Source organism: Lampetra fluviatilis, chromosome 13, assembly GCF_964198595.1.
Source record: "Lampetra fluviatilis chromosome 13, kcLamFluv1.1, whole genome shotgun sequence".
NCBI classification, from domain to species: Eukaryota; Metazoa; Chordata; class Hyperoartia; order Petromyzontiformes; family Petromyzontidae; genus Lampetra; species Lampetra fluviatilis.
The window spans coordinates 13415051-13559229 of NC_136287.1; the positions used below are offsets into that span (position 1 = coordinate 13415051).

The following is a 144179-nucleotide window of genomic DNA, read 5'->3' on the forward strand; positions in this document are numbered from 1 at the left end:
GCTTACCCGTTGTGGGCTGGGCTATGGTCTTGTTTGTGGGCGTGGTTAAAAATGACTGGGCGGGGGTTGTAATAAGTGGGGCGGGGTCTCCCTTAGTGGGCGGGGTCACTGAGCAGTATTTAGCATAAATGGGCGAGACTACTCCGAATGGGCGGAGCCAGCGGGTCGGGGTTTGCGTTTAGTGGGCGGGTTCAGTGGGCGGGGTTAGACCGAGTGGGCGTGGTTAGACCGAGTGGGCGTGGTCTCAGCTGCCCCCCCGGCCCCCCACCTTCACTCCCCTCCCCGCCCCGCCGCTCCACGTGATCACAGTTCAGCGATGGCAGCGGCGGTGCTGGGTCGCGTGTGCAGAGGTGAGCAGTGAACGCAGCAGCAGCAGCAGCAGCAGCCTCCCGCGCGCCTTTGTCTCTCCTCTCGAGCTCTCGCCGCTGTTGCTTTCTGTCTGTAGGACTTGGTGGGAGGTGGGGGGTGGGGTGGGGGCTGTCAGAGAATCGGAAACGGCCGTGGGAGGCGAGCGCTGTCATCTTGTCACCGTGCCGGACGCCACCACGCGCGCGCTCACGTGTGTTGATGTGCAAGTGAAAGTGCACCTAGCCTGGCACAACGCGGTGTGGTGAGGTGACTTTGGTGGTGAATGGCGTGAGCGAGCACCTCTCGTGCATAGCCGGCACGGCGGCATGCGTTGTTGTTTTAGACTCGACTCGGTCGGTCACTCGCGATGGTGACCGTGGTCTGGAATCGAACTCCCCCACTCGCCACTACAAATAGGCGCTCGCAAACACTCCGGTGCAAAGGTGCATTGAAAAATGTTGATACTCCGACTGATTGCTCCTGCTGTTGTGGAGTGACTCATGCAGCCAGCTGTGGCTGCAGAGTTTGGTAGTACATGTTGTTTACGTCATTTATTGTGAAAATTCGGTCTCAGTTCCTATGATCACTGTTTCATTGCTTTTATGGCTTTATTTTGGTTGATTTTCGAAAGTTTTTTGGTTTGGCCATGTTTGTTTGTTGTAGTACAGAGTTAGACTGATGGCCTTAATCTAAGTTGTCTTGTGGTTGTTGTTGTTGTTTGACTTGCATCCCACTGGGATTTTTGCACACAGCGTTGGTGTACGGTGCTTTTTCTGCAATATTTTGCTGTCTTTTCTTGGATTTTCTGTTTGCACTCAGTCACATATTCACTTTAAGATGTTTTTTTGTTCATGTTTTTGTTTTCTGTTTGTTGCGGTTGCACCCGATTCAAGAGCCGAATGGCTCACAGGGCTATACCTACTAAATTAACTTGAACTTGATCAACTCCACCACCTCCACCGTATGAACTCTCTCACTGGTTTCACGTGGTGGGGGGAGTTTAAGTTCACTTGGATCATCGGCCACGATCGCTCCACTGCTGGATGAAGGCCGCCCTCCCCACGCTGTCGGTCCCCACGCGCGAGCCGATTCCATCGCTCCGTCTCCTATCGGGACATCCCTTACCCCCCATCAGGTTATTATCGGAACCGGCGATGCTGTGTGGTGTCGAATGTGAATGGTTTGGAACGGGTGGGTCGTTGTGACGGCAGCGAATAATTCAAACTAAAAAACGCGTTTGGGAGACGACGTGAAACGTGGGGGAGACGTGAATCGGGCTGTTACTGGACTGTACTTACGTGTTCCCGCTTCTATGCTTCGCCTGCGAACCTTCACGAACCCAAACTGACCAGCGTGCGTGTGTGCCTGTGTGTGTGTGGGTGCTCGCTAACAGCACTTGCCCCTACAGTCTGTTAAGGCTACACGGGGGATCTTTGTCTTTAGCTTTGTGTGTGTGGGGAGCGGTGGTGTAGTGGTTAGCGAACCCGGCGACCCGAGTTAAATTTCCGCTCACGGCCAAAACCAGTGACGATTATCTGAACCGGTCCTGGGCCTCCCCTAGGTCAACTTGGCCTCAAATAAGTACCTGGTGCGGTGTGTAAATATCGCCAGAGGGTCGGGCGTGGTGCTGGCCACCCACCCCCTCGTGCGCTAACAGCACTTGTCCCAACAGTCAGTTCAGGCTACACGGGGGGTCTTTGTGCGTGCGTGGTGAAGTGTGGCCAAACAACAGCATGGTGTGCGTGGCGAGGCCCCGTTTTCATTTAGACTTCTCACGACTCGATTCAACGTACGACGTGGATTCTCTCAAAACCGCTTCGCGCTTCATGGGGCTACCGGTGAAACGCCCTGCACGAGGCGATTTAAGTCTCTGACGCTCTCTGGCAAGTGGATTGACAAACGCCGGGCTACACGGCTGGGTCAATTCCGCAGCAAATTTTAAAAAATGTAACCGCCACCGCTGTGGCCAAGATGACTCTGCACGGTGCTGTTTTCTTTGGTAAAAGGGGCCCGCACAATGAGCAGAGGCGCTCTCGAGTGGCCGGCACGGGTGCACAGGGCTTGCGTCTAAGTGGATAACTTTGTCCAGGTTACACAGCGGGATTTTTGCGCGCAACTTTTCCTGGATGCTTTAGGACGTTTTGTGGCCCAATTCCCGGTCAATGGAACAGCTTACTCCAAGGTATGTATACGGTCAAGCGTAAGAAAGCTTGAGAGCACAGCTTTCAGTCGCGGTGACCTCGGTTGCCCATAAAACAAACAGAAGTCTGCATTCCGTCTCCATGTAAAACCGGCCTCAGTTCATGTCTGATGTTAGTCGTGGTCAGGAGTCTAATTCGGGTCAATGGTCTTCGTAGCACGGTGCACTAATCACAGCACCACTGTTCGCCACTCCTCCGTCACGTTGGTGTGTAAGCCTGGCTCGGGGTGTCTGTCGGGGTGTCACGGGGGAAAAAGTGTGCGTGTGATTTGGCCTCACGGGGTCAAAGTTCGCGTGTGATTTGGCCTCACCGGGCCAAAATGCGTGTGTGATTTGGCCTCACGGGGTCAAAGTGCGCGTGTGATTTGGCCTCATGGGATCAAAGTGTGCGTGTGATTTGGCCTCACGGGGTCAAAGTGCGTGTGTGATTTGGCCTCACGGGGTCAAAGTGCACGTGTGATTTGGCCTCATGGGATCAAAGTGTGCGTGTGATTTGGCCTCACGGGGTCAAAGTGCGTGTGTGATTTGGCCTCACGGGGTCAAAGTGCGTGTGTGATTTGGCCTCACGGGGTCAAAGTGCGCGTGTGATTTGGCCTCACGGGGTCAAAGTGTGCGTGTGATTTGGCCTCACGGGGTCAAACTTCGCGTGTGATTTGGCCTCACGAAGGCCAGGCAAATGTAAGTACGGTTCACTTTCGCCCGATATACTGACGGGGGTCTAAAGGAGCCATTTTGTTGATCTGCCAGCGAAGAGGAGTTGCCTTTGAATGCGCCCAGTTTGCAGCACCCACACTTAGGGTGGCGAAGCGTGTATGTATGTAGAAGTGCTAACAAGCAGCATCACCTTGCCAAAAGTGGTGTTCCCTGGACTGAGCGACATAATGCGTGGTTGGTTTCCGAACAGCTCCGATGGCCGATTGGTTCGCGTATCAAGAGATTTTGGAATAAATCACCGTAGGTGCAGTTAGTTTTTTTTCTGCCTTGTCGTCACATGATACCGTGGGCACGTGCTGGCAGGCCACGTGACTTCATCGTTCTGACGCGCCCCGACTGGACATTGTGAAATAGAGCTTTATCACTCCTCGGATTCCTCGAGTATATAAATATACTATACTCTTTGGTTCTGACGTCATGATTCCATGTGGCTTGATGTCGTAATGTGTCGCCACATCTGTACGTGTTTCTTATCTTCCGCTTCTCTTATCTCCCGTTTATCTTTCTTCTTACTCGTCTGTATCTTGTAATGTCTCGGCGGGCCACATCGCTCGGTGGGCCACAGCTCGGTGGGCCACAGCTCGGCAGGGCCTCTCCTAAGGGCCTTCGTGGACCACATCTGGCCTGTGGGACGCGAGTTGTCATCCGCAAGGCGTAAGAAAATTGCCGGTCATTAGTCGAGTGGCAAAGATCCGTTTTAAGTGAGAGAAAACAGAGAGCAGAGGGGAGAGACTGTTAGAGATTGGAGAGAACGCATTTACAGAGATTATAGAGCAGCGAGAGAGAGGGAACAGACGGGGAGATGGAGAGAGAGGCACAGGAGACAGGAGTTGGGGCAGCAATTAGAAAACCACCACCACCTCATCATGATCGCCACCACCTCTCACATGAGGATCGGAGTGTGATTCCCGGCTGTCGCTTACACCAGCGGTGCTTCTCTGGACCAGTCCTTGGAGTCTCCTGTGTGGATGCAGTCTCAACTAAGGACCCGGTGCGGTGCGCAAGCGCGAGCGCTGCGGAGACGAGGGTGTCCGAGCGTGATTCGGACCACAATAGCCCCCACGTGCGCCATGCCGGCCTTCACAAGTGTTCGCTAACAGTGCTTATACTCCAACTAACAGTGCTTATACTCCGACTAACAGTGCGTATACTCCAACTAACAGTGCTTATACTCCAACTAACAGTGCTTATACTCCAACTAACAGTGCGTATACTCCAACTAACAGTGCTTATACTCCAACTAACAGTGCTTATACTCCAACTAACAGTGCGTATACTCCAACTAACAGTGCTTATACTCCAACTAACAGTGCTTATACTCCAACTAACAGTGCGTATACTCCAACTAACAGTGCTTATACTCCAACTAACAGTGCTTATACTCCGACTAACAGTGCGTATACTCCAACTAACAGTGCGTATACTCCAACTAACAGTGCTTATACTCCAACTAACAGTGCTTATACTCCGACTAACAGTGCTTATACTCCAACTAACAGTGCTTATACTCCGACTAACAGTGCTTATACTCCGACTAACAGTGCTTATACTCCGACTAACAGTGCTTATACTCCAACTAACAGTGCTTATACTCCAACTAACAGTGCTTATACTCCGACTAACAGTTCTTATACTCCAACTAACAGTGCTTATACTCCAACTAACAGTGCTTATACTCCGACTAACAGTGCTTATACTCCAACTAACAGTGCTTATACTCCGACTAACAGTGCTTATACTCCGACTAACAGTGCTTATACTCCGACTAACAGTGCTTATACTCCGACTAACAGTGCTTATACTCCGACTAACAGTGCTTATACTCCAACTAACAGTGCTTATACTCCAACTAACAGTGCTTATACTCCAACTAACAGTGCTTATACTCCAACTAACAGTGCTTATACTCCAACTAACAGTGCTTATACTCCAACTAGCAGTGCTTATACTCCAACTAACAGTGCTTATACTCCAACTAACAGTGCTTATACTCCAACTAACAGAGCTTATACTCCAACTAACAGTGCTTATACTCCGACTAACAGTGCGTATACTCCGACTAACAGTGCTTATACTCCAACTAACAGTGCTTATACTCCAACTAACAGTGCTTATACTCCAACTAACAGTGCTTATACTCCAACTAACAGGGCTTATACTCCAACTAACAGTGCTTATACTCCAACTAACAGTGCTTATACTCCAACTAACAGTGCTTATACTCCAACTAACAGTGCTTATACTCCAACTAACAGTGCTTATACTCCGACTAACAGTGCTTATACTCCAACTAACAGTGCTTATACTCCAACTAACAGTGCTTATACTCCAACTAACAGTGCTTATACTCCAACTAACAGTGCTTATACTCCAACTAACAGGGCTTATACTCCAACTAACAGTGCTTATACTCCAACTAACAGTGCTTATACTCCAACTAACAGTGCTTATACTCCAACTAACAGTGCTTATACTCCAACTAACAGTGCTTATACTCCAACTAACAGTGCTTATACTCCAACTAACAGTGCTTATACTCCAACTAACAGTGCTTATACTCCGACTAACAGTGCTTATACTCCAACTAACAGTGCTTATACTCCAACTAACAGTGCTTATACTCCAACTAACAGTGCTTATACTCCAACTAACAGTGCTTATACTCCAACTAACAGTGCTTATACTCCAACTAACAGTGCTTATACTCCAACTAACAGTGCTTATACTCCAACTAACAGTGCTTATACTCCAACTAACAGTGCTTATACTCCAACTAACAGTGCTTATACTCCAACTAACAGTGCTTATACTCCAACTAACAGTGCTTATACTCCAACTAACAGTGCTTATATTCCGACTAACAGTGCTTATACTCCAACTAACAGTGCTTGTACTCCAACTAACAGTGCTTATACTCCGACTAACAGTGCTTATACTCCAACTAACAGTGCTTATACTCCGACTAACAGTGCTTGTACTCCAACTAACAGTGCTTATACTCCGACTAACAGTGCTTGTACTCCAACTAACAGTGCTTATACTCCAACTAACAGTGCTTATACTCCGACTAACAGTGCTTATACTCCAACTAACAGTGCTTATACTCCAACTAACAGTGCTTATACTCCAACTAACAGTGCTTATACTCCGACTAACAGTGCTTATACTCCAACTAACAGTGCTTATACTCCAACTAACAGTGCTTATACTCCAACTAACAGTGCTTATACTCCAACTAACAGTGCTTATACTCCGACTAACAGTGCTTATACTCCAACTAACAGTGCGTATACTCCAACTAACAGTGCTTATACTCCAACTAACAGTGCTTATACTCCAACTAACAGTGCTTATACTCCGACTAACAGTGCTTATACTCCGACTAACAGTGCTTATACTCCGACTAACAGTGCTTATACTCCGACTAACAGTGCTTATACTCCAACTAACAGTGCTTATACTCCAACTAACAGTGCTTATACTCCAACTAACAGTGCTTATACTCCGACTAACAGTGCTTATACTCCGACTAACAGTGCTTATACTCCAACTAACAGTGCGTATACTCCAACTAACAGTGCTTATACTCCAACTAACAGTGCTTATACTCCAACTAACAGCGCTTATACTCCAACTAACAGAGCTTATACTCCAACTAACAGTGCTTATACTCCAACTAACAGTGCTTATACTCCAACTAACAGTGCTTATGTATTGAGCGACTTCCGCGACACGTCGTGTAGAGGGTACTCTTCTTTATTTCACGTACGGGCACAACACAGGCCACAACCCTATCTTCTGCCTTTTCCGAGTACAACAGTTAGATGTTAGCGTCCCTACAGGCTACACACACGGTCGATCATATGGCGTGGTTCCACCCGTCCACTCCCGGCCTCGCCGCTGGCTGCCGGCGTGCCGGCGAGGGTGGTGGAGCTCGGCAGGAGATCCGCCACGTGGCCGGATGACAGAGAGAGATGACGGCGAGCAGCGACGCAGTCCGGACCCAAGACTCCACACACCGTCCACGAGTCCTCCTCCGCCCCCGCTTATTATTGCCGCAGGTGCGGCTAGGCTCAGCCTCTGGCCACGCTCTCTCGTGGAACCTTCCAGCAGGGTCCCGGAGTATCTTGGCCAGCCCGTGCCACTTACCTTTGGCCCAGATACCTCTCCCTTTGGGATTGGATGATGTTTATAGTGGTGCCCGTACCCGTGCTTCCATTTTCCAACCAGCAGATGTCATTATGTCATTACACTTATACTCCAATTAACAGTGCTTATACTCCAACTAACAGTTCTTATACTCCAACTAACAGTGCTAATACTCCAACTAGCCGTTCTTATACTCCAACTAGCAGTTCTTATACTCCAACTAGCAGTTCTTATTCTCCAACTAACAGTTCTTATACTCCAACTAACAGTTCTTATAGTCCAACTAACAGTTCTTATACTCCAACTAGCAGTTCTTATACTCCAACTAACAGTTCTTATATTCCAACTAACAGCGCTTATACTCCAACTAGCAGTTCTTATACTCCAACTAACAGTTCTTATACTCCAACTAACAGCGCTTATACTCCAACTAACAGTTCTTATACTCCAACTAACAGCGCTTGTACTCCAAATGACAGTGCTTCAACTAACGGTGTTGATACTCCAACTATCAGTGCTTATTCTCCTACTAACAGTGCTTATACTCCAACTAACAGTGCTTCAACTATCAGTGCTGATACTCCAACAGGCTGAAGAGACGACGTGGGGGATCTTTGTGTGTTGTGCGCGTTCCACTCGCGTTGCACCGTCGGGGGACATTGTGACATGTCACTGCGTTGCGCCGTCGGTTGATGTTTATCTTCTCTGCCGCTCGGTGGCTGGGAATACATCCATGGCATGTCGCTAAGCCGTGCGCGTGCGCGCACAATTTTACAATACAACTCGCGTGTCAAAGTGTTCCCCTTGCTCAGATGAGTGTTGGGCAACCTTTGCCAATGGTTTCTCCAATGGGCTGATTTCAAGGGCCCAAAGCATTGCTGGACAGTGCTCGGGTTAATCAGTCGTTGCCTTGACCTGCGTGGCTGACCCCGGCTTCCACAAGCGCTGGGCCTCTCCCACCTGGCCTCCCGTTTGCATCATGGGTCTCCTTGCCGCAGTCATCGCTGCTTTTGGTGATCATCGTCTCCCTCTCCGTTCCTTCTTGCCACCGTCGCAACCGGGGAGACAATTGGAAGCCTTTGCCCAACTTGGAGAAGATTTGAGCGTCATGTGCGTTTTGTTGTTCAGCGTTGCCATGACGTGTGCAGTGGGAGCGAGTTGCGTCTAAGGACGCGTTTACAGACCGCGTGTTGTGTGCTGCGTTGCGTGTCGTGTTAGTGTGTAGCATGTTGTGAGCCGTGCAGTGTGTTGTAAGGTCGCGGTGACGCACTGCGTGTTGTTTATGTGTAGCGTGTTGCTAGTGTGTAGTGTGTCGTGAGTGAGCTTGCTCCGTGTGTTCATGGCGCCCCTCTCCCTGTGTCGCCCCAGGCCTCTGGGCGCCGGTGGCGTCGCGCCGCGCCGCCCCCGTGCTGCTCCGCTGGCAGTCGAGGGCCGCCCCCTCCGCCGTCGCCGCCCTCTCCGAGGAGGCCAAGGCTCCGCCGAAGTCAGTGTGGTAGGTCGCCGGACCTGCGGCGTGCGGTTCAGACAGACGACTCGACGAGTAGCAGAGCTCTCTGACGGAGCGTTTTCGGGTCGTACCGCGGTTTTGTTCAGCACGGCGTTCTCCGGGTCTCGCCGCGTACGCACGAGCAACGATGAGCCGGTGCGCACAAGCGAAGAAAGCCAATAACGTCGGTCGGACCGCCCCCATCAAACGCTCGACGGCAGTGGCCGGCAACGCGGCATCGTCAAGGGAGAGCGTGAGCCTCTCAATTCTATTCCTGAAGAAGCTCCCAGAGCATGGAGCGAAACGTCGGGCATCGTGCCGGCTGCAAAATGCAGCGCAGGGGCACCGTTTGAAATTTTACCCCTCCCCAAAAACGCCTCGACACCTTCTTCCAAAACGCCTTGTACACTTCAGCAGTCAGTTGGTGCAGGTGGCAGTACAGCAAGTGGGTTTACAGACTGGCAGGCTGTGTGAGCTGAGTTGGGTGAGAGTTTTGTCTTGGAAATGTTTTGGTTTTCTCTCGTGTGCAAATTAATTTTCCACGCATTGAACGTTTTACCCGGACGAACCTTGAGACTCGGCGGGGGGCGTTGCTTTGGTTTTTTTCTCACGTTGAAAAATGTTTGTTTACGTAGAGCTGAACGTGGATGAGGCCGTTGAGTTATCCGAGCGTTCATCGGGTCTCCGACGTGATGCAGGAAGGACCTGCTCAGGGCGTGGCCATTTCCTCTTTGGTATTTTTAGTTCTGGAAGCAAAGCGAGAGCGTTTAGGGAAAAAATAACCCCCGCACACACGTAATAGGGGTACAGAACTGAAACCCTGCATAGACTGGCTTCTGCAGCCTACTTGCTGTACTCCTGTAGACGTGTTCGTGATTTAAAGGTGGGTGATGTCTTGGGCAAAAGTGTCAACAACCAACACGATCTCACTCAAAACGAGTTCAGATCCTGGTTTGGATGCTAACTCAACCCATCATCCTTCCAGGGTGGATAAAATTAGTACCACTTTGTGTGGGGAAGTCAACAGTAGTTGTCCTATGGATAGACTCAGCCCCGATATATGAATGTGTAATTTCCATCACTGGCTGAGAGCTGTAAACAGGAGATGAGCACCGCTTGAACGACTTTGGACATCATAATTGCGGCACACATCGTCCTGCCAGAATAGACAGCAGTCGAGATGGGCTCTCGTCGTACTTTAATAACCGCTACACACTGTGGCGAGATGTTAACTACCTCGCTTGGTATACAGGAGGTCGTGGGTTCGATCCCCACCCTGATGACACCTGCTGTATGTTTGGAGTTTATACGTTCTCCCCGTGGTCACGTGGATTGTTTGCTTCATATTCTCCTTTCTCTCTCGGCTCTGCCACTCTCTTGCTGCCCTAGATCACAACTCGGTGTTTGGGAATGGACCGTTCACCCTTACCGCACGCGGACACCCTCTGTATGCTCCATAGTATTTTTTTTTGGGTTCAATCGCGTAAATATGAATGTGTCGGTAAACCCGCCACCACCCGACACAGCCAATTAGTAAGATTTGTCACGTAAGCAAAACGTGCCAATTAGTTGCTACTTCAGTACACCGGTGTGTTGGAGAGTAAACCCACAACATTTACAATTCGAGTACGACGTTTAGCTGGTGATTACAACCAGCTTCATCGGATGATTAGCCAGAATTGTGAAGAAGTCTTCCCGTTTTGGTCTTAAATAGAGGAGCAAAGGTGATGTCATCACTGTCAGCCTATCAGATGGCAAGACCAGAGGGAGGTACATGTAGTCGTATACATTGCAACGGATCATGTTAATCTGAAAATATGCAGTACCTATTATGCTGCTTACGTTTTGCTGCGTTGTACAAACGTGAAATGTTCATCAAAAGTTGTCTTTGCCGACGCCCGTGGTCCCCCAGTAAGCCCCGCACAGGCATCCTCCTGCTCAACATGGGGGGACCCGAAACAACGGGCGACGTTCACGACTTCCTCAAACGCCTCTTCCTGGACAAAGACCTCATCCCCCTGCCCGCCCAGAGGTGAGGAGACTCCCTGCGCCGGACGCCATGAGTGTTGCCCTGTCCCGTGACGCCCCCCGTCCCGTGACGCCCCGTCCCGTGACGCGACGTGAAGACGCGTCGTCTCTTGGCCGTGAAACCGTTACCGTGGGATGGCGCCAACTGGCGTGCCCACCGCTCGCTCGTGGCAACTGCTGCCAGTGATTAAGATCGGCTGCTTGGCTGATTGAAGGGCTGGGCTTGGCTCCTGTGCCACCAGTGTTGCCCAAGATCACCAATGTTGTTGGAATGAAATGCTGCGGTGACATTTACGCATTTGCACATCGGCTGGGAGAGGGGGGCAGGGTTAACGCACCCCCTCCGCCCCCGCGCCATCTGATAATGCTGTGGCTGCTGATGATGCTGCTGCTGCTGCTGCAAGAGGTGATGATGTAACGGGTGGACACGCGCACACACAGATGCTATGCATAGCCTGGTGGTATCGTTGGGCCAAGTACCAAACGAAGGAGAGTTGCGTTTTCCGATTATTTGAGAAATCGATTCATCGACTGATCGTCCGGACGATGACTGGACTGGTTGGATGACAAAAAGGCCACCAGATGGGAAACCCGTTGCAGAGCATGGGAATCGCACAAACTCCGTGCAGAAAGGCGCCCGAGTCGCGAATTAGAACCAAGGGCGTTCTTGCTTCGAGGGGCATCGGGCGTCACCGCCACGCTGCCGCTCCCAACGACAACGGGCGCGATAACGAGGAACAAACGGCAGGGTAACGTGCGTGCGCCCGTCTGTCCGCCTGTGTGCGCCCCCTTCCCCGTGTGTGTGCGTGTGCCCCTCTAGTAAACTGGCTCCGTGGATCGCCAAACGACGCACGCCCAAGATCCAGGAGCAGTACAGCCGCATCGGGGGCGGCTCCCCCATCAAGCTGTGGACGAGCCGCCAGGGCGAGGGCATGGTGCGGCTCCTCGACCACATGTGCCCTGGCTCGGGTGAGCATTCGCACGCTCACGCACACACTCGCACTCTACACTCATGCTCACACGCACACTCACACATGCTCACATGCACACGCATGCACACGCATGCACATGCTCGTTCGCACGCACACTCACGCTCGCTCGCACGGTCATGCACGCACGCACATACACACATGCGCGCACACGCTCGCTTGTACGTACACACGCTCACATGCACGCTCGCTAACATCAGACACGGCCGAGACACCCAGCCCTCGGCGCTCTCTGTCTCTCGCCACCGCTCGCTGGTTTGCCGCAGAGGCAGCCAGTCCAGCAGGGCTGAGTGGCGGGCGCTTTGGTTCCGGGGGCTGCCTCGCTAAATCCTCAGAGCAGTTTCACATTTTTCCAAACGTGGCATTTGGGCCACAGCGCCCAGCACACAATGGACTCTTTCGCAATGGACTTTTTTGTTTAACCAGCTCGAAATTGTGCAACTGCCGTTCATATGACGAGACCAAGAAATGCCTCCCCAGATAGCTGGCAGTGAGTAATGCAACAAGGCACCGTGTCGGAGCAAAGCCCACAGATAAGTAATGTTATAACAGAACTATGATGGTGGTCGTAGTAAGTAGTAGTAAGAGAGTCAGTGCCACCTGTCAGCACCGTCATCATCAGCCGTGATCTCGCCTCGGCTGGATGAAGGCCTCCCCAAGGAGTTGCCGTCAATCACTAAAACTAAACTATTTTTCAGTTTACAAGGCAAGGCCCCCACTGAGCTATGTAGCTGTTTTGTTCAGAAGCGACTTGGCTATCACAAATGATAGCTCAATGAAGTAACGTGGACTAAATGTGGAGGCAAAAATCGGGGGACCCAGAGAAAAATTCCACGCAAGCTCAAAATATACAGTCGTCAGGGTCGGGATCAAACCCACGACCTCCTGTATACCAGGGTGAGGTAGTAAACATTTCCTCGCCACCGTGGCGCCAACAATCTTGCGATGTCATCCCCGTCCATCCCGCACCTGCGCGTGAGCCGAGCTTGTCGCCCGTCCCCGCGGTGGTTGCACCCCCCCCCCCCCGGGCGTGTCCTCTGCCTGGGTGGCCATTCCTTTCCCAGTCTCGTCCAGTGGCCGTCGTCACCTCCAGCTAGGAGAGTGACTTTGTCACTGGCAAATCCGAACAGTAACCATGGCGTCTCTTAAAGTTGCGTTCGCTCTCTGATCCACGTGCTTTTTCTGTGTCCGACTTACAAAACGCGCGGCCTCTCCACGCCTATGTGAGTCTGTTTTTAGCTTCTGTGCCACGTTCTTTGCCAAAGACCTTTATTTGGAAGGAGCTGAAATCCCATTGGCACTCGGAGGAGCGATTGGCACCCACCGTGACAGCGGTTTCTGTGGGGCATCGATACCAAAGTGCCGATAGGAGGTGACATTAAAGACTCGGTGACATTGAGGTGGCCAGATGGCTCCATGGGGTTCACGATGGCCACGTGGGGAGTACTGAGCCAACACCACTGCGCTGCCGGGTTCATGTCCGTTCAGAAATAAGCGACTTAACCAGGTTAGCCGTGAATAGGATTACCCGCTGGGTCAGGAGGATTGATGAGCCAAATAACCGAATCATCAACGCATTCAAGGTGAGATGGCTGAGTGAGTCTGGGCGCTGAAGCTTCGCCCGGACACACCGTCCCGCAACTGTCGAGGTCCTGGGTTTGATTTCGGGAAGCCGCCTCTGGCTCAACAAACCACGCAAAATGTGCGTCAATAGCACTGCCCTAAAAGGAAAAAAAAAATTATAGGTTGGCTTCGCATGGTTGGCTACGTATGGTGCGAAAGAAGTTCAACATACATACACACGTACATACGTGGCTAAAATCCCAAATTTGGAGAGAAAAAAATCTGCTCTGGTTTTGTCCATCATTCGCCAGTATCTATCCACTGCTGAATGTCGGCTAAAGCACATTCCGCGATAACACGAGAGATGCGTACGCAGGCCGAAACAAAGACTGAGGCGTGTGTGGGTACCATCTAGAAGCATCCAGCAGCATCCCGCCTCGTGCGATCTTACGCAGGAGCAGCTGCACGACTGCTTATTCCTACTCTCACGACGTAGCTCCTCCGATCGTTCAATCGCGTGATATCCAATTCGTATCCGTGTTATACAAAAATCTGTTAGTGAATCATACGTTCATCGCATTGTATCCAATTCGCGTTATGAAAACAACGCGCAGCGTTATAGCAGGACTGACTGTAATTAAAACTAAAAAACAAGGCGATGGCTTTGATCTTCGAGGCACCCATGTCAGCCAGCTGGCACCCGCAGCGCGATCGTGCAAAGCAGAGGGTGTTGAGCGTTGTCGACCGCGGGCGACACGGCCTGCCGTTTAATCACCGGCTTGGCAGTCGGGGGAGTCTCGCTGTAGCCGTGAGGCAGCTGAGCTGCACGTTGAGGCAGGGCGCGGGGCCCCATCGCGGAGGGGGTCGCGCCCCCCGTCCCCTCCCCCGTCGAGGTTTCAAGGTGCAAGGTTTGACTGCAGGCCAAGAAAAGCGGCCCGGCAGCCAAGTCTGTTTGATTTACAATTTTCACCGCGTTTATTTATGGTTTTCCTCCTGTAGCATCCTTTTGAGTTGCACCCCCCACCGCCCCTTGCGGTGAAACGCGGCCGTGCTGTCACCGCGCAGGAGTGAGTCGAAGGGATGTCGTTGAGGAATGGAGAAGTAAGGAGGATAACGGGGGCGTTGACCGACGATGCTGCCGTTGTGAGCGAAGGAACCTGGGAGTGGGAATGGGGGCAGGGCGCGTCGTGAGGGCAGCTGGCGGGGGAGACGAGAGGGGAGATGAACTCCGGAGTGGAGGCCGAGGGAAGCGAAGAGAGAGGGGGGAGGGAGGTGGCAGTGGCAGTGGCAGTAAAACGACGTCTCGGGGTTCAGAGGGTGGCGAGTTCAGAGGTCGCGACCGGACGGGAGCAACTGAGGTAAAGAATGAACGGAATGTCAATGGAAGAATCAGGAAGCGAGGACCTGGGACCAGGCGCCGCATCACGCCGAGTGTTGGAGAGAGTCGGCGGGCTTGGACGGGACACGCCGCTCGAAGGGACGAGGGACAGGTGGACGAGACGGGCGACGGGCGACGGGATGGCCGTCTAAATGAGCGAACGTGCCTGATGAGAGAGGACAACCGAGTGCTGAGATGTGTCAAGGAGTGAGCATTGTGGGACAATGGGGGTCGGAGTGGCATGGGGAGAGGCCTGTCGTGCAGCAGTGGAGAGGCACTGGCTAATGGTGATGATTTTTTGGTTTTATCTCGGTCACCCTTGTTGATGAGATATTATATAGCAAAGGGCTCTCTTGGTTCACCGTGGGGGAAATTAGAGTGGAAATGGCAATTATCTGCAATCCTGTTATCTGTGAATTGGATTATCTCATGGTCAGAATTGATCAGGAAGATGCCCCCCCCCATTCGTTATTGTGCAAAAACGGGTTGTGTTAATCCAATATAATTAAACACACACTCAAGTGGAGAGGGGGGCACAGCCGGCCCCAAGGTGGCTGATGGCATTGCGGGCACATCCGGCCACCGCTGCTGAGATGCTGCGCTAAACTTTGTAACAAATAAATAAATCGGAGTTTACATCACCTGTCAATCCACTGCTGGATGAACACCTTCCCAAGTTCTTGTCCATCGACGCGATTGTTTGACCACTCTTTAACGTGCTGCTCGCTGTGGGTTGATGAATAAAGCCTCCCAGGAGAAGAGTCGGATATCTCTTTTGCCACTGATGTTAGTCGTGGCCAGTAATCGAACTCGTACGGGCCGGATCGGAGCGTGCCAACAAGTTTCGTCGCCGCTGCTCGATTGTAATTGACAAACGGTTCTAAAATTAAAAATACAAATGTTAAGTGTGTCAAAGTTACTTGGTAAACGGTGGGCGAAAAAAACCTAAACAGTCAATAGCGTTGCCTTGAAAAGAAAAACGTAATTTCTTCGTAGCCTGAAACGTTCACCTATTGAAAGTTTGTTTTCCTTTTACAAGGCCACTCGCGCGCACGGCGTCATCAACGGACGCCGCCGCCGCTACCGCGTCGTTGTCCGCCCTTGTGCACCGCTGATATCGCCCGACGCTTTGTTTCATGAACGTTGGTGTGCTCATCGGGGCAGCCTGTAAACGGCTACCTCCCTCATTGCATTCTCTTCCACTGTGAAACCCTCACCCTGAGGCAGAAGCGTTGCTCCGCAGAGGTGTTATGCAAGGCGTTTAGACGTCGGCGTGAACTTTGAAACGGAATCCCCGTTTATGTAAACGCTCAAAGATGCCCGTGTAGCCTTCAGATTCTTGTATGCATGTTGAACTTTTTTCGCGCCGTTCGTAGCCAACCATGGCTTATCGGAGGTGTGGGGGAAGGACAACAAACTAAACACTAGAATCGGTTTTAGAGAAATTAGTTCTCTATCTCGATGATGATTTAAAAGTGCAAAGCTCCAGCGGCTTCCTAATATCGGAAGGAAGAGCGCTCCAGACGGCTGCAGAAGCGCATCTGAAAGCGCCGCGCGATGCAGTGGCCACGTCTTTGTCCGGTGACTAAGCCTCTTGGGGCAAGTGCCGTTAGCGAGCACCTATTAATACCGGTGTGACGACACACACGAAGGACTGCCGTGGCCAAACACCGGTTCCCACACCGCACCATGTGTGATTTAAGGACGAGTCGACCTAGGGGAGGCCCAGGACCGTTTCAGATATTTCACACCGATAGTTACCCGTGGCAAGGAATCGAACTCGGGTTGCTGAGTTCATAGGAGGCACTTAAGGGCCGCTTCTGTCTCGTCTGGCTTTCGAGCGACACTCGGCTTTGGCTCCGTGCTTTAGTCTCGCGATCCTGCGTGCCCATGAAACGTAGCGCGTGTTATATATACACACACACTCACTCATACACACAACACATACATACACACAACACATACACACACACACTCATACACACAACACATACACACACACACTCATACACACAACACATACACACACACACACACTCATACACACAACACATCCACACACACACTCATACACACAACACATACACACACACTCATACACACAACACATACACACACACTTGCTATCATTACACACGTGTATAACAACCTGCAACAATGTGGCCTGCAGAGATCACAACGAGTGTCCCTCTAGCATCTAAATGCAACTGCATCTGAAGCCGCTGCACATTGCTGTGTTGATGGAGGTGACCGATGGTGTTGATAGTGACGACGGTGATGGTGTTGATGGTGTTGATGTTGACGGTGATGATGCTGATGCTGATGAAGTTGACGATGTTGATGGTGGTGGTGACAGTGGTGCTGCTGCTTTGCGTGTCCGACGAGGGCAGCGCCGCACAAGTTCTACATCGGCTTCCGCTACGTGCGGCCCCTCACGGAGGACACCATCGAGGAGATGGAGCGCGACGGCATCCAGCGGGCAGTGGCCTTCACGCAGTACCCGCAGTTCAGCTGCTCCACCACAGGTGTCCACCACATTACCCGCAGTTCAGCTGTTCCACCACAGGTGTCCACCACAGCTGATAACGAAGGCCCACGCTCCGGGGGGGCCCAATCGAGGCCTGGTCCTCCCCGTGCGTACCGCTCGTGACGCGTGTGCGTGTGCGCCCCGCTGCGTCTGTGGCTTGTCGTCGTGCAGGGAGCAGCCTGAACGCCATCTACCGGCACTACGAGCAGCGTGGCACGCCGCCCCGCATGGCGTGGAGCGTCATCGACCGCTGGCCCACGCATCCCGGCCTCGTTAAGGTGAGCCTCGCTCGATCGCTCGCTTGCTCGATCGTTCAATCGTACGATCGCTCTCTCCCCGGTGCCGGTTCGACTCGGCAGAATCGCGCTCCCTTGGTGTGTGGCCATGGGCGCGGTGCGGTGGGCGCGGTGCGGTGAGAGCGGTCGGCTCGCAGTTAACGACGATCGCCTCGGCAACCTCTGCACGCCAGATGCCACTTTGTGGGAAGTTGGTCTGGTGGAGGGGGAGGCTTTTTTTAAATCACACAGGTGGTGGTCATGTCCTGTTTAAAGCCCTGAGCCAGCGGTGGAAATTCCTCATTCCTACGATGGGGGAGAGTTTATCCCCCAAAGCGGTACTAGTTTTATCGACCCCAAGGGATGATGGGCTGAATAGACCCCCACCCAACTATTTTAACCTTTCCGACTGTGAGTCGCTTGCTCGCTCTACCGCTCGGCCACCTGGCTGGCTGGGGGTTAGGCCGAGTGGTGCAATGCATTGGTGGTGAGGAGTTTAGCGTCAGTCACACGTGTGACTGACGCTAAACTTTCGTCTGCGTCACGCTGGGGCCGTGCCCATCGCCCTCCTGCCTGCCTCACATTACAAGCGCAGTGGTGCCAGCTCGGATAGATATATGACCTTCCTGCGCCCGGGTTGTGTGGCTAAAATGCAAGCGGAGATGGATAAATATCGTGCGTAGGATGTTTTTTATGGAAGTCAGTGGTGGGGGCTGCGTGCGGGCGTGGCTTTCACGTGTGAAACAAAGCCATGGGCCGTACGATTCGTACCCCTGTGTGGTATGGATAGACTGGCACTTGCCAGAGGATTGTGGAATTTACACCCTTGACTCGGGCACGCCAGCAGGGAAAGGAGAGTGCCGTCCCATCACAATCAGAATATTTGTTTATACTGGAGGAATCCGATGAGCTATAAAGCTCTTTTTCACGGATGTCCAGTAGTCGGTGGATGTGTGGCCCCACTGCATGTGGCCAGGTGGCTCACAGACGCGAGGGTTGCCAGTTCAAATCCTGTTTGGGGGTTGACTCGGCCTATCATCCCTCTGGGGTCGATAAAACCGGTTCATTCAGCACCGCTTACGTTTTGATCTTGCTCTCTCCGTCAAAGTGCGAGGTTAAACACGATGTCGCTTGGCTGACCGTTACAAACACCAGATCAAAGAGAAGCACGGGGAGAGAGAGAGAGAGAGCGAGAGAGAAAATACGTCACCGCTGTTGCCTAGCAGCGGAGCACCTCTGTGCGTGTTTCGTCTCCGCGGTCCGCGGCGTCTCTTCCGGCAGAGCGAGATGAGCCGGAGTCGTCCCTTTCATTTGAGAGCGACAACGCCTTGTCGATCGAACCGCTGTCAGCGTCGACTCAATATGCTTCTCACCTTCACAAGAGTCTCCACCCTCCCCGCCCCCCCCCCCCCCACAGTGCTTCTCCGACCACATCAAGAAGGAGCTGCAGGAGTTCCCCGCGGACGTCCGGGGAGACGTGGTCATCCTCTTCTCGGCGCACTCGCTGCCCATGTCTGTACGTGCGGCGACATTGACACGCGCGGCGCTCGCACGCGTGCACAGAGGCACACGAGCGACGGCACAGAGGTCCCGCGTGGCCCACGAATGGGCCGCTGTGGCAAGTACGGCGAGCGAGCGTCTACGGAGCGCCAGGGGGTGATGTGGCCGAGGACCGCGCCCTGACACCTTTGTCTCTCCCGTGCTGATGTTTACACACCGCACGAGCTACTCGTTCTCAAGGCTGAGTCTCAAGTTGAAGGGCGTTGCCAGGACGAGTTCAGAGATCATTCGCTAACCGATGGCGGTCGTGACCGGGAATCGAACCCTGTTCGTTAGGTTTGTAACGCAGCGCACGAACCAGTGTGCCATGCAGGGGAGGTCGTTGGGTTCGATCCCCACCTGAACGATACTTATATATTTGGAGTTTGCGTGTTCTCCCTGTGGTCGCGTGGATTTTTCTCCAGGTCCTCCGGTTTTTCCCTCCACATGTAGAATCACCGTCCTTTTAAGAGTATTTGGCTGCTATAAATTTCCACGTGTTGATAAGCCACTTTGCTGAGCTATCATTTGTGAGAGCCAGCTCGCTTCTGACAAAGAGCTATTGCAGCGCAGTGGGCCTGGTGTCCGGTCGCGTGACTGTCATCCTCTCGCCCACCCACCACCCCGTCCGGGCCGCAGGTAGTGAACCGCGGAGACCCGTACCCGCAGGAGGTGGCGGCGACGGTGCAGCGCGTCATGGAGCAGCTCAACTTCAGTCACCCGTATCGCCTGGTGTGGCAGTCGAAGGTGAGTGGCGGGGCGCTTGGCAACGCGAGACGGCGCTACGGGGGACACAGATACAGTACTGTGAGAGGCTGTGTGGACGCAGAGATACGCTGCGGGAGGCCGTGCTGCGTCGTGCCGTGCATAGTAGCTTCGCAACCCGAGTTGCGTCGTCAGGAAGCACCCACGGCTTCCTCTCTCCTGCACGGTATCATCTCCCATCCCGGAAGAAGTTTACATTTTTATTGGGTATTTTCATAACAGCTATTTTGCTCACAGGCGTGAAGGGACGATGGGCCAATTCGATCCTCAAGCGTGAATTGAACTCCGGAACCGTCTCACTGCGAGGTCCGTCTGCTCTGCCACAGCGGAGGCAACCTTGGTCGATGTCGCCAAAACTTCCAGTGGCCTGTTGTAAAAATACGATGAAGCCATGCAATGCTCAAGCTGTCGTAACTGTGTATTTCATGCCGTGGGTTTGATCCTCTACTGCGCGACGCTGTGAGCACAATACCCCCGTTGCGGCGGCCGCCGCTGCAGCAGCAAGTTCAGGCTGTCCGTCGACGCGGCCTGTCAAGTTGTGGGTAGCGGCGTGTCTGGCTTGGGCATGGGGTTTCGCCCCAGGTTGTTGTGAAATGCGTTATCTTTCGTCGTTATCAGTCGTGCCCGTTCCGTTGCGTTCAACCGACCCAGATGCCGTGAGAGATTTCCGCCGTCCAGTGTCCTGCCGTCGTTTCGACACCGATGGGTGTGGTGGCGATGGCTCTCGGCCGACTCAGAGTCTCGGTGCTTCCCCACCGCTCCTACACCGCCAACTGTGGCGGCGCACCCGCACCGCCGTTAGTTAGCGTCGCATTGCGCTAAAGAATTCGTCAAACCGGTGAACGAGTTCGGTCCGAGCCACTCCCTTCACCAAGCCGCGGCGTGGTTGAAGTATGGTTCATGCAACCCCCTTGACGGGTGTACGCAGCCTTTACTCCGGCAATGGATCGACAAAGGGCTGTATTTTTAATTTTTTATTAAAGCCATTTGTGTGAGCAATATTATTTCCTCGGAGGCCACAATGCACGCTAATTGGCACACGAATAGCGATAGTGTAGCCTTAACAGACTTTTGGGGCGAGTGCTGTTAGCGAGCGTCTACAAAGGTCTGCGCACGGCACGCAAAAGGGGGGTGGGTGGCCAGCACCACGCCCGGCCGCCTCTGACTCCCGAATGCTGACGGTTACCACACACCGCCCCAGCTGCTCGCGTGAGGCCGAGTCTATCTAGGAGAGGCCCAGCACCGCCCGCTTCAAATATTCGCCCACCGTCATTGGTCGTGAGCGGAAATGGAACTTGGGTCACCGGGCTCGCAGCGGCGGTGCGTACAACCGCTGCACCGCCGCTAGCCATTAAGACATGGAGACAAAGCTCCACCCATAAAGCCGTCCCAGGCTGGTGGCGCAAAAAACGTTGCCGGCGAGCGCCTTGGACGGTCGGCGAGGAGACGCAGCGGAGGGACGCTTGCAAAATCAAAACGTTGGCGCGGACAATTTTCAAACGCCGTGTTCTAACGAGCGCGGGGGTGGAGGAGAGAAAAATCCCGGCCGCTCTTGAGATCGGCCGCTCCGCCCACGCCTCCCCCCCCCGCCATCGCTGTCCACAGGTGAGAGCGCTAGCAAGGAGGGCGGGCGTCACGTCACGGCGGCATCCGTGTTGTGACATCGGCCGTTTGCCGCGCTCCGCCTAATTGGGATGCGAGACACCGAAAAGGTCCCCTTGGAAACTCACGGGACCACGCGCATCCCTCCTGTCGGACCTCGTTAGGTTCCCACACACACCCCCTGGGTTTACAACAAAAACAACAGAAAACACCCCCCACCCTGCCCGCCCCCCCCCCCCCCAAAAAAATACAACCCCAAAAGACCAAAATACCAAATAAAAATCAATCGCCGCTTTCGCCCTCGCGTCGAGACAGCAGCGCTGCTAATTGAGCGGTGGAGTTCTGTCGATGCTCAAGCGGAGCCCAGGCTTCACCACCCGGCTGAAGTTTGTCCCTCCCTCCCCTCCCTCCCCTCCCTACCCTCCCTCCATATCTTCCTCCCCCTCCCCCTGTCGAGTTAGTGCAACGGCGATGCCCGCGCTGTGAAATCGCCGCGAGTGCTCCCCGCGTGCCCCGCAGCGGTGCGCGCACGCCGCTCTCCTTGCGTTCGCTCCTCAGCCGGCTGGCGGCCACGGGCGCGGCGCGTTTGGCGGATTTGTCTTTTGTTTTACTTTTTAGGTGGCAGGGTGGCGCAAGTGGTGCACTCGCTTGCCTCGCAGCAACAAGGGCCTGGGTTCGGATGCCGACTCGGGCGCCTACATGCTCGGAGTTTGTGTGTTATCTCTCTCTCTCCCCCCTGTTCTGCATGGGTTTCTTCCCGGCTCCTCCGGTTTTCTCCCATAGATGAAAGAAAACCCCGCACGCAATGTCACCGGTGTCGGGCGAAAAACATCCAAACGATGAGATGTTACTCGCAAATTACGCAATTTGGGATCGCACAAAGTGAACATCGCTCCATGCTGCAACAACTTGGCAGGATACACCATTGGAACCTCATTTGGCAGTAAAAAAATTGTTAAAAAGGTGTCAGTTTTGTTGGCAGATTAAAGGGTTAAAAACCAATTATCAACTTGGCAGGATCCTTGTGAATAAGAGTCCCGAGGCTCTCCTGAGTGAACAAGCGTGATAATAATAAAACAAGTAGAGGTGTCCCGGTGACTCAGGAGTTCAGAGTGCTGAGCTGGCACCGCTGGGAGCCTGAGGGTGGCTCTGTCGGGCTCTGGTGGAGGACACAAGGTGATGCCTCTGGTGGAGGACACAAGGTGATGCCTCTGGTGGAGGACACGAGGTGATGCCTCTGATGGCTGTAAGAATTCCAGAGCAGTGGTCGATTCATCTCGGGGCACGCTTTGGTGTCCCCGTGCTCCAGGGAGGCGTGCAGGGTGCCTCTCGCTCCTCTTGTCAGCCTTGATCCAGCAGTGGAAATTCCACCTTTCCCTTGTGGGTCCGGGGATGTGGTCATCCCTGAAGGGATTGACGACGAGCGATAGGTGACAACGACCGAGGTCATCCGCACCCTTAGTGCAGCTTCGAATACTTTTCCGATACCCACCTTCCATTCCGCCTTGTGCTCTATTCGAACCGCGGGGTCCGCTCCGCTCAAATCTCGTGGCCCTCGACTCACGAGTCACCCTCCCGCTCCTCCTCCCGCTCCTCCTCTGGGGGTCGTCGTCGTGGGTGACGCTGGGGGTCGTCGTCTCGCCTCGCAGGTGGGGCCCATGCCATGGCTCGGCCCGCAGACGGACGCCACCATCAAGGGGCTCGCGGAGCGCGGCAACCGGCACATGTTGCTGGTGCCCATCGCGTTCACCACGGACCACATCGAGACGCTGCACGAGCTGGACATCGAGTACGCGCAGGTGCTCGCTGGAGAGGTGAGTGGGGGTGGGGGGGGGGGCATCGCCACACCGCCGCCGCTCGCGCGTCTCGTCGGCCGTGGCCCGGGAACGGACCTCGGGTAGCGGGGCTCCGTAGTGCGGCGTGCCGGCCGTCGTGCCGCCGTTTAACCGCCCGTGCAGCAACAACAACAACAACGACCGCAGCGACAACGACAACCGCCATCCGCCACTAATTGGCGGTGACATGTTGCTATCGAGGTAGGAGCTGTTGCTTTAACCCTGCGTCCTCCCGGCTCGTGTTGTCGTGCAGTGCGGAGTGGAGAACATCAGGAGAGCGGAGTCACTCAATGCCAACCCTGTCTTCATCGAGGTACTCGCCCCGCTCATCGCACAGTCGCTCCATCCTGCCCTTGGCCTGTCGTGCTAAGCCTGCCGTTGTGGCGGTGGTCTTCATCGCAAGGCCCGCGGGTCACTAGCGGCTCCTGGTGGCCTTTAGTGTGGCCCCTGGTGGCCTTTAGTGCGGCCCCTGACGTGCTGTCAAATCCCAATGGTTTCAGATGCGTGGCGGCCTTCGCACTGATGTTGTCTTATCGGCGATAGCGGCCGCCCCCCTCTCTGGCGCCTTGTGGCCACGTCTTAACCCTCGGCTGACCTTGTTAACCTCTTGAACTTGGCTTCGTGCACCCGGGGCATTTGGACTGGGTCAAGTCCAGAGTAACAACGCTCTCTGCGCCGACCCCCCTTGTCCTGCAGGCCATGGCCGACCTCGTCAAGGTGCACCTGGAGTCGGGCAGCACGTGCTCACGGCAGCTGGGCCTGCGCTGCCCTCTCTGCGTGAACCCCACGTGCGGCAAAGCCAAGGAATTTTTCGCCAACCAGAAGCTGTGACCCAGCCTCGGCCTGCTGGGGTGGGGTGGTGAGGGGGCGTGGCTAAGAGGGGGGGGGGGCACCATCAGCCTAATCTGGGCACTGACCCGTGACCTGAATGCCGAGTGGATAGCGGTAAGAGGGAGGGGTCGGAGGGTAGGGTGGCAAGGGGGGGGGAGAGCATCATGGTCTCAGAAGATTACGATGACACGTGTGACATGGGTTTGCAGTCGTAAGCATATTTTTGTGCTGCGTGGCATCGTTTTCTTCACATTTCCAATCTTCTGGAAGCAGTGACAAGTTTTCATGTGACCTACGGTCCGAGTTCACTGTAAGTGGAAACTGTCTGAGGAAATTTTATCTGTGAAAATTTGGCGGAAACTCTGTTGTTATGTGTGCCTTTTCCAGAAAGTGGAATTGTGATGGCTGCCTATTGAAATATTATTTGTTTTTGGAGTATACCTCCGTTGAAGTCAGCTCCATCTATAACCCCACATTTTCATTGTGGCCGGGAGTGCCCCGTTAGGTGTGTGGGGGCATCTGCTCTTTGCAACCTGATGTGGGGCCTCCCGACCTTTCACCTCCTCAACCCCCGCGCAACCAAAGGATCGTTTTACATCTTGTGGGAAGGAGGACGACCATCGGGTATGGGGACATTTACAAAGCCTGTGGCGTGGTGACTTTTTGTCTCGTGGGCTCACCTCCGGCTAACACCCCCCCGAGTGTTATACATCAAGGAAGGGAGTTGCCATGGGGCCTGGGTTTGAGATCGGTACAGGTCAAAGGTCAACAAATCATTCTGGGAGGTTGAGGCCCGATATTCCGATTTAAGCTTGGAGCGCACAGCCCAGCTTTTGCACCAGGCAAGCTCCGATCGGGCTGCTCGTAAAATTTGACATCTGTGTGGCTACTGCAGAAGGCAGAGCGTGTGAGCATCGACTATTTTCTATGCAATACGAGTTTATACAACTCATTTTCTCATGTGCGCTTCTAGACACACGCGTTGAGCTGAGCGCTCCATGTACGTATGCACGTTGAACTTCTTTCGCGCCGTACGTAGCACGTGGATTGTTAACAACGCTCGTGGAGCCTTGAGCCCCCCTTCCTTGCCCTTCTTGCTGAGCTGGGGATCGTGCACAGCTCTGGGCTCGCACCCCGTACACGTCGAGTCGCCACTGTCGAGGACACTTCACCCCCTTTCTCGTTCCGAGACGTCTGCAAGTTGCAGGGTGTGGTGGTCCCATTCGCCGCTTAATCTCGGAACGCGCGAGCGATTCGTTTTATTTAGAGAGGCATAGCGCCGTTGTTTTTAAAGGCGTCGTACTCACCACGGAGAACTGTAGCGACACGACCGCACTCCACGACCGCTGGCGCCACACGCCCTCCCGCATGTCCTTGTACTTCGGATTCCGTTCTCATCACGTACGGCATCGGAACGGAATTGGGACACGTACGTCATCGGAATGGGAAAGGGTCAAGATCGGATTCGTTTATTGAATCGTGGTAAACTGCATAGTCGCGATGGTCGTGCTCATGACAGGGAGCGCCATATCAACCTCGCACACGAGGTTCATTTACATCTGTACTTGTAGGTCGAGTGCAAGGTGATGCTGCGATTCCCTGTGGATGGTGCGTGATGTTTAACCGAGTGCCACTGAGAAGTCTCGGTGTGTGACACCGGGAGCAGCGCCGGAGGGCAAACAGCCGCCCATCGGCACAGGCCCGGCCAGAGCGGCCGACTGCAGCCTCATCGGGCGATTGTGGACCGAGTGCGTCAGCAGCAGCAGCAGCAGCAGCAGAGATTAGTGACACTCACACATCAGCTGTGCAGAGAAAGGCATGTTCGCATTGAGAGGGGAGGCGATCTGGCCTTGCTGGCAGGTCACTTGCTCTATCTACAACGTCACCAAATGAACTTGGTGAACCGAAGCACATTGGAGCCTTGGAAATTCCTACTTAATACAAACTGGTGGTGTGTTGTGCGCATTTCGTTAGGCGAGTTTTTTTTCATTGTATTGTTGAATTGCTGCCACAGATGTATCGAGTTACCCTAAGACACTGGTTGATACTTTGACATTGTTATTAAAATACGTAGATTAGACGTGTCCCGAGTGCTGGAGTGATTTCTTGTGTGTTACGCATTCTCCATTCCCTGTCTGTATCCTGCTGGCGAAGTCTGACGAGTGATACGAGTAGCAAATCCCCGAGACGACGAGACTGCGAGAATCGTGGATGATAAGGTTCAATCACAAGACCTATCGATACGACTGGAGCCGTCTCTCGGGTGCATGGCGAATGGGGGGCGACTGCCCCGGGCACCGCGCTTTGGCCGGGGGGTGGGGGGGGTGCACGCGCGTCGACGTCACGGCGTCAGATGTAACGCTTTCGGTTTTTGTTTGAAGGCGTCAACTCCCCGAGGAGTCGGTGTATGTGCGGTGACCGGTGAGAGTGACAGAGAGAGCGAGTTGTGTCCACAGTCATCGGACGATTGAGGATCACGGAGCAGAAACGAGGAGACAAGTCCCGCCATCACATTTGGTTGACATTCATTTAAGTGATGAGCAGCCCCCCCCCCCCCCCGCGTTCTCGGAGAGATGGAGACGCGGTGGGCACAGGTCACACGTGCCTGAGAGGTTCGATGTTATTCATGTCAATAATTAGGAAATATTTTTTCCATCAATCATAATTTTTTATATTTTATTATCAGTTACCTGCCCTGACATCACTTACACCCACCTGCTCTGGCATCTCACACTTCCACCTACCCTGGCCTCACTTGAATCTTCACCTGTCCTGGCATCACACCTACACTTGTCATGGGGTCACACCTCCACCTGACCTGGGCTCACACTGACATGGCGGAGGCAGTCAAGGAATGGAACGCGATCGAGGTTCTTCATCCGAGGCGACGGAGCGATGACATCAACTCGTGTGCAGGCGCGAGGCGGGTTCTCACCTCGCAGGGATGGCGAGAGACGACGGCTTGAGGAGGCCTTAATCCAGCAGTGGATTGGCCATTGGCCGACTATGTCGCTCGAGCGTCAATAAGCGCTCATTGTCTCCGTTCAAAAGTGCTGGAAATTCCACGTTCCCCGTGGCTGGGGCCAGTATGTCCAAGGGACAACGTGGAGTGGTGTGCCCCATGGCGTCGCGTCTCCTCTGTCGCAGGGGGGGGGGGCGAAGGTGCGCGGAAATCCCTCTCGCTGTGGCCAGACGCCAGCTCAGAAAAGTGTTCACGACCCCGCATATCCCACTGTGCGTGGAAGGTCAGACACGTGGGCGTGCTGCGGGCGGGTGCGTGCTGGCAATTGGCGAAGGGCGGATATGCGACGGTCGGATATGCGAAGTTGCCCTGTAATTATTTGATTTAATAAACAAAGAGGGCAAGACACGGGAATGTTTGTGATTGCGCGGCAAATAAAGCAGAGAAATCAAGAAAGGCCCCGTGAAATTAAAGTTGCGATGGTTTTGACTTTTATTGAACTACTACGGCAGCTTTGGCTACAGAAAAAAAAATATGAAAGCCATTTAATGAACACTGATAAAAAGCCGTGACAACCTTCTGCAGCTCACTCTCCGAACACAACAGGGAATCAAGCACAGCAGCGTTGCCTGGGACAGCGGGGGGGTGTGGAGGGTGTGGATGGGGGGATGGGGGGATGGGGGGGGGGCAAGGGTGGCGAGATGTGTCCTCACCCGGCCTGCCAGCTCCACTGCACGGCACGCGCCAATGGATGTAACCACTCCCATGTGCGTGTGTGTATGCTGAACTTCTTTCGCACCGTACGTAACCAACCGTGCCAACCGTCATGTTATCCTGCGCATTATGAACACCTCGACTCTGTGATTCTGTGCCCCGTGTAAATCAAAGCCTCACGAAATGCGTTGCGCCTCCTCGCACAACGCCTTCCAGACGACAAGACGCCCCCCACCACCACTCACCAAACACCGGGTGGGGGGGGGTCATCCTAGCGCGGTAGCTGCGGGCGCTGCGTGTGGGCCCCGTGTCGCCAATTTGCGTGGCTTTGTGCGCGGTCCTCTACGGGTAGAGAGAGGCCCCCCACCCACCCCCCACGGCCTTTGCGCATTATCCAAAACGAAACAACCATCGGCAGCAGCTCGTGAAGTGCACAACGCACACATCCTGTGCGCTTTCACCACGGCGCTTTTTCTGCAATATTTTGCTGTCTTTTCTTGGATTTTCTGTTTGCACACAGTCACTTTAAGATGTTTTCTTGCTCATGTTTTTAGTTTTTTGTTTGTTGCCGTTGCACCCGATTCAAGAGCCGAATGGCTCACAGGGCTACACCTAATAAATGAAGCTTGAAACTTGAACGTGTCTCTTGCGTGGCTGCTGTTTGGTGGAGCTCGTGGGGGACCCAGGACCCCTCTTGCTCGATCGCGATGCTCTCGAGGCTCTCCGACCCCACGGGGTCGCGGCAGGGCCGGTGACCCGCCACCGATGGGACCGTGAGCGTCGCGTGCATCGTGCGCTCGCTCACCGCATAAGGGGCCGTCCATAAATGACGTCACGCAATTTTGGACGATTTTTGACCCCCCCCCTTTCTCACTCAAATATGACGTCACAAAGCTCTGCCCCTCCCCCCCCCCCCAAAAAACACATTTCCATTTTGAAAATAAAACATGCTTCAAATCGCTTTAAACTGTTGTCATTGTAGTGCGTATTTAATGTGGCGCTGCACTCTGATGTTGTAGGAGTGTTGTTATAACAATTAGTGTTGTTATAACAATTCTATATTTATTTAAAGTTGCGCATTTTGATGCGACGTCACATTTCTCAACCCCCCCCCCCTCGTCACAATCGTCACAAATGTCTGACCCCCCCCCAGGTGCGTGACGTCATTTATGGACGGCCCCTAAACTAAAACGATGCCTTTTTATTGTTATGTTACCAGGTAAGGCCCACTGGTCGGTGTGTACAGCTCTTGCGATCACAACTGGAAGCTCCACGAAGTAGCGACGCACCGTCGTCACCACCGCGTGGGGATTTCTCGCAGCCGAATCCTCTCGAACGCGTCGTGTCGATTCTCAACGTGGAGGGGGGAAAACAAAAGCACCGGAGCTGCCGGACAGAGAATCCACGCGACCACGGGGAGAGAAAGACTCCAAATATGCAGCAGCAGCAGCAGGCATCGTCAGGGTCGGGATGGAACCCACGACCTCCTGCATACCATGCGAGGTAGTCCACATTTCCTAGCCACCGTGGCGCCACTGCCCGTGAGCGGTGGCGATTTTGTCTCCGAGCTAAAGCTGCCGATGGCGTCTCGAGCAGTGGCGGTGACTGTGGCCGCGTGCGACACACCGAGGACGGGGGTGGTGGAGGTCTCGACGACACGCCGCCACCCCCACGCCTGCTTTCAAATCCCACTCCCCCCCCCACCCTACCCTCCTCTCTCTCTCTCTCCCTCTACGCTAACGGTGCCCGCTGCTCAGCCAATGCCAGGACACATGGAACGTCGGGGCCCACCGTTGTGCCCAACAGATCCGGCCTCATCCCAACGTTGGGCCGCCGTTGGCAGGGTGACCGGGGTACCGCATGCGTGGGTCTGGTCGCCGTTGCGCTGCGCGGCCCCCCTCTCCCTCTCTCTCTCGCCCCCCCCTCTCTCTCTGGAGAGAGAGAGAGGGGGGGGGTCGAGAGAGGGGGGGGGGCGGTGCAGTTCTCCAGGAACTGCTGATGGCTTTTTGCACAATGCACGAGGCCGAGTGCTCTGTGCACACGTGTCGCTGTACGCGCGCGTGTGTTTGTGTGGCACACGAGGGGGTGCCAGGCCAGGTGCGCTTTCACGAGGTGGCCTCAAAGTGCACCTAGCCTGGCACAGGCGCCGTGGCGACGTCACCGTCACTTCGTGGCGAATGGCGGAGATTGGTAGTGTTTTTTTTTTTGCTTTTTAAATCTCTCCGAGGTGATATCGGATTGTGCCACAATTGTGGGGGTGCTGGGAGGGTGCTGGTGGGGTGCTGGGGGGCGGTGGGGGGTGCCGGTGGGGGGGGGGTTGCTGGGGGGGGGGTCTCTCTCAGTGGATTCGTGAATCAGTAACCCTTCATAAAATGAAGACACAATGCGCGGCAATCAAGAGTCTTATTTTGTTTTTTTTTCCTTTCACATACACAAGGTGCACCCGGATGAACAAAATGAACAATGCATACAAGCCGTAATTTTGTGTCTTTATGCGTTACACCCCTCCCCGCCCCCCTCCCTCCCTCCCTCTCCGCGCCCCTTCTCGCTTCGTGTCTCTCCTCTGTGAGCGAGTTCGCGGCGTTGCAAACAACACAGACAACAAGAGCGCACACACACACACGCACGCGCGCGCGCGCAGCCCGCTAAATGTACATCCTCTCAATTCTGTTCGCTCAGGAAGAGATGCCGCTCCCCATGTCGCGCCTAAATGATTGTCTGGCCCCGTGAGCGGTTCCCTTTCTTCCGCGTCTCCTCAATTCGACCTCGTCTCCCTTGCCCGTGCCAGAGGGGGGGGGGGGGCAGGGGAGGGGAGGGGAGGAGGGGGGCCTGGACCCCCCCCCCGACCCACTCGGGACCCCGCTGTGGATCCCGAGACCACCCCCCCCCCTCTTCCTCCCGGCACAGCGCGTGGGAGACTTTCGCTTTGGCAAAACCCAAAAAATTGACAGCTCATAGCACCGTCAGGATAACAGCGTCACAGGCTTCATAATAATAACAACAACAAACGACAACAATATCAATGATGAGGATGGTGAGGCGTGAACGTGACAATACAAGCGACGGGTTTGCTCAGCAATTAAGCCAGCAGTAAATAATACTTTAGTGGTAATGCCATCAAGGGGGGGGGGGGGGCGGGGGGGGGAGAGTTAATTGATTTGGAGTAGCTGTATTGAAAATCAAGTCAGGTTGTCTCCGCGCTCACGTGAGCGTGGGGCGCCGCTCATCTCCGGTCGGCGGTTATTCCACGTTCCCATGGCGGGGGACCAGTCTCTCTCCATGGGACGGACTACCGCTGGCCCCTCGAAAAGTGGTACCTATTTTATCGACGCCCGAGTGATGATGGGCTCTGTGCGGCAACAGGTTTTACTCTTCGTCGTGAATTCTGGGAATGTCTGCGTGGAATTAAATTGCGGCTAATTGCATTTCTGGAGGGTACAATACGTTTAGTAATAAATAATACTGAGTAGGAAAGCATAAACCTTCGCAGAAATAATCAAATAAATAAGGCTAATTACATTAGCAATTACAATAACTCGTTAGAATTTCAGTACTACAGTTGTATATTCATGAGTGGCTTTCTGGGAACGTTTTAATTAAAACAACATCAGTGACAATTATCCTTGCACGAATGCATTGTGGGAGACGATGACGCAGACTCATCCTGTTGTTGTTGTTATTATTACTACAGCCGGAGCAAATGAACATTGGCGATTAGAACGGATGTCGGGGTAATATTGTTTATCGTAACAATGAATCATCATTACAATTGTCACCATCATCATCATCGGCGATGGCGGCGATGATGATATTAATTACTCGTGACCGCGTCTAATAAATAAACAAATAAATAACACTAACTCCATTTCGCTGGGGTTCGAAATCCCGCCCGTGAAGGTTGCGGTGTCTTTGTTCCCGTCCAGAGATCATTAAATCAGCCGAGAATGTATCTCCGTGACCACACTCACCCTCACCTGCAGCTGAGCTCCCCCCCACCACCACCACCGCAAACTTTCCTGCAGTGATCCGTTCCGTCTCCCTCATTGTTCAAGAGCTTTACGCGTTCCAATAAACCCAACACAACCCCCACCCGCCCCATCCCCTAACGACAACAAAACAACACCTACACCACCCCCCCCCAACCCCGACTATTGGCATTCGCCTTTACGCAAAAGTTAAAATGCTCACGCCACACAACCCCGTTTGGTAGAAGCCACCCGTTACACGCCACGCACACCGACTGCATGGTTCACGGCTGATACAAAGCGGTGAGTTGCAGAATCGTAACAGCGATGTCTTTGGGTTGTACTGTAGTTCTATGCTGCTGTCGCCGCCGCCTACAACAAGGGGAGGGGGGGGGCACAGCCGTTGTGTCGCTGTCCTAAACCACGCGGCAACCTCCCCCCCCACCTCCACCACCTCCTCGTCTTGCCTACAGAAAGGCTTGTCTCGGCCACGAGCTCACGCCTCTTCACGACGAACCTGCTGCTGCTGCTACTGGCGGCTGCTAAGCGCCGTGACCCCGATCCATAAAGCCCCCCCCCCGCCCCCAGCTAGCCACGGTAGTAGAGCCACGGTCACGGATGGAGCTGCCCAGCCTGACTACAGCCTCAATCCTAAACCCCAAGCAGGGCTACAACTCAGAATTGTAAGCCATCATGGGCACCCCCCCCACCCAGCCCTTGTCCCTTACAACACTAGCCCCGGGATTTGCACCGTGCGACTCTTTGAGGGCCGCTTCGTGAGATTATTTGTGAAGGACCCAGAATCGTCTCGTGAAATGTTGAGGTTCTATTACCCCGCTCGAACAAAAAGGATGTTCTTGTTATGTTGGTTACCGACCCCTGCCCTAGGCTATAATCCTCACCCTATAGTTACATCCACCACTAACCCTAACAACCATAACCCATGCGTTACCCTAATAACCTCTGACCTTTACCTCATCCTTCCCAAGGCCCCTATCACTGCCCTATAACCCTAACCTCTCCATTCCTCTAACCGTAACCGATAACCCTTGAGGCTCACTCTCTCTGGCTCGTACAGAGTACCGTGGGAGAGTCTACGCGAACACAGCCGCTGTGTGTACTGTGTGTGTATTGTGTGTACTGTGTGTGTACTGTGTGTGTGTACTGTGTGTGTACTGTGTGTGCAGTGTGTACTGTGTGTGTACTGTGTGTGCAGTGTGTATGCACTGTGTACTGTATGTGTACTGTGTGTGTACAGTGTGTACTGTGTGTGTGTACTGTGTGTGTGTATGTGTACTGTGTGTGTACTGTGTGTGTGTACTGTGTGTACTGTGTGTGTGTATTGTGTGTGCACTGTGTGTGTGTACTGTGTGTGCACTGTGTGTGTGTACTGTGTGTGTATTGTGTGTACTGTGTGTGTACTGTGTGTGTGTACTGTGTGTGTACTGTGTGTGCAGTGTGTACTGTGTGTGTACTGTGTGTGTACTGTGTGTGCAGTGTGTATGCACTGTGTACTGTATGTGTACTGTGTGTGTACAGTGTGTACGGTGTGTGTGTACTGTGTGTGTGTGTACTGTGTGTGCACTTCGTGTGTACTGTGTGTGTGTGCTATGTGTGTACTGTGTGTGTGTGCTGTGTGTGTGTGTACTGTGTGTGTACTGTTTGTGTGTGTGTGTACTGTGTGTGTACTGTGTGTGTGCTCTGTGTGCTGTGTGTGTGTACTGTGTGTGTACTGTGTGTGCTGTGTGTGTACTGTGTGTGCTGTGTGTGTACTGTGTGTGTGTGTACTGTGTGTGCACTGTGTGTATGTGCTGTGTGTGTGTGTACTGTGTGTGTACTGTTTGTGTGTGTGTACTGTGTGTGTATTGTGTGTGTGCACTGTGTGTGTGCTGTGTGTGTACTGTGTTCGCTACTCGGCAGGCAGCTGTCTCGTGCGGTTTCGCTTTGTGCGCCTGTTGTTGTTGTTGTGGAACGCATCTACGACTGCTACTGCCGCGTAAAGCGAGGGGGGCGCCTGCCTGGATTACAGCCTCACTCGGCCCTCCGTACAAGGGGGTTGGCGATTTTCCCCCCTCCTCCCCCTGATGTTACAACCCTCACGCAGTGCGTGCGGATCTCGCCGGGAGTAGCCCACAGACAAATGAATTCACCTCCCCGTGGCTATCGTGGGGCAGAGCGCACTGGGGGCTGGCTGCCTCTCGTGCCCTGAGCCATCGTCAGCGAGGCCGTGACGGCTCCCGTCTGGGTCACATCGCCGCTCACGGACCCGAGGCTGCGGCATCAGTGTGCAAACACACACACACACGTGCCACGCGTGTGTGTGTGTGTGTTTGCCTTTGTTAAGCGTTTAGTATGTTATTCAAATGGCATCGATGGGCGCATTTTAATTCGAGTTGCACGGAACCTGGCTGCATTATAAACCCGTATCTGTCTCGTGAAGTTCAGTCACACACACACACGTACACACACACACGTACACACGTACACACACGTACACACGTACACACGTACACACACAGACACACACACAAACACACACAGACACACACGTACACACACAAAGATAGGCAGACACACAACCACCAGAACATTGCCACACGAAGACGCGCAAACATCCAACACACACCACACACACCGAGAAACATACATGGCCACAAAAACAGAGCTACGAACGAAAATAAAGATCCCCTAGTATACCCATAACAGACTGCAGGGGCAAGTGCTGTTAGCGAGCACCTATGAAGCCGGAACGGCACGCGAGGGGGTGGTGGCCAGCACCACGCCCGGTCGCCTTTGTCTCCCCAGTGGCGATGTTAACACACCGCACCAGGTACCCATTTGGGGCTGAGTCTACCTAGGGAAGGCCCAGGACCGGTTCAGATGATCGTCACTGATGTTGTCCGTGAGCGGGAATCAAATTGGGGTCACCGGGTTCGTAGCGCGGCGCGCTAACCACTGCGCCACCGCTCCCATCACTGACACACACACACGCGCACACTGACCTGCATCAACACACATCGCACTCACAGTGTCACACTCGTACACACAGTCACACACAAAGCCCCACTCGTACACAAACACTCATGAGACACAAAGACACACACAAATACACACTCTCATACACACACAAAGACACACACAAATACACACTCTCATACACACACAAAGACACACACACCACGACGCACAGACACGTGCACACACGCAGCGCAGGACGTCCTCGTGACGGGTTGTGCCATTCCGCAGTGCGGCGCGCCCCTCTTCCACGTGGCCACGGAAGTTGTTGTTGTTGTTCTGGTTGTGCGTGGGCCAACAACATCCCGACCACAGCGGCACCACAGCCCGTACCACAGCCCGTACCATAATCGCACCACAGCCCGTACCACAACCCGTACCACAGCCCGTACCATCGCCCGTACCATCGTCTCACCACAGCCCGCGCCACAAGCCCGTGCCATAGTCGCACCACAGCATCGATGTATCCCGCAGTCTGCTCATTGTATGGCACGTGTCGCATGGATCAATCTGAAGCGAAACTCGCGGGGCAATCTCACTCAACGTGAAGGGGCTTGCTGCTGTACAATTTTCACACGGGGTTTTTTTGGTTTGTTTTGTTGCTTAAACGAATCAATTCCTCCAATAGTTTTAATTTACGCATTTAATATCAAGTCGGAGAGCCAAGCGAGAGAGAGAGAGGGCGAGGTCTCGATCCACGCAGGGGCAGAGCACGTGGCAGGGCCGCACACGTGACCCACACATTGCCACCAAAGTGCCCCCTCAACGTGACTCTTCCCATTGCGGGGACCTTGGCCCGCCTCTCTCTCTCTTGCTGTTGCCCAGTGCCCTGGCATCTTAGAGACGTCTTCGAGACGTCTTACCGGCACGAGCAGCGGCACAGCTTGGTGGCGATTCCGTTGGGAAAAGTCAGGCCGGTAAAAAAAACAACGTTTTAGAATTTTTTAACCGGCCTTGCTTTAGCCTAAAGTCGATCATCTGCGGCTCCGAAGCGGCATTCGGCTCTTTGAGGACAAAATTCGTGACGACGTTTATTCAGGGCGACACCCGCCTCATGTATTCACCACCACGGTGCATTGCGGCTCTTGAAATACTGAGGTTTTTTTTTATACCGCATTCGAATTTTTTTTACGTCTTGTTATTTTGGATACCGACCCCTGCCCGAGATTATAAGCCTGACTCCCATAGTTACCTCGATTACTCCTCACCCTAACTTTTTCGTTGTTGTACCGAATTCGACAAAGATGTTATTTTGGCCGCCGGACCACCCCCCACCCCGCTTTAGCTGCATATCTCGGGCTAGACGAAGGTGAAACATCGGCACGGCAACCTCACGGCAACCTCACGGCAACCTCCCCCTCCACACCAAGCGCCGCGGATAAGGGAGACGAACTCGTGGCGCTGACTGGCCGTGAGACAAGGGGGGGGGGCAAACCCGACACGAGTAAGGGATAATGATATTATTATTGTTGTTGTTATGCACCTGGGTCAGTTAAGAACATCGCGGATTGCGAATACAAACAGTAGCGCGCCAACACCGTTGCGCTGCCGAGTCCGAGCGAGGCTTTCACGATTTAAGTGCAGGAGGTTTCTCGCTTCACGCCCTCGCGTTTTGGCTTTTGCGCGCGCGCCGCACAGCCAACGACGGCCAGACAGCAACATCGACAACGACGACATCATCATCATCATCACCCCGCGGTTCCCGTAACGCATCTCTGATGATGACGATGATGCCACGTGCTCCCTCCTCCTCCTCAAGTGTCACCCCGCTCATCATGTGCAGGAGGGGGTGGGGGGGTGGGGGAGATTGCGAGGTGGATCGGGGGGCGAGGTTTGTAAAAGCGAAAACGATCGGACGATCGCACTGACGAAACGAAACGCGGCCCTTGGCCCTTAGCTACGCGGCAATATGCGAGGGTGCCGTGCGAGCGACAGATTCAATCGGTGGATTCCCGACAAATCGTTTGGTAGCCACCACCCCGAGGCGCGTGGAGATCGCGCGTCTCGACGATTCCTCATCGCGTCGTGCAACCGCCGCGCGTTCTTCGAGCGCTCGGCGTCCGACGTTTCGCACCGCGCGCTGCGGCGGCGGGAGAGTGGGGTGGGGGGAGGCTCCTTTTCAGGATTGCGATTTGGCTTTCGGTTGCCCGAGGAAGCTCGCAGCGCGCAGCGACTGAAACTCGACGCAGATCGATCGCTGAAGGCGGCGTCGCCTCGCAGTGCGTCCTGCGCGTACCCGTGGCGACACGTTCACGCGCGCCGCGGGCACAGGCATGGATGGGTGGGAGGGGGGGATTAATGGCACTGGCCGTGGCCGCTCCGCCGATTGCAGAGAAGCGAGAGGGTTATTCAACGCGGGCGATTTGCTTTGGCTTAAAATAATTTCGCTCGCGGGTCCGCCCGTTGAATCGATCCTCAAAAATGCCCCCCCCCAACCCACACTCAACTATTGCATAAGTTCCGTAAATTTGTCTCTCTTGTTGGCGATTGTTCATCTTAAATACCCGTTGACCAAAACCTCGCGTGTTCGCACGGGGCAAGCCGTAAGAGACTTTGCGTTGCGGGGGGGGGGGGGGGGGCGTCTACCCGCTACGGAGGAGGGAGTAGGGGTCACGGTCACGTAACGCCGAGTTTCCCATCATCTTTGGTGACTGGAGTTGTTATTACTGGTGGGAGGAGGGGGACAAAGTGAGGGGGGGGTGGGGGGACCGGGGAGGGTGATGATTTATCCGACGCACGGGCGTACAAACATCGTAACTTCAGCCGTAACATAAGCCGAACAAATAACGTCACTTGAAAGTTTACTTTAAACCCACCATCTTTGGAAATTGTCTTAAGATATTTTTAAATACGATAGCAAAGTATTCACCTTGTTTCACCTCTTTAAAAGCCGGAACAACGATAACACGCAGGGAGTAAACTCAAAAACAACCCCCCCACACACACACACCGCCTTATCGCTTTGTTTGGTTTAGGGTGGCATGTGCGGGCATCACCGGACAATAAAAACGCAAAACCGAACAAAAACGAAGCTTGCTTATTTTGTTTAAACCCCCCCCCCCCATATATGCCATGTCTCTACACACGTGTGTTTTTGCATGCAAATACAGCACAGTCACAGCCGTGATGGTGACACACGCCACGTCCTGCTCATGTGTGTGTGGTGTGGTGTGTGTGCACAGCAAAGGCCCTCGTCTGAGATCGTCGTCAACACACCACACACACACTGCCTGCGCGGAAATTGGCCGTGACGATTTTTCTCGCGACGTCTAAGGAGGGCATGCGTTTTGCGTGTTCGTTTTTTCTCTCCCCTCCCCCCGTTACTGACAACGAAATTGTAGCCCGAGGGAGACCTGCCTTGGACGTCTGTGGCAGCGTGTGTGCGAGCGTCGTGAGCAGCCTCAGCTTTACTAAGAGCTTTCTATTTACCCCAATCTGCAAAGTAAACATCGCGTCTCTCTTGATGGCCGAGGCCAAGAGATTTTTTGACGAAATAAAAAAATATCACCCGGTGGCAGTGTCCCCCTCGCTACTACGAGCAACAAAACCCCATCGCGTGAACTACCCTGACAAAACCAAAACGCGATAACAAAAATAACAACTGATTCTCTAACAGTCTACAAAAGTTATCGTTTTTTTGTGTGTTTCTTTTAAATACACCAGACTAAAAAATATACAAAATAAAAAAGAAGAGAGAACGTCTAACGTCTTAAAGGAATCACACTGTACACGGAAATCTACAAAACAATCATCGGTTGTGTTCATACGTGAGTGCGTGCGCGTGTGTGTGTGTGCGTTCACAAAATTATTTTAAATTAAATATCACATATATTATTATTATTCTTCTATGTTCTAGGAACGACAATATTTTTGCAATTCTGCTTTCTTTGGTACGGGGAGTATTTTTTTTTTAAAGTTTACTTAAATTAACACCGACTATAAATTAAGACAAATTACAACCAACTCGATACATATCACACAGCGAAAAAAAAGCATAAAAAGTCAACTTCGTGGGCCACCGCCACTCCAAAAAGAGAGAGAGACAAAGCCCCCCCTGACCACTCGACGAAGCTCTCTTTGACACATGAGCAACCATCGGAGCGACACCGTCAAACCTCCCACTGCACCATTGTCCGCGTGCGCGTGTGTGTGTCTCTCTCTCTCTCGTCTCTCTCTAGGTGAGCAATGTATTTATAAAGCATTGGGCAACACTAACAATTACCAAACTAGTTAATACGTCGTAGCACACAGTACAACTCTAAGAGAACGTCACACACTAGACATCTATCTATGAGGTATTTCCGATATCTCGCGGTAAAAAGAATTTTCGCCCGGCCTGTGTGGAGCTGAGATTTGGAGAGCGTCCACCTCGCAAGTCAGCGCTGTCATCAGCATCATCATCATCATCGTCACGGGGACCTTTTTTGGTGTATCCGTAGGAAGTGAAAGATTTAGAGATTTTTTTTCATTTCTTCTTCTTCTCCTTCTCAGCTAATTCCTTTGGTATATGAGCTTTCATTATTATTATTAATATCATAACAGTATTTATTTGTAAAAGTTTTTTTTTGTATTTTGTTTAAAACGTACGTCTTGGAAAATTGAGAAAGGAACAAAAACACCCCCAAGGTGTGATTATTTTTTTTTGGTATTTTTTTTCGTGTATTTTTTTAATATCATCATCATCATCTTTATTCGTAGCATTTGTTTAATTACGCTTAATATTTTTTTTCTCTTTTAACTCTTCTTGTGTCGTCACACAGCGGGGGTGGGGGTGTTGGTGTTGGGGGGGGGGACCTCCCCCCCCCTTCCCCCCCCCCCCCAAATGAGTGCTGCTGTGCGACCTGCCGAAACGTCAAACGGGAGAGAAAGAAGAGGGGGGTGGGGGGGGGTTTGTTGTGTCCAGTCCGAGCGGCTGAGGTATACGCCAATGTCGTCGTGGAAAACACAAACACACACGCGCGCGTGCCGTCATTGCGTCTTCTTCTTCTTGAGGAGGTTGTCAGCGGTTATTTACTTTGGTTCATACAAGGCACTCGTCCGTTCATCAGCTGGCTTAGAGCACTTCCTGCACAGCTACTGCGCCCTTGCCTACAGCAACGTATTGAGAGAGCGATCCCCTAGGTAATGTTTTTTTTTTAATTTGTGTGTGTGTGTGTGTGACGTCGCGTGAAAGGACACGCCGACGAAAAGAAAACATTTCGAAACGATAAAGCGACACTCCAGCAGTAGTCGTCGTAGGTCGTAAGTAGTCGTCGTAGTAGTAGCAGTAAAAGGGTCGTAATACCTGGGGAGTCATAATGCAATCGAACGACTTCAAAGCTGAGCCGACACACAGGCATGGCGAAGACGAAGTCTTTGGTTTTCTTTGGTATTAGTGTGATTAGAATCACGAATGAAAAAAAACAATTGAGGTAGCGTCTTTGGTTCAGACTATATAAATAGGTCGTTGCGCTTGGTTTACGAGCTCGGAAGAAGCTATATATATAAGGTTGCGATGCAATATACAACAGAATAACGGGGGAGGGGGATAGGGTGGAATTTTGGTTACAGGTGAAAGAATGAACGAATCGAGAAACACAAACGACAACAACGACAAACGTCCACATCGACAGGGAGAGAGGCAGCGATCGCCAACTTCGGCCGCCACCTCCTCACCCTCCTCCTCCTCATCCTCCTCCTCTTCGGTGAAAGGATTCGAGGAAGAGGTTGTTTTTGTTCTGTCCACACCGCTTTCCCCAGCAGGGGGCGACGGGTTTAGGGGGTGGGGGGGAACTAAGAAAGGAACACCAGACGATGTGGATGACGATGTGGATGACGATGACGACGACGATGATGATGACCTAATAATCAGACCGTGACTAATTGAACGATTTGCGGTCGCTTTGTCCGAGTGGAGTTTTGTTTTTCGTTTGTTTGTTCCTTGTTGTCGTTGATTAGAATTTGGAGGTCGGAATTGTCCGGGGAGCGATCCGCCGCCGCCCCCCCACCCCTCCCGCGTGGCAGCGAACGCGCCGCTGACCAGCGCCGGTCAGCTGAGTTGACTCCGTGTCGACTCGAGTCGGCTCGAGTCGACACGTGTCGCTCGCTCACGACGGGGGGCGGAAGGGGCCACGGGAATCGGTAGGCGAGAGTGAAAATGCAAAAAAAAAAACTTTTGGGCTTTTTTTTCGCGATTGCCCCCGAACCGGTTGTAAAATTTGGATTAAAAATTGTATTTTTGTCCTTTGGACGCCAAATTGTGGACATCGAATTGTCGCGACCTGACACGTTACTACCACGTGTTTCGTGTGCTAAGTATATATATACACGTACACTAATGGACAAGTGTATATCATTCGAAGGTATATATGCTAAAGGACGAACAAAAGAAAGAATGATTAAAATGTGAGTCTTTGGGGGAAAATATCATCACAAGTACCGTGCATTCAACTGGCTCGTATCTTTGGTTGACTGTGTATAATTTATTTCCTTTGGATTATAGACAGGGCTGACAAACATTGCGAATGCATGAACTTACCCGTGCGGTAAAGCAACTCAATTTCTGCCACGCACGTGCGTGCGTGCGTGTTGTTCGTGTTGTTCGTGTGCGTTTCGGTTCTTCTGGGTGTTTTTGTTACTTTATATTATTGTTGTTGTCAATTTAGGATCTTAATTGCGCAAAGATAACGTGGGGAGTTCCCAATCGGCTGTTTAGTTAAGCGGTGGGTGCTCACTGAGTGGTGTGGTGGTGCTGTGTGGAGGTGCTGTGTGGTGGTGCTGTGTGGAGGTGCTGTGTGGTGGTGGTGCTGTGTGGTGGTGCTGTGTGTGGTGGTGCTGTGTGGTGGTGCTGTGTGTGGTGGAGGTGCTGTGTGTGGAGGTGCTGTGTGGAGGTGCTGTGTGGAGGTGCTGTGTGGTGGTGCTGTGTGTGGTGGTGGTGCTGTGTGGAGGTGCTGTGTGGAGGTGCTGTGTGGTGGTGGTGCTGTATGGAGGTGCTGTGTGGAGGTGCTGTGTGGAGGTGCTGTGTGGAGGTGCTGTGTGGTGGTGCTGTGTGGTGGAGGTGCTGTGTGGTGGTGGTGCTGTATGGAGGTGCTGTGTGGAGGTGCTGTGTGGAGGTGCTGTGTGGTGGTGCTGTGTGGAGGTGGTGGTGCTGTGTGTGGTGGTGGTGCTGTGTGGAGGTGCTGTGTGTGGTGGTGGTGCTGTGTGGGGTGGTGGTGCTGTGTGGTGGTGCTGTGTGTGGTGGTGGTGCTGTGTGGGGTGGTGGTGCTGTGTGGGGTGGTGGTGCTGTGTGGTGGTGCTGTGTGTGGTGGTGGTGCTGTGTGGTGGTGGTGCTGTGTGGGGTGGTGGTGCTGTGTGGTGGTGCTGTGTGTGGTGGTGGTGCTGTGTGTGGTGGTGGTGCTGTGTGGGGTGGTGGTGCTGTGTGGTGGTGCTGTGTGTGGTGGTGGTGCTGTGTGGGGTGGTGGTGCTGTGTGGGGTGGTGGTGCTGTGTGGTGGTGCTGTGTGGAGGTGGTGGTGCTGTGTGTGGTGGTGGTGCTGTGTGTGGTGGTGGTGCTGTGTGGAGGTGCTGTGTGTGGTGGTGGTGCTGTGTGGGGTGGTGGTGCTGTGTGGTGGTGCTGTGTGGGGTGGTGGTGCTGTGTGGGGTGGTGGTGCTGTGTGGGGTGGTGGTGCTGTGTGGAGGTGCTGTGTGGAGGTGGTGGTGCTGTGTGTGGTGGTGGTGCTGTGTGGGGTGGTGGTGCTGTGTGGTGGTGCTGTGTGTGGTGGTGGTGCTGTGTGGGGTGGTGGTGCTGTGTGGTGGTGCTGTGTGTGGTGATGGTGCTGTTTGGGGTGGTGGTGCTGTGTGGTGGTGCTGTGTGGAGGTGGTGGTGCTGTGTGTGGTGGTGGTGCTGTGTGGGGTGGTGGTGCTGTGTGGAGGTGCTGTGTGTGGTGGTGGTGCTGTGCGTGGTGGTGGTGCTGTGTGGGGTGGTGGTGCTGTGTGGAGGTGCTGTGTGTGGTGGTGGTGCTGTGTGGGGTGGTGGTGCTGTGTGGTGGTGCTGTGTGGAGGTGGTGGTGCTGTGTGTGGTGGTGGTGCTGTGTGGGGTGGTGGTGCTGTGTGGAGGTGCTGTGTGTGGTGGTGGTGCTGTGTGTGGTGGTGGTGCTGTGTGGGGTGGTGGTGCTGTGTGGAGGTGCTGTGTGGGGTGGTGGTGCTGTGTGGTGGTGCTGTGTGGGGTGGTGGTGTTGTGTGGGGTGGTGGTGCTGTGTGGAGGTGCTGTGTGTGGTGGTGGTGCTGTGTGGGGTGGTGGTGCTGTGTGGAGGTGCTGTGTGGGGTGGTGGTGCTGTGTGGTGGTGCTGTGTGTGGTGGTGGTGGTGCTGTGTGGGGTGGTGGTGCTGTGTGGGGTGGTGGTGCTGTGTAGAGGTGCTGTGTGTGGTGGTGGTGCTGTGTGTGGTGGTGCTGTGTGGTGGAGGTGCTGTGTGGAGGTGCTGTGTGGTGGTGCTGTGTGGTGGAGGTGCTGTGTGTGTGGTGGTGTGTGTGGTGGTGTGTGGAGGTGCTGTGTGGGGTGGTGCTGTGTGGAGGTGCTGTGCGTGCGTGGCTCAAATTCCCACATTTGTGCAACGGCGCAGCAAGCATAAAAAAAACCCTAAAACGGTGATTCTGAATGTTGTTGTTGTTTGCAAAACGGGAACCGCAACTAAGTTCATGCATTCCGTGGATGTTTGCCTGCTCTTGTGTATAGGCTTCACCAAGCATACAGAATAACCACCTCATCAACGCCCGTCGTCGTTTTTTTTCTTTTTTCATTTTCCCTGCGACCGCCGGGGTTAAATCCCGGACGTCGCCCAGAATCTTCATCTCGCGCTCCACGCGGCCCCCTCGACGGGAACCCGCCGCGCCTCGTCGTAGAGTAGTCCACCACCACCACCGCCACCATCACCACCACGTCATTTCGATTCCCCGTCTTATTTCACGTGTAAAATTCGCCTTCCCGTATCTGAGAATTGGAAACGCGTTTTTTTTCCACAATAAGCAGGCTGTTCCGCCACTTTAAAGCGATTATCTTGCTTTAAGTGGCAGGTTAAAGCTTTTAAACCGTACTCCCGTTCAACATATTTCCACCTACAACATCAAAGCATCGAACGACGTCGAGACAGAGTTCATCTTTTTGTGTGTTTTGGGGGAGGAGGGGGTCTCCACGCCAAGTGCCGTTTGCTCGCCGCGCGCTTCCCACGTCCCTCCAGTTCCTAGAGGGGGTTTGCGCGCGAGGCCGTTTGCATCACCAAGCCTTTGTCTGTTTGTTTCTTCGTCGTCGTTTTCTTCCTCTTTCTCCTTCTTCGTGTGTATATATAAAAACAACAACAACAACAACAGAGTGTGGTGGGGGTGTGGGGTTGGGGTGGGGGGGTGAGTCTTTGGTTTCGCACGTAGATATTTGGAGCTCGAAAAATAAATAATAACAATAAAGCTGTAGAGTGAAGTAGTAGCAGAGGAAACTGCTTTGTGCCAGACGATCCAAACAGTTGCAGAGGGGGGGGGGGGCGCGGAAAGAAAGAGGAGGCCGTCAGACTTTGGCTCGCAATCTTCGTCGTGTGCGGCGGGCCGAGGGTTAAGGCCCAGAGACCGCTCGGCAGAGAGAGAGAGAGGCATGGGGGGCGGGGGGGCCCAGCGAGCTCCTCCACGCCGCCACCGACGAGTCGCCCCTCGCACACCTCCTCCTCCTCCTCCGCCCGCGCCCTCGTGCGCGTCTCCCGCTCACAACTCCACGCGGCCTCCTCTGTTTTCCCACCAGCACCACCAGCACCACCACCAGCACCACCACCAGCACCACCAGCAGAAGCAGCAGCAGCAGCGGCGGCGGCGGCACCTCCACCGCCCACCCAGGCCGACCCCGGCAACCCGCTCCCCCTCCCTGGCTCCAAACCAGCGACGACCGCCGTTGTGTAAAACTCCTCCGGGCACCGGCCTCCGTGCCACAGCGCCGCCAACGGAGACCCGGCGGCGTTGCTCCGTCCCCTCCCTCCGCCTCCCCCACCCCCCCCATCTCCCCCAACTCAGGCTTTGGTGCAGGTGCCGTGGACCGAGCCGGCGCCCGAGGAGGCTCCCGAATTGGCGCCGGGACCCCCCTCGTCCGACCACTTGTCGAGGCTGCGGCGGCGCGCGTTCATGAAGAAGTTGCTCACCGTGCTGAGCTCCAGGCCCAGCTGCTGCGCGATGGTGATCTGCATCTCCTTGGACGGACGCTTATTCTCCTTGAAGATGGCGAACAGAGTCCGGCGCTGCACGTCCGTGAACACCAGGCGCTGCTTCTTTGGTTGGCTGCCCTTGTCGCGTCCCTGCTCCTGCTCCTTCCGCTTGCACGCTGCGGACAGAGGGAGGGAGGCCGGGCGTCAGGGCGGCGACGGTGGACTGTGGCTCGCGCACGTGCCCACGCACGTGCCCACGCACGTACCCAAGCACGCGCCCACGCACGTACCCACGCACGTACCCACGCACGTACCCACGCACGTACCCACGCATGCGCAGGAGATGCACCTGCACCCTCGCTCACTCGCTCGCGAGTACACACGTGCTCACACTCACATGTAAAGGTTTGCTCGTTCTCACGCTCGTTCTCACACTCACTCTCTATTACACTCACTCACTCTCTATCACACACACTCACTCACTATCACATTCACTCATTATCTATCACACACGCTCACTATCACTCTCACTCACTCTCCATCACACTCACTCACTAGCTCATGTGGGACAGGAAGGCAAGCGCGTTTCTCGCTGCTCATTAGCGGAAATTCACCAAATCTGCCACGGTGAGTGCAGCAGTTTGACAGGACTCGACTCCAAGTCAAGAAGGGCGTGAGTTTGAATCCCCATTAGCGTCGCACTCAGCCTATCATCCCTCCAATATTGGGAGAAAAAAGTTCAACTCTGTAGGAGGTTTAACAATAAGTGTCCTCTGAATATCCTCCTCCGCGGCATATGAACGTGGAATTTCCACCACTGGCTTAAGAAGATCACAAACAGGGATGAGCTCCATCCCACGTTCTTTGAGCTGACGTTAGCGAGTGTGGGATTCAAGATTAAGTTCATTTAGATTTTTTACACGGATGATGGTTCCGTGAAGCCAGTTTTTGCCCGGCTATTTTACACGGCAAATCCGTGGCGCTGCATGAGCAACAACAACAACAACAGCAACAACAACAGCAACAACAACAACAACAATGTCAATATCGCAAAGCAAGACGTACAGGGCCCCTACGGAATGTCACAACCCTCACTGGGGTAGAAGACGCGAGCATGCAAAGTGGACTTGTAGAGCGTCAACATGACACCACACATCAGCAACATTGCACACGGAGACAGCGGGCGTCGTGGTGTCATGGAGAGACAGAGATAGAGAGACAGAGACGCCAGCAAGCGGTAGGCGGAAGAGGAGGAGAGGAAGACGATGCTGAGACGGAACTTGGACAGGGAGACGGAGCCGACAGCACGGATCGCTGGGCTGGTCAGGGAGCTGCAGGCGAAGGGGGCAGCGGGGGGGGGGAGGACGATCGACGAAAGGTTTCGATGACCTCAAGAGGGCGACCCTGAGCCTTGCTGACCCCACGTGACCTACTGGACATCTGTGAGAACGAGAGCTTTGCAGCTCATCGGATTTCTTCTGCAGTGTCAATAAATGTGTTGATTCCGAGATACGGCGTGGCCTGCAAGGGGTGGGGGGGGGGCACCAGGAGGCCGCTAGCAGCCCGCTAGGGCCTCACAACGAAGGACACTGGGGGCCCAGGAGATGAGTTGTTGACACTCGCCGCTTAGTAAGAAATATAAATAGAGAGAGGAGAGGGGGCTATCTTCTGGGAGGTGGTTCTTAGTATCTGGTGGCGTGCGTTCTCTCTCCTCTGGTGTGAGGGTCACGTCTCACTCTCACTCCACACCCCTCACCCCTCACTCCTCACCCCTCACTCCTCACGCTTCGCTTTGAAACACAGAGGGGGTTGGGGTTGGGGGGAAAGCATCTGACGATGGGGAGAACACGGTGCACGGTGAACATGTCTGCCTGCAAGTCATACAACAGAGTTAGACACGCATAGTGAGACACGCAGAGTTAGACACACAGAGTTAGACACACAGAGTTAGACACACAGAGTTAGACACACAGAGGTAGATACACAGAGGTAGATACACAGAGTTAGACACGCAGAGTTAGACACGCAGAGTTAGACACACAGAAGTAGACACACAGAGTTAGACACACAGAGATAGATACAGAGTTAGACACACATAGTTAGACACCCAGAGTTAGACACGCAGAGTTAGACACACAGAGGTAGACACACAGAGTTAGACACGCAGAGTTAGACACGCAGAGTTAGACACGCAGAGTTAGACACACAGAGGTAGACACACAGAGTTAGACACGCAGAGTTAGACACACATAGTTAGACACCCAGCGTTAGACACGCAGAGTTAGACACACAGAGGTAGACACACAGAGTTAGACACACATAGTTAGACACCCAGAGTTAGACACGCAGAGTTAGACACACAGAGGTAGACACACAGAGTTAGACACGCAGAGTTAGACACACAGAGATAGATACAGAGTTAGACACGCAGAGGTAGACACACAGAGGTAGACACACAGAGGCAGACGACACACAGAGGTGGACACACAGAGTTAGACACCCAGAGTTAGACACAGAGTTAGACACGCAGAGGTAGACACACAGAGGTAGACACACAGAGGCAGACGACACACAGAGGTGGACACACAGAGTTAGACACACAGAGTTAGACACGCAGAGTTAGACACACAGAGGTAGACACACAGAGGCAGACGACACACAGAGGTGGACACACAGAGTTAGACACACAGAGTTAGACACCCAGAGTTAGACACGCAGAGTTAGACACACAGAGGTAGACACACAGAGGTAGACACACAGAGGCAGACGACACACAGAGGTGGACACACAGAGTTAGACACACAGAGTTAGACACGCAGAGGTAGACACACAGAGGTAGACACACAGAGGCAGACGACACACAGAGGCAGACGACACACAGAGGTGGACACACAGAGTTAGACACACAGAGTTAGACACGCAGAGGTAGACACACAGAGGTAGACACACAGAGGCAGACGACACACAGAGGTGGACACACAGAGTTAGACACACAGAGTTAGACACGCAGAGGTAGACACACAGAGGTAGACACACAGAGGCAGACGACACACAGAGGTGGACACACAGAGTTAGACACACAGAGTTAGACACGCAGAGGTAGACACACAGAGGTAGACACACAGAGGCAGACGACACACAGAGGCAGACGACACACAGAGGTGGACACACAGAGTTAGACACACAGAGTTAGACACGCAGAGGTAGACACACAGAGGTAGACACACAGAGGCAGACGACACACAGAGGTGGACACACAGAGGTGGACACACAGAGGTAGACACACAGAGGCAGACGACACACAGAGGCAGACGACACACAGAGGTGGACACACAGAGTTAGACACACAGAGGTGGACACACAGAGGTGGACACACAGAGGTAGACACACAGAGGCAGACGACACACAGAGGTGGACACACAGAGGTGGACACACAGAGGTAGACACACAGAGGCAGACGACACACAGAGGTGGACACACAGAGGTGGACATGCGGGAGGAGAGCAGCCAAGAGAGTGGTTTGCAAGCCCAGAAAGTCAGAGGCAAGTGGAAGCGAAACGGTGACATTGTGCGCGAAAGTTTGCAGCTGTCGGATGACAAGCCCGTGGGTGAATCTACGTCCCCCTGGTCTGTAGACCTTACTTTGTGCGCTGATGACTGGCGATGGATACTGGGCCATTCCAGCAGTGCTCTCTATAAAGTCTAACGCACACACACGCACAGGGACAAACACACGCGCACACATCCCACGTTTTAGCCTCGCACACCGAGCGCTGGGTAACGGCGGCATGACACAACAGCGACGTCATCGCGACGACCCCGCGCGGCCCGCGACACGGCTCCGTCTCCCCACTGCCAAAGCTTCGCGCACACCGCATCAAAGAGAACATTTCAAGGCCGAGCAAACCTAGGGGTTGAACGACCCACGCGCGCGCTCCTCTCGTCGGTGTCATTCGAAGCACGTTTCAGGTTTGGGCAAAGTTTTCGGGCCGCCACCGAATGTCGGGTCCACGTCTCGCAGTGGGGGGGGGGGGGGTGCCGCTTGCGCGCCGATGAGGACGTCGGTCACGCGGCCGCTCGTCCGTCGTTCCGTTCGCGGGTCCTGTTGTCCAAAAGGGTCACAGCCAGGGACGGGCGGTCAGGGGAGGCAGGGGAGGCAGAGCCTCACCTGTAGTACTCCAATGAAAATAGCTGTTACGAAAAGTCTAAAAAAAATCAAGTAAAATAAATATTAAGATTGTCCCACTGATCTGTGTTATAAATGTCATTTCTGTACGATTCCGATCATTTTTAATAGTCAAAATCGCCAAAATTTGCGGAGCTCCGCTGCAAATACAGGGAGAGACGAGAGGTGAGGCAGCGACGGGCTCAGCCTCCCCTCTGATTGCGCAACCCCTCAGTAACTGGATGGAGCGCGGGCAATAAGCGCGTGCCTGTTACTCTCTCAGTATGTCACCAATGTAATGTTTGTAGACCCCTTCATTACATGTCCTCGCCTTTCATATTCCAGGTAACTTATTTCACGTATGTGTATAAAGATATTTAGGCTCGCTGGTCTCGTCATGAAACTGCAATAAGAAAGCACCAGGGGAGGCAGCTGTCACATCTGCCTCCCCTTAGTGAGGACACGCCCCCCTCCTCAGTGTGTGAATCTGGCTGTGACACTAACCAGTGCCTCCCCAGCCATTGACCTCACCGCACGTCACTGGTCACAACCCCCCCACCCACGCACCCACCACTCTCTTGGCATGCCCAGTAGCCAAGAGAGAGGGAGAGAGATGGGCCAGTGGACTCTGTACTCCAGCACGCGCCCGTGTGTTGAACTTCTTTCGCACCGCACGTAGCCAACCGTGCTAGTCGGAGGTGCGGCCACGCGCGTGGTCGGCTTTGCCTCCTGCCTCCACCGCCGTCATCAGCCACTGCCACTCCACTGCTGGATGAACGCCTCCTCGAGCCAACTGCCGCCTCGCGCTCCCTTGCGAAGTTAACAACCCGGCTGGCACCTGCACACAGGGTAGCCACCGTCTCCACACGCCAGGTGGTGGCTAGGATCGCGAGACCCTGAGCGACTGCATGGGGAGGGAGGACTTCATCCAGCAGTGGATTGGTCACAGCTGGCGCTGAAGGTGAAAATGCAACGGCATCTCAAGAATCGCCTCCAGCGAGTCGAGCTCGTCAACGGACCTGTGAGGCACGGCGGCCACGAGAGGGCATGCGAGAGGACTCGGTGCGGGAACTTCTTGTGAGCGTGCGGCTGTTGACGGAGCTTGCGGGACCACCAACTTACAATTTCACCGTCTGGCGGTCAAGGCGAGATAGCCGCGCCAGGAGCAACAGAGGGTATCGTCATCATCATCATCGCTGTGACGTCTCCTTCGTTTGTTTGGTTCGGGGCATTGCGACGTGAGACGTTGCATGTGGTCTGTTCTGGATGAGCCACAGTTGCACACCACTGTATTGTAATTGCGAATAATTGCAAGATATTTTATTAATAAGTTGTATTTCTTTAGCTTGTAAACTATGCAACCCTCCTCGATGGCAGGGCCAAAGTGCCATGCGGATCGTCGACGGGCCAGTTGCTGGTTCCATTTCGTTCACGGGAACCCCGCGGCGAGGGTCCAGGAGGAGGGAATCTCGACGTTAAAGATCCCCGTGCCGACACCGGCAAGAGCCGTAGGGGCCATTGCGTGCCCCGTGTCACGGCTCCAATGTTTTTGTTGTTGTACCAAAGTTTGAAACCCCCCCCACCAACCCTCTCCTCCACTCCCCCCCCAAAAAAAAAAAAACCTCTCCGCAAATTACTCATCGTACGTATGTTTAACTTCTTTCGCACCGTACGTAGCTAACCGCGCTAATCGGAGATGGGGGGCGATGACAAACCACACACACACAAAACAACGTCCAGCGAACACTTAGCAGTGCCCTCCCGAAGGAAAGCCACGGAACTCACAGAGCGAGGCTCTTGCCGGGTAAACCATCGGAATGCCAAAAACGAAACATCGCCGCTCTCTCTATCCGAGAGTCTTACGAGTCGAGACCAGCACCGTCCAACATCGAACCGCACAGTACAACTACACCAGCAGCAGCAGCGGGGCCGGGTTCAACTGAGCTTAAGTCGAGAGCGCTAATCTATGCAATGGGGTTGTTGTTGCTGTTGCTGCTGCTGTTTTGTGTGTTTGCAGTCATCGTCGACCGTGCCGAGGCCATCAGCACTCAGCACAGCCGAGAGCCCAGTTTAATCCCGGGTGGGAGCACGGGGATTTAAATGCGGGATTTCAGCCGTGATGGCTCAGTGCTCCGACATTGACACCGCGGGAGACCTCCCAAACCCACCCCCCCCCCGTCTCAGCCACTCAGCAACCCTCAAAGCCCCCTCCAAATTGAAAGCCAAAGCCCTGGGATTGCATGCATGGGTGATGCGGCTCCTGGGGCTCCCCAACGTTCCGAGCGTCCGCGTCGAATCATCGATCGGCAAAGCAATCGTCAGGGCTCGTGACCTGGGAGGGCTCGTGACCTGGGAGGGCTCGTGACCTGGGAGGGCTCGTGACCACCTGGGAGGGCTCGTGACCTGCGAGGGCTCGTGACCACCTGGGAGGGCCTTGCGACCTGCTGCGGCTCCGGGCCAACCGCAGGCGGCGGCTCTTGGAGGACCGCGGCGCGGCTCCTGGAATTCGATATCAACAAAATAAAATGGCTCTTATTGTTGCTTTTGTATGCCGACCCCTGACCACGGAAGTCCAGTTTACCATGGGATTTCAGTTTACCATGGGATTTCAATTTACCATGGGAGTCCAGTTAACCATGGGAGTCCAGTTTGCTATGGAATTTCAGTTAGCCATGGGAGTCCAGTTTATCATGGAAGTCCAGTTTACCATGGGAGTCCAGTTTACCATGGGATTTCAGTTTACCATGGGATTTCAATTTACCATGGGAGTCCAGTTAACCATGGGAGTCCAGTTTGCTATGGAATTTCAGTTAGCCATGGGAGTCCAGTTTATCATGGAAGTCCAGTTTACCATGGGAGTCCAGTTTACCACGGAAGTCCAGTTTACCATGGGAGTCCAGTTTACCATGGGAGTCCAATTTGCTATGGAATTTCAGTTAGCCATGGGAGTCCAGTTAACCATGGGAGTTCAGTTTGCCATGGAAATTTCAGTTTACCATGGAAGTCCAGTGAACCATGTGGCAGGGGGGTGGGCATCCTGCGACTCTGGGGCTGCATGCGGCTCATGAAGGACTGCTTCGAGACTTTCATTGATGAAGCAGGACCATCAGCGGTCTCGTGCATTGCGGCTTTTGAAAAAGAACGTTTTGTTTTAAACGAATTCGACTTTTTTCTCTCTCTCTTGTTGTTGTTGTTTTGGTTTCCCACCCCCTTTGCTCGTGACGATACCGCGTGCTCTGGATGAGAAGACGTGCCGGAAAGTAAGACGCACACCGACCGCACCCCTTTATGGCAATAAAACAGGTGTTAAAATGTTTAAGCACCAAATATAACCCCTTTGCAAGTAATCGAGTCTCTGCATGAGCCACACGGCGTACTTGCGGTGAACATGAAGACAAACACGTAGCTCTGATAATAATGTTACACGCGTTGTCTTGAATACTAATGTAACTACAGCAAGTCCCCGACTTACGATATTTCGATCTTACGATGGCGATATGACAAAATTGTAAAATATTCTACATTTCGCACGGCAGGCAAACGCAGCAGCGTACGAGGTACGATACTGTGCGTTGGGACGCTGCCGGGATGTACTGTACGCATATAGTTCATACAGTACGGCACTGTAAATTGCTCTGTTTTGCTAATTTATCACCATTCTTTAAGACTTCTGGGTAGGCGAGGCCGTTTTTCGACTTACGATATTTTCGACTTACGATGGGGTCGTCGTAACGCATCTCCATCGTAACTCGGGGACTACCTGTATAATGTCATTATGCATTGTATTGTAAACTGATTGGCCTACTCGAGCGACAGCAGCGGCCTTCTTCACGGCCAGTCTCACCACCAGTGTCAGACCAGAGAACGACGCCAAAAGGCGAACAGCGCAACCCCAGTGCACGCATCGGAGCGTTTATAGCTCGGGTCGATACTGGCAAAATATGTCCCAGAACGACAACCGCCGCCGTTCGCCACGAAGTGACGGTGGCGTCACCGCGGCGCGTGTGCCAGGCTAGGTGCACCTTTTGCGGCCACGTGTGAAAAGTGTCGGAGGCTCGCCGGAGAGGTCAGCGCATGAGACGCACCGCCAACGACCGGCGACCGATTTTTTTTTCAATTTGCACGTTTCAAAGAGATGGCACGTGCGCATTGTGGGGGCGTGTAAAGAATAGGCGGGGGGGGGGGTCCAATGTGGATATTGTCTACAAATCGAGGGGGTTGGCACCAGACCAGAAGCGTTGATGTCATGTGGAGCAAAAAGATTTGACTTTGCGCTATTTGCGGAAGCGAAACGTTACCGCCCTAATTAGATTAAAATGAAACGTGGGACGTGAATGAAAGCGATTTCTTGAAAAAAGTAAATAAAAATGTAAACCGTGTTTACATTTTTGTTGTTCTTTGTCACTACTGTAGGTGGTTGTCAAGGGGACCCCCTGCATGCCCCCCACGCTCGCTACGCTGCTGACCGTCACTAATGCTCACCCCTGCAGAGTCTCCCTCGGGGAACCACGTGTGTATGGTGTGTGTGGGGCATGTGTGTGGTGTGTGTGTGTGTGTGGTGTGTGTGGTGTGTGTGTGTGTGGTGTGTGTGTGGAGCGTGTGGGGCCCAAGTGTGTGTGGTGTGTGTGGTGCATGTGTGTGGTGTGTGTGTGGTGTGTGTGTGGTGTGTGTGTGTGGTGTGTGTGTGTGGTGTGTGTGTGGTGCGTGTGTGTGTGGTGTGTGTGTGGTGTGTGTGGTGTCTGTGGTGTGTGTGTGGTGTGTGTGGGTGGAGTGTGTGTGTGGTGTGTGTAGTGCGTGTGTGTAGTGGGGGCTCCGCGTGCGTGCTCTCTGCGGCGCGCGCTCTGCGCTGCAGTGACGGACATCGGGCAGCAGAGGGGACACGCGGCGCGTGGAACCAGCGCCATCCTCATCCTCCTCGCTCTGCGCACCCACTCCCCCCCCCATACATATGGATTTGCCGCAGTGACCGTATCTCTCTCTCCGGTGTCTCTCCAATGTCCCCCCCACCCGCCCGCCGCCTCCCCGAGCCAGACGAGAGAAATCAGAAAGCGAGACGATGCGACCACGATTTTTCAGATACAATGGTGCGAGTTCGCAGTACCTCGCTCCACACCCTCCTCCTCCGCTACCTTTCTAATCCACCCTCCTCATCCACCCTCCTCATCCACCCTCCTCATCCACCCTCCTCATCATCCCTCCTCTTTGTCCCGTTCTCGGTGAGAGGCGCTCGCCAATTGGTAGAACCTTCATGAGAAATGAGCTGCGCCTTCCTGTCCGATTTCAATTGATCACTCCTGGTTTGCGATAACGGAAGAGATGTGGACGAAAGATAAGAGATGGGGGCGAGATGGGGGCGAGATGAGGGAGAAATGTAGACGCGCGATAGAGCCGTGTGGTGAGATGGCAGAAGGGGTTATAGGCGAGAGTGAGTGAGATAGCGAGATTAGAGAAATGGAACACAATTCGGGATGAAAATAGATGCCGACAAGATAAGAGACGAGACGGATTAACAATTGTCTTTATATATTAATTAGCTGCTTGTGTTTATGAGGTATTTGAATTCGAGCTGTATATATGTGTACCTGATCCAGCCCTACGTTTTTGTGTATACACCCTTTTGGGCTATTTGGGTGCCGACGCTTTTGCCAGAGGGGGGGCACTGCGGACAAAAAAAAACCAACCCACACCCACCCACCCCCACCCACCCATTCACATCCACTGACACCCACACCCACCCACCCACCCACACCCACCCACCCACACCCACCCACATCCACCCACACCTCCTCACCCCCCCTCGTGGCGCTGCTCCCCACCGCTCCTCCAGACGCGGCCACCGCGCGCACGCGGGACTTGAGTCACCGCCACAGCGACACTCATTCGCGAGGCGGTGGAGGCGATTCCACTCCCCCCCCGCCCCCCCCCCCTGCTTCTGAGTGCACACGGAGACTGAGGATGGGAGCCCCCCCACACTCACTCACCACTCCTCGCCTCCCACTCCCCACCCTCCCCTCCAGAACGTGTCCGTGTAACAGCCCATGTGGTGCGTGTCGCGAGGGATCTTTCACAATCAGAGGATGTATTTATACTGGGGGAAATCCGATGAGCTGAAAAGCTCTTTTCTTCTTTAACAGATGGCCACTAGACGGAGCAGGCGAGCAAGGTGCCCATATTCTTTGGGTCTTTCGGTAATGTCACGTAGATAGGTAAAACAAAAATAATAAAATTAACAAAAAACTACGAGGTTTCGATCGCAACACAAGCGATCATCAGGAAGAAAAGGGGGGAACCTATCTACGTGACTTTACCGAAACACCCAAATAATATTAATTCCTGCAGTCACGAAAGCTTTAAGTCAAGATTGAAGGTGTCCAGACTTGGAGCTGAACGGGCCCAGATAGCACGGACGGATGGGGGAGTGGGAAATTCAGGAGTTGGAATTCCAGAATGGTGCGGTGATGGTCAGCTCGCTCGCCACTGAGGCGGTTTGCACTTTCGCGATGGTTCGATTCCCGCTACAGGCGCCTCGTAATTTATTACGTGGTAGCTGACGATCAGTGTAACTAACGGTTAGTTAACCGCCGACGTACTGTATCTATTAACCCGGACACATGCGTCTGATTACCTGCCCCATTAGTGACGTGCCCTCCTCTAGCTTAACCAAGTAGAGTCAAACAACCCCATGGTGACGTCTGCGAGGGCGGACCACGGCGTGCCGGTCATGCGAATTATGCACCGAGATTCACTCCAAAGTCTCAAATCTCTGGCCAACCCTCGCGGGCTCTCGCAGCGCCATGCACGACAACACCAGGCAAGGCACTGGCGGTCACCCCCACACACAACCCACTGACCAGATCCTCGGCCCTGCTTGGCGTCCGAGATCCAGGGGAGATGGCGAGACGCACTCAGGACGATTGTGGCGTGCGACGTTTCTCGCCTGCTTATCATACGGGGGGAGGGGACACACCGATCAGTGAACGAAGCCGGGTCCGCACCTGAGCGAGCAGTTGCGCGCCACGTTGGTTTTTGCGTGCAACTGGAATTGTTTCAAAGCGCGCGCGTGTTGGCGCTCACGCAAGCAGAGGCACGACTCGTCCCACGGTGACGGCGCTGCGAGAGAATTGGTCGGCTCAATTGGTCGGCTCAATTGTTGGCTCAATTGTTGGCTCACGCGTGGACCCGGCGTCAGATAACACAACCGGCGACGTGGTTCACATTTGAGTTGACGTCCCGTCCCCGGGTTGAGCCCCGCTGCATTCGTGCACTGCTTGCAGCCATTTGGTCAAACCACTGCTGGGTGACTGGGCCCTCCGCACGCCACGGATGGGGTTTTGTTTTGGCCATACTTCACCACGCTGGTCAGTGCGGGTCGGTGAAGTGGAGGGGGGGGGGGGGGGTTCCCGGGATCGGTTCAGATATCACTCGCCACTGATGTCATCCGTGGCCGGCAATCGAACTCGGGTCTGAAGCACGGCGCGCTAACCACTGCGCCACCCCTCCACACTAAGAAAAAGTGTTCACCTATCACTGCCAACATTCGATGGACTGTGGTGCAGTAACGCATCGTTGAGTGGCAAATGGTCGAGGAGGTATATGAACATTTCTATTATTTACTCTGAACATTTAACAACCAATTACATAATTACGTATACTTACACAACGTGTCGATGCGAATACACACAATTCCAGTGCTGTCGAGGTGAGGCTTATAAATAGACACACAACTACAGCAATAACCTGGCCCTAAATTCAATAAATCACATTTCGTCTTTCCGTTCCGTATTTGCCACGCAGACCCAATGCGCGTTTGCATTTTGTCGGCGTAACGGCGCTGCGGAGTTCACGTGAACCAGCAGCCCGGTTTTGCCCCATTCTGGAGCTCATCGGCAGAGTCGGGCGCGGCCAACACAAACTCCCGCGTGGCCTGCGAGATGCTCTGCTGCTCTGCATGGCCACGCCACGGGCCGCCAGTGCAAGGGACGGGACGCACCGGGCGACCCGAGTTCGATTCCCGCTTGAGGTCCCCCAAACACCTCAGCCTCAACTGGTGAGATGCATAATCAACACTGGGAAGACAAAGGTGGCCGGGCGCGTTTGCTTGACACCCCACCCCCTCCCTCGTGTGCCGCAGTGCCGGCCTTCACGGGTGCTGCTCGCTAACAGCACTTGCCCCAACAGTCTGTTGGAGGCTATACGAGGGATATTTGTCTTTGTGATGTAAAGTGTTTGTCATTCCTCGAGATATGAAGGGGCGGCGAGGCAGTAGATTGGCAAAACAAAAATGGATGCGCAGTGCAGTACATGCACACGATTAAATAAATAGTCCGTTGGCGGAAGAGTCGAACGTCTGGCGGTAAAATTATCGCAAAACTCCTCCGCCGTAGATTGATACTCGGCTCACTCGCTCTCACACCTGTGCAACGAACAGTCTTTTGGAGGAGGGGAGGGGGGCGGTCAAATTGCGTAAGCAAAAATGTGTGTCGTAAGCTCTGCGCCACCCGACACAGCCAATTAATAAAAAAGCTGCCGCGCGATTAGCGGCACCGCGGGTGTCGCTGTCGCGGGTGGCGATGTCACGACACTGAACACGTCTTGGTGTCACGTGGCAGCTTTACTCATTGGCCGCGTCGGGTGGAGGAGGGTTTACGACACCACACACACACACATCTTGCTTACGCGGCGATCTGGCCTCCAGCAATCAACGACGACGATGATGATGAAGAATCACACCTCAGAGGGAGTCTCTTCGTTCGGTGATTGTATTCCCTCCCCCTCCCACCCCACCCCACCCGGGACGCCGTGAATGGAACCCCACGGATGCCACAGAAAGTCGCTACGCTGCGGGGCGAAGCGCCTCGCCACCCGCGGTGTCTACGGGCGCCCACGTGGGGTTCGAGACGCCCTCCGTAAAACCAAACCAAACAAACATAGCGGCCCTATCTCGCCCCCTCCCCGCCATAAACACAGAGGCCCCTGTGCGCGTGAACCCACACGCGCGCACACACCAGCCAGAGCCGGCTACTGCCCACACAGATAAAGACTCCCTCCACCCAACCACCCTCGTGTAGACTTTATAGACTGTTGGCTGGGGAAAGTGATGATGTTTACACATCGCACCGGTTGCCTATAATGGTTTAAGGCCGAGCCGACTTCAGGGAGGTTTAACCATCCGCTTTTTTTTAAACCATAGGTTTAACCAACTTTCTGCTTGTGCAGCCGTGGTGGTGCAGGGTTCGAACTCGGGTTTGCCTGGTTCGTAGTGCAGCCGGAGCGGGTCAACCCACTGCGCCACCGCTACGCCTGCTAGATTTATCTAGGGCCTGTTCGCGTCCTGTTTTATTCCAGGGCATGTGGCACCCACACGAGTGCCTGCATCTCGTGCCACTCACGCCGGGTTCGTGGGTCAACAACCCACTTGCTGTGCCGGCACCTGCAGGCCAAATCGCGCGTTCCCTTGCAAGCGGGTGGCCTCGCGCTCGTGGCAATCTTCGCGTGATCCACCAACCACACCCCCTCCCCCCGGGCCCGCATTGCGCACCGCGGTTGGTGACGTATGACGCGAAAGATCCGCACTTCCTGAATTATATTCGTGGCCAATCGGCGCCTTGAGCAACGCGCAGTGTGGAGGACCGGGCGTGGTGAAGTATGGTTAAACAAGAGGCCGCGGCTGGATCGGCGTTTGGAGGCCCTCATCCAGGAGTGGATGGAGACCTGCCAGACGCGTCGAGAGCTGCTCCTCCCGACTTAAAAAACGAAGCCGTGGCGGCGGTGATCCTGAGCAAGCGGTGGAATGTCCTCGTTCCTGTGACAGGGGGGGGGCAGTCCATCCACACTGCGTGGATTGTATTCTATGTTTTAACAAAAAGGTTTGCCGGCTGGTTGGCTGGCTGGACGTCACCGTTCGCAGGGACGGACGGTGACGTCCAGACAGACTAGCTGCTCCTTGTAAAAACAAACCAAGGTGCGTGTGTGTATAGGTGCGTGTGTGTATAGGTGCGTGTGTGTATAGGTGCGTGTGTGTGTAGGTGTGTGTTTGTATAGGTACGTGTGTGTATAGGTGCGTGTGTGTGTAGGTGCGTGTGTGTGTAGGTGCGTGTGTGTGTAGGTGCGTGTGTGTGTAGGTGCGTGTGTGTGTAGGTCCGTGTGTGTATAGGTGCGTGTGTGTGTAGGTGCGTGTGTGTGTAGGTGCGTGTGTGTGTAGGTGCGTGTGTGTGTATAGGTGCGTGTGTGTATAGGTGCGTGTGTGTGTAGGTGTGTGTGTGTATAGGTGCGTGTGTGTGTAGGTCCGTGCGTGTATAGGTGCGTGTGTGTATAGGTGCGTGTGTGTAGGTGCGTGTGTGTATAGGTGCGTGTGTGTGTAGGTCCGTGTGTGTATAGGTGCGTGTGTGTATAGGTGCGTGTGTGTGTAGGTGCGTGTGTGTATAGGTGCGTGTGTGTGTAGGTCCGTGTGTGTATAGGTGCGTGTGTGTATAGGTGCGTGTGTGTGTAGGTGCGTGTGTGTATAGGTGCGTGTGTGTATAGGTGCGTGTGTGTGTAGGTGTGTGTGTGTATAGGTGCGTGTGTGTGTAGGTCCGTGCGTGTATAGGTGCGTGTGTGTATAGGTGCGTGTGTGTAGGTGCGTGTGTGTATAGGTGCGTGTGTGTGTAGGTCCGTGTGTGTATAGGTGCGTGTGTGTATAGGTGCGTGTGTGTGTAGGTGCGTGTGTGTATAGGTGCGTGTGTGTGTAGGTCCGTGTGTGTATAGGTGCGTGTGTGTATAGGTGCGTGTGTGTGTAGGTGCGTGTGTGTATAGGTGCGTGTGTGTGTAGGTGCGGCAGGGGGAGAGGGGCGGGGCGTGAGTGTCGGCAGCACAGACTGCGCGGTGCATGGGCGAGCGAGCGAGACAAAGATCACCCACATAGCCTCGGGCAGACCGATGGGGAAAGTGCGGTTATTGAGCAGCACCGATGCAAGCCGGCACGGCACACGAGGGGGTGGGTGCCTCCCGAGTGACCGATGTCTAGGCACGGCACCGGATACTCATTTGAGGCTGAGTCGACCTAGGGGAGGGGCCCAGGACCGGTTCAGATAATCGCCACGGGTCTCTGTGGCCACGCGAGCGAGGGATCGAACTCGGGTCGCCGGGTACAGTAGCGCACCGCGCTAAACCGCTACCGCCCCCCCCCATCAATATCCCCGCTGCCCCCTGCACACGACAGCAGCAGCAGCAGCCGAGTGGCTGGCGCCCTATCTTGAATCTTTACGACGCAGCGAGAGAGCGCGCAGAGACCGCAGGGCAATCAGCGCGCGCTGATACCAATTACGCCACTGAGCCGCCGCCGCCGCTGCTGCTGCTGCTGGAATGCAAGGCGCGAAGTCCACGCAGGAGGTGGGGGGGTGGGTGGTGGTGTGGGTGGTGGTGGTGGTTTGGGTGGTGGTGTGGGTGGGGACGGGGGGGAAGGAGAGAGGGGGGGGACGCAAAGAGCAGCGCGTCTTTGTGTGCGCCAAGCCCGTAAAGCAGACATCGCGCGTGTCTCTGTGTTTTTTGTGATTTGCATTCAGGGGGAGCGGTGGCGTAGTGGTCTGGTCGGTGCACTGCTGCCGAAATCAAGATTCCCCCGCTCTCGGCGGAACATCGGTGGCGAGCGATATCCGAGCCGGTACCAGAGGTCGAATCAGCCTGAAACAGAGTCCCTTACATCGGCACTCGGGAGACAAATGCGGCCGGGCGTGTTGCTGGTCACACAAAACCCACCACCTCGTGCGCCCGTGCCCGGCCTTCACTGGTGCTCGCTAACAGCACTTGCCACAACAACGGTTCACCCGTAGGCTACACGGGCGGTCTTTGCATCCAACGCTACGGTAGTCACACACACACACACGCACGCGCGCGCTGTGCGCTACGTCCACGTGGGTGATTCCACAAGCTCCTGTACCCTTACACATGCGGCGAGTGCGACTCGTGTGGGGTTCGCGATGGGTGGTCACGTGCCAGGGTTCGAGTGTTTGCAATGCGCAACGTTTAGGAAGCGGCGCATCGACAATCAACAATTAGACGCGTTTGTGATAACTGTGCTGGCAGTGGCAGTGACGGATAAGCCCTGAAAAGATAAAAAAAAAACCCCAGACGTTTCGGCTACTGGACCTTCCAATCTAAAGGTCGTAGAGATCTCTAATGTCGGCGGTACAATCATCAAGCACCGTCACGCGTGCAGCAGCGACGCCGCGAACGCGCAGTGACTCGCCCCCACCCCCTCCTCCTCCAACTACCACCACGCCAGCGATTTGATTGTCGCGGTGGGAGGATAGCGAGTCGATAATCGATTATAATTGTCTCCTTGTTGAACCCGTCTCGTTCATTATTGGGTTTGTGTTGTTGTTGTTGTTGCAAGACGCGTGACCGCCTTTGACTGCACCAGGGCCCAGCACTCACGTCGGGCCGAGTCCTCCTTGGCGGATACCCAGGACCGCTTCAAATATGTTAATGGTCGTGAGCGGGAATGGAACTCGGATCGCCGTGTTCGTACGCTAACCACTTCGCCACCGCTCCCACCAGTGTGTGTACCACACACAGCGAATATTCACAGTGAATATTCACAGTGAATATTCACAGTGAATATTCGCTGTGTGTGAGTCTCACTGTGTCACTGTGAGACTCACTGTGTCACTGTGAATATTCACTGTGTGCGAGTCTCGCCGTGTGTATGGTACAGTGAATATGCACTGTGTGTGAGTCTCACTGTGTGTGTGGTATAGTGAATATGCACTGTGTGTGAGTCTCACTGTGTGTGCGGTACAGTGAATTTTCACTGTCTGTGGTACAGGCCCGCATAAACAGCTTCCGTTTCGCATCTCCCAATAATCATTAGCCATTGGTGTAGAAAATATAAATCATTAATGGACGCGAGACACAGTCTGCTTATCCATTTCGTAATCCAGCATCAAGTCGTAATCCGGTATAACGTCGCTCACCCCCCCCACCTCTCCACCCCCTGTTCGCCAGCGATTCTATTGTTATTTTTCTATTGTTACGATTCTATTGTGACGAAACTATTGTGACGATTCTATTGTGACGAAACTATTGTTACGATTCTATTGTTACGAAACCATTGTGACGATTCATCAGTGCCCGCCCTTCCAGTCCTCGCTCCCCTCCCATCACCACCACCACCACCACGCTCCCGTCTTTCCGCGTTTACCAATTTACCCCTCCCCCATTCAAATTAACTCGTTCCACGCTGCACGCGCCCGATGGTTGTTACACGCGTTCCACGCGACGCGCTAAGAAATGAACGCTGTCTGCGTTTAATATTCACATCAAGATTCAGATCTCAATGTGCGCGCGCGTGCGTGTGTACACGTGGGGAGCGCCACGTTGTCGCGCTGCGCTGCGAACCCGGCGACCTGAGTTCGATTCCTGCTCACGGCCAACTGAACGGGTTCCGATCCTGCGCCTCCCCTAGGTCGATTCAGCCGCAAATGAGAGTAGCTGTTGTAGTGTGTAAACATCAGTACTGGGGAGACAAAGGCGGCTGGGGCGTGTTGCTTACCATCCATCCACTCGCGTGCCGCGTAGGCCTTTAAAGGTGCTCGCTAAGAGCACTTGACCCAACAGTCTGTCGAGCAAACACGGGGGGGGGGGGCTTTTTTGTTCTTGTCTTTGTATCTCAATTGGCGCCGTATTGACTTGGGCAATGAATGTGTGGCTTGCATAGGGAAGAGCATTGCTGACACGAACGGAGTCAGGGTATGGACACGATGCGCCTTTGCTTCCGTGCGTGTGCTGCGTGAACACTGCACACAGAGGCGCTTAGACGCGGCGTCGATCTATCGTTCTGTGCCAAAGCCGTCGGTCGATCTGTGTGCGAACAAACCGCAGGACATACTGGGGATTGATATAATAAGGCAAATCAACGTTTTTACACAATCCGTCTGGACGCCACGTTGCTGTAATGGGAGGCTGTGTGGCGATTGGCACGGTTGGCTACGTACGGCGCGAAAGAAGTTCGACGGACAGACACACACGCGGAGTGAGCGACGTTCGGGTTGATGCGCTTTCGTTGATTGCCAAAAGCGCTCTCGCAGTGAGACGAACGAATCCATGCGGACATCTCAAAGCGCGCCCTGTGCCGCTCCCCCGTGTGTGTTTGTGTGTCTTCACGAAACGGGCTTGCGTCAAATGTGTGAACCGAATGTATTCGGAACAAGGAAAACAATCCTTGCAAAATAAATCAATGTCGGCAATTGTAAGTTTAAAACAATAAACAAAAAATATTTTTTTTTGCAAAACGCCGTCGTTGGTGACCGGTCCGAGATCGTCACCTCGGCACGGCTTCGACCGCCGTTTTAATCGCGGGTGGCCGAGCACTTGCCCCTACAGTCTGCGCAGGCTACAGACAGGCAAGGGGGGAGGGGGTCTTTGTCAATACAAATGTAACCTCCCTCCACCAACCCACCCACCTCCCCACCTAACCACCTCCCCACCCACCCACCCATACCCACCCACACCCACCTCGCTACACACCCACCCATACCCACCTCCCCACCCACCCATACCCACCCACACCCACCTCGCTACACACCCACCCATACCCACCTCCCCACCCACCCATACCCACCCACACCCACCTCGCTACACACCCACCCATACCCACCTCCCCACCCACCCATACCCACCCACACCCACCTCGCTACACACCCACCCATACCCACCTTCCCACCCACCCACCCACCCATACCCACCTCCTCACCCACCACCTCCCACCGCCCCACCCACCTCCCTACCCCCACCTTCCACCTCCCCTCCCACCTCCCCACGTCTATAACCGCGAATGTGCCACTGCTGTCTCGTATTCGGGGTAATGACTCTGGAAGGGCTCCCACCTGCTCCAGCGAGAGGACACTGCTGGCTTGATTGATTTGCTGATTAATTGACTGATTGATATGTACGCACTGCGCGCACCCTTTGTGAAGGGAGCGAGGCGTTTGACACGGTAATGAGGACGCGACAAGGCGGCGTTTATGTGAATGCACCACACACACTACACACCACACACACACTACACACGCACCACACACACACACACACACACACACACCACACACACACACACACCACTACACACGCACCACACACCACACCCGGCACTCATTTGAGTCTCGAGTCGACCTAGAGGAAGCACAGAACCGGCCCAGATAATCGGTACCGTTCCGATTTGTCCTTTGCGATATTGAATCAAACCGTGCCTTCTTAAATCGAGGCAAGCGATGAGGTGCTGGCGCACTGCGCTCTATGAACCCGGCTAAGTCATGTTGCCCGTATCGAGGCGCATCGAGCAAGTGGCGGGCAATATCTCAGCCGGTCCTGAGCCTGGGTCATAACCGCCGGCCCGCAGTGAAGGAACGGCGTGTGGCGTGTGTGGGTGGAGACTTTCGCCTAGCAATGGATTGGCAAATGGCTGTAACATTATCATGGCAATTATGCATTGTTTGTAGAACCACGGTCTACACGCGGGGCGAGCTTGTTGTTGTACCAGGCTAAGGACGCATCTCAAAGGGTTGAAGTCGCAGTTTATGTAATTTCACTTTAGATGTCAAATACACGCAACGTGCCCTCCTACAATGTCCCCCACAATGCGCTCACCCACCAACTCGTCTCGCCAACAGTCGCCCTCTAACTCCGCGCCTCCCCCGTGTGTGTGTGTGTGTGTATCTGCAAGTTGATGTCATGTCCCACGTCGTGCAATCAACCCCTCCCCCAACCCCCCCCCCCCTAAGTTGCAAACATCAGCCGCGGATTTGCTTTTATCTCTTTGGCAACAACAACAACAACCCCACGTCAACTCCGACTAATTGCGACGCGGCCGAATTGACCGCAACAAAAGTTGACCCCCGTCGAGAAGGGGCCCTTTGGCGCTTCGTTGTTGCGGATGAGTCCGTGGTGGCCTCTCCGTTCCGTTCATGCGCCCGGATTTCCATCCAAATGCCTCGCCCTATGCGACGCTATCCACCACCTTCACCGTCGCGAAGCATAGCACCGGTCCGATTTACTTATATAATTTGATGATGTCGCCTGGGCTAATGTCCGTGTAGGCGTATCGCGTCAATAATCATCATCAACGCCAACACACAATGGCTTGTCTCGTCAGCTGACGCTGCTGCTGCTCCTCCTCCTCCCGGTAAAATGGCCGCTACCCAGAGAGAAAAATGGCGGCGAAGGTTGTCGATCGACAGCGCGAAAGGGGGCTCGGAGTCGAGCCCGAGACATCGTCTCTCCTTCCGCGTGGGCTGGTCATCGGGCGAGGGTCCGAGTGCCAATTTGCCGGCGAGGTTGGCGCAGCTGTTTGTTGTCTTCCGTTGTGGATCCACTCACGCTCCACGTGCCGGTCGGATTGTCGCCCCGATTGAGAAATCCACTTCGCGCGGTCCGCGGATCGCATTCATCGGCGCGGCGACCGAAACAGTGACGCGCGTTTGTAATTCAACTAAAATAAACAGTTTTTTTCCCAAACAGGTAAGGCTCACTGAGATGTGTATAGCTGTTTTTCAGAAGCGAACTGGTTATGACAATTTATAGGTAAACGAAGTGGCTTATCACGTGGGAATGTACAAGCAGCCGAATACTCTAAACGCGATTTTTTATAAACGTGGAGGGAAAAACCGGAGGACCCGGAGAAAAATCCACGTTAGCACGGGGAAACAGACACGCAAACTCCAAACATACAGCAGGCATCGTCAGGGCCGGGATTGAACCCACGACCTCCTGTATAACCAGGCGAGGTAGTTAACATCTCCTAGCCACCGTAATTATCCCCGCGCCCCGCCCCCCATTGCGTTAACGAACAATTACATGAAAAGATATCTATGAGACCTTTTTGCCAGTATCAAAATGATGAAACAATAGCAATAGGCTTTATCCTTTCTAGGAATAAAAAAACGGGTGTTAAGACATTCGCTTTTGGCGTTGTACTCTGGCCTAACATTGGTGAGACGAGGCCATAACGAAGGTCGTCTCTGGTGGAGGCCAATCAGTTTCAGACACAATGCCGTACATTACAAGAGCATGTTTCTTTGCATGTTTTCTCACAGACTTGATGTCTCGCAAAAGGTCATCTCTATTCGGTGTTTGAACACCTTAACACAACTCCTGTTTTATCGCCAGAAACGGTACGGCCTGATTCTCATTTTTTTTCTGTATCTCATCGAAATGAAAACGAGCGGATCGCCTGGGGTCTGGATCGAACCGGGGCCCGTGGATGTTTTTCTTCGCGGCTTCTTTGCGGCTGCCGCTGTCACGCGCGCGCGCGCGCCACATGCGGCTGTCGTTTTGTCGGCCATGCCAGGAATCCCACTCTCCTCCGCATCCTCCTCCTCCGTCTGCCGCGAGCGCGGGTCGCCCTATCGATTGCGAGCTAATGTATGCGTTTGTCAAAATCACATTACACTGGCGAGCGTGCAGCTATTTGCTGTTGTTGTTTGCTGCTGCTGATATCGTCCCGGGTGTGTTGTATGTACATACTGTACAGCCACATACCATTGCAGTGGCACACCCCACCAACTGGTGCCACCCACTCACTGGTGCCACCCACCCACCAACTGGTGACACCCAGCCCACTCACCCACCCACTGATGCCACCCACCCACCAACGGGTGCCACCCACCCACTGGTGCCACCCACCCACCAACTGGTGACACCCAGCCCACTCACCCACCCACTGGTGCCACCCACCCACCCCACCAACTGGTGCCACCCACCCACCCACAGCACTCTCCAAACCTGCCAGAATTGTCGCGGAGATTCTCGAGAAGAGGAACCCAACACACGCGGCGGGGTCTAACACGCGGATCGACGGTGTCCCTCGTTGTTACAATGCGTGCCTCGTGCATTTCTATTATACAGTTACAGTATATACATAGAGACGTGCGTGCGTGTGTGTGGTGTCTACACAGTTATATACATAGACGCGTGCGTGTCTGTGGTGGGGGAGCGGTGGCGCAGTGGTTAGCGCACCTGCGCTCGCAACACACCCGGCGAACCCGGGTTCGATTCCCGGATACAGCGCTTCATCCAGCAGTGGATCTACAAAGCGGCGATACCGTGACGTGATGTAGTCATGAGTAAGAACCCAACGTGCTGATCAGTGTTGTTTCTATTGTGTCGACGTTGCACATGTTTGTATAAATGAAAACTAAAATGTACACGGCACTTATAGAAGTACTGTATATACCTGCCGTGTGTAGTAGGCGCACTGCGCATGCACACGCAGAGATACGAGTGCTGGTTAGCAAGCTCCTATTGTCTAGCACTGCACGTGGCGTTGTGGCAGGCACCACGCCAAGCCGCCTTTGTCTCCCCAGTGGAGACGTGTTGTTACGCTCCACGCAGCTCTATTCGATATCTAATACTATATGTACACACACATTATATATACTACACACAAAGATATACACACTATATATACACACACATATATATCTATACACACTATATACACAAAGGTATATACACTATAGATACACACTATACATATACAATAAACACATATACTATACACACATATATACTATACACACATATATATAAAACTATATATGTGAGTGTGTATATATGTACATTTTTCACTACATATATGGGTCGATTCGGCCTCAAATGAGTGCCAGCTGCTGTGTGTAAACATCGACACAAGGGAGACAAAGGCTGCCGGGCGCGGTACTGCTCGCTAGCAGCGCTTGCCCCAACACTCTGAGTCTTTGAACGCTTCACATGCGCATATACACACACGCAAACTGTGCGTGTACACACACACACGTGCGCGTACACACACACACGTGCGCGTACACACACACACACACATGTACGTGTACACACACACACGTGCGCGTCGCTACGTGGTCGAGACTAGCGACGGGTGGCAGCGCAGGGATGGAACGCGCCCGCTTCGACGATCGCTCCATCTCCTCCTAGGTGCGGTGTCGAGAGGCACGTCCACCGGGGAGACGGAGCGATGAAAGCGGCTCGTGTGTGCAGGAGGAGGAGCACAACGTGCATCGCGAGAAATGGTGTCGGCTTGGAAGAGACCGGGAGGCTTTCATCCAGCAGTGGATCGATCATGGCTGATGACGACTGATGATGATGACGACTGATGATGATGATGCGCATGAACAGATGTCGAGTTTTGCGCAGTTGAGTGGGAAAGATCATCAAATTTAGATTTAAAGCTTTCGTGACTGCAGGGATTCATATTCTTGGTTCTTTCGGTAAGGGAAATAATAAAATAATATGTATATTATTTTATTTTTCCCCTTCTACGTGACTTTACCGAAAGAACCAAGAATATAAGATCATCAAAAAAATAAAATAATATAAATATTATTTTATTATTTCCTTTCGACATGACTTTACCGAAAGAATCAAGAATATAAGATCATCAAAAAAATAAAATAATATAAATATTATTTTATTATTTCCTTTCGACATGACTTTACCGAAAGAACCAAGAATATAAGATCATCATAGTTGAACATCGTGTGACGAACATTCGCCCTCAATGCGACGGATAGACACATATATATGTAGGCGCAAGCGAACGGTGAATCCGTGCGTCACGGTCTCATCTGACGTGACCGCTGCAAGCGCGCGGGCGTTTAGTAACTCGTTGCGAATGTTTCAAATGACACGGAGGGAGGAAAAAAAAATGACTTAAATTTTATGGTACGTAAGAAGTTTTGTAAAAAATTTATTTCAACAAGCAAAATAATCTGCGGTTGTAGTGTGAACGAACCCGTTAGTCTACTACGCTCGTACATTGTACGTATGCCTTATCCGTCTGTCCGTCAATCAAAAGCCCCAGGATAAATTAAACAAACTGAATATCGATTGATGCCATCGTGCACACGCCTCTCTCCAAAGCGCTGCTTTGCACTTCATGTTCTAGCGAAACGAAGAGACTCTTCTCTCTTGATTTGAAGCTTTCGTGACTGCAGGAGTTCATACTCGTTGGTTCTTTCGGTAGGTAGAAAATAAAAGAAATGACGACGTTTCGGGCGCAACACAAGCGTCCATCATCAGAGGCTCTTCCCCAAAACGCGTCTGTCCACCTTTTGAACGCGGCACAACACTCGGCGGACATCGCAAACTTCAATCGTCCCCGTGTCCACCTACAGCGCTCCACTCGAACCAAACGAATCGACCGGCCCCGTGACCAACGCAATTAGCTTGGGAAATATGATTGGGGTGGAGCGGTGGGACAATGGTAAGCGCACTGCGTTATGACACCCGGCGAACCGAGTTCGACTCGTGCTCACGGCTAACACTGAGTGGCGACTTGGCGAGACGGCCGCAGCGGCACACCCCAGTTGGATGTGGATATACCGTTACTCGGCATAGGAATGTCGAATTTCCACTCGCGGTATTTAAGGCTCGTTTGGGAGAGGCGACTGTTGTTGTTGTCGTTGTTGTTAAACGACTGTTTCCAAATCAACACGCTGGTTATTTTTCGCGTTTACCAATCATCGGGCGGTTGCAGTGTGCATCGATCGTAATTGCATCTGAAATATCGAGTGGGGGATGTGTCCACTGTGAGGTGGGGGAGGGGGGAAAGGGGGGAGGGGGAAATGGGGGAGGGGGAAATGGGGGGGGTTGTCTTAAGTGGTTCCTCTCACTCCGCGTGCTCTGATTGGCGGTGCCGATTCCCCCACGTGACCGCTAATTGGCCACAACGTAGACTCGGGGGCGTTGAGCGCGGGGGGGGGGGGACGTCGAGCGAAGGGCGGGGCGTTGAGCGAGAGGGGGGGGGGACGAGGGGGAGGGGCGTCGAGTGAGGAGGGGGACGAGGGAGGGGGGCGAGGGGGGGGGCTTCTTTGTTGGTGCGCGCGCGACGCACGCGGCATGGCGATGCGACGGCGCGCGACTCGTCCCGAGAGTAGCGATGGAGTCAGCGCGCTCGGAGCGGGCGGGGGGTGACGGCGCTCTGGGGAGACGTTCATCCAGCAGTGGATCGATTGACCGACCGTGGCTGATGGTGATGATGGTGGTGATGTCACGTGGCAGAGAGGGAATCACCGTGACAGCGTGCGTGTCGAGAGGTGACCCTGTGTGTGTTGTAGTAGCGGGGAGCGGTGGTGCAGCGGTTAGCGCGCTGCCCTATGAACCTGGCTACCCGGGTTCGATTCCCGCTCACGGCCAACACCGGTGACGATTATCTGAACCGGTCCTGGGCCTCCCCTAGGTCGACTCAGCCTGAAATGAGTACCTGGTGCGGTGTGTAAACATCACCACTGGGGAGACAAAGGCGGTCGGGCGTGGTTCTGGCCACCCACCCCCTCGTGTACCGTTCCGGCCTTCATAGGTGCTCGCTAACAGCACTTGTTAAGGCTATACGGGGGATCTTTGTGCGAATTACAGCGCATTATTAACATCGTAGACATATTTTTTCCCCCCATAAAATATTTGTGCATAATAAGTAATATATAACGCGTATGGTGTAATCCATCTGCAGTATCACATACATGTATACCTGCAAGTGCGTCCAATGCCCTCGGCGTCTTCATTATTGGGTGATGTTTTGTAGGATCGTGGTCTCACTGGGGACGGACGGACAGCGCACGCGGGAGGTCAAAGTGCAGCGCGAGTGGGTTTCGCCAAGAAATGTCACGAAACACCACGAACCGGCAGAGCTCTGCCCGTTCAGTCGGCGACTCGGCTCCCAAGTGGGGAAAACTTTGCCGGGCTGGCTGGTCGTATCGCCTGGTCGAGAAACCCCCCTTGTGTTTGATAATTATCAAGCGATGAAGGTTACAGATCCCCCCCTCCAGCATATCCTTCACGACGTGGCTGGGGCAATGACTGTCCGCCAGCACCGACGAAGGCTGACACTGCACACGAAGATCCCCCGTGCATCCGACGCAGCGCCTTGCGATCAGCACGGTTGGCTACGTACGGTACGAAAGAAGTCCAACACACGAAGGTTAATAAGCGTGGCCAGCAAAAAATCTAAACACCCGGCCGCCTTTGTCTCTCCCAGTGTTCATGTTTACAAAACCGCACCAGGTATACGACTGACTTCGTCAAGGGCTGGATTCATCTCCTTGCTCTGGGCATGCGCCGATGTGGACGTGGAGGCGCCATCCCCCCCCCCCACTCGAGGCGGTTGAACCAGAGGACTGCGCCAGGAGGAGCGGAGCGGCGATGCCTTCGTCGTGTTCGCGAATCGGGCGCCGCGTGGGCCTAGGGGAGGCTCAAAGAGCGGTTCGGATGTTCGTCACCGATGTTGACATCCGACTCGCGCTCACATCTGGGCCTGCGGGAGGTCCGTTTGTTACTTTCGGTTTTGCAACAAAAAAAAAGCGTGTTACTGGTAACAATAATAGTATTATTATAATAGTATTATTGTTATTATATCGCTGGGAGGGTTATAGCCTGAGCCTGCTAGGCGGAGAACCACCGGTTCGATCCCTGCTACTGATCGATTGTAAACGCACGCTCTGGCCAAAGCGCGCCTCCTCCCCGTGATGCGAATTGGACGTTAAAGACCCCGTGACGTGACTGAATCGTGAACAGCCGTCGTCACACCATTCTACTCCGCCGGTAATTATAATTGATGATGAAATAATTAACGATGGAGATTTGTTGACTCTCGTTTTGACGGTCCTCTACAATCAAGGAGGGTGGCACGGTGGCGCAGTGGTTAGCGCACTGCACCGTGGATCGCAGCCACTTGGGTTCGACTCCCGGGCTCACGGCTAACATCAGTGGCTCTTCCGTCTCCCCAGCCCCTTAGCCGACGCGCAATGACCCGCGTGGTGAAGTATGTTCAAACAAACAACCCCGCGATCGTTACCGCGTGGGGGGAGAGAGAGAGAGAGAGACCTCCAACAGTGAATTGCCGATGGTACATTGGCTTGTCATTTTGTGTTTATGATTATGATCATCACCATCATCGCTATTTGTGACTGTGTAACCCAGGTGAGACGAGTTTAGAGACCCCCTGTGGAACAACAACAACAGCAGCAGCACGCTTCTGCTGGAGTTGACTCTAACCAACCCACGCGGCCGTTCCGGTCTTCCATGCAAATGAGTTAATGACTCCCCGACGGGATTTCGGTGGTTAAATAAAGGGTATTGAACTGAATTGCGTCCTCGCAAAAACAGGGGGGGGGGGGGAAATCGAAGGCGGGTGCACTTATAGGGGAGCTAGACTCGGCGATGGTGAATGTGGGCTAATGGGACGCGCCTCGCGCCGCTCAATGGCACCGATTGCGTCGGAGGAGCCACGGAACGCGGTAGCAGCGTGGCGGTGCGTGCTCTTCTCTTGCGTCGTTGCGAGCTGTGACAATGAAAGGGTCGGGAGTCTCTCCCCCCTCCCTCCATCCCTCTACCCCCCTCCCTCCATCCCTCTACCCCACCTCCCTCCCTCCATCCCTCTACCCCACCTCGCCCCCTCCCTTGGCACAAACACGACCTCGCCAAGCGCTCGCCTGCGCAGCACACAATCCACAGGCGACTCACGCCCCCGCCAGACCAATGCACTGCGCCAGACACAGCCCGCAGACACAACCCACAGACACAGCCCGCAGACAGCCCACAGACACAGCCCACAGACCGCCCGCAAAAGTTCCGTCGCGCGCCCGACGGAACGACTCACGCAGGCCCGCACGTGCCACGCGCCGCGGTGCGTAACGTTGGAAGTCTCCATCCAACGTCGTCGTCGTCATCATCAACGGCCATGGTCACTCCACTGCTGGACCGAAAGCCGGCGCCTGGCTCAATCTCACCGGGTGGAATTCACAGAATAAAGAGCCGAATGGCTCACAGGGTTATTCCAAATAAATGAAACTGAGAAATAAATTAAAAAATTAAACTGATTATCAATAATTCTATGGTAAAATTTACAGTCGGAACAATTTAACTGAATTTATAATGAAGGCCTCCCCATGCCCGTATCGATCGTGGAGGTTGTTTGACCATACTTCACCACGCTGGGCAATTGGTGCGGTAGATTCGGAGGCAAAGAACTCGCCACTGACGTTACACGTGGCCGGGAATCGAACTCGGGCGACTAACCACTGCGCCACCGCTCTCTAAAGAAACCCCACGTCATGTTAACGGTAATATATACACTACGTCTTCTTAAAACACGGCCTATAGATAGAACACGCTGTGTGGTCGTTCTGTGGATGAACTGACTCTTGCCATGGGAACGTGGAATTTCGACCACGAGCTCACGATTCGAGGTTGAGCGGCTGTCTCCCACCGAGTGGGACACTCAGAATGGCGCCTCGAACCCAAACCACGTTGGGTACGAGGCCGACCTCGCCAGAGCTCGCGAACTTAGCAGCTTCACAGTAATAATGGCGACGATGATGATGATTCACGCCTTCACCAAACGGGCGCTGACCAGCGTGGCGAAGTGTGTGGCCGAACGACCTCGACGAGCTGCACGGGCGTGCGTGGAGGCCCTCATCCAGCAGTGGACTGACAATGATAATTCATGTTTTGGGTAAAATGTGTGTCGTAACCCCTCCTCCACCCGACGCAGCCAATGACTAAAGCTGCCACGTGAGACCAATATGTCTGTCCATGTTTTACGTTCGCGATCTGAGCGAAAACAAAATATAATTTGTTAAATAATAATCAAGACGATGATGAGACGTGCACGTTTAGCGAGGGTACGGCAGCTCTGAGCTCGCAATTGAACTCATTTCTAAAATCACGCGGCGCCTTCTTACACAACAAAGCCTGAACATATTTTGTGTGCAAGCGCTGTTAGCGAGTAGCACCAATGAAGGTCTGCCCGTCCACCACTCCCAGCCGCCTTTGTCTTCCTCGTGATTAATGTTCACACCGCACCAGGTACTCATTTAAGGCCGAGTAGATCTAGGTGAGGCCCAGGTACCGGTTAAGATAATCGTCACCACCGGTGTTGGCCGTAAGCGGGAATCGAACTCGGGCCACCGGGTTCGTAGCGCAGCGTAGCGCTAACCACCACACCACCCCCGCCACACCACCCCTGCCGGCCCCCATCTCCCACACTCGGTCGATTCACGTCTTTAACACAAAAAGTAGTTCCTGTACTTACCTGGGTGCGTGGTGCGTAAAATATGAACACGGGGAGACAAAGGCGGCCGCGCGTGGGAGCTGCTGGCCACGCGAACTCGTCCGTGTTGACCTGCCGGGGCCTCGCGAGTGCTACTCGCTAACAGCACTTGTCCCAGCTGTCTATGTCGGCTATACGGGGGATCTTTGTTAGTGTGTATGTATGTATGGTGTGTGTGTCTTTATTTCGTTTGTGTTTGTATGTATGTATTTAGGTCAATATCTGACACTAACCGACACCATAGCACTGTCCAATCCAGCTTGACGACAAACTTATAGTCGTAACGAGACCACAAACTACATACCCCGATCACAACCCCGAACAACAACGAGTCAACAACCCTTCCAAACACTCGCTAGCCCCAATAACCCTCACCCACAACTCCATACACAGGTCTATCACCAAATCACGAATACCAACCCCATCAGCATCTCGATATACGGAACCTTAACACTGGCCGTAACCTAATGTCTAACCATAACTGAAGCCCAAACCACAGCCAACACCACCCACCCCAACCCTGAACCACAGAGCCGCAGCTTTAATCATTTCACTAAACCTCACGGCAGCCACTACCTGGGCACGTTAACCACCTCACGAACGCTAATCATATACAAGCACCGGTATAGCCCTAACTCTAACATGAAGCTACAACTCTTACCCTAACCACGATTGGTAATACGAACCTTACACGTATAGCGCTAACCTGGTCACAGCACGACAGCCCTAACCCCCAACACTCGGCACAACCATACCGGGGCTTGCATGTAACACAAACCCCGTTACCTCCTAAGCCAACCGCGAGTCTGCAAACTCAACCTCGACACCATCCAACTCGAGCCACTACAACGTCTCTTACAGCAATCACTTTACACCATCACGAACAGTAACCCCGACTCTCTGGCCATAACCATTCCACTACGAACCCGGCAATACTCACCACGACCCCATTCGTGAACCCGGACTCTAACCACAACGCTGTTGCAGAACATGAGCTGATCCTAAACTTAGCAAGTCACCACAACCTCCTCTCTCGTAGTGACCAGTCGCGCCTTCATCCAGCGCTGGGTTAGTCAGACGTAGCGGAGGGAGCGGGGCTGTCTGCCGTCCGCTACGGAAGTGAGGGCCGTGAACTCCCCGTGTCGTCGTCGTCGTCGGGTTCACTGAGCGGCACGCGCGAAACCATTGCGCCACCGCTCCTCCCACCGCTGCTACCGCCCCATCTCGAGCAAGGCCCCCCCCCACCCTCCAACCCCCCCACCCTACAAACAAACCCCCCACCCCAAGAGGAACCCTGCCTTAGACGAGCAACCCCAACCACAATCCCACCACTCCCCGAACGGCTCGCGCAAACCCGTCACCATAGCGACAGCCCGACCCAAAATCCTCATCGATTTATGTAAATTGGTCGACTATCTGCGGGCCGCACGCGCGAGCTTAAAAGGGACGCACTACATTTACTCTGCACCCCGTGGTAATTTACGAACGTCAGTTCAGGTCCAAATGTTTAGAAGTTGTCAAAAAAATAAACCCACAACCAATGCCCGTTTTTGCTCGAAGGCAATTTCTAGATTTCACTTTTTTTTTAAACCTGAAAAATTGGAGCTGTCACGGCGACGTCGGAGAAGACGGTGGCGGATTGTAGCGTCCGCGACCATCGGTCGACCGTTCTCCCCGCTCAAACGATTCCACGTTCCCATGCCGGGAGCTAGCAGACATATCAATGAATGTATATTGTAATTTACTCAGGTCTCCCCTGCGACTAGCACGGTTGGCTACGTACGGTGCGAAAGAAGCTCAACATTCATACGTATCGATCATGGGGGGATGTTTGACCATACTTCCCCACGCTGTGTCAGTGCGGGTTGGTGAGGGTGGCGGTGGCCTCGGTTCCCGGCACGGTGATGTTGGAGCCCTGACAGGTGACTCGTGTGGTCACACGTGCGATCTACACCACGCGACTCGTTTTTATAAAATAATAAAAACACAGAGCTCGTGTTTATCCCGCTGGCAATATACAAATAAGCACATCGATGATGTTTAAACTTTGTCCTGAAAGAAGAAAAAAAAACCAGATCTAAATCGACGTTTCGGACAAGGATCCTTCATTGCAGAGCAGTCCGTAGCCCGATACGCCACGCGAAACTATATATCGTCACATATAGTTTCCCTTCGGGGTAGTGTTATTGACGAATATGTCCAATTGTTTCCCTATTGATACAATTATCATGATTATTATATTCTTGGACGAGTTCGTGTTTAAGTTGGACGCGTTACACACTTGCTCGGCATGCCTGAGCGTGCAGCGTCTCTGCTGAATGTTGCGAGCGCATCACTCTGCCGACAACGGGTCCCGCGTTCGGGCGATGTCGCAGGCCTCATGGCAAACGAGAGGCTCGTCGGCAATGGACCATTCATTTTGAAAGAGCGACATTACTAAACATCTATGTGTGTGTGCGCTTCTGATTAACGAGATTTGCATGTGAACGCACACACTCGCACGCGGTTGATGTCCAAATTGAACGCGCGCGGCTTTGAGAACGACGCAACGTGGACCGTGAACGATTAAAATGACGCGGTTTAACCTTCATTTGAAACTTCCCCCCCCCCGATATATAGCTGCCTCCGAAATCGATGTGATTAATTATCGCCTGCGTCCAGCACCCAAAGGCTGCGATTCAAAAACACACTCGACTCGTGTTCTGCCCGTGGCGTCGACCAATTTGACACAAACGCACAAAGCCAATGCGCGCGCGTGTAGCCCTTAACAGACTGCAGGTGCAAGTGCTGTTAGCGAGCAGCACCTACGAAGGCCGGCACAGCACACGAGGGCAGGTGAGTGACCGGCACCACGCCCGGCCGCCTTTGTCTCCCCAGTTGCGATGTTTACACGCGGCACCGGGTACTCATTTGAGCCCGAGTCGACCTAGGGGAGGAGGCCCAGGACCGGTTCAAATAATGATATTCACACACAAAACCACACACACGCACGAGTAGCAGCAGCAGCCTCCTCCACGTGCGCTGCCCGCGATGGCAGACGCAGCTCGCGCGGGTGAATCACGGGAGCTGTCACGGTGCGCTTCTCATTTGGCTGAGAGTGAAGTGCGTGTTCTGCTATTCCCCCTCCGATTACAGCGCGGTTACTATTCACGGAGTCAATCAATCGATAGGGGAGGAGAGGGGGGTGGTCGGGGCCGGGATAGGGGATGCGGGGTTGGGTCTGGCAGCTGTGGCTACCTCCCCTCACCCTTCCCGCAGAGATTCATTCCAGCCAGAACGTTGATTCCAGGAATTATTTTTTGCCACGCCACAATCCATCTCGCCTCATTTTTTCGTTGTTGTTGTTGCGGCGTACGTTAACATTTAACCTGGTCAAATGGGATCAAAGGGGAACGTGGAATAATCGCGTGCAGCCGTAGCGTATGCTGTAGTGGTAGTGCCTTACGCCGATAATTACCACTCGCTCCAATCCGGCCTTGCGGCGTTGAGAAACGGGAAGTTGAAGCTTGTGAACAACGGAGCGAGAGGCGTCCCCCCACGTGCGCCGTGGGTGTTCGCGGTGGTCGACGCTTTGTGTGTTCTACGGTCGTATCCCCCCCCCCCCCCCAATGTGGATAACGATCACAACCTTCTTGGTCAATCATTGGCTGCACACATCCTTCAAATGGGGACAACAGCAGGACAATTCCTGCGAAAAATAGTCCTATTGCGGATAAAGTAGATTACTATTGTGATCGTGCATCGACTACGCTGGATAGGGAACTCTTTACGGATAACGCTCACTAGAGAGACACACACACACACACGCGCGCGTATATTAGTGTGTGTGTGTGTTATTGGATGGGGTGGAGCGGTGGCGCAGTGATTAGCGCACCGCGCTCAGAACCCGCCTAACTTGAGTTTGCTTCGACGGCGACCAGCAGCGATACATTCATCGGTCCGCTCCCCCACGTCCCCGTAATTGTGTCACCGCCTCACGCTGACCAGCGCGGTGAAGTAAGACCCTCGTCGCCAACATATTCTGGCGACGCTTTCATCCAGCAGTAGATTTGCAAAGGGCCTAAAGCTGTGAACCATTTATTGAGTACAGCAATGATTTATTTTACCGGAGATCGACTAAGCCCACCATCCTTCCCGAGATCGTTAAATTAGGCACTGCTTTGTGGAAATCCCACGGTAAATGTCCTGCAGACAGACTGCCGTCTGTCATAGTAATGTGGAATGTCCACCACGAGCTAACGATGCGAGCCCCGTCTCTCTCTCTCTCTGCAGCACACGAGTCACTCGAGTAAATGAACGTTTCAAGTTTGATATTTCCCTTTCTGTTTAAATCCGTTTTAAGTTAAACATCTTAACTATTTTGAATGACGGAGTCTGTGTTGGGGCGAGGCTCGTTCGCAAGGCTCCCTGGGCCTGCGTTGTCGCGATCTGGGCAGACGGTCTTCGCGTCCTTGAGACCAATTCTCACAAGTAGTCTTTACGGTTTCTCTATGTGACACTAAGGCCGGCTCTCTGAATGCACGTTTGTAATAGTAATACTATCACGAGGTATTTAACGTCCATCTGCGCACTTTTGTGAATGAATGTATGTTGAACTTCTTTCGCACCGTATGTAGCCAACCATGCTCATTGGAGGTGCAACCGTTAAGGACTAATTCCATACAAAAAGAACACACGGTGACTGTGAATTCTGGAATAAGTAATCGCCAAGTATCAATGAGCATCAAGACTCTTTTTCACGATGGTTCTGCATCGATTTGGCCAATCCCGTGCATTAAACGTGGGAGGAATATCTGGAGAAACACCACATCAGAAGGAAGACGACCACTCCACACGTTGCAGTGTGGCAGCTTCATCAACCCACTTGCTTTACTGCCATCTCTTGGCCACCTCGCTTGCAGCTTCAGCGGGCTCGGGTGTTTCACAACTCTCTACGTGATCCACCAACCCTTCCCTACAAAGCGCCGTGTGCCACGCCGCCCGGCTATAAATGATCATCGTCATCATCAGCCAGGATACAATCCACTGCTGGATGAAGGCGGAGGAGATGTTGGTCACTCACCCATCCGACCAGTGATGGACTTAGATTAAAAAAAAACCGGCCAATGCATTTGTGAACACACCGGGCCAATTTCCGGTAATACGCATCTTTTTTTGTAAATGCTTGTTGTGGGATGACAAACGGTGTACTACTCGTAGATAGATTTGCAATGTGGCGACGTTATCAGCGTGATTTTGCCGCGCGATCTCATTGGCTCATGTGGGGCTGGGTTCAAAAAAAATTAACTGGGACCGATGAGGAAGAATCTTCCGGGGCTGCTGAATATGTGGGGACTTAATGCCAATTGAGAGCGTAAATAAGCAATGAAGCGTACACATTAGAAGTAATAACAATATTTTGAATAAATAAAATATGTTTTTTTTTTACTCTCATCACATTTGCTGCTGCCCTCTGGGCCAAGTCCTGGCCTGCATCCCACCTCCACCCGCGGGGCCTCGACCCTGCTAAACTTGGGATCCGCGTGAGAATAAGTGCATTTAAATGAGCAGCACTCCGCATGTCGCGCTGTTCAACAAAGGGAAGCTGTTGTGGAAGTGAACATTAGTGCAGCGCTAATGGCCTCGTTAATATTAATGTGGCGCGTTATCTGCCACTTGTTTCCAGCGCGTGCGAGCGCGTGCGAGCGAACGCGTCACTGCCGTAGCCACCGGTCACGTGCCGCCCTAAGCACCCACGCGCGGGGCCCACGTATCACGTGATCGCCGTCGTCGTCAGCCATCAGCCATGCTCATTCCACTGCTGGATGAAGGCAGTCGGCCACGGTCTCGTGGTTCGCCGCGGTCTCTAAGTGTTATAATCCATCGAGCAGCTGGGGCATGAAGTGATGTTACCGGCTGATGCACACACACACGATACTAATTCGGTCAATAACTCAGTGTCGTTAGACTATAAAGTAGGCGACGTTTCGGACAATGGTCCTTCCTCAAATGGCGTAAATCGTGAGTTTTTTATATGTTTTTTTGTTGTTTATTAAGCTTGTGCACCGCTGCCAATGCAGCAGCAGCAGCATCGCCAACGAATGTGTTTAAATGTATCAGCTGATTAGCGTCAATCGACCGCACTCCGCGTGGAATCTCACGTTTTAGTTGCTCGAAGTTCCACCCCACACCTCTCAATCAACGCGTATGTCACGGGGCTGTGTCATCGCACACACACACACACCGCGTGTGCTGTGTGCACATTGTGTACCCATTGTGTGCACAACATACGACGAGATGAAATCGAGCACGTGAATTATTAATCGCTTCTATTGCACGCGCAGTGCGATGGTAATCGTCGTGCGCACGCCACCGCCACTGATTTTCAATCCGCCGCTGTCACGGCGAGAGCGTCTCTCGACGCCGTGCGGGTTATGCACGCGAGATTTGACCATACTTCACCACGCCGGTTCAGTGGCGGTTCAAGGCGGTGCCGCGTGCGAGCGAGAACATCAAAGCAGGCGCGGCCGTGGATGTTGCCGCGCCCGACTTCTTCATTTGGTGGCTCTGTTTTTAATTTACGTGCGGTTTTTTTTGTTGGCGGGGGAGGGGTGTATGTTTTGTTGTTGGCATTGCCACCACGCGTTGGCATCCCCCAGACGATATTCTCCGTCTGATGCAGCCCCCACGTTCTGTGGAGATGCCCTCGCGTGCTGCAGGCTTTGCTATTCAGACTGCACTCTGAGTTTGTGTGATGCTGTGTTGGCGGTGGTGGATCAGCACGTATCCCCACGGTACGAAGAAACGTCGACGATTACACATACTATACACACCTTGAGGGCTGTGCGTGGTTGTGACTAACCTGTACATTTCGAGCACTATTCATATCAACATTTTGCATGAAATTCTTCCATCGGTGTGTTTTTTGTTTAATTTGTAAATAGATTTAATTTCATTGGTATTTTCCTACTCCCCTACCCCGCCTACATATATATTCTGGGGAAATAGCGCACACGCCGCTCCCGCTGGACCCTCGCTCGCTGTTAAATAAAATATTTTGATTGATTGATCAATGGCTCTCCTACTTACACTGTTTACAGCATCGAACGGACGACGCGCGGACTGCGGCCGGCCACGCGTCGCGGGTTGATTCCCTGCACACGGACGTGGCCACAGATGGCTCCTGAACAACCCCGAAGGCCGCGAACGTAGTAAACGCACACGCGCACACACCCCCCCCCCCACACACACAGAGATATCCCACGCACACACACACACAGATAACCACCCCCACACATCCCACACACACAGATATCCCACACACACACACAGATAACCCACGCACACACACACAGTGAGATATCCCACGCACACACACACAGATAACCCACACACACACACAGATATCCCACGCACACACACAGTGAGATATCCCACACACACACCCAGATAACCCACACACACAGTGAGATATCCCACACACACACACAGATAACCCACGCACACACACACCGCCCCCACCGCCACTACAAAGCCGGGTTCAATTCCTCAATCGGGACTTTAAGGAACGCCTATAGACCGGTTTTTAGCGAGGGGTTAGCGGCGTAAGGCACTACCACTAGAGTTCAAGGTAGTCTATCTATTATTATTATGCTCCTATATTATCGTGCCATGAATTGGGCAAAGCGATGTGGATGTGGAGCGCCAAATCATCAAATCCGGGAGCCGCGTTCCGGCCTGTGCCCTTTGAACTCGGCGAGCGGTCGGTGCCCCCCGATGCTGAGAGAGAGAATGGCCTTCACCCACCAGCAGTGGATCGAGCACGGCTGACGATCCCTGTGAAGAGGCGCGTGCCGGGTGGGTGGGTGGACTCCCCGGGTCAAAGTTCGCACCCGGAGCCACGCGAGCCTCGCTAAGCCGCCGCTCCACGCGCCAACTCGCACAGCGGCGTGGTCAGGGCGCCACCACTGCGACTCGCCCTGCTGCTGGTGGTGATGGTGTAGGTGCAGGTGGTGCTGGTGGTGCTGGTGGTGGTGGTGCTGGTGGTGGTGCTGCTGCTGTTGGTGCTGCTGGTGGCGCTACTGCCATTGCTACTGCCAGTACTGCTGCAGGTGGTGCTGCTGCTGGTGGTGGCGCTACTGCCATTGCTGCTGCTGCTACCGTTTCAATGCCATTGTTAGCGTGTTGCTGTTGTTGCTATTCACGAATTATCGTTGATGCCGTTGTTGTGTTTGCAGTTGTTCCCATTTTTGTTGCTGCTGCTGCTGTTATTGTTGTGCTGCTGCTGTTGCCGCTGCGTCTGCGTGCGGGGAGACGCTGGGAGCAGAGAGGGATGACGACTCAAGATGGCGGTGTTGGATCTCTCCCTCCTCCTCCCCCCACCCCACCCCCACCACCACCCTCCCCTCCATCCCCCACCCCCCTCCAACCTCCCCCAGTGCCCCCCCTCCCCCACCACACATCAGCCCTGCCCCGGGGCAAGGTCCAATTAGACGACAAAAAAAAGTTTACGGTGAATAAATAATAAATAATTAATACTCCTCTTCGTCGCCCGCCACGTCGCGAATTCGAGAGGGGGTGTGCGCTCAGAGACACTCCAGGAAACATACAACGTTCGGGCAACGTTGGCCCAACGTTCGGGCAACGTTGGCCCAACGTTCGGGCAACGTTGGGCAAAACGTTCGGGCAACGTTCGAGCAACGTTGGGCCAACGCTGAGGCACGTGGTTGACTGGGGACTCACTGCGTCGCGTAATTCGCGAGCGAGCGCGGCGTTGCGGCGTTGTCCGATTATAAGACGCACATTCTTTTATTTTTTTAAACAAAAAGTTGGTAGGGAAACACCGTCCCGGGCAAAAAGCGGCCCACGAGAAACGAAGAAGAAGACGTCGCCCATGAGACTCATCGAGCGGCAGCCGATACAATGCCGACGAATTGCCCAACGCGCCCCGGCAGCTACCCGTCCCGGTTTCCGTGCCGCTGATTACGTGTCATTGTTCTGTAACGCGTCGACTACTCGCGAAGACAACCGCGTGAGAGTCTGCCGTCTGCGCCGCGTCGTTCATCGTGGGCCGAAGCGTCGGGCGGGCGTGGCTGTGCGCGCTGCCGTCTCCGTGATGGTTATTGATGGCGAGACGCAGCTCAGTCAACGCACGCGAAGAGCAGCAGCAGCAGGATGGTGATGATGAGGAGACATCCGTGGGGCGATGTCACGACAGCCCCGTAATTAACGCCGCCAGCACCGCGCGTACATTGCGGGGACGCCGTGGGAGGGAGCCGCCTACGCGAGTTTCGATCATTTCCATAAATCACCACCTCCCCCACCCACCCAGCATTGACAATTGCACCTCACTGCAACGATCATCATCACCATCATCGTCGTCGTGTTCATGAGTTTACAATGCGCCGGCCATCTCCCTGTACGCATAGGTGTGAGTGCACGCCGCCCATCAGCGTGTGTGTGTATAGGACACGTAGTGGGGAACGGTCGTGTAGCGGTTATATATATACACACGCGTACCTGTATATATATCTATATATACATACACGCGTGTATAAAACACGTATGCAAAAAAACCCCCCAGCTATTTGATATTACCATGTAAATTCACAATGCAATATCAAATGCGTACTTCATATAAGCGTATGTGTGTGCAATACATTTCCCGCACGTATGTATGTAATATATATATACAGCCGTTCATGGGCAATTGAACGGCATGGTGCGAACAACAAATAAAAGACGACTAAAATTGACAAAAGTCTCCGAGGAACACGGAGCGAAGCTTGCGGATAGAGGATCTCAAACGTACACGCCTGTCCCATCGCTTGTTCGTTCATAACACCACCCCTTTGCTACAAAAAGGGCCCTAGCCCGAAACGTCGCCTATTTATACATCGTGTCTTTTTAGAGCAGTGCATTTGACGGATGTGTTGGGTTCGTGGAACATTAGCAAGGACGCTTCATGGACTGATGGGGAATATTTAATTGGTAATGCGATGTTATGTTTAATGCCCCCAGTACAAATGTGTGAGTCAATTGTAATTGTCACCATTTACGAACAGTCAGTAAATACCCGCGTTCGTATATGTGCGTACGTGCGTAAGTATATGACCATAATGCACATAACTGCACGTGCGTACATTATGCAAGTATGTGATGCAGCCTCTGTGTTGACGCGCGCGCGTGTGTGTGGGGAGCGGTGGCGCAGTGGTGAGCGCATTGCGCTTCGAGCTTGGAGAGCCGAGCTCCGACTCTGGCTCACGATCAACATCGGTGACAGCGATGATACAAACGGGCCCTGGGCCTCTCCTGTGTCGACTCAGAGTGCCTGGCACGTGGATGTGTACACGAACAAAATCGTCATCGGGGAGACAAAGGCGGCCGGGCGTGGTTCTGGCCACCCCCTCGTGCGCCGTGTCGGCCTACACAGGCGCCTCTCGCTGACAGCACTTGCCCCAACAGCCCGTTAAAGGCTGCACGGGGGATCTTTGTCTCTGCACCGACCGTGCATTTTGTACGCTATCGCACACGCGTGGTATTTATACAGCGAGATAACGGAATTCAGTGCACGTGTCTCAACACATCCATAGGAAAACAAAACAGGAAATAATCAATAAAAACAACACTCACACACATACGGCCGCCTAACTCGGACATCGTGAACCAAACATTGTCATAATTGCGATTGGTAATGTATCCCCAATACATTGTGTGTGTGTGCGAGTTAGTGTGTGATGGGCGCTTCATAGGTGGTGCTCGCTACGAACAGCACTTGCCCCAAAAAGCCTGCCAAGGCTACAGGGGGATCTTTGCCTTTGACGCTGCATTGGTAACGGTGCACGAGCAACACACAGCACGAACTCGGCACGTCATCCAACGGTGTTGAGATACAGTGAGCGAGGGCCGATAATGGCTCTTCTTTACAGTGGAGAGATACTCTCGATGGCGCTAACTCATCAGGGAACGGAGGATGATGCAAAGAGGAGGGGAAGGGGCCAGCTCCACCACCACCACCACTCCCTCGAACCCGCGCCCATTGTCGACTGCGCGTTTGAAAGAGCGGCGCTCGCCTCTCCCTCAACGGAGACCCGCGAGTTAATTACCCGCGCCACGCGCCCAGAGCTTGGCGAGTGCAATGATGATCCACAGACAGCGGCAGTCACCGTCCGTCTGTCAGTCACGGGCTCGCGCGCGCGCATTAATTAATTATTAACGTCGTCATTGCAGCGTATCGCCATGTCACCACCGTCTTCTCCTTCCCGCATTCATTCGAAGATGACGCGGAAAAGTAAGACGCACCGATGACAACGACAACAAAATGACGCAAAAAAGTGTGCGCCTCACCCCCCCCTCGCCCCCACTGTCATTACGTGTATACACAAATCTGGTTGTACAACACGTGCCAGCACGCACCTACGGGATTATAAGACGCACACCCCCCCCCCCGCCAAATAAACAAAGTGCGTCTTATAATCTGGTGAAAGCGACGTTATCGCACCACCTTGGTGTTGGCTGGCTTGGTGAGATTGTTGTTGTTTTAATTTATTTTTTCGAAGACGCGCAATACAAGTCGCCGCCCCCGCTCTGCGTGTTGACACCACGAGTCGCCTGCGCAGCACGAGGCTGCGAGCCGCCTCGCCGCCAGGGCCACGGCGACACAACGAGCGCCCGCGTTCGATCTGCGTCGTTTATCCAAATGGGTCGCGCGCGAATTGTCCACGTGGTGACCCTGGCGCGTGGCAGCGTGACGACCCCGAGTGAGGGTCGCGAGCCGAACCGTTGGGCTATTTCACGTGCGTTCTGCAGCACACGGAGGCACATCGATTGCGTGCTTGCTGTTATGAAGCGGGGGGGGGGGTCTATAACACCTCGCTGAACATCGTTTCTGGGTGGCTGGTGGGGCTGTGTTGGTGTGGCACGCGACTCGGTACCCACGGCCACAGCGGGTGGTATTCTGGATGTCGTGTGCCAGGTCTGGATTGGGGCTATTATTTGGTCCGGGTCGCTGACCTGGGCAAGATCCTGGCTGCAAAAAAAGAAGAAGTAATAACCCCGTCTATTAAGGACTCTTGAACAGATTATCGATCTCTCCGTTCAGAAGAGGTGCCCCGTATCCCTAAACGTTTCATTATACTGCATTTGCATTTCTTTGAGGGCAGTGTTCCTGACGAACGCGCTTCGCGACTTCTTGCGTATCTTCGTGCAACGTTCGTAACGCAGGATCCTGACAAGATTTCGCGTAATGCGTTGATTATGATTATACTGATTCTTCGTCGTCGTCTTCTTCTTCTAAATTATCGAGCGACGGTTGCAAAGGCGGCTGCGGGAATCGCACCGGGGCGCTGGTGGCGCAGCTTGCGGACGTTGCGTGGAGGAGTGTGGGAGGAGTGTGGGGGGGGGGAGTGTGGGGGGGAGTGTGGGGGGGAGTGTGGGGAGGAGTGTTGGGGGGGAGTGTGGGGGGGGGGAGTGTGGGAGGAGTGTGGGGGGGAGTGTGGAGGAGTGTGGGGGGGAGTGTGGGGAGGAGTGTGGAGGAGTGTTGGGGGGGAGTGTGGGGGGGGGGGTGTGGGGGGGAGTGTGGGGGGAGTGTGTGGGGGGGGGGGGCAGCAGCAGGAAGCGAGAGCCGTGAAATCGGCTCCGTCTCGCCGCTTACGAGGCCACGATGTCTCGGCGAAACGCATTCGTCGCGCTCCGAACGGGGGATTCATTAGCGGGGCCCCGCGCCGCTTCGCGTCCATCACGGGGGACGGGACCCGGCAGATGCCGCGGGAGCGCGCGGGCGGCGATTACGCAGACGCGTAAACTCGGCAGTGTGTGTGGTAGTGTAGTGGGGTGTGTGTGGCGGTGTGTGGTGGGGTGTGTGTGGTGGGGTGTGTGGCGGTGTGTGTGTGGTGGAGTGTGTGGTGGTGTGTGTGTGTGGTGGGGTGTGTATGTGTGCAGTGTGTGTGTGTGGTGTGTGTGGTGGTGTGTGTGTGTGTGGTGTGTGTCGTGGTGTATGTGTGTTGGGGTGTGTAGTGGTGTGTGGCGGTGTCTGTGTGTGTGAGGTGTGTTTGTGTGGTGGGGTGTGTGTGATGGGGTGTGTGGTGGGGTGTGTGTATGGTGGTGTGTGTGGTAGGGTGTGTGGTGGTGTGTGTGTGTGTGTCGGTGTGTGTGTGTCGGTGTGTGTGTGTCGGTGTGTGTGTGGTGGTGTGTGTGGTGGTGTGTGTGGTGGTGTGTGTGGTAGTGTGTGTGGTGGTGTGTGTCGGGAGCGGTAGTGGAGCGGTTAACGAGCTGCGCTACGAACCGGGCGACCCGGGTTCGATTCCCGCTCACGGCCTCCCCTAGGTCGACTCAGCCTCAAATGAGTAGTTGGTGCTGTGCGTAAACAAAAACATCGCCACTCGGGAGACAAAGGCGGTTGGGCGTAGTGCTGGCCACCCACCCTTTCGTGTGCCGTTCCGGCCTTTATAGGTGCTCGCTAACAGCACTTGCCCCAACAGTGCGTCCAGGCTATACGGGGGATCTTTGTCTTGTGTATAATGTAAAGTGGTGGCTTGGTTATCAGCGCACTGTGCTACTATGCTGACATGTGTTATGCACGTGTGTGTATGTATATACCCAGGGTTTCATCTAACCTTGTCCTCTGCCTCCCCTAGGTCTACTCAGACTTAAATTCGTACCTATCGCGTGCCACACCATAGCACGCCTGTTGCGCCGTACGCTCGCCTTGTTAATAGGTGTCTCGCGAACGGCAGTTGTGCCCTTAAATTCGGTATTAATAAAATCGAGGGAAGAGAAATATTTTAGTTCGTACCAGCGGTTTTATAACTACAATATTAAAATTTCGCATCACAGTAAATTGTGACGACATCATCGTAAGCCATGATTCTTCCAGCTATGATATTTCGGTGTGTATATACGTAGGTGTACATTATATGTATTTAAAAAAATACTAATAATTGTATATATATACTTATGCGCATATGTGTATCAATTTGTATATGTATATTTGTATGTATGTAAAAGAGTACGTAATGGTGCATACACTGTGGCCTACACACGCAGTCTATGTGTTTGCGCGACGCTACTTTCGGACAGTCGTTAACCAAATGTGAACATACAGAGGGCGTACACTTCAATTTACGTTATTTACACATTTGTGTGCAGAACACGTGTTCATATTATTGGTTCTTTCGGTAAAGTCACGTAGAAGGGAAATAATAAAATAATACTTAATAAAGCATAATAAAATTATCACGACGTTTCGGCCACAACGCAAGCAGCCGCTGATTGAGTTGTGGCCGAAACGTCGTGATAATTTTATCATGTTTTATTTATCTTATTTCTCTTCTACGTGACTTTACCTAAAGAACCAAGAATATTAATCCCTGCATTCACGAAAGTTTTAAATCGAAACAGAACATGTGTGTGTATATACACTCATTCGCCAACAGTGTGGCCTTAAAACGAACACATATCGGCAACGTTCTGGGCAATAGCCCTTCTTCATAGCATATATATTATACATTTATATTAAACATTTCTATTATACATTTTTATTATACATATATATATGTTATCCGGGTAATATCGAGAACATTGAACCCGGTCCGGAGTTTTCTCCGCTAAAACGAAATTCCACCGTCGGCCAAAAATAATATTAATACATTTTATTAATTTATAAATTGTTTAATGGAGAGATAGCGAAATTCTGTTCAAGTTCATAGATATATAGAAACACTTTAACGCGTATCGTTACAAGACTAGAGGGTTACGACTGTGTTGTTGTTGTTGCTGCTGCTGCTGAGTGTGGATTCGCTGCGTCCAAATCAACTCGTCCCTCGCTGCGCGCGCCTGATGATTGTTAAGCGCGTCCCACGTGACGCACTAAGCAATTAACGCGGTGTGCGCTGCATACAAGCAGATTCACGTTAAGATTGAGAGCTCACTGTGTGTGTGTGTGTACACGGGTCACACGTGTATCTGTGTGTTACACGTGGGTGTGTGTACGTGTGTGTGTACACTTGTGTGTACACGTGTGTGTGTGTGTGTACACGGGTCACACGTGTATCTGTGTGTTACACGTGTGTGTTACACGTGTGTGTGTACACGTGTGTGTGTACACGGGTCACACGTGTATCTGTGTGTGTACACATGTGTGTACACGTGTTACACGTGTGTGTCTGTATGTGTTACACGTGACGCAGACGAGGGGGGGGGGGGTCTTATATTGCGGACAATACGGCGATAAATAGACAGTAGTTTTCTAATTCGGTGTGTCACAGCGGTTGATTTTTTTTATCTTCAGATTGGTATTTTTTGTAGGTTTATGTAAATATTTACAAGACTTGTGTTTGTTAGTTAATCCATTTGTAATTAATTAAATCGCGTCTACACGTATACGCATACAATATACTGTACGTATACTTAGGCCTACATAAAATTGGCATATGTAACAGGAATGTACTATTTATAATAAGTTAAATTAAAATGTATGGTGATGTGAACAGTCAGTTCAGGTTAATAATCTCCAACATTCGCACGGCGCTTGAATTGCGCACACACGCACGCACACATAGACAAAGATCCCCCGTATAGCCTGAACCAACTTTTGGGGCAAGTGTCGTTAGCGAGCACACGAGGATGGTGGGTGGTCAGAACCACGCCCGGCCGCCTTTGTCTCTCTAGTGGCGATGTTTACACACCGCACCAGGAGGCCGAAGAGCGGTTCAGATAATCGTCGTCGGTGTTGTCCGTGAGCGGGAATCGAACTCGGGTCTCCCGGGTTCAGAGTGCAGTGTAGCGCTAACCACGACACTACCGCTCCCCTAGTATAACACACACACACACAACTACACCCCCACACACACACAACTACACCCCCACACACGCACACACACAACTACACCCCCACACACACACGCACACAACTACACCCCCACACACACACACAACTACACCCCCACACACACACACAACTACACCCCCACACACACACACACACAACTACACCCCCACACACACACACGCACAACTACACACCAAACAAAGACACACACACACGTGAATAATTGATGTACAAATATAAACGACACTGCGGGCCCGTCACGCGTGCATTAATCAACAACACCACAAACACAAACAACAAAAATAATAATCCCAACAACCAATCTCACACGAAACACGCGCAAGCGATCTAAAACACTGCGTGCCATGAAGAAGGGCCATTGCCAGAAACGTCGCCTACTATATATATCTTTTCCGTTTAGGCCACACACACACACGCACACCGTGTTAGCTGGTGAATGTGTTGGGCGTTGTGTTCACACGGCGAAGTCAGGGCGCTCCAATCTTCCCTGCACCGAGATTAGAACATCGCGAACTGACGGGACCGATCCGTCTCCCGATATCATCACCGACAAACTCCCTGCCGTCACCAACTCTGGCGACCATTGCCGTATTTTTGGGATTATAAGACGCACCTCCCCCTACCAACCAATAGATTCCAAAGCAAAAGTTGAGGGCGCGTCTTATAATCCGGCACACGTGTCCGCGTGTAACCAGCAGAATCCGAGTGCGTCTTACATTCCGGAGCGCCTTCTAGTCCCGGAGCATTCGGTCAGAGCGCACGTGGAGTCGTGACGCAGTGGTAAGGGCTGCGAGGTGGCGATCAGCGGCGGAGTGAGACCCCCTTCACCGACCCGCACTATTCAGCGTGGTGAAGTATGGTAAGACAACTCCCCCGCCGCCCCCCCCCATCAATGTCACGGTGTAGGGATGTCTTCATCCAGCAGTAGAGATGGGTGGGATCGGATGCCATCAGTAATCCCGGGCCCTCAACACCACCACCACCACCACTATCATCAGTGAGATCGGGATCGGGGCAAATTGAACGCGCCTAACGTATCAATAAACGAACGGGATTAATCAACGTCAATTATGATGCAGCCTAACGCAACACCGGTGACTTTCATTTCAGTGAACAATTATAAATACGTGCATGCACGCACACGCGGATGCATAGGCGTCGTTGGACCGCGATGTGATTGGTTAACATTGAATATATTTTAGGGGTAATTAAAAAAAATGTCCTAGGGGTTCAATGGGGACCCGTTTGCAAGAGACGGCACGCGACCCCCTCTACAGCCACTGCGGCCCACGGGGATGATGAGAAGATGACGTGGCCGGGAGTCCAACTCATGCCCTTCCAACTCATGCCCTTCCAACTCGGCGGCAAGCGGCGCAGCGGCCACTCGCGAATCGAACCTTGCCGGCGATCCATTTATAGATACCCCACTAAACCCCCCCCCCCAACACGTAACCGACCACCCCCACAATAGAATTGCTGGGAGGGCGAAGGTAGCCAGCGTCGTGTCCCACATTTTTTTTTACAAAAAGCCACTCTGCACCTACTCGGGTATACACTACGGAGCCAACGCTTTCACAATATACACATCGGCTGTAGAGAAGAGTGTCATTATAACATCGGTGGGGGGGGGGGGTATCTGTAAATGGATCGCCCTCGGTATTCCGCTTGACAATTATTAGTCTCGAAAGCCAATAACGCGGCTGGATCGTCGATGGGAATTTTAATTTCATTTTACATAAACGCGTGGAGACGGAACAGCGGAGGGGCCCCGCCGAGATCCGCCGTCACGCGTCGGGCGCGGCACCGCGCGGGGGCCTCGGACGAGTGGCCGCCGCGCGCACCGGAGCCTCGGACGATGCAGCCAACCTCCTCCTCCTCCTCCACCACCATCATCATCATCATCCTGCTCTACCACCACCACCTCCACCACCACCACCACCACCATCATCATCCTTCTCTACCACCACCACCTCCACCACCTTCATCATCTCCTCCTCGTCGTCGTCGTCGCTACGTGTGGGCGACCCGAGCCCCCCCCCCCCTTGACGGACGCGCACGTGGACGCACCCCACATTGCTAACCTCCCCCCCACCCCCAATCACCCCCCCCACCCCCATCACCATCACCCCCCACCCCATCACCCCCCATCCCCATCACCCACCCCCACAGCACAGTGGCCGGGCCGTCGCGCAATTAATGCGGAGCTCCGAGTCGCCACGTCGACGCCACCCAACGCGTCTTGATCACGTGGTCCGCCTCCCGTCATAAGTGTCTGCAAATAAGCGGGGCTCGTGACAGCCACTGCCTTAAATACTTTCGCCTATTAACTTAATAGGTTCGCGCGAGGGGGGTATTACCCCCTCCTCCCCTCTTATACCCCCCCCCCACGCCATCGTATTTGCAATCACGGGGCCACCCCACCACCCATATCCCCCCCCCCCCCCCCACTAAAAAAAACAAATCTCGCATCCTCACACTGCCACCAACCCTCCCGCCACTCCACCTGTCCATAGAGACCGCTGTGTGTAGCGAGGAGGGAGACGACACCCCCCCCCCCGTACCCCCCCTCCATCGTATGCGGCTTTGCACCCAACAACCACCCAACAACCACCCAACAACAACCCAACAACCGTCGACGGCTGGGGTAGCAATCCCCTAAAACCACACCGCGACTGACTCTCCGCTCGGCCTGCAAGGCGTGCGGCGCCGTCGCCACTTGCGAGCTCCACGCCGCGTAAACAAGGACGACGATTCCCCGTTTAGCCCGGGCGGACTGTTGGGGCATGTGCTGTTAGCGAGCGCACACACACATACACGCACGCACGCGCACACACACGCACATACACACGCACATACACACGCGTGCACGCACCCACGCGCGCGCACACACACGCACACACACACACACGCGCGCACACACACGCGCACACACACGCGCGCACACACGCGCGCACACACGCACACACACACGCGCGCACACACACACACGCGCGCACGTACGCACACACGCGTGATGCGGGTGTGTGCATACGCCGTGGGTGTCGACTTTATAGGTGGCTTCAATGTGCACGTGTAAGAATATTCACGCAATGCTTAAACCGTAATTGTACCAGACATTGCTCCGCGTATATGAACATATTCGCATGTAAAATTATGCACATGCCTGCTTGTGTGTATGTGTGTATGTCTACACAGGCATTGTGCAAACCAATTGTCAATGTACACGTGTATGTCTGTTGCCCCTGTACACACGCCATTGTGTTATACAGGTAACACACAAACGTGGCTTCTACACAATCAATCACGTTGTGTACAAGTCACGCAATCATCGCCGAGTGAAGCTCCCGTGTCACGTCTCGTTTTTGCACAAACACGTCCACGCGCAGGTCACGCACCGCACGCACTGCGGCAGCCGAAGTACACACAAGTATAGTACAACATTCATAGATAATAGTACAACATTCATATACGCAAGCACGCACACACACACAGGCCCCGCACGCAAATATTCACGGACACAACCTCAAGGCAGTTGCCGCGCGTCTCGCGCTCCCCCCGTCGACGCCGCCGTTTACAACTCGCACAAGAGTAGCAGGCCGCGAGTCGGACAGCAGCTATTGGGGATACCGTAACGGCGATTAGGATAGCGCTGCGGAGACGAGGCTAACTCGAGAGATGATGGTAACGTCACAGCGAGTAGGAGGAGAGAGCATCAGGAACAACCGGGCGCTCTCCGCTCTCCACAGCGGGAGACTGCGCGGCCGATGCCCAAGTCGGTTTCGCCGACTCGGCGCGTGTCGAGTGGCAGCCGACCCCGCGGAGAGTGCGCGCCACCTACTCCTCCTCCTCCCTCCTCCTCCGCGGCGTCGAGGCGCTTTGTTTGACCCCCAGATGTAAGGAGGAGATCAATCTTTTGATGACTGCGCGAACGGAACAAAGGATTCGGCCGCACGGCAAACCCCGCGCGCGCGCGTGCGAGCGCAGCGTGGCATTCGGGACTCTCTCCCTACACGTGCATATACACACGTGTAAACACACGTGTAGACGCACACGTGTGTAGACCCACGTGTGCATATGCACGCGTGACAGCGGCCCCGAGCGCTGCCTCGCCGAGGACGAGCGCGGTCCGCGCGTCTCGCTACCCTGGGGGTGTTGCTGCTGCATCTCGCGCACGCGCGTGTGTGTGTGTACACCCGCGCGCACACGCAAGCACAAACACACATCCCCGCACGCAAGCACAAACACACATCCCCGCACGCGCGGTGTGCACGCGCATTGATTGGAGTTCCTTATTCCGCGAGAGGAGGGTTGGTGGTCGTAGTAGTAGTGGTGGCGGGGGTGGTCCATGCGCCAAGAGCAATCGCCTCCATCGTCGAGCACACGCTACGAGGGAGCTGAGAAGAGACGTTCTGCGCTATCGTTGGGGATTCATTGGGGGCTGTGAGATCGCCACGCGAGTGAGTGCCGCGGCCACCGCCAACGATGCCACCGCGGGCCTTCGATCGATGTCAAAGGAGGAGGAGAGAGAGAGCCCTTAAATGTTTAGAGCCGACGGAACGGCGAACATAAATTAAAATCGCTCGCACACAAATTCACCCGGCGGTAACCCGGGAGTCGAACCTTCTCTTCCAGTGCAGGCTGACCTCTAAGCAAGACGAGGGGGGGGGGGGGGGGGGTTGGGCAAGAGGGGAGGGGGCTATTGTGGTCACTACTTTAAGCTGCCCACTCCACTGCTGTATTCGTTAACGGTGCAGGCGGAGCCGCTTGCGCTCGGTTGCGACTCGCCGCGGCGTGCGGCCGAGGCGCCAACGTCGTAAGAAATAAAAAAAAATCTTCACAGAACCGCTCCCCCACCACCACACCATCCCCCCAAAAAAATCCCAAAACAACAACCTCATAGACGCGTGCTAAATCGTGCGAGGTCACGTGGGTCAGCAAGGACGCATTTAGGGCTCTGCCTTGGCTCATCGCGCGAGCACCCCCCGCGGGCAGACAACACACAGCTGCTGCTGCTGCTGCTTGCTGCGAAACGTCGCCGTCTCGAGGCGCGTGGCCCCGGTCGGGCGGCCGCTCCTCGTCAGCCCCGGCGAGGAGCTGCGAGCCGCGCGGCTTTGATCTCAATCAGGGAGGCGATGTACAGTGGCTGCAATTAGCATATGCCTCGTGACGTCACAGAGCCAATCAGCAAGGAGCCAATCACGGGAGGGGACGGTGGGGGGGGGGCGCCCAGACTCGAAGTTTGAAAGTTTGTCTTCGTGAGCCATTTCGTCGATGAATTCGCCGTACGCCGAGTGCTCATCAGAGATGAACTCGCTCGCTACGCCACAACGCACTGGAGCTCGCTCGCTCTCTCTCTCTCCGGGTTTCTTTGTGTGCTAACTACAAGCTGTGTGTGTGTGCAAGGACACGTTGCTGTATCATCACACACCGGGTACGCGCGGCGCATTTGAAGTGTCACGCTTTGGTGCACCGCACGTAATATGCGCACGGAACACACGAGCCCACATTTCTGCATCTGCGCGTTTACCAACGCGGTTCACTCACGGCCCCCCACCACGTACAAGCACGCAATCGCTACGCACATTAACACCTGCAGACACGCAACGCGCATTGCTGTACCTGCACACACACAGGTGTAATAGACATTCACACACACACAATCACACACACACTCAATCACACACACACACACACAATCACTCACACACACACAATAACACACACAATCACACACACACACTCACACACACAGGTGTAATAGACATTCACACACACACAATCTCACACACACAATCACACACACAATTACACGCACACAATCACACACACACAATTACACACACACTCACATAATCACACACACAATCACACACACAATCACACACACACAATCACACACGCGCACGCTGGTCTGGGGTAGGGGGGTCCTGGGGTCAGAAGGGGCCCAAGGGTGGGGACACTGGGCAGCTCCCCCACCACGTGGCCATCGCTCAGCACGAGCCCCCCCCCCCACGTGAGAGAACAGTCCACGACATTAGCCACGATGCGTGCTCATCACAAAGTTGTCACTGCGACGGCGGGACGGGTCGCACAATGCAGCGGGAAACACCGATTACAGAGGGGGGAGGTGGGGAAATGCAGCGTCTGTCGCGACCTCAAAACAACGATTTAAATAAAATCGATAAGTCACGGTGGCAGGAGGCAGAAGACAACAAAACGCAAACAACGCGACGCAGTCGCGGCCACGAGGGCGCGCGCGTGGCGCAGCTCTCGCAACCTCCACGACCATCAGACACACACACAGAGACACCACCACACACACAGACACACACACACAGACACACACACACAGACACACACACACAGACACACACAGACACACACACAGACACCACACACACACAGAGATACACAGAGACACACAGACACCACCACATACACACAGACACCACACACACAGACACACAGAGACACCACACACAGAGACACCACACACACAGACACCACACACACAGACACACAGAGACACCACACAGACACACAGAGACACCACACAGACACACCACACACAGACACACACCAAACACAGACACACACACCACACACACACGCAGAGACACACCCACCACACACACAGACACACACACACAGACACCACACACACACACAGAGACACTACCACACACACACACACACAGACACTACCACACACACACACACAGACACTACCACACACACACCACCACACAGACACACCACACACACACAGACACCACACACACCACCACACACACACCACCACACACACACCACCACCACCACACACACACGCAGAGGCACCACACACACAGACACTACCACACACACAGACACCACACAGACACCACACACACACAACACACACACAGACACCACCACCACACACACGCACGCGCCCACTATACACGAGCCCCGCGTCATTAACGCACTCACAATCATCCTCACGCACACGCGCGTCCGTATATCGCACGGACCAGCACACTTATCCTACTAATGACCGTCACGCTGACACACGCGCACACGCACGCGCGATCACGCTGACACACAATCACATCACGAGCACACACACACACACTCGCACTGACACAATGACACGGACACGCCGACACACTCGCACACCCACACGCGGTGCACGCACACACGCCACCCTAAGGCACACCGCGGTAGCCACGACGCAATGACAGCAAGCGCACACCGCACACTTTGCTCGGATACAGATGACACCAAAACGCAGCCCCACTTGACACACACCGCACGCGTCGCGAAGATGCACAAAGACAACTCCACGTCGCACTCCGCACTCACAACAACCCACACAGCGGCACATGCACAGACGGCGCAACACAAAGAACACAAAGAGCACACACGGCAAGACAAAGATCCCCCGTATAGGCTTATCAGACTCTTGAGTCAAGTGCTGTTCGCGAGCACTTATGAAGGCCGACGCTGCACACGAGGGGGTTAGGGGTGGCTAGCACCACGCCCGGCCACCTTTGTCTCCCCAGTGGCGCTCTAAGGGAGGCCCAGGACCGGTTCAGATAATCGTCACTGGTGTTGGCCGTGAGCGGGAATCGAACTCGGGTCAATGGGTTTCATAGCGCACCCCCCGTCACTAAAGACAAATATACCCCGTGTGGCCTCACCACACACAGTCTCACCCAGGGACACATAGTGCCCCACATGGGCACCGACACACACACAGCGATCGTGGCACATTGACAACACGACGCGCATTGCTCCGGCACGCAGGCGCGCCGCAATGCACGCGACGCGTTCGAAGCCACGACACACGGATCACAAAGCAGTTCATGAAAGGGGCTCTCACTCACTCACAGACAACAATACGTGTGTGAGCATGCACGCTCACACACTCACACGGCACGGGGTCCTTGACAGGCACAGGGACACTCACACTAGCAGTGCCACGCATTGTAGGGTCCGGCAGAGAGCACGACAGACAATCTCATTATAGTGAGCACGGCCGCGCATCCAGCAGCAACAACAATGCGCGGAGCGGCACGGCCACGCACGATACGCGCGCACTCGCACACAGACACGCAGACTCAGACGCAGACACACACGGACAGAGGCAACACACACACACCACACAAGCAAGCAGGCAGACCGATACACACACAGACCGATAGACAGACAGATAGACCGATAGACAGACAGACAGAGCGATGCACAGACAGACCCCTCGATACACAGACAGACAGACCGATGCACAGACAGACCGAAACACACAGACACACAGACAAACAGATAGACATACAGACCCCCCGATAGACAGACAGACAGAGCGATGCACAGACAGACCAAAACACACAGACACACAGACAAACAGATAGACATACAGACCCCCCGATAGACAGACAGACAGACAGAGCGATGCACAGACAAAGACGACACGCACCCGAACCGCCCGCTCGCCTGTGCGCGTGTAATAAGCAAACGGTGCTTACTAAGTGCCGATGATGTCGCATTGTAGGCGGCAGACAGTGCTGGCTTGCAGGGGACCTTACCGGCCAGCCGCAGAGCCGACATGCGTTGGAACTCGGGCTCCTGGAGCCACTTCCACATGCGTCGGAAGGTCTCACGGCCCGACTTGAGCTTACTCCACGGCTTGGGGTTGCGCAGCAAGTCGGACAGCGTGCCCTGCGAGCGGCACAGTACGCGCTGCGCAAAGATAGCCTGCGGAATGCTGTACCGCTTCAGCTCCGTGCTGATCCGCTGCGCCACCTCCCTCGTGTTGATCTCCTCGGCCTGCGCGGCCCCGGGGGGCCCCGCGCCGTGCGGGCCCCCCGCCGACTGCGCCACGAGCCCGGCGGCCACCCCCCGCTCGCGGCACCCCCCTCCGGCGTGGAGCATCGCGCCCCCGCCGTGCGGCTGCTGCTGGCCGTGGTGGGGCGGGTGGTGCGGGTGGTGCGGGTGGTGAGCTTGCGGGTGCATGCCGTTGAGGGAGGGCATCATCCCCGCGGCCGACGGGGGCGTAAGCCCGCGGCCCAAGTGCTGCTCGCCGCCGCCGCCGCGCGCCAACATCGCCGAGTGCGCGTCGAAGCCGTTGTGCGCCGCGGCCGCCGCGGCCGCCGCGAGCATTTTGTCGTTGCCCATGGGCCCGTGGTGATGGTGGTGGTGGTGTCCGTAGGTGGCGAGGCCCTGCTGCGAGTTGTGGATCGCGCTCAGGCCGTTGGTGAGCGTGGAGCACGAGAGGGAGGAGAGCCCCTGGCCCATGCCCGACATCTCCTTGTGGTAGGGGCTGTAGAGGCTGTTGACCGTGGACAGCGCCCGCTCGTCCCGCATGAGCGTGAAGCTGCCGCTCACGTTGCCCGCGAGGCGCTGGTGGTGGTGGTGATGGTGGTGGTGATGGTGGAATTTATCCGACACGGTCGAGATGGGAGGCAGCGGCTGCAGCGGCGTGAGCGTCGTGTAGGTGCTGCTCATGCTCATGCCTGTGGGCGAGTCGCAGGTCATGGTGATGGCCGGGTGCAGGGAGCCGGCCAGCGAGTGGTCCGCTCGGTAGTCGCCGCCGTCCAGAATGGAGGTCATGTTGGACACCATCGGTGGCCGTGAGTGCGTCTGGATCTCGTAGTGCGGGTGGCGAAGGTGCGGGCTGTGGGTGCTCATGAGGTCGTTCTGCTGCTGCTGCTGTACTTGTTCATGACTCGCGCCGTGCAGATCTCCCATATTTTCCATCGTCAGCTCTGGATTCATTCCGCCTAAGAGCGGCCTGATTACTCATCTATCTCGTCTCGCCGGGCACTATTCACTTTGTCTTCTTGTTGTTGTTGTTGCTGTAATTTCCTCGTCTTGTTCTTCTTCTTCTCTTGTTTCCCCGTGGCTCTTGCTGCTGTCGCGGTCTGTCTGTCTCCCTCTCTCCCTCTTCCTCCCCACCACCACCACCACTCCCCCCCACCCTCTGCCCCCCCCACCACCACCCCCCCCGCACCGCACAAGACAAACCCGCCCCACCTCGCGTGCGTCCGTGCGTGCGCGCGTCCGTCGCCGCCGCGTTTTTTGTTATTTTTTATTTGTATCGGATGCAGCTCGGTCGGTCGGTCACGGCAGTCGTCGCGCGTTTTACTCCTCCTGCTGCTGCTGCTACTGCTGCCGCTTCTTCGGTGGCTGCCGCCGCCGCCGCTGTTCTAATGTCGTCGCTGTGACACACGGGGAACGCGTCCGCCCGTCAGTAGCGCCGCTCCTGCTGGTAGCAGCAGTGGAGCAGCGAGGCGGAACGGGGGCAGCAGGAGCCGGAGAAGAAGAAGAGGCGGCAGCGGCGGGAGGAGGAGGAGGGGCAGCACGATGTTGACGACGACGACGATGACGATGTGGCCGTGTGAGCCATGCCCGCTCAGCGGCAGCAGCAGCAGCGGCGGCGGCGGCGACGACGGCGGCGGCGGCAGCAGCGCAGCCGCCGTGGGCGAGAAGCAGTCGCGGCAGATTGTGAGCTGCGTGGTCGCGCACTGCGCACCGCCTCGCACGGCCTGACGTCAGCGTGCACACACGGATTGTGATGGAGACTTCCGGGTGCTGCTGCTCTATAGAAGGACAAGGGGGGGGGGGTGGTGGTTGGTGGTGGTGGTGCTCGTGGTGGTAGGGGGGGGAGATGTTTATTATATATCTCTGAAAGGGGGGGCGGGGGTGGATGGGAGGGTGGGGGGCACGTGAGGCCAAAAACTGAGATTTTTGATATGTTTTGGGTGGCGTTTTGATTTTTCGTGATTTTTTTGCTGAGGGTTTTTGTTGGTGTCGTTTGTTTGTGATCGTGAACGCATTTTGCTCGAGCGTTCCGCGTTGTGTAAAATAATACTTTGTAATAATAAAAGCAACTAACATAGAAAAACATTATAATAAAAATGAAGAAGGCTTTGTACACACAATGCCCAAGTGTGGTGCCTGTGACATGGCAGTGTTGTCTTGACATCCTCCTGTCTCTCTCACAATCAAGTGCCTTTTCCCCCTAATAGAAACCTCTGCTTTGAAAGGTCAACACACAACAACCAACGATTAGGAACGCACTTTGATTAGTCCTGCTCAGCGCATTTTTTTTCTTTCACTCAAACAGCAAAAGAAAAAAAATTATATAAAAAATGTTTGTCACCATCTCCAGCCGAATTGAACACTTCGCTCCCATTTCACTTGCACCGTCGCATCTCAAGCTCAATGTCTAACCCCGTGAAAAACTACCTACTTGACGCACTGCCCCCTCTTTCGCTGTCCGTACTGCGTCTGTCGTGCGTGTCGCTCTCCCCGTGCGTTCAGGGTCCATCCGTGTGCAGCCAAAGCCCATTGTCGTGCACACGCGTGCGACGCTATTGCCGTGTCGAACTCTGACTCTTCCGTAACCTCTGCGCCCCGTGTTTAAGAGTCGTCACCAATGATCCATTTACGTGGGCTTATTCACAGGGAGAGCGTGCGCGTGTGTGTGTGTGAGAGAGAGGTCCGTGCTGAGGACTATTGCTGTAATTTGGTTAATTATTAACTTTGATGGCACACATTTAGCCCCAGCCAGTACATATTCTATTAATATTGATTTTTGGTATTTAGCAGATGTTGCTTGTCAGCCACTTAGAATCGATGCCTTCTGTAGTGGAGCGGTTATAAGGGCCACGGCTGCCGAGAAGGGGCCTGTAGCGGCGGCTAAGCAGCCCTTTGTGCACGCATCCTGCTGCACGCGGCTGCGTGCGAGACAGATGCAGACACGCACACGAATTCCCTACAACAACAACAGCAGCAGCAGGAGCAGCAGCAGCAGATCCGTCCATCTGTGTACGTGCGTGTGAGACGGAGCGATTCCCAGTGACATGGGTTGGATTTCCGTCCATGGATGAAGTGAGTGGCAAGCGGTCTCCCAATCTGTGCCACGCGGATGTCCTCTTGAGCAGGTCGACTCAGCCTTGAAAATTGGTAGCAGCTGCGGTTTGTAAAACATCAGCACTAGGGGGTGGTGGCGTGACCGGGGGGTCTGGGGACAAAGGCAGCCCGGGCGTTGTGGTGGTGGTGGCGGCGATGACGATGACGGTCACACCCAAACCCCATCCGTGTACCAATTGAGCCTTAATAGGCGCTCGCTAACAGCGCGTTGCCTCGTGCTCGGTGGTCGATGTCCATCTCGGGCTTCGCGTGAAGGGACGGAGAGACGAGCACCGCGCAAACAAAAGCGAGAGATGTTCTGTCTCTCTCTCTCGCTCGCTCTCTCTCGCCTGCGAAACAATTCGCGCCGCCGTGGTCCGCACAGAGAGAGAGGAGCGGGGTGGGGGGTGCAAGATCTCGGCGCGTGTTATGATATTATCGCGCTGCGAGACGCTGGAGCGGTCGTCTTTGAACGGAGCGATCTCGCGCTCTTCGTCGTGGATGCGACCGGCCTCGAGCAGGGCGATGGGTGTTGTTTACATAATCTCCAATTAGCCTATTTGATCAACTGCGCTACGGTCCCGGACCCGCTGCTCGAGGGGGCGAGCGTGGAGAGGCCACTTCAGCACAGGGTGCAGCGCTTTCACGCCGTGTGAAAAGAAGAGGCTAGTGGCCTTTCTCTGTCAAGAGACCTTAACACATTTTTTTTTGGATGGTGGCGGTTGGGGGGGGGGCTGACAATAGGAAAGGGAGAATGGAGGGAAGAAAAATAAACTTGGAGGGTTTTTTTTTTTAAACAAAGCGGTGGCCGGGATGCCGCGCTTATCAAAGTGATGCTTAGTAGTCGAACGTTACGCTTCATGGGAAAACAAGACGGGAGAATGACCACCAATGTGTGAGTGTCTACTCCGCCTCAAATGAGCACCTGGTGCGGTGCACGGTTAACAGCGCCGCTAGGGAGACAAAGGCGGCCGGGCGTCGTACTGGCTGAACCCACCCCCGAGTGTGCCGTGCCAGTCTTCGTAGGTGTCACTCGCTAACAGCACTTGCCCCCAACCGTCTGTCTTTGTGTGCGGAATGGTACACAGAACGGTGGCACGTGTCTTCATTGGTACCAGGACACACAATACTGTCGGGTGCAAGTTGCCATTCGTGAGCAGCCCATGCAGGAAAGAGCCGCAATCACGCAAGCGAAGATCTGCCGCTTGAGTCAATCACGTGGGCCACTCGTGTCTCACGCGGCGGACTCGTTCCGAAGAGAGCGAGCGGTCACTTGCTAGCGACCACATTTTGTGATAGATAGGACTTACCCCCCCCCCACCCCACCCGCTCTCTTTCTCTCTCTGCCCACGCGGTGAAGGGCCCGCGTGTCACACGCAAGCACGGCGGGCCCCACTGTGTGTCCTCTGTCACGCAATTTGACGTGAACGCGAACGCACCACGCCTCTTCCAACGGCTCCTCTTGACGGAGAGTCGCCCAGAGTCGCTTGGCGCGACTCGCGGACTCTGTCCGAGCCGCGCGTCGTGACGCATCACGAGGCCCGCGAGCCGCCGTACGTAACGCGGCCAGCTTCACGGAGACACCGAGCGGCCTTCACAGCGCCTCGTAGCCAATGCCAGGCGCCGATTTCCTTCCTCTAAGAAAACATCAAGACGGGCTGAGTAGCGTGTGAGTGTGTGTCGTGGGGCGGGGGGTGGTGTAGCGGTTCGTGCATCGAACCCGGCCACCCGAGTTCGATTGCTGTTTGCAGTCAACATCACGAGTCACGCTTGTCCCAACCAGCCCTGGGCCTCCCCTAGGTCGACTCAGCCTCAACTAAGTAACCTGATGCGGTGTGTAAGCATCGCCACTCGGGATACAAAGGCGGCCGGGCGTGGTGCTGGCTACCGTCCCTCTCGTGTGCCGTGTTGGCCTTCACAGGCGCTCCTCGCGAACTGCACTCGACAGCCGGTCTCTGTTGAGGCTCCACGGAGAACTCTTTGTCTTCGTGTGCGAGTCTGCGATGTTGATCTCCCGGAATCGAGCGGTGCTCGACAAAAAAAGAAGGGGGTGCACAATCATCGCACGTGTCCCGGTCTCTCCTCGCATCCATTTCCTGTGCCTGTCCCGTAACGCGCGGCGAGACGCCGATTAGCATCTTGTGTACAAAATGCACAAAAAAACCCAACAACAACAACAACCTGGGAAACGCATGTTGTTTTGGCTGGAGTGGCTGTGTCAACAGGAAGGGAAATTGATCGCGTATAGATAAAGCAGTGCCTGCCTCGATGAGATCCGATATTTCCCGAGCAATACTATTGACAGCGCTATCGATTTCCACGCTTTACATACATCTGCATTACCAGCGAACGCTAAGAGTGAGAGGGCTAAACACAAATGTGCCTCCCTCGGAACCGCGCATATGGCTCGCAGCCCTTTTCTCATTTTCTCCTCCATCCTCGCGAATCGTGGCCGGATTTGAGGCGGCTGCGGCTGCGGTGCCCTCGGCCCCCATCTGGCCTCCGCCTCGGCCCCGTGGCGATCGCGGGGTGCTCCCGCGGAAGGGCGAGAGGCGCAGCGGGGATGGCGCCGCTTGCGATGCGGCCGCTGGGGCTGCTCCCGGAGAGTGCGGGGTAAGGGCGATGCGAGAGAGAGAGCGAGAGTGTGTGCGAGCGATTATATACACACCACCCACACGTACACCCACACACGTACACCCACACGCACGCGAGAGCCTACAGTAAACGATGCTCATCGTCTTATCTTCGGTATTACCCCCAACATCGTCGGTAATGTTGCTGCGATTCATGCCTCTCTCTCTCTCTCCTCGCTCCGGGGCGTATCAACCCGCCGATGCGCAATAGCTCCCGCCCGCGAGGCCGTGCACACGCGGCCGTCTGTATACGCGTGCGAGCACGCATGGCTATTGGTGAAGGAGGAGGTGGGTTAGAGAGACGGGAGGTGAGGGAGCGAGCGAGCGAGCGAGCGCCGCGTTCACCGCTCGTCCATCCCGAGTCGCGTCCCGCGCGCGCTCCCCTCGCCCCCCGTCCGTCTCTCGTTGCGCGCGAACAAAAGAGGCAGCGCGGGGTAGCAGCAGCAGCGGTGTGACCCACGACGCACCGCGCGCGTCCCGCAGCCACCCACGGCGAAGGGAGCCCTTGCGTTTGTCGGTGCGTCTGCCTGTGCTGTGCACCTAGCCTGGCACACGTACCGCGGCGCCGTCACTGCCGCCATTCCGTATCGAATGGCTGCTGTTGAAAATTGCTTGTTGCATGATAGCCGCACAGTCGGGGAGTTGGTGGTGGTGGGGGGGGTATACACACTCTGTTGTTACGCTTTGGGCACAACGCAGCAGACCCGATAGGGCGCAGAGGCCGAGTGCGACTCGCTGCTGGAAGCGTGGCCCCGCGCCACGAGCCGCCGTAGCCGCGCGGCTGCTCGACCCCGTGGCGTCGTCACCCGCACGCCGCCCGCTGCGTCGCCTCGGGGCGTCAACGAGGCCGGCGCGTGACGCGTCCCGCTCCGAGTCGCGAGGACCGAAGCGCTCCACGCTCCACGCAGGCGCCGCGCGCGCGCGGGCAGCAGCGCTCGCGAGCCATCGACGCGGCCCAAATGGTGACGATGCAGAATGTCGGCTGATGTGCGTACAGAGGGCACATCGCGGCGTGCATACGCGATCATTTATTCATATTTGATGACATCGTCAATAAAACGCATAGGGTCGACACGGATGCATTTTTTTTACCCATTTGGACGCAAATGAAATCCGGCTACTCCCCCCCCCCGCTCCCCCCCGCTCCCCCATCTCGGAGCTGATGAGTTCAACTCCACGTGTCTGGAGACCGCTTCGTAGTCACTCCGCGGCCTGGGCACCTCGTGCGATGAAGACAACGCGTGTGTCACGCGTGTGTCACGCGTGCAACTCCACTTGATGGAGGCAGTTATAACGTGCCTCTAATCACGCGCGCACACACGTGTCTCCTCCTTCCCGCTCCCTCCCTCTCTCCCTCCACCCCCCGAGCAAACGCGCCCTTCTCTATCAACCTTCCATTAGCCATCGTCGCACCAACGGAGGTCCTTCCCTCGCCTGTGCTGTGCCCATTGTCTGTATCGCCCTCCCCCCGTGCTACCCATATATTTCAGACGTCTTCTCCCTGCTTCACATCTAAATGCGGGGGGTGCGAAGGGTGGTGGTGGGGGGGGGATGGAGAACGGTGACGCGGTGGTTAGCGCACTGCGCTTCGTCTCCACGTTGCACGTGAGTTAGAGTCTCGGCTGCGGCTGTCACATCAGTGGCGACAGATAGTTGAACCGATCTGACCCACCCCCTCCCCTCCCACCATGCCGCTGCTCTTCACCGACACGCACTGACCAGCGTGGTGAAGTATGGTTACACCACGACACCCCCCCCCCCCCCGCCGTCGTGACTGACACATCGTGTGGAGGCGTGTGTTCAGCGAGGAGGCTTTCTCAAATGAATCCCACCAAACGATCTATAATTCTACATTCTTCTCGTTCAGTGAATATCGCCGGGGCGTAGTTCACAGTCAACCTCCGACATCCGCAGTTTGTGTCCAGGACGAGCGCCCAGGGCTCATCGCGAGCGGAGGACGCGGCCCGCCCGCTCGGCTCGACACGTGGAGCCGAGAAAGAGACGGCGGCCGCTTCCTACGTTGCGCCTGTTGAGGTCACGGGCGATCATCATCATCATCATCATCCAGCAGTGGAATGGAATCATCATGGGCTGACACCGATTGGGATGGTGATGAAGATTTTGTCGATTAAACAAAACAAACTCCGTTGCTCGTGTGTTCGCGCGCGTGTGTGTGTGTCGCTGCGGCCGTGCAGCGGTTCGCGCGCTGCGCCACGGACCCGGGTTCGATTCCCGCTCGCGGTCAATTCCACTGACCAGGATCTAACCCGGGTCTGGGCCTCCCCGAGGTCGACTCATCCGGGCGTGGTTCTGGCTACGGACCCGCTCGTGTGTGCCGTGCCGGCCTTCATAGGTGCTACTCGCTAACAGCACTTGCCCCAACAGTCTGTTCAGGCTATACGGGTGATCTTTATCTCTGTGTGTAATTGCGGCCCACGTGTGTGTGTATTGTTCGACTGCCGTGTGAATTCGTGCACGTATACTGGTAGGGCGCGCGCGTGCGTGTATACGCGTGGTGTGTACGTGCGCGTGTGTGTGTGTAAGCGTGGTGTGTACGTGCGCGTGTGTGATTTTTGTTAGTTGTGAGCGTGTATCATTGGGGCGTGTACGTGTGCATGTGTATCCTGTGTGTATATATACACATACCGTGTGTGTGTACATACACACATACCGTGTGCGCGTGTGTATACTGTATATATACACATACCGTGTATGTGTGTGCATATATATACTGTGTGTATATACACATACCGTGTGTGTATGTATATTTACACATACCGTGTGTATGTATTTACTGTGTGTATGTATGTATTTACTGTGTACATACACGCATACCGTGTGTGTATGCATTTACGGTGTACATACACGCATACCGTATGTGTGTGTATGTATTTACTGTGTACATACACACATACCGTGTGTGTGTATGTATTTACTGTGTACATACACACATACCGTGTGTGTGTATGTATTTACTGTGTACATTCACACATACCGTGTGTGTGTATGTATTTACTGTGTACATACACACATACCGTATGTGTGTGTATGTATTTACTGTGTACATACACACATACCGTGTGTGTGTATGTATTTACTGTGTACATACACACATACCGTGTGTGTGTATGTATTTACTGTGTACATTCACACATACCGTGTGTGTGTGTATACACTGTGTATATATACACACACAACGTGTGTTTGTGCATGTGTATACTGTGTATATATATACACATACCGTGTGCGTGTGTGAACGTGAGCACGTGTACACACACACACGGGGGTGCCCGTGACGACCTCGTGATGAGTGTTTCACAGCAGCAAAACACTCGCTAATGGACTCGTCATCATGCAGATGGGTCAGCGCTGTGCTGCGCTACGAACCCGGCGACGCGAGTTCGATTCCCGCCCACGGCCAACACGCGCGACGATTATCTGAACCGGTCCTGGGCCTCCCCCTAGGTCGACTCAGCCTCAAATGAGTACCCCGCGCGGTCTGTAAATATCGCCACCGGGGAGCGTTTTTTTCCGGCCACCCGCTCCATCGCGTGCCGTGCTACTCGCAAACAGCACTTGCCCCAACAGTCTGTGACGGCTATAGGGGGGATCTTTGTTTTTTTTGGTTTGCATACCTGCTTTGTAAACAAAATCCATGTATATACACACACATACACGCACACACGTGTGTATACATGTATGTGCGACATTCCCAGCAGCGCGATCAGCGAACTCGCACGAGACGAGATTCAGAACGGTCGGAATCAGATGACGTCCAGAGTACACGCGCCATCACAGGGCGCATCAACAACGCACAAACAACAACAACAACAACAAACACAACAACAACAAACACAGGGCAGGGAGACCCCCCCCCCACACGAGTCATCGCCCCGGCCTGCTGTTGTTTCTTCATGTTGTTGATGTTGTGGATGATGGTGTTGACAATGTTGTTGATGTTGTGGATGATGGTGTTGACAATGATGCTGATGTTGTTGATGTTGTGGATGATGGTGTTGACAATGTTGTTGATGTTGTTGATGATGGTGCAGGCGTGGATGCTGCTGCTTTGCTCGGGGTACATCACACTCAGCGCCCGCTCCCCCCGTGTAACCTTAACAGACTGTTGGGGCAAGTGCTGTTCGCGAGCAATTATGAAGGCCGGGATGGCACACGAGGGGGGTGGGTGGCCAGCATACAACGCCCCACCGCCTTTGTCTCCCAAGTGGCGATGTTTTGACACACCACACCAGTTACTCATTTGGCCACCACCACACACACACAACCGCAGGTGGCATCGGCTGCCGTGGGGTTACACATACGGTAAGCTGAACAATATAAATAGTTGTACCGTACTTTGTTGCGACGTCTATCCCCCCCCTGCCCAACCCGAGCCGGCCTTCTCCGACCCGCATCAGCGCGCTGATTGGCCATCGAGTATCAATGACATTGATCGGTATTGCCGGCGTCTCTCGGCAGCCAACAAAAACCTCGTGAATGGAAATGTCCAAACATCATCATCGTCGTCATCATCATCATCATCAGTCGTGGTCATTCCACTGCTGGATGAAGGCCTCCCCAAGCCCCCCCCCCGTCGTCACCTCTCGCGATTCCTGCGATGTCACCGATCCACTGCCGATGTCATAAATCGCTCCGTCTCCACGGAGAACGCTCCCCTCGGCCCTCTCTCCATCTCTCTCTCTCTCTCGAACGCCGTTCGTCCCGCGGGTGCCGCGGGTGCCGCTCTCTCGTAACCCTCGAGCATCGCGGCACCTTCGAGCCGCGGCGCATCCGGCTCCATGCCCCCCCCCCCCCCCACTTAAACCGCTCGTGGAGACGAGACTCATCGCCGCGCCGTCTTTAACTCCGCCCGACGTTTTCCAATCCACGCGTTACCCCCCCACCCACCCACCCACCCCCCTCCGCTTTCTGTCTCTCAATGTAAATAAATAAATGTACGCATCAGCTTGCCCGAACGAACCCTTCCGACAACGAGCCTGAAGATTCCAGCCAGACTTTCTTTGGTGCTGCGTGCACATTACATTCACAGCATTGTCACGAACCCACATGAAATACTGCCGTTATAGTTGTATACATTGTAGTTCTATACATTATAGTTCTATAGATTATAGTTTTATACATTAAAGTTCTATAGATTATAGTTTTATACATTATAGTTTTATACATTGTAGTTCTATACATTATAGTTCTATAGATTATATTTCTATACATTATAGTTGTATTCATTATAGTTCTATAGATTATAGTTCTATACATTATAGTTTTATTCATTATAGTTGTATACATTATAGTTCTCTACATGATCGTTCTCTACATTATAGCTCTCTACATTATAGCTCTCTACATTATAGGTGTATACAGAACACGGCGGTCACAAAAGCGAGAAAACGTGACGTGTCTCCAGCACGATCCGAAGCACGCACACCACGTGACGCGAGGCCTTTGGTCAATCCGCTGCTGGATGAAGGCCTACCCACGCATGACGTATTGGGTCGTTTGGGTGTTTGACCATACTTGACTCCGCTGGTGAGTGAGGGTGCGTGAAGGAGCGATGACGTTCTTGGGGGGTTCGGGCTGTTTGGCTGACTTCCGAATGCAAGAAGTACCACTAAGCCACTGTTGTTAGCCGTGCCCGGGAATTGAACTCAGGCGGCTAGCTTCACGGCGCATTACGATAATGTTACTACTACTCTACTGTGCATCTGCCAGTTACGAGAAAAAAAAAACGATATTGCGATGCATTCCCTAAAATATTATTTCAGAGAAAAAAAAATCAAGGTATAAAATGCACTAATCGCGCTTACAAATTGCTCCGAACGACTCGAATCGGATTCATGCTCTGAGGACTCAATACGTGAGCCACAGTGGACGAGTGTGCCAGTGCGTATTGCATGCGCGGTGCTCAGTAGGCCCCGTGTGCTGTTATTGTCTGTAAGTGTGGATGTGTGTGCGGTGTCTGGGGAGCGGTGGCGCAGCGGTTAGCGCGCGGCGCTACGAATCCGGCGACCCGAGTTCGATTGCAGCTCACGGCCAACACCCAGTGATGATTATCTGAACCGTTCCTGGGCCTCCCCTAGGTCGACTCAGCCTCAATTCACTGAGTATCTCTGGTGGTGAGTGTAAATATCGCCACTAGGGAGACAAAGGCGGTCGTGGTGCTGACCACCCACCCTCTCGTGTGCCGTGGCGGATTTCATAGGTGCTCGCTAACACCACTTGCCCGACAATCGGTTCAGGCTATAGGGGGGATCTTTGTGTGCGGTGTGAATACGTGTAAGTGTGTGTGTGTGTTATATCGAGTGTTTGTGCCGAGTGGGTGAGAATGAGTGAGCGAGAGTGAGTGTGCGTGAGAATGTGAGTGTGTGTGAGATGTAAGTGGGGAGCGGTGGTGTAGCGGTTAGTTAGCGCTGCGCTACGAACCCGGTGCCTCGAGTTCGATTCCCGCTCACGGCCAACACTAGTGACGACTAACTAATCCGTTCCTGGGCCTCCCCTAGGTCGACTCAGCCTCAAATGGGGAGACAAAGGCGGCCGGGGGTGGTATTGGCCACCCACCCCCTCGTGTGACGTGCCGGCCTTTATAGGTACTGCTCGCTAACAGCACTTGTCCCAACAGTCTGTAACAGGCTATACGGGGGATCTTTGTCTTTATGACAGTTCCTAGCGCGCTGCGTCCTCAGTGGGCCAACATCGGTGAGGAATATCTGAACCGGTCCCGGTGTTCTCCTAGGTTGACTCGGCCTTAAATGAGTACCTGGTGCTGTTTGTAAACGTTCGGACTGGGGAGACAAAAGCGGAATCTGTATTTGTCCTGCAGAGATCCGTGGTTACTGACCGTTCCCTGCCTTGGTTTGCCGCGCCGGCCTTAATAGATGCTCGCTAACAACACTTGCCCCGACAGTCTGTTCGCGCTACACGGGGAATCTTTATCTTTTGTCCTGTTCTATACGTGCGTGTGTGTGCTTATGCGTAGTGTAGCGGTTCGCGCTACGCTGCGCTACGAACCCGGCGACCCGGGTTCGATTCCAGTTCACGGCCAACACCCAGTGGCGATTATCTGAACCGGTCCATGGGCCTCCCCTAGGTCGACTCAACCTCAAATAAGTACCTGGTGCAGTGTGTAGTAAACATCGCCACTGGCGTGGTGCTGGCCACCCACCACTTCGTGTACCGTTCCGGCCTTCATAGGTGCTCGCTAGCAGCACTTGCCCCTACAGTCTGTTAAGGCTATACGGGGGATCTTTGTGTGTGTGCGTGTGTGTGAGTGTGCGTGTGAGTGTGCGTGCGTGAGTGTGTGCGTGTGTGTGAGTGTGTGTGAGTGTGTGTGAGTGAGTGTGTGAGTGTGAGTGAGCGTGTGAGTGAGTGTGTGAGTGAGTGTGTGTGAGTGTGTGTGTGAGTGAGTGTGTGTGCGTGTGTGTGTGTGAGTGTGTGAGTGAGTGTGCGTGTGTGTGTGACTGAGTGTGTGTGACTGAGTGTGTGTGAGTGAGTGTGTGTGAGTGTGTGAGTGAGTGTGTGTGTACGTGTGTGTGCGTGTGTGTGAGTGTGTGAGTGAGTGTGTGAGTGTGCCCGTGCCGCCGCAACCGCCGCGTGTCTGTCAGCTCCTCACGAAAGGGGGGAGGGGTCCTGGGGGGGGGATCCTGGGGGGGGGGAGGGGTCCTGGCCGTGAGGCTCCAGATGCTCGCGTTCTCTGAGGCCGGGTCGATAGCCGGGCCCAGCCTCGCGGGCCCCCCCCCCGCCCCCCCCCCCTCTCTCTCCGGGGCTCGCCGAGGTCGCCCTTTTGTCGGCGCGCAATCAAGCGAGTTGGACCCCCTCCTCCTCCTCCCTCCCCCACTCACACCCCTCCCTCCCCTCGCACCCCGCTAACCCCAACCCGCGCAGTGCAACACGCACACACACACACAGGCACTCTCTCCTTAGCAGCCCTCCTCATCCTCTCTTTCCATCCCCCACCTCCTCCTTCAACCACCACCACCACCACCGCCGCCGCTGCGATATCCCCATCGCCGCAGCCTTCACACCCACCCCGGACACGCACCGCCCACCCCCAGCGCACACGCGACAAGCCGAGTGAATAGGAGCGTGCCTCGTCACTTTGTTCTCGCGGCCGCTAAGAGAAAGGACCCCACCACTCAGAGGGGGCTCGTAACGGGACCCTCCCCCCCCCCCACCTCAGCTCGGCATCCCCTCCCCCGAGTAGAAAAGGCGGTTCCTGCGCACGGACCCATCACTGCATGCACCAGCGTGGCGCTGGCTGGCTTGGCTGGCTTGGTTCTCTATCCGGTGGCCGTAGCGCGGTTCGCATTGGGCCATGGTAGCGCGATGAATTTAAACAACAACAACAAACGATTTGTTGTATTTGAGCAGGTAAGGCCCACTGAGCTACTACACAGCTCTCTCTCTTTCAGAAGCGATCTGGCCACGAATGATGGCTCAATGGAGTGGCTTCTCATCGAGTGGACATTCATCGCAGCCAAAGCGCTCTGAATGCGCGACGTTGATTCTGAACGTGCAGGGGGGGGGGACCGAGGAGGACCCGGAGAAAAATCCACGCGACCACGAATTCAATGTTCCCCCCCACTCCTCTCTCTCCAATCCCCTGGCTCTATGCCCTGCGCCTCTCCTGACCGCGCGGGCCCCCCACGCAGTTGCACAGGCGGTGCACACTGCGTGGGGGGTTGAGGCCGCACCGGACGATCTGCCAAAAGCGTGTTGTTGAGTGACACAGAAAATCGACGTTTCGGGCAATTTTCCTCCTCCATGCACAGTATATATATACACACACACACGTGTACTGTATACGCTTTTGTGTCTGGTGCAGTGCGCGCGTGCGCGATTGCGATTCGGTCATTAGCGAGCGAGCTGAGCTCTGAACCCGGTGACCCGAGTTCAACCTCGGGCCACGGCGAACAACAGCGCAGGCCGATCTCTCAAACAGGCACGGCTGGGCCTACGCGGCGCTGTGGGAGGCGTTGTTGTGATTGTGACGGGCGTGGTGAAGTATGGTCAAAGCGGCCACGTGCATGAGTGACGCGGCGTGAAGAGCCTCTACCCAGAAGTCGATTGACGAAGGCTGCCAATTGTATTTGTCGTGATAGTTTCTACTCTATCGGTAGGAGTTGCCTTTGGTCCGGACATGCGCTCTTGTTCACGCAGTCTCCTGATTGTTCCATATGTTCACGCGCATTTACTTAATGCACGCACGTGGTATATGTGCACATGTACAGTGTTTTTTTTTTATTATAGCTATGGGTACATCACGATACATACTATCATTATATAGTGGTCGAAATTCAACTGCATCGCAAGACTTACGAAACAAAAGTAGTTCTAGTGAAATTATACAAACGCGTTGCAAGTCTTTTGTCAAGCCACTTCTGAATGAAGTCTGCCCCGTGTATCGTGTCCGTGATGGAGCCAATAGGGGATATTTGACCATGCTTCACCCCGTCGGTACGGTGTGATAATATTCATAAACAGCACCGCCGTGAAGGAACTGGACGTTTTGGTCGGCTGGCCTCCGTCAGTATAATTGTTACGTAAAATATAAATATTAAGAAAACACCACCCCCTCTGTCGGTGTAAACACATACACTTAGCAGGTGCACACATCGACAGAGACACGCACCTATTGTTCACGTGTTGAACTCTGACAAAAATAAATTGCTGACATCATTTTTTAAACATACAAAAATATTTTTTTCTCGTGTAATAATCTCGTCTAACTCGCGAAAGCCAACGAGTCCATCACGATCTCGCCGCGACATCGCGAATTGGACTGCACCCCCCCCCACTCCTCTCTCTCTCTCTGCTGTTGCTTCTGCTGTGTTTGAGCAGAGAGCAGAATTATCGATGTGTCCGCCGCTGGCTCTCTTCACCCCGCGTTGTATATGTCCATGCCATGTGGATGATACAGAGACAAAGACCACCCCCCTCTCTCTCCCGTATAGACTTCAGAGAGTGTTGAGGCAAGTGCTGTTAGCGAGTAGCACCTGTGAAGGCCGGCAAGGCACACGAGGGGGTGGGGGTGGCCAGAACCACGCCCGGCCGTCTTTGTATCCCGTGTGGCGGTGTTTTACTACGCGTGGCACCAGGTACTCATTTGAGGCTGAGTCGACCTAGGGGAGGCCCAGGACCGGTTCACATAATCGTCACCGGTGTTGGCCGTGAGCGGGAATTGAACTCGGGTCGCCGGTTCCGTAGCAGAACGCGCTAACCGTTACGCCACCGCTCCTCACAACGGTTTGCCTGAACAGAACACACACACACGTGGTGTACACACAGCCTGCTTCCACGCGGTGTGATTCGTGACTATGCTCTTGTGATTTATACTATTATTTATATAATTATTTATATTATTTTTATTCTTAATTTATTATTATTTATTTTACCTTCGTGACTTTACCGAAAAAACCTAAGAGTATGAATCCTTGCCGTCACGAAAGCTTCAAATCTAGAATTGATTCGTGACTCACACGCGCGTTTATAATCCAGCGACTCGAGCACATTGAGCGCGCGTGTGTTTGTATTATACAGTATACATACACATGCAGCGGGGAGCCGTGGCGCTGCGGTTAGCGCACCGCGAACCCGGCGACCTACGGATCGATTCCCTCTCCGGCCGTGCACAAACATCGGTGGCGAGCGGTTTCTGAACCTATCCTGGGAATCCTCCCTAGGTCGACTCGGACTTAAATGTGTGCACGGTGCGTTGTGTGAACATCTGGACTTGGTGGTGGGGGGTGGGGGCGAATGAGGCTGGGCGCAATGGTGAGCACAGCGCGTGATGAGTACATCACTTACACACCACCTCCAATTGTACCATTCGGGCCTTAGAAGATGCTCGCCCACAGCAATTGCTGTGGGTGGTCAGTCAGCATCAAGGGCTGGATGAGTCCTGTTCGCCTCCACCAGATCGTGCGCGCGTGCATTCACGTGCGTGCACTCACGTGCGTGCACCCACGTGCGTGCACTCACGTGCGTGCACCCACGCAGCACAAGAACGGAACTCGTCGGCGCCTCGCGCGCCCATTGCGAGCGGGGCACGCCGCGACGCTCACGCCGACGGCGGCCGCTGTCGCCTTGACGCGCGAATGGCGGTGACCGTGGGCACACGGAAATTCGGCGGAGAGAAGCGGATTCGTTCGTCCCGTCATTAGACAGACGCACACACACGCACACGCACACGGGCGCACGCACACACACGCACACACACACACACGGACGCACACACGCACACACACGCATACACACACGGGCGCACGCACACACACACGCACACACACACGCGCGTGAACACACGGGCGCACACACGGGCGCGTGAACACGCAACTCACACTTGTTACGTGGTCACGTTGGGCAGATTCATCAACGTGACGCCGCGTGTCATCGTTACACCCCAGCAGGGCCACCCCGACTGAGTCCACGCAGCGATAGGGGTGTGTGTGGGGGGTGTGGGGGGTGTGTGGGGGGGGGGTGTTGTGCCTGGCTCCAAGCGCTCGCCCCTGAGCCGCCTCGCACGGACTCCCCGGCTCGACCCCCCCTCCCAACCTTTGCCCGATGTCCACTCGTCTCGTTGTGGCTGCCCGCGCTGTCCGCGTTCAAACGTCACGGCCGTTGGCGACGCCGTGACGCCGTTGCCAAGAGCGGGCGCGTCGTGTGCCGGGGGTGCCTCGACCCAGCACACGACTCACGCGCCGGTCTCTCGTGTCACGCCGATGGCGGTGGTGGGGGGCTGGAGGTGAGGGTGGTGAGGGTGGTGTACACCTCCACTAACCCAACGTCTCCCCAACGTCTCCGTGACGGCACCCCCCCCCCACCCCCCGTGACCGTCCGTGGCGGCTCCGACTCCAGACCGGCAACCCCGCGTGGCCACTCGCGAGCCGTGCTGCGCTGTCGCCTGCGCCGTGTACGCACAAATGGCCTCCTTTGTCGGGGAGGAGGGGAGGGGAAGATGAGTCGATGGATAAAGAGAGTCGAACCGCGTTGTCCCCCCCCCCACACCCACCCTGAAAGCTGTGAATGCTGTCAGTGCAGCAGCAGCGGCAGTAGCAGCAGTGGCAGCAGCGGCAGTGCGCGGCGTCTTTGTTGTTGTGCTCCCCAAACTGTCCCCGCGCCGCCGTCGTCGTGACGCGCGGCGTTCCGTGCACCCTCAGGCCCCGGCTGGCATCGCTGCATCAATTAATTGATCGCGCGGCGAGAACGCAGGCGAGGTCTGTTTGCTGCGTCTGTGTACATGTACACACAGCTCGTATAAACACAGAGATATATATAACTATATTCTGTTACTTCACGTATATAAATACACATATGTGTGTGTTGTAGTCAATGAGCCTACCACCGGCGTTCCCAGGCCAAATATGTTACTATCGAGCAGCATTTGTTTAAGCGATCAAATATTCCCTGGCCACTTTCGACATTTTGGAGATCGTCGGCAGAGTTAAACAAATGTTGCTGGATTACCGGATGTTATTGGAAAGAGAAACGCATATTAAAGATGTGGCCTCGATTAACGTATCAAGCATGGATACAAAGGCAAATGTTTCCCTTATAGCCTTAAACACGATTTTGAATGTTTATCCACCACCCAAAAATGCCCCCACCGCCCCCCCCCCACCACCGCTTGGCCAAATATCCCAACCAGGAACCCTCCACGCACTCACACGAAGCGATGCGCACTGATACAACGTTCACAAAACACGCAAACAATTGCTAGACATTGGAATTCCTTTATTATATATATTTTAAAAAAAATAATTAAAGAATTTGCGTTTTTTTTAACGTAACCGCGCACTTTTACGATGCCAGCATTTACGCATTGCTTTGTAATTGTGGCATCGTGCCAGCGTGGTGAGTTCCTCGTGGTCGGCTCGGCCGCGAGAGTCGTGGGCATCTGCGCCTCGCCACGGGCACCGCCGGCCCAGCGAGGAGTGAGGGGGGGGGGGCGATTCCTCCTCCCCGGGCACGGCGCGCGACGTTTCGAGCAATGACCCTTCTTCGTTGCACAAGGGCCCCTTCCCGAAACGTCGCCTGTTTTATACATATATATGTGTTTCTTTTCGAGGCTTACAGGGTGAATAACGAATTTGGTTGGGGTGTTTATGTTGTTGTTGTTTATTGTGATTGTGCACTACTGCCAGAGCAGCAGCAGCAGCATCGCGAGATCATCTCAGACGGCGCTCTCTGAGATGTCATTGTCTGAGTGTGGCTTCTACATCTAAGTTATTATTACAACAGCTAACAAAAGGCCGGTGTACTCATACGGTACCTATTGGAATGTACAAAAACAAATTACATCACCGCATTCTGCTGATTATAACACGGTCACCGCAAGTAAGAGGCACGCGTGCCCGATGTTAACACATGTACAGGGATATGGTCACATACGCACACCTGTTGGATTATAAGACGCACCTCCCAACGTGTTCTTTAGGTCACAGGAAAAACGAGTGCGTCTTATAATCCAGAGAAAACCGTACTAATGTCGCTCCACTGCTGGATGAGAATTAAATACATAACCGTAACTTAGCCCTGTGTCCAACCATTCATCGATGAAGGCATCCATACGCCGTTCGGTCACATGGGGTGTTTGACCATACTTCACCACGCTGGTCAGTGCGACTTGGTGGATGGATCGGGTAGGATCGGTTCATATATTACGAGGCCATCGATGTTAGCCGTGACCGAGAACGCGAGTGAAGTATATTTTATACTTTGGAGTGTTCAACTGAATGTCGCTGCATTTCACTCGCCCGCACCAGACTCGTTGGCTCTGCCAGGAGGTATCTGAGAAGCGAGTTATGGGCGTAATGCGCTTCTCCACACTCGGGATATGTGGACAAGCTTCGCTTTCGTTAGCGATCATCGGCAAGCCGTGCGCATCCACAAATCCCCCCCTATTAAAATTATTATAATATTATAATTATAATATTATAATTATAATATCATCGTCACCGATAATTATAATAATACTAATTATTATACATCTCGTGATTGCGAGGGGCGGCCAAGCGAAAGTTTTTTTTGGATTCGACGATTGCGATAGTGGCGGTGTCCGACAGAGTTCCCTCCCCATCACAAAGGGCGCCCCCAAAGTGGCAGCTGTCTCTGTGCGGCGCACACGGGGATGAGCTCAGCGCCTCGACTGGAGGGAGGCTGGGGAGATAGAGGCGGGGGTGATGATGTGTTTGTATGTCTGAATAAGTTGTGTGTATGTCTGAGTAAGTTGTGTGTATATCTGAGTAAGTTGTGTGTATGTCTGCGTAAGTTGTGTGTATGTCTGCGTAAGTTGTGTGTATGTCTGCGTAAGTTGTGTGTATGTCTGAGTAAGTTGTGTGTATGTCTGCGTAAGTTGTGTGTATGTCTGCGTAAGTTGTGTGTATGTCTGAGTAAGTTGTGTGTATGTCTGCGTAAGTTGTGTGTATGTCTGAGTAAGTTGTGTGTATGTCTGCGTAAGTTGTGTGTATGTCTGCGTAAGTTGTGTGTATGTCTGAGTAAGTTGTGTGTATGTCTGAGTAAGTTGTGTGTATGTCTGCGTAAGTTGTGTGTATGTCTGAGTAAGTTGTGTGTATGTCTGAGTAAGTTGTGTGTATGCCTGAGTAAGTTGTGTGTATGTCTGAGTAAGTTGTGTGTATGTCTGAGTAAGTTGTGTGTATGTCTGCGTAAGTTGTGTGTATGTCTGAGTAAGTTGTGTGTATGTCTGCGTAAGTTGTGTGTATGTCTGAGTAAGTTGTGTGTATGTCTGACTAAGTTGTGTGTATGTCTGAGTAAGTTGTGTGTATGTCTGCGTAAGTTGTGTGTATGTCTGCGTAAGTTGTGTGTATGTCTGCGTAAGTTGTGTGTATGTCTGAGTAAGTTGGCTCTGCTCTGGACGTGTGGATGGACACACGCACAGCCAGGCGACGCGTGCGAGAGCTCTGTTTGTATACTGAGCTGGCGTGATTCATTACACGCACATACGCGCACACGTATGTACACACCACACGTGTGTACACACCGCACACCACGTATACACCGCACGCTTCGTACACACCGCACACGTACACACACGTAAGACAACTACCCCCCCCCCCCCATAGCCTTAACAGACTGTAGGGGCAAGTGCTGTTAGCGAGCACCTATGGAGGCCGGAACGGCACACGAGAGGGTGGGTGGCCAGCACCACGCCCGGCCGCCTTTGTCTCCCCAATACTGATGCTCACGCACCGCGCCATGTTAAGGCTGAGTCGACCTAGGAGCGGTTCAGATCATCGTCACCGATGTTTCAACTCGAGTCGCGGGGTTCGTAGAGTCGCCAGCCGTCGCAACATAGCACACGCGTACGCACGCGTGCACAATTAAGTGCACGTGGGGCAAGTGCTGGTAGCGAGTCGCGCCTATGAAGGCGGGTTAATGGCACACGAGGGGTGGTCGGATTAGCACCACGCCCGTTCGCCTTTGTCTCCCCAGTGCTGATGTTTACACACACAGCAAAGATAATACAATCATATACTCACACACAGTTACGAATGCATTATGTGCACGCACACGTATACACACACGCTTACATATACGCGTATACATATATACAGGCAGGCAAGCTGAACGCGTAGAGGTACACACACGCGTACGTACACACACAATCGCGCACTTACACACACACACACAAACGCGCACGTACACACGTGCACACACACAATCACGCACTTACACACACACACACAATCACGCACTTACACACACACACAAACACGCACGTACACACGTGCACACACACAATCACGCACTTACACACACACACACAAACACGCACGTACACACGTGCACACACACAATCACGCACTTACACACACACACACAATCGCGCACTTACACATGTGCACACACAATCACGCACACCTGGCTATGCACATGCACTACACATGCAAAGACTCCAGTTATACACATGTGACAAAGATGCCCCGTATCGCTTTGAACAGACTGTTGGGGCAAGTGCTGTTAGCGAGCAGCACCTGTGCAGGCCGGCACGGCACACGAGGGGGTGAGCGGGCAGCAACGACGCCCGGCCGCCTTTGTCTCCCCAATCCCGATATTTACACACCACACCAGGTACTCATTTACGGCTGAGTCGACCTAGAGGAAGCCCAGCAACGGTTTAGATATTCGTCACCGATTTCGGACGTGAGCGGGACTCGGGTCGCCGGGTTCGTATCGCTGCGCACTAACCACTGCACCACCGCTCCCCACGTGCGCGCGCGCGCTCAGGTACGCGCTTGACAGTGCAGTCTGCATTTCGTCATTCTCGTGGAAAAGCAGACATTATTTCTCCTTCACGTATACATACTACCCACGCGTTTTAGTTTGGTTTTAAACACAATCCATGCCTCGAGTCTCGTGGCTGGCTGCTGGCTGGGCTACTCTCCACCGCTGCTGCGGGTCGTAGCCTCCGAAGCTAGCTGGGTGACTGGCTACACGATATAGTTTTGTTTTCTCTCGTGTAAACAATAAACATTCAGTTGCATTGAAACGTTAGAAGAGACATTTTAATCATAAAAAATAGAAATAATGCGTAGAGGAATGGATTCAGAAAACTGTCCACACGGTTAATTTGACATCGCTCTAATCTTTCTATTTATGCTCCTATTAATGTCATTCTGTCGCTAGAATTTTCTTAAATTTTCGACAATATAACCCAAACCTCACTATAAGCACCATCTTTCCATTTTATTACATAATACAAAAAATAGTTTTCCGATTACCGGATCGTGAGAGGAGCATGCAAATGTCAGCTCTGATTTTCAGTTGCAAAACGACGACTGCTTCTCGGCTGGTATTACAAATAAAGAATTCACCTTCACACAAGCGAACGGCCCCGCGGCCTTCTGCGAGTGAACAAGCAGCACATCTCGAGCAGGTTTCGAAGCGCATCGGCCCATCAGCAGAGTCAGGCTCCTCCTGAGTGGCGCGACTTTGCCAGTCGGTGCCTCGACGCGGAGCGGATTGCTTGGGGCACACACGGGGCAGGCCGCTTGTGTCACCACACATCAGGAGCAGCACACACACACAGACAGCCACGTCGCAGTACACGGCACCGTGTACGCGTGGACAAACCCCCCCCCAACCAACGCCTTCGCTCATGGACACTTCTGCTGGGCTGCGCTTTGTTGGCGATCGCCAATCTAAAGGCGATGCGGATTTTTCGCAGCGCGCGACCGCGGTGGTGGTGGTGGTGGCGGCAGCCTCGTGGAGGCATTCGCCCAGCGGTGGACTTAATCACGGCCAGCCGACGACGACGATGGGACACTAACGCCGCTGCAGCCGGGTCGTTATTTCGTTGCGATTGCCCAGCGAAGCGACGGGGTGGCGAGCGCTTCGCCACGAACCCCGGCGACACGGGTCCCGCTTGCAGGGCCCGGCTGACGTCCGCAGCGGGTGACATCTGAAACGGGCGGGGGGGGGTCTCTGGCCTCCCTGCTTGACAGCGCTAGAGGCGGCAAGGCCATCGCAGCGCGCTGCGCTTAGAGAGTCGAGGTCGTCGGTTTGGGCGCAAGTGGAGAGAGCGCGCGGGGGGGGGGGCGAAGTGCGGTCGAGTTTACACAAGCAGCAGTGAGCGCCGGGCGGCACCCAGGACGGCCCAACAAGCCGGCGGGACGCGATGAGCGAATCACCGCGACGATTGTCATTCTTGTTATGCTTCAGGGAGACGTCGCGAGTCGCGTTCTGATGCCCGGTTTCCGCTCGGGCGCTTGAATAGCAGGGCGAGTGCGATGCGTCAGCCACTGCGCCACCACTCCCATCACTTACATATATACAAATAGCACTCACGTTCACACGCGCACGTAATCTCCGGGCTAAAGATCACGTCTCTTTCACACCCTGAGACCTGCCTGTGTGAGCTGTTAACGCGATTATCGTCTTTATCTAATGCTGCTCAAGCTCTCAGTTACATGTAACGCGATCACAACTTATTTGATTTGCCTAAATGTAGCTTAGCTTTGCGCCGCACGGGATAAAGGGGAGAGCGGATGCGTGGGTGGGGGGTGGTGGTGGGATACCTTTCAGCAGTAATTGTAGTCGAATAATAATAATTGCACGAGAAGGGCCTTTCCTGAGTGGCCGCGCTGGGCGATGTTATTCGCGTGGGGGGGGGGGCGGGGGTCAATCCTCGCGTCGACCTCGAGCGCTTCGGTTCGCGTCCCCGGTTCGCAAACGTCGCGTTCGTGCCGCGTGGCGAAGTTTTAACAACAACAACAACAAAAACAACAACAACAACAAATGCAATCAACTCGGCTTAAGGAAGAACAAGCAGACGACGCTTTGCGCGAATCAATCCGTTTGGGGAGCGGAACGTCCTTATTGTTGTTGTTGTTGAGGTGGTGGTGGTCGTATTCACCGATATGCCCATCCATGAATTAGCGTGCTGTATGCACGAATGCCCGCTGTCTGTGAATGTATAGTGAACGATATACACCTACACGATACGCGTGGTATGCGTATCAATCTGATTTCCCTGTGTGAACGTACGTACATGCCGAATGTGTAGCTTTACACACGTGTATATATATATGTATATATAATACGAGGTGTGTGTGTGTGTGAGATTGTGTGTACCGTGTAATGCGTGGGTAAAGTTCCCCGCCTGTGTGCACACGTGGTGGGGGTGCTCGCTAAGGGCGCCATCTCAGCGCGCACACACATAGAGGTGCCACGGCGCACCCACGCGTACAACCACTCTGCAGATCCACTGCCGTTTGAGGGATTCCCCAAGACGTGTGTGAGTGTGAGTGAGTGGGGGGGGTGACCATACTTCACCACGCTGGTCAATGCGGTTTGGTGAAGACTATACCCTCCCTCCACGCGTGACGCTCTAGCCCTAGGCTCGATGCAACACTGCACCATTGCTGGCATCCACGCGAACGTCCCTGGCACTGCGTCTGACTCTGCTCGTCGTAATCACAAGACGCAGAGTCCGGTGCGGGGCACCGCGATTGGAACCACGCAGCAGCAGCAGCGACGACGACGAGGAGGAGGAGGTGGACACTCGCTGCGACAGCGATGCGCTCGATGCGCACGCGGCCCCGCACCGCCAGGTGCCCCCCCAGAGCGGTGCAGTGGAGGGGGGGGGGGAGGCCGCGCCTGGTGGCTGGGCACGGACCCCTCCGCTCTTTGTTTGTGTTTACAATGCAGCCGCGCAAGAAGCCGCCAGTTGCCGCATTGTTCAGATGTCGCTTTGTCCCCTTTTTTTTAACGCGTAAGGCGACGCGCTCCAACAATGGCACGCGCGCGCGCGTGCATGTGGGCGAGCGCGCGTGCGTGTCAATGCGCGCGCGTGTGCATGTGCGCGTTGCGTGTACGCGCGTGTCAATGGGTGTGTGTCAGTGCGTGTGAGCGTGTCGGACAAATGAAGAGCTTGGCTATCGACAGAATTGTCGAGCAGCGAGGTGTTTAGTCGCTCGGCCGAGCCATTATCAATGGGAAGGCAAATCGCCGTTTTACTGTGTGGCTATGTAGAAGGGATTTACTCTCGCTCGCTCGCTCGCGACTGCCGTGGTGGCGTCTCGCGTGGCGGTCGCTCGTGATAAATCGAGCCCCCCCCCCACCCCCAAAACGCAGGGCACGAGACCATCACGGACGCCTCGGCACCACGGCGGAGGTGTCACGCGAACTCTAGAATCTGGGGCTGCGTGCCAGTCGGGACAAGCCGGAACGGGGCTCCGAGATTGATTATTATGGTCACGCCACGTTCGAAACCTGTTCGTATTGTATACCACTATAGGGTACAACAATATATTGTTTTTATGATGATGGATAGGCGTACCTTGTACTCTAGTGGTAGTGCCTTATGCCGATGATCCCAACTCGACCTAAGATAACAGCCTATAGCAGAGTGAGAAATGACATATTGTGTTTGTGTACAGGCCTACGTGTACACTACCAGACTTCTAACGTGATCATAACATGTATTAATACTATTATTAATGTTTATTGAATATTTACGTGACGTAAGATATGCAGGCAGGACACTCTTGAGGAAATATGTATGAGACGAAATGAGGCTGTCATGGGTAAACAACAACAATAAAACACACTGCAGTATTTTGTAAAGTCGAGTTCAATTTGATGATATGAACGTTGTTGGAATGTGCATCTACCACACGCTACACACGTATGTATATTATCTGGTCGTGGGTTTAATGAGCCTTGCACATTATAATGATCTCCAAGAAGGGCTGGAAAGCTAAAATGTTGAACTATTATGAAGTTTACGATTAAACATTGACAACCAAAATATTAAAATGTGGGGCCCCCCGTCAAAATGCGGGAGTGCAAACATCGTAAACCCCCTGGTCCCTGACTCCCCTCCTGGTCCCTGACTCCCCTCCTGGTCCCTGACTCCCCAAGTGGTCCCTGACTCCCCTCCTGGTCCCTGACTCCCCACGTGGTCCCTGACTCCCCTCCTGGTCCCTGACTCCCCTCCTGGTCCCTGACTCCCCTCCTGGTCCCTGACTCCCCAAGTGGTCCCTGACTCCCCTCCTGGTCCCTGACTCCCCTCCTGGTCCCTGACTCCCCTCCTGGTCCCTGACTCCCCACGTGGTCCCTGACTCCCTTCCTGGTCCCTGATTCCCCTCCTGGTCCCTGACTCCCCTCCTGGTCCCTGACTCCCCACGTGGTCCCTGACGTCCCTCCTGGTCCCTGACTCCCCACGTGGTCCCTGACTCCCCTCCTGGTCCCTGATTCCCCTCCTGGTCCCTGACTCCTCTCCTGGTCCCTGACTCTCCCTCCTGGTCCCTGACTCTCCCTCCTGGTCCCTGATTCCCCTCCTGGTCCCTGACTCCCCTCCTGGTCCCTGATTCCCCTCCTGGTCCCTGACTCCCCTCCTGGTCCCTGATTCCCCTCCTGGTCCCTGACTCCCCTCCTGGTCCCTGATTCCCCTCCTGGTCCCTGACTCTCCCCCCTGGTCCCTGATTCCCCTCCTGGTCCCTGACTCCCCTCCTGGTCCCTGATTCCCCTCCTGGTCCCTGACTCCCCTCCTGGTCCCCGACTCCCCCTCCTGGTCCCTGACTCCCCACGTGGTCCCTGACTCCTCTCCTGGTCCCTGATTCTCCGTCTGACTCTCTGGCGGCTTTAAAGGCGCTGACTTAAAATGCGACATCGCATTTTGGAAATCGATAATAATAATAATGTTTGGAACTTTCCGGAGGAGTGGAGAGTGGCCGAGCTATTTAGTCTGGGTCCCTGCCCTGTCGGATTGGCAGTTGGCCGGCATTGGCCGACTGCTGATGAGGCACTGAATGTCGAAACCGGTCCAGAGTGTTGCCTGTCTTGAATCGATGCTCCTGAGATGATGCACGGCCGTGCGGCCGATGGGTCGTGCGGCCGATGGGTCGCGTGAATGTTTCGTTGTGCGTGTGGAGAGACGAACATGCGGAGCGAGACGTATTTCGTGCTCAATTAATTTCTTATTTACATTGTCCACGTCGACACGAATGTTTTTGTTTTGTTTGCATATTGCGATGTTCCATAGGCGTACACGAACCCTTTACTTGTAGGGACTCCTTTCCGGAACGCCGCGAGGTCGGCTCGCTGTCGGCATTGCCGGCGTAAGGCACTGCCACGAGAGTGCAAGATGCGCATACCGAGAGCGGTCCACAATTACCAGACCGCCCGATAGCCCGACTGGCCTACGAGAGGCGACGTGGACGTCGGTGGGTGTGGCAGGGATGTGGGGCGAGAGGCTCAGGTGACACCCGCCACTGATGTCAGTCGTGGGCGTCCAAGTGAACTCGGGGGCCTCCACGAGTTCACGGATTCGCCGTGCGCGGTGCGCCAACCACAACCACGCCACCACCACCAGCACCACCACCAGCTCCACCACCACCACAACCACCACCCCGACCACCACCACCAGCTCCACCACCACCACCACCACCCCCACCACCACCACCCCCACCACTACCGCCACCACCTTCACCACCCCCACCACCACCCCCACCACCACCAACCACCACCACCTCCACCCCCACCACCACCACCACCCCCACCACCACCTCCACCCCCACCACAACCACCAGCATCACCACCCCCACCACCACCACCCCCACCACCACCACAATCACCCCCACCACCACTCCCACCACCAACACCCCCACCACCTCCACCACCACCTCCACCACCACCCCCACCACCACCACCACCACCACCCCCACCACCACATACCACCCCCATCACCACAACCACCACCACCACCACCCCCACCATCACCACCTATGACGTGACCACCACGTGACCACCACGTGACTGCGACCATCTCGCGACGTGCTGCGGGGTGGGGCGGGTGGGGGAGGGGGGTTAATGAAACGGCAGGAAGAGGCGATGGTCCATCAAAATAATGCGCATATCGGATCACGCGTGTAATAACATTACCCCGCGTGTCCACGTATGGATTGATTGATTGATTGGCGTCCTTTAGTTAAGCAGGTGAGGGCACACTGACGTCCCCTCTCTCTCTTTCACGAGGGGGGCCTGGGATCCGTGTTTACGTTCGGCAATCGATCGCCTTTCTTTCCGCGCAATTTGCAGCCGTGCATCATTTGTTGTTGTTGTTATTGTTGTTATTGTCGCTTTAAGTTTGTTATTCTCTGCGCGTCTCACACCAGGCCGAACGATCGTCCAACTGTCACACCATGAATGTGCCGGGGCAATGCTCGATCGTGCAAGCTACGAGAGATGTCCACGCGGGTGCATACAGTCTATGTGCACATGCAACTTACCTGCGAACGGTGCGATGTGTTGACATCGCCACTCGGGAGACAAAGGCGGCCGGGCGTGGTGCTGACCACCCACCCACCCACTCGTGTGCCATGCCCGCCTTCGCAGGTTTTACACGCTCACAAGCAATGGCCCCCAGACATCTGTTAAGGCTACACGGGAGATATTTGTACTTTAAAGATGGCAATGCCGCTGTACAAATGCTCCGCAAAGTTCGTATGCGGTAGAAGCGACGAATGTGTGGACGCTCCTCGCTTGGGCTGCCGTGTTGATAATGAGCACGTGGTGCGGGTGAGTGAACACCGCCACTGGGGAGACAAAGGCGGCCGAGCGTGGCGTTGGCCACCGCACCTCCTCGTGTGCCTTGCCGGCCTTCATAGGTGCTACTCGCTCACAGCACTTGCCCCGACAGTCTGTCAAGGCTACACGGGGGATCTTTGTCTGTGTGTACACGTGCACTTAATTGCGCACGCGTGCGTACGCGTGTGCTATGTTGCGACGGCTGGCGACTCTACGAACCCCGTGACTCGAGTTAAACATCGGTGAGGATGATCCGAACCGCGCCTAGGTCGACTCAGCCTTAACATGGCGCGGTGCGTAGGCATCAATACTGGGGAGACAAAGGCGGCCGGGCGTCGTGATGGCCACCCACTTCCTCGTGTGCCGTTCCGACATTCATAGGTGCTCGCTAACAGCACTTGCCCCGACAGTCTGTAAAGGCTACACGGGGGATCTTTGTCTTTGCGTGCGAGCCCCATCGCTAAACAACTTTGAAAATCTGCTTGCGAATTAATGATCTAACTTAGTTCCGAGTTGATATAAAGTGAAATGTAATCATAAACCGCATACTCTAGTTGCTTGCTATCAGTGACAATGTTGTAGTGACTTATGGTGGAATTGCATAATGCGCTACTGCGAATGTGCGTGTATGTATATATGTGTTTGTTTATAATACGCATGCGGTATGGACGATATCACGTATCACCAGCCATATCGAGTTAATAAAATGATATCAATAAATCACATTCTCTTCCGTACCTACACCTCAAGAAACCACAACGCGGAGTTGCAGCCGCGTGTTGTTCGACGTTTCGCCGCATGCACTGGGCTGGTATCTTCTTGGCCTGAAGCAAAACGTCGGACATCGCGCCGAACAGCACGGGGAATTTCTACCTCGAAAGAAAGCACTTCGGGGAAGAACGCGATATGGTCTTTTTATTCTATCGGCTTGTCTGCCTCCCGTAGACTCGTACGTCCCAGCAGCATGTTTTTAAAAGTGGAGTCAGCTATTCGTGATGAGCAATGCATCGTTACTAGAACACTGTCACTTCGTAACAAGCCACGGGAATTTGAATTGTCTTCACCTGTAGTGTGTCTTCACCTGCAGGTTTCATCGCAGGATCGTGAGAAATTTAGTCGGTTTCGAGAGACATTCACCCAGCGGTGCATTGACCACGATGACGCTGTTGCATGTGGATAGTGATAATTATCATGATAATAATCTTAATAATTGTAATTATTAAGATTATTATTTGAAGCTTTCGTGACTGCGAGGAATCCATATACTCGTTGGTTCTTTCGGTAAAGTCACGTAGGTATACATTTTAATAAAGCACGACGTTTCGGGCGCAACACAGTTTATTATTATTATGGGCAGGTAGTTTCTGAGCCAGTTTTTCACCGAATCGACGGTTCGACTCCCTCTCCAGCTGCAGCTGCCATCGCCTGACCTCGTTCTACGGGGAATTGGGGCCGGCCACGTGACATCACTCCCCCGTGGAGCCCGAGGAACGGCCCGCGTCCCTAACGCGACGATCCCATAGAGGCGCTCGCACTAATGGATCACGCATCTGCGATCAGTACGTGCACTAACTATTTATAATTGTGAGTGGACCCATACGACGGTGGCCGTGGGCAAGTTGAACTTCTTTCGCACCGTACGTAGCTAACCGTTGCCGATCGGTGCAATAAAGCTGCCGACCCGGGAGATCGATTCCTGACCACGGCTACTGTGGTTGCCGATACCTGGACCACGTATTGGGCCTCTACCTTTCACCAATTCCAAGTGACCAGCGTGATGAAGTATGGCCAACGACCGCTATGGCCGACACTGGGAGGGGAGGCCTTCGTCCGGCAATGGACTGCCAAAGGGGCTGAATATCCGAGTTCATATTTGACGCAAAAACAACTCGACACATCCACCACGTGCTATGACTAAGGGCAATTGGCCGAAACGTCGCCTCTTGTATAGGTGTCTCTTTACGGCCACAGTGTTATTGACACGCGAGTTGAGTTTTGTTCGTCGTCGTCGTTGTTGTTATTATTACGTGTGCTTGTGCACCACCAAATACTTCGTTTAATTGTTAACATTCTCGTTGCATACGGATATGTCGACTGCAAGCGAGAGATGTTCCACCTCCTCCGTGGACCCGCGGAGAGAAACGCTGACGCGGGGACGCATGCACACATCTCGAATTCCTCAGACAGTAAAGTAACCCTTGTCAACTCGGTCAGGTTTAGCACGCGGCTCATTAATTAAGGTGTCATCATCATCGTCAAAGTCGTCTTCGTCTATCGCGTCTAGACGTCATCGTTGAGCCGGCCAATCAGCTGTTCGCGTCAGTGCACACAGCCGGACCGCGCCCAGCCAATGACATCAACGCATTCGCCGCCACTGTGTTAACCAGCCTGGCGCGGATTAACACGTCAGCGACTGGGTTAAGCTATAACACATTTTATTTTGTTTAAGGAGCTATCCAGCTCTTATTCTCAAAGCGAGTTGGCCATAAATGATAGCTCGACGAATTGGCTTATCGTCGTGTGGACATTTATACCGGACAAAAACTCGGAGAAAAATCTACGCGACCACGTGGAGACAGACATTCAAATTCCAAATATACAGGCATCGTCAGGGGTCGGGATCGAACCCACGACCTCCTGTATACCAGGCGAGGTAGTTAACATCTCCTAGCCACCGTGAAGACAATGAGAGAGACACGCAAACTCCAAATGTACAGCAGGCGTCAGGGTCGGGATCGAACCGACGACCTCCTGTATACCAGGCGAGGCAAATAACATATCACTACCAGGGCCCCCGTGTTAATCAGCCTGGCGTGGATGAATGATGCTACTGCTTGCTGCTGCTGCTGCTGCATTGACAGCGGTGCCCACAATCAAGTGGCACACACACACACTCAACACACTCGCCAAGAGCGCGTGCGTTTGGCCAACACTGTGGTCCACACAAGGCGACCGATGGTGACGTCTCTGCACTTCTTCAACAGAGGAGGGGGGGGCAAAGCGACACGAGCTCTCTCTCTCTCTGCTGAAGCACGTCTCGTCGTGCGGATCAGACCTCGACATTGGCACCGAGCTCCTGAATGCATTGTTACCCATGCGCAGTAATATAATGGAACTGCACAAACATGTATCGGTGATGTGTCTGGCAATGCGTCTCCTTCATAGCAATTACGTTTCAACCAATGCTCCTTCTTTATGGCTATTAAACGTCGCCACTTTTATATTATCCCGTATAACAGATTTGGTTACCAAGTTTCGACTCAAAGTAAACTTTCTTTTTGCGAAGCAGTAAATTTATGCGATGTTAATAGCGTGTTCGTCGATGCATGGATCAGGAATTATTTAAGCATGCAATTATCACAATATTACAGTTCCCTCGGTCGATCCTCACGCTGCATGTGTGACCATACTTCACCACGCTGGTCCACTGCGGCTCAGTGCCGAGGCGTGCCCAGAACCGGTTCAAATATCGCAGGGGACACCGGTTCGAACCGTGGTCAGGGATCGAACTCATTGAAAGTATACTGTATGTATATCTCGAAGCGAGTGAATATTGCTGCGTGTTTGTCAAAGTTATGCTATTTAAATGCTTCGCAACACCATGCACAAGTGATGTTATACGTGTATAAAACAAAGTAGTTCATATGTGGCATGTTCATGATGTTGGGTTTTAATATCCGAATACGACAATATTGAAACGTGAGTCTCAAGATCCGCTGTTCTGTTCAGCGTACGGACAATGAAATACGCAGGTCAACTGCCGTTATCTCTCCACGTCGAACGTAGGCATGCATATCCGAGCCTGGAAGGTGTTTCCTCACCATCGGTTACACTGAAGTTGACCGCGTGCGGGAGTCGAACTCAGAGGGCAGTGCGCGAGCCACGAAACTTGACCTACCGCTTCCTATTCACGTAGGCACAAAGACAAAGATCCCCCCTAGAGCCTTTGGCTACTTTTTGGGCAAGTGCTGGTAGCGAGCGCCTATGGAAGGCCGGTACACGACGGGGTGGGTGGCCAGAACCACGCCCGACCGCCTTTGTCTCCCCAGTGGCGATGTTTATACATCTCACCAGGTACTCATTTGAGGCTGAGTCGACCTATGGGAGGCCCGGGACCGGTTCACATAATCGTCACCGGTGTTGGCCGTGATCGGGAATCGAACCCGGGTGGCCGGGTTCATAGCGCAGCGCGCTAACCGCTACACCACCGCTCCCCACACATACACTGACTACATACACACACACTGACTACACACGCACACACTGAGTACACATACACACACACACACTGACTACACACACACACTGACTACACACGCACACACACTGACTACACACGCACACTCAGTACTTTATAACAACAACAAAAACCCCGATAGCGACTGATATAAATTCTGAACGGTGTGAGCACGGCGAACTGGGCGATTCGACGCTTAGCACCGCAGCACGAGGCTCAGCCTGGGGGGTCCCCCCCCCTCACCCCCCAGCGCCCCTCCCGAAGAGTCCCTCACCCCGCACACGAGCGAACCCCCCCCCCCCGACCCCAAATAATTCGCCTCGGGCCCCCGGAGTGCGACGCCAAAGGCAACAGAAAGCGGTCTCAGGTTGGGTTTCTCTATCCGAATACGGGCGTGGGGTAAGGGGTAGGGGGGGGGGTTACCCACGGCGACTCGCACGTGGACAGCTCACGCGGGCCGCGTGAACACGGTGCCGCGTGTGCACAGTGGCCCCCCACCCACCCCCCCCACACACGCGCGTACACAAATCGGTGCCTCTTAAACCCGAACAAAAAAAACCACAGCAAGCGGACAGCGCGCAAAAACAAACAAACACAACAAAAACACAAACACGCAGCACCTTTGTAGACGCAACGGATGAGGGTCCGTCGTGTTTCACGACTTGGTAAGTGCCTCACCCCCCCTCGGAGAGTTGGAGGCAAGGCACTCGTGTGCCAGCTTACAAAGACAAAGGTCTCCCCCCGTGTGTAGCCTCAACAGACTGTTGGGGCAAGTGCCTTTAGTGAGGCCCTGTGAAGGCCGGCACGGCACACGCGCTCGGCCGCCTTTGTCTCCCCAGTAAACGACGTTTTCACATCGCACCGGGTTATTCATTTGAGGCTGAGTCGACCTAGGGGTGGCCCGGGACCGATTCAGAGAATCGCTCGCCGGGTTCGTAGCGCGGCGCCCTAACGGCTGCACACAAGCACAAGACGTGCATCCACGTGTTGGTTTACTTGAAATAGCGGGGGAAGAACTGCGTCTTACATCCCGTAGAACACGGCATTAGAGTTTAAATATATACAGGACTACGTATATATATTTGTAAAACGTGTAAAGTGCTGTGCACACAACATGCACACACGTGTGCATTGAGCGCTTCGTGGACGGAAATCACAATTCCCGTCGTCCCAATGCCCTTCGGGGTTCGTGTTGCTCCTTCGTCAAATTCTTGCCGTTCCTTGGCGCGAGACTCGTTCGAGATGTGCCCGGCGAGGAGCGGTGGCGCGGCGGTTAGCGCCACGGCGCTCCGATCACGACGGACGACCCGAGTCCCATTCCGCGCCCACTGCAAATCCACACTGACGGCGAATGTCTGAACCGGCCGCGTACCTCGCCTAGATCGACTCAGCCTCAAATGAATACCTCGCGCGCTGTCTGTGTGATCGTCAGCACTTCGGGAGACAAAGGCGGCCGGGCGTGGTGTTGGTCACCCACCAAAATGTTGCTTCACAATAGAGGGACGAAACTGCGTCTTAGAATCTGTAGAATACGTTAATATATTTTAATATGTGCAACATTTATACGTATGCCGTGACGGCCTTCGTAAGGTATTCGCTTACGGCACTGGCCCCAATATTATCTTAAAGGCTCTACTTGGGGATCGTTGTCTTTGTGTCTACCTGTTCACGGCCACCCCGACCTTGATCCAGTCTTAAACTGAGTAACCCACCTGCTAGGGTGCACAATCACAATATGTATTTGTACTGGAGGAATCCGATGAGCTATAAAGCTCTTTGTCCGCAGATGTCCAGCCAGGCCCCAGCGTGTGCCGTGCTCGCCTTAATATGCGCTCGCTTACACCCCACGTCTGCCTTCATATTTTCTGAGGCTGGAGGCAAGGGACGAACCATCCTCGTGCATGGCTCCAGAGGTCCGAAGACTTTCATTCAGAGACCTCAAGCAGGCGCATCGAGATCGCGTCGTCGTCGTCGTCGCGCGCGTGGTCGCCATCCTTGTGGTGTTGGTCGCCTATGGAACCCGAAAGGCGGCCGCAAGAGGGACGGGGGATCTTCCAGTGCCTCTGAGCAGTCGGTGTGGATCGAACACTGCTGATGTGAACGTGCAGCAGCAGCGGGTTGATGATGATGATGGCCGCGTTCCAGACGGCGGGGGGTTGCCACGGAGAATCTACGCCCGGCAGGGACCAGGGACCTGCTGGTCCCGGGCGTAGAGAGGAGGAGGAGGAGGAGGTTCTGAGTCGCGCTCCTCATGCTGCTGCTGCTGTGGAGAGTTCCAGACGCAGGCGGTTGCGCGTGATCGACGTCCACTTTACGAGAGGCGGCGCATTTCACTTCACAACAACGGACACTCGAACGCCGCTGGGAGATTTCACCGGGAATTGATTTATTGATCGGGTTTCAAAGATCAAGAGGTCATCGCCGTCAATACCGTTGATAACCAAAGCCACCACCACTCTGCGACATTCCGTCCTTCCTTCTGCCAGATTCGGCAGCGGCCATGTGTCACGCTCCACACCTGAGTTCCAAGGTCTGCTTTCTGCCTCTCATGACCATTTTCCACTGGCGCATCCGAGCCGAGCCAGCGCGAGCACCATCACGGCGCTGATGGTTTTCCACTGACGATTACCGAGGCGAGCCAGAAACAAACAGCGAAGCCGTCGTCCTCACGCGATATCTAAACGAGGCTCGGTGCCAAGCAGGGCCAGGGGCGGGGCTAATGACGCTTTCATTGCACGTGACGTCAGTCGGCACACTGTGAGGATTCAGTGCCCCCACATCGTCGCCGTCGATCTCTACTCGTTCAACGGCACTGCTCGTGCCTCTTGAGCAGCACCGAACGGCACGACACGGCCCCGGCGCGGCTCGGCTACGCAGTGGAAAAGACGGATTGCAGTCCTCCCTAGCAGCTTGCCTTAAGGTCTTCCCGTGGGTCGGTTTCTGAGCGTTGGGTTCCCCAGTTCCGTGAAGCTTCGCAGACTCCGTCTCACGAAGCCTGCCAGCCGAGGTCCACCACTGCTGCAAACGCGACGACTCCCTCTCTTCCCTGCTGCTGATGCTGCTGCTGATGATGATGAAGACCTCTAGAGACACCGAGAGTCCCTTCGGCTTCAGAGGCAACGCGCGAGTTTGCGATCAGGCGAGAGGACGTTAATGTTGGGGGGGGGGGGGGGGGGCGGAAGCGGTGATTTATTTGGAAAGATACGCAATAGCTTACACCACGCCAGCGAAGCGGGCTGTCAATAGAAGTAAAGGATGGAGGAGCGCTTCCATTCATCTAGCCTGAACGTGCTGCCGTGCGTCACTTACATGAAGGCTCGGAACAGCAGCAGCTACTGCAGCTGCACAGCAGCAACAACAACAACCGCGCCTCGCCGCTAAGTGGGGGGAGTGACGTAACCACAGCGCGCGTGCCAGGCTAGGTGCACCTGACGGCCACGTGAAGTGTCGTAGTCGCGCTGCTCACAGGTCACGGAACAGGCCCAGCTGCCATGGGCTGACTCGCTGGCGGCAGATGTACCACCATCTGTGGTGCTCACGGTGCCAACTCGCTGCGTTTTATCCGCTCGTTGTTGTGAGCGTCGCTCCTCCGCTGTTGTTGGAGAGTGACTGCCTCCAACTGCCCAGTAGCAGCGTCCTTCACGAGCCTCCTCCGCAGAGGCCGATCTTGACACCGCCGGCACCGGTCTGGGGCAAGTCCACTCAGCTCCACGTCCACTTGTACCACATCACTCCATCTCTTCTCTAGCCCGTGCCACTCGCTCATCCATCAGCCCCTTCTCTTCTCTAGCCCGTTGCGCGCCCGTTTAACCTCCTCGATCCGGCCAAACAGAAGCTGCTTGGGCATGCGGTGGCTGGCCACGCGTCTATACATAACACACACACACAACCCCAGCGATTCGAGGTCACACTACACACACACACGAGGCACTGAACGCGTCCCACGGAACGTGGGTAGTTTTTGTTTTGATCCGTGGGAGATGGCGGCGGATTAGGGACGCGTTCATACAGCAGCGGACTGACCATGGTTGCTGCTGCTGCTGCTGATGATGATGAATGATGAATGCATCGACGGAGGAGCGGTGACGCCGCGGTTGTAGACACTGCCCTGTGAAGTATGACAACGGCGAACGTCAGTGGCGAGTAATTCCTCAACTGGTCCTGTCCCGCCTCCCCTTTGCAAACGTGCACTGACCGGCGTGGTGAAGTATGGTCAAACAACCCCCCGTCCCCCCCATGACCGACACGCGAGGCCTTCATCCAGCAGTGGATTGGCAATGGGCTGTGTATGCCGATGATTGTTTTGATTACCATCTAAAGTGATGCATAGAGGCACTGAAGCAGCGTGTGGAAGTAACGTGATTTGAAACATCTCTAAATGTCGCACTGTGACTTTAATAAGTGCGCGTCTGGCATCGCCTGCGTGGTGACGTCCAACCTCAGAACGGGGCTTCGTCAAGGCTTCTGACAAGGCCTACAGCGGCACACGAGGCTCGATGCGAACATTCTCTACTTATACCACAGTCACGTGTCACCAATCTACTGCTGGACCAAAACTCCCCCATGCCATTGATGTCTAACCCAAAACCAGTGCCGGATTTAGCGAGTGCGGTGCCCGTAGCTTACGTTATGAAGGGCCCTAAATAAAAAAAAAACACTTAAATATTAAACACATTTTTTTTAACTTGCATATTAAAGTAATTGTATTTTTTCAATTGCTACAAGGCCAAATAGTACGATAAATCGCGAACCTTAAACACCCAGTCGTTCATAAAAGTCGAAGGCGGTTTCGTACTACAGCAATAGAGCAAGTGCAGAATCACTGAACCGGAATTGATAGCTTGGAAGCATTTAGCGCGGGGCCCTTGAAAGTGCGGGGCCCGTAGCTACTACATATGTAGCTACTTTTACTGCTAGGATAATCCGGCACTGCTCAAAACAACCCCCTTCATGATGAACAGTATAGGTCGAGAAATAGCGACGCGTTGAACTCCTCAAATCGCCAGCAACCAAAGGCACCACAAGCCACGGGGCAACGGAGTTGTCGCTGTCGCCTGCAGCGCCACAACGGCTGGAACATCGTGCACCGAGGCAATCCGCACACCCGACTTTATCATCATCATCAACATCACTACGATCACAACTCAACAACAACAACAACAGCAATACAGCTCTTTGCCCTTTGGACACAACAACAACAACGACGAGTAACTCACAGCGACGACTGTGGATAGTTTGTAACTATATATACACAAATATTTGTTTAGAATTTTCTCAGTTTGTGTCGGGGCATGAATGTTGCGGTGATGGCGATTCTCTGAGTGGCGGACTTATGCCAGTGAGGCGCCACACCGCGTGTGTAAACAACAACAACAACACGAGCGACTTCGCCTGGCCTGAGCACTCATTCTCTCTCCAGCTACTCAAGTTTGCTGTCCTTCTCCCGCACCTGCGACGAGCACGATTGGCTACGTACGGTGCGAAAGAAGTTCAACGTACGTACAAGACACCCGCGACATCTTCAAAGTCGCACCTCGACTCGAGCAGCGCTCTCCTCGACCAACGTAAGGCACGTCGCGGTGGCGAGGAGATGTTAACTACCTCGCCGGGTATGCAGGAGGATCGTGGGTTCTATCCCGACTCTGACGCCTGCTGCTGTATATTTGGAGTTTGCGTCTCTCTCTCATCATCATCATCACGGTGGCGAGGAGATGTTAACTACATCGCCTGGTATGCAGGAGGTCGTGGGTTCTATCCCGACTCTGACGCCTGCTGCTGTATATTTGGAGTTTGCGTGTCTCTCTCTCTCTGTGGTGAGATGTTAACTACCTCGCCTGGTATGCAGGAGGTCGTGGGTTCTATCCCGACCCTGACGCCTGCTGCTGTATGTTTGGAGTTTTTCGTGTTCTCGACGTGGTCGCGTGGATTTTTCTCCGGGTCCTTTGGTGTTTCCTTCCGCATTTAGAATGAACGTGCATTTTAGAGTATTTGGCTGCTATGAATGTCCACGTGATGAAAAGCCACTTTGTTGAGCTATCAATGTTGATTGCCAGGTCGCTTCTGAAAAGGAGCTATGCAGCTCAGTGGGGTCTTACCTGGTACAATTTAAATAGTTTAAAAAAATAGTTTCACAGTTTAATAGATGGAGCCAGAAATTACCCCACGTGCAGGAGTGAGATGGACCTTCATCCAGCAGTGGATAGACAATGTCTGATGACGATACCGCTAATATCACAATCGCTTTACGCAGGAACGAGTTTATTATTTGGCGTTGGTATCGAACGTCGATCGGTTGTAGCTTGGCTGAATAATGAAATTTGAATTAACCGAATTGTCTTCTATCTCCGTGATACTGTATCGAGATCGCTAGCGGGTTTTCCGTGCTCATAATGCCCCGTCCACTCACTGATGGACGCACGCCTTGCCCTCCCATGGGATCGTTTAGCCATACTTCACCCCGCCGGTCAGTGCCGGATGACCGACGCCTTGGAGCTGCACCGAGGCGGCCGGGTTCACGGCGCAATGCGTTAACTGCTGCGCCACCGCTCCTACTCACACACTCGCTCGTGCCGCGTGGACCTGTTACTGATTTTAGTTTTTAAAGTTTCGCTTCGCGATCGCTCCCTGACTTGTCCAAGCACAACTCAGGCGCGCCCTGCCGCTAACAGCACTTGCCCCAACAGTCTGTAGAATCTTTGTCTTCGCTTTGTCGTTATAAAACGCGTGTGTGTATATGTGTGTATATATGTGTATATAAAATATGTGTGAATGAAATGCGTGCATGCGCGTTAGCATTGATACTCGTGTGTATTTGTGGAGTGTGTACGTACTTGGAGAACGAGCGCGTACGTGCGCGTGTATATTTTTGACAATCGTGTGTGACTCGGTGTATACATTTGTCATTTGCATATGCGTGTACTTTTTACATGGTATATTTACATACTTCTGTATGCGTATAAGTTTGCGTGTACAACGTTTATGAACACGTGCGTTGATGTTTGCGGAGCATATGTGCGTTTTTATAAAGTATGCGTGTGTGGATTTATCGTATGAGTCTGTGTGTATTTTTGTTGAGAAAGTGTTACTTGTGTGTCTGTAGACTGTGAATGTGTCTGTGTGTTTGTGGATTATATGTGTGTGGAGTTTGTAGAGTATGTGTGTATTTGTGGGTATGTGTGTATTTGTGGGGTATGAATATGTGTGTATCTGGAGTATGTGTGTTTGTGGAGTATGTGTCTATGTTTGTGGACTATATGTGTGTGTTTGTGGAGTATGTGTGTGGAGTTAATGTGTGTTTCCGGGATATGTGTGTGTGTGTGGAGCATGTGTGTGTGTGGAGCATGTGTGTGTGTGGAGCATGTGTGTGTGTAGAGCATGTGTGTGTGTGTGTGGAGTTAATGTGTGTATCTGGAGTATGTGTGTGTGTGGAGCATGTGTGTGTGTAGAGCATGTGTGTGTGTGTGTGTGGAGTTAATGTGTGTATCTGGAGTATGTGTGTGTGTGGAGCATGTGTGTGTGTAGAGCATGTGTGTGTGTGTGTGTGGAGTTAATGTGTGTATCTGGAGTATGTGTGTGTGTGGAGCATGTGTGTGTGTAGAGCATGTGTGTGTGTGTGTGTGGAGTTAATGTGTGTATCTGGAGTATGTGTGTGTGTGGAGCATGTGTGTGTGTGGAGCATGTGTGTGTGTAGAGCATGTGTGTGTGTGTGTGGAGTTAATGTGTGTATCTGGAGTATGTGTGTGTGTGGAGCATGTGTGTGTGTAGAGCATGTGTGTGTGTAGAGCATGTGTGTGTGTGTGTGGAGTTAATGTGTGTATCTGGAGTATGTGTGTGTGTGGAGCATGTGTGTGTGTAGAGCATGTGTGTGTGTGGAGCATGTGTGTGTGTGTGTGGAGTTAATGTGTGTATCTGGAGTATGTGTGTATCTGGAGTATGTGTGTGTGTGGAGCATGTGTGTGTGTAGAGCATGTGTGTGTGTGTGTGTGGAGTTAATGTGTGTATCTGGAGTATGTGTGTATCTGGAGTATGTGTGTGTGTGGAGCATGTGTGTGTGGAGCATGTGTGTTTGTGGAGTATGTGTGTGTGTGAAGCATATGTGTGTGAAGTACGTGTGTGTAGTATGTGTATGTTTGTGGAGTACTTGTTCATTTGTGGAGTATGTGCGTGTGTGTTTGCGAAGTGTATGTGTGCATTTGTGGAGGTATGAATGTGTTCATGGGGTGTGTGTGCGTTTGTGGAGTATGTGCGCGCGTGTGTTCAACCCTCGTGGTCTCGGGGGAGGGGGGGGGGTTGAGACACACCACACAATAAGCGCGTGCACCACCACCACTACCACCACCACCAACCACCACCGCAGTAGTTGTTGTTGTTGTAGTATATTTTATTTGTGCTACGTTTGTTTTGGGGGCCGGGTTAGAGAAGCCCTCCCGGCAAGGTGAGCTCGAGTGACATTGCCACAGACATTGTGTGTGTGTCAGTGTGTGTGTGCGTTGTGTTGAGTAGGGGGGGGGTAGGATGGTGGATGGAGGATGGACGAACGCAAGTGCGCGAGTCGTCGTGAGCGCGCGAGGATCAATCGCTCTCTCGCCATGCCACGCCACCCACGATTTATCGAGACTCGCGCGGCCGGGCGTAAGGGACCCCCACCCACCTCGCTCGTCAACTCGCCTCGTCGCTCGCTCGCTTGCTTACATCCATACAAACAACACGATCGCCCTTGCGATCGTGTCAACAACAGCAGCAGCAACAACAACAAACTAACCGCAGGTTCGCCACGAAGTTTGCGGTGACGCGGTGACGCCGACGCGGAGCTCGGGCCGCTATGGTTCGATGGTTCGATGCTGGCACGAGGTCACGGGACGGGCCCAGGTGCCCTGGCTTGACTGGCTGAGACATAAATCTGTTGAACTTCTTCCGCAAGGACAACAAACTAAACACAAAAAGCAGTGGTAAAGAAATGGGTTCTCAATCTACGTGATGATTTCAAAGTGCACAGTTACAATGGCTTCCTAACATCGGAAGGAAGAGCGTTCCAGACGACCACAGAAACGCATCCAAAAGCGCGTGATGCGGTGACCGACGTCTTTGTTCGATGGCTTAGCCAAAAGCCGCTGCTGCGAGGATGAGATGCCTGGTAGATGCGCCATCTGTGCCCCCAAGTCACTCCTCTGCCCTCGGATGCTGTTGGAGGGCGACTGCCCTCGATTGCCCAGCAGCGTCCTTCACGAACCTCCACCGCCACCAACTAGGACGCCCGTTACGACCGAACCCGCCGTTGGGCTACGCTCACATCATCTGCCCCCCCCCCCTCTGTACGGGGATAGAGTGTTGTCCCTCTCGCGTGCGTGAGGGGCTTCCTCCGGGTTCACCACTTTCCTCCCACGTGTTTGACGAACGCTCACTAGAGTTGACCGAACGCGTCTTTAACGTGGAGCTGACTCTATGAGCGAGGTGTTGGTGGCGTCGCCTGGCCGGCTGGCAACTTTCCAGCTCGTGCCCGTGGTTCCTGCTCAGCGAGTGTGCGATGCGATTTACATACGATACGACAACGCCATGTGAAACTATTCGTAAGATTTTATCTTTTAGATACGGTAGATAAATCACCCCCCACCCCACCTCCTCTTGAAAAATCGTTCTCGGCTGGCCCCCCACTACCAATCGGGCTTCATTTTATCAACCGATATTTTTTCACCGATATTCATCAACCGATATGAATCAATCGATATTAATCGACCTATACGAATCAACCGATATTCATCAACCTATATTTATCAAGATACATTTATCACCCGATATTTATCAACTGATATGAATCAACCGATATTAATATTTAGACATTTATCAACCGATATTAATCAACCAATATTTTCCGGAACGCTGCCAAGGCTGCCTTGGGGTCGGAGGTTATCGGCGGCGTAAGGCACTACAACTAGAGGTCGACCTCTACGAAGCAAGCCTCCCGATTATAAAGCTACACGGTATTATTGTTTGTAACCGATAGTGTGAGTCTATGAAGGACTTTTTTTTTTAAATTCATAGAACGCATGCAGACAAAGAGAGAGATTCGGAAAGAGAGGGGCCATTAGATACATCTGGCTCTCTCGATTTAAAAATATGTATTTACCAGCTAAGGCCCACTGGGCTATGTAGCTCTTGTTCGGGAGGGACCTGGCGACAAATGAAAGCTCAACAAAGTGGCTCATCACGTGGAAATGTCTAACAGCCAAATACTCTAAACGCGTGGTGATGATGTTGAGCCTAAATGTGGATGGAAAAACCGACAGACCCGCAGAAAAACCCACGCGATCACGGGGGGAGAGAGAGAGAGAGAGAACATGCAAACTCCAAATATACAGCAGCAGGCGTCAAGGTCGGGATCGAACCCACGTCCTCCTGTAGACCATGCGAGGTAGTTAACATCTCCTAGCCACAGTGACGATTGTTAGTCCGTTTCCACAGTAAACAAGGCGTAACCGTGCCACCAACACTCAGTTCCTTGTCAAGTCCATCAGCCTTGCAGAATCGCATCAAACAGCCTCTTTCGTTTAAGCTCATAAACTCCGGACTGGTTTCACCCTTCCAGTGCTCATCAGCAGAGTCAGGCGCATTAAATAAAGCAATAACTAAAACGTGTTGCGTCAGCGGGTAAGTTGGTAAGTGCACTCTCGCTGTAAACCATACAGGTCCGTGAGCATTGACGATTCACACATGCAGCTTAGCACTGCAGATGAGCCAGAGATGGACGAAACCGGTCACGAGTTTGCGTGTTTAAATAATTTCGGCTGCATGGTCAACTTAAGTCCGGATAGGCCAATTGGTCGATAGAGACGAAACATAAAGTGATATTGTAATCGTCGATATGGACAGGGAAGTAGTTCATTTAAGGTGTTACCCAGCATGCTAATTAGACTGCTAATTACAATGTGTGTGGCCTAGACCGTCTATTGTCCCACGCTTGTTAAACGTTAACTCCATCAAGGCAGCGGTGGCCTTCAGCGGGCACTAGAGGAAGGAGGTTGCTGACCGATCTGTAGACATTTCTGACTTCTAAGCCCCTCCACGTGTGTGGCTCTTCTCCGACCATTCCGTCTCCCTCTCCCTCCCTCCCTCCCATATATACATTTCATTTATAAATTGTGATTAAACAATTCTCTTGAGAATGGGTCGCGTAAGTAAAGCAACGTGTCACTTTAACTGCGTGGCTTGTCGCGGTCGTGCTGCGGATCTTCAGAAACTGGAAGAATCTCGCAGCACGTGGTGCGAAACGTCGGACATTAATAATGCCGTACAACACGCGGTACACGACTCAAAAACACATTGGAGAAGTATGTTTACGTATTCTTTCCACTTGCAAACAAGCACACACGTGTTCGTGGATAAAGTTTGAGTTTACTCCGTGTGAGTGGCCCACGTGGTGGGTCGCTGCTGACACACAGGCAGTCAGTGAAGTTAGTGATAGCCTATTAATGCTGCCACGGAAAACGAGAGAGTGTGTGTGTATGTTGAACTTCCTTTGCACAATACGTAACCTACTGCGCTAATAGGGGGTGTGGAGGAAAGACAACAAACTAAACACAAAGAGGAGTTTTTAATCTAGACGATGATTTAAAAGTGCATAGCTCTAGTGGCGTCCTAATGTCGGAAAGAAGAGCGTTCCAGACGGCAGCAGAAGTGCATCTGAAAGCGCGCGATGCAGTGGCCGTCTTTGTTCGGTGGCTTAGCCAAAAGCCGCTGCTGCTGCTGCTGCTGCCAGATTGACCGGAGTTGGCGTGATGGTTCATGCTCCTTCACGAGATCAGCAAGGTGTTGTGGTTTGAATTTCGATTTAAAGCTTTCGTGACTGCAGGGATTCATCTTCTTGGTTCTTTCGGTAAAGTCACGTAGAATGGAAATAAAAAAATAAAAAAAAATCAAATAATTCTCACGACGTTTCGGCCACAACGCAAGCAGCCGTCCTCAGGTGGAGAACAGGTCTGTCGAGAAGACCGAGTCTGTATTGTGGTTTATTTGTGGCAAGCGCTCTGTGTGTGATGAGTGCGGCCTCATAAGTTGTGATGCAACCAGCTCCACCACTACCACCACACCGGACCGCCTTCACCTCCCCCAAGTGTCGGTGTTAACACGGCGCGTCTCCCGGTAAGGGTTTGAATAATGTAAGGCTGAGTGGACCTAGAGGAGGCTCAGGGACAGGCTCGGATGGGACGTGCAGCTGGAAGTTCACGCGAATAAATGGGGATTTGTAATTTTTGGGTTCAGGAATTCGCGCATGTTCACG

General features: G+C 53.9%; 2 protein-coding genes across 12 annotated transcripts; one reads left to right on the forward strand and one right to left on the reverse strand.

Annotated features, from left to right (window-relative positions):
• The first annotated feature begins 225 nt into the window (after window positions 1–225).
• Window positions 226–26313, forward strand: FECH (ferrochelatase). Of its 2 annotated transcripts, none has more exons than XM_078862342.1 (11): window positions 226–350; window positions 8780–8894; window positions 10810–10929; window positions 11746–11894; window positions 17246–17380; window positions 17554–17660; window positions 19075–19173; window positions 19836–19943; window positions 23213–23377; window positions 23652–23711; window positions 24095–26313. In XM_078862342.1, exons 1-11 carry the CDS (start codon window positions 317–319, stop codon window positions 24227–24229), a joined length of 1227 nt encoding a protein of 408 aa, XP_078718468.1. In that variant the 5' UTR covers window positions 226–316; the 3' UTR covers window positions 24230–26313. The 2 variants fall into 2 exon arrangements, with proteins under 2 accessions (XP_078718468.1, XP_078718467.1); XM_078862341.1 differs by having other exon boundaries at window positions 229–350; window positions 8780–8903.
• An 18568-nt stretch (window positions 26314–44881) lies between these two features.
• LOC144935566 (hepatocyte nuclear factor 6-like) lies at window positions 44882–100028 on the reverse strand. Of its 10 annotated transcripts, none has more exons than XM_078862352.1 (3): window positions 98644–100027; window positions 48659–48709; window positions 44882–45192 (listed from the first exon to the last, which is right to left on the reverse strand). In XM_078862352.1, exons 1-3 carry the CDS (start codon window positions 99830–99832, stop codon window positions 44885–44887), a joined length of 1548 nt encoding a protein of 515 aa, XP_078718478.1. In that variant the 5' UTR covers window positions 99833–100027; the 3' UTR covers window positions 44882–44884. The 10 variants fall into 10 exon arrangements, 7 of the variants coding, with proteins under 7 accessions (XP_078718478.1, XP_078718477.1, XP_078718475.1 ...); XM_078862351.1 differs by having other exon boundaries at window positions 48659–48718; XM_078862349.1 differs by having other exon boundaries at window positions 98584–100027.
• Between the last annotated feature and the right edge of the window lie 44151 nt (window positions 100029–144179).

Bases quoted from the DNA above. Each gene is read 5' to 3' on its own strand.
- FECH (XM_078862341.1), top strand. From the start codon at position 317: ATGGCAGCGGCGGTGCTGGGTCGCGTGTGCAGAG. The intron at 351-8,779 runs GTGAGCAGTGAA...GTGTCGCCCCAG, and splicing joins GCTGGGTCGCGTGTGCAGAG to GCCTCTGGGCGCCGGTGGCG. The intron at 10,930-11,745 runs GTGAGGAGACTC...GTGCCCCTCTAG, and splicing joins ATCCCCCTGCCCGCCCAGAG to TAAACTGGCTCCGTGGATCG.
- LOC144935566 (XM_078862348.1), bottom strand. From the start codon at position 99,832: ATGAATCCAGAGCTGACGATGGAAAATATGGGAGATCTGCACGGCGCG. The intron at 48,719-98,583 runs GTAAGCACCGTT...TGTGTGCGTTAG, and splicing joins TGCGACATCATCGGCACTTA to ACTTTATAGAGAGCACTGCT. The intron at 45,193-48,658 runs GTAAGGTCTACA...CTCTGTCCGCAG, and splicing joins GCCAGTCATCAGCGCACAAA to CGTGCAAGCGGAAGGAGCAG.